At 37.7% G+C, this 144,179-nt stretch overlaps 1 protein-coding gene across 1 annotated transcript; it reads right to left on the minus strand.

The window, feature by feature from the left end:
• Window positions 1-6,808: 6,808 nt before the first annotated feature.
• Window positions 6,809-96,296, minus strand: LOC134626703 (uncharacterized). Its single transcript, XM_063472649.1, has 9 exons — window positions 96,254-96,296; window positions 94,887-95,193; window positions 94,158-94,240; window positions 93,509-93,561; window positions 93,243-93,285; window positions 89,739-89,809; window positions 89,448-89,537; window positions 89,022-89,332; window positions 6,809-6,855 (listed from the first exon to the last, which is right to left on the minus strand). Exons 2-9 carry the CDS (start codon window positions 95,176-95,178, stop codon window positions 6,809-6,811), a joined length of 990 nt encoding a protein of 329 aa, XP_063328719.1. The 5' UTR covers window positions 95,179-95,193; window positions 96,254-96,296.
• Window positions 96,297-144,179: the final 47,883 nt, after the last annotated feature.

The following is a 144,179-nucleotide window of genomic DNA, read 5'->3' on the forward strand; positions in this document are numbered from 1 at the left end:
CACTTCACTTATCAGTGGTTACAATGTTATGCCTGATCTTTTTATTACCGACTTATTGTAAATTATTATATTTTACAAGTCCTGAAAGTCAGACTGCGAGTTTGAATCTGTGAATAAAAGGCCTAGAGAATCCAACAGATTCACAGTCAGTAAATCCTCTTGTCTAAGTCAAACAGACACCTGAAAAAGGACTGTAGAGGGTGACAATATGTGACAATATCACATATGACAGTGACTACATGTAAAACATTTTGCTGGCTAATATTACTGTCAAAGTATCACTGAGAGAAATATGCATATTTTAGGACAGAGACATTTAAGTTGCTGCTCCCATCAGACCACTAGAGGGCAGGTGCTGTCAAGTATCTTCTTTTCAAAAATGGCAAGATCAGCAGAGTTGTGGTTCATCGTGTAAATTTCAGTTAAAAAACTTAGAAGGATAAAGTGATTAACTTTACTTTCCTATGCTTCTGAGACTTTGCAATGAACTCAATATTCATTTTATAGGATATTTATGAGCTATTCGTGTTAAATCTTTCTTTTCATTTTCTCACAAATACAAACATCTTAAAAATAAGAAAGACTGAACAACAGTTTAAGTCTCAATCCTTTATTTGGATACATCAATATAGACAGTCCTACCCATTCTACCAACTAGTACCTTTAGCATTGCTGCTATTCTTCAAGTCCAAAAGTGCAAATTGTTTGTATGTTTTTTGTCATTTCAAGAAACTACATTTGGTTTTCAGAGGAGGAAGCAAAACAGAACTTTGGGTGCTGCTGTTAAGACAGTTTCTCATAATTCAGTTATTTGTCTATATTAAAAAAAAAACATTCAGTGGCAGTAAAAATATTATTTAAAATGCTCTGTATCATACTGTATTCAGTTTATATGGAAATAAATACAAATTTGATTTGACATGTTTGTAAAATTAATTTAAAACAAAACAGGACTTCAGGTTTATTAAGCTGATAACTGCTGTCAGTCAGAGGCTGACCACTGACAGACCTGCACAAATACTCAGCAACAGTCAAAAATGTTTAGTTTGAACCTGTAAATAATTCATTATTAAGTCTTTAAAAAAACAATAAAACAAAACAAAACAAAACACACTTTACTATGCAGTCTGGTCAAAAATATAAATAAAAATTTATTTAAATTTAATTTATTTAAAAATATGCAAATGAAAAAGTTACTTAAAAGGGAGTGGTGCTTCTGTGTTTCAGTGAGAGGACCAATGAGCTTTCATCATTTCAGCTTCAACATCAATCATGTTCACTCTGATACTGCTGCTGGCTGCTGGATCCTGTGAGGAGCATTTAGTGGATTCACTCTAATAAACACTGAAGAGTCAGATAAATGATGGAAATAATATTGATTTCTGTTTCCACAGGTGTGTACAGTATTGATCTCATCCAACCAGACTCAAGGATCGTGCAGCCTGGACAGTCTTTGACCATCACCTGTCAGGTCTCTGGTTATTCTGTAACTAGCTATGGAACAGGTTGGGTCAGACAGCGTGAAGGAAAGCCACTGGAATGGATTAACACTATTTGGAGTGGTGGGAGCACTGCCAACAATAATGCTTTAAAAAACAAGTTCAGCATCAGCAGAGACACTTCTGCTCAAACAGTGACAATAACAGGACAGAATCTGCAGCCTGAGGACACAGCTGTTTATTACTGTGCACGTCACCGCACAGTGATATAAACCAGTGGAGACCTGCACAAATACTCAGCAAGCAGAGACACACAACTACACACAATAAATTTGAATATGAATGTGATAGGTTCGTAGCTTGAACCCATTCGCTGGAACGTTGAAGGCAATGTAATTACACAGCAAAGCAAGACACAAGTAGGCAACATTCTTTATGTTTCACGTGCACGGGAGAGAACTGGACAGGCGCCATTCCTTCGCTTGACCCCAGTTGCTCTCGTCCGCTCCCCCGTAACACTGCTCTTTTATTGTGGTTACATGAATATGCATACGGTCATTAACATATGACATCTTACATAGGTATACATGTGAACAAAGAATACCCTGTGTGTGTGTGTGTGTGTGTGTGTGTGCGTGTGTGCGCGTGTGTGTGTGTGTGTGTGAGTGTGTGTGTGTGTGTGTGTGTGTGTGTGTGAACCCATAAAATGACTTCCTAAACCTGCTGGCCTGGAAGTCCAGCAGTTCATCTAAACAAAATGCACTTAGCCTAAAACAGACATGGATACGTTTATCCTACCATGAAACAATAAGACAAGGTACGACCTCTCCCATGCTCCCAGAGTGTGGGTGTGAAAGCCAGAGCACTCTGGAATGCACACAAAGCCTACTAAAGATCACACATCCTATCACTACACAATGATTATACACCTCTAAGCATATATGGTTAGATTTTCCTAAGCATAAATGACAATCAACATTACAAAAACCTAACAGAATGACTACAGTATGAATTAGAGGAGTCTGTTGGAGACATAATAAAATATAAATACAATAGTAACTGTGTATTATTAAAGATTTTTCACACGTTCCAAATATCTGCTAGCAATCATTTATTAGCCACTCAAGTCGCCCCCCTCACTGAGGGGCCAAGGGATGGAGGCCATGTACTGTAAGGTCTTGGATGAGAACTGCCTCAGCCAGAACACTTAAGATTGGTTGTGGAAGAGTCTTTCAGCATGACATTGACTCATAGTGCTGAGGTAACAAAGGAATAGCTTAAGAAGCATTTAAAGGTCATGCAGTGGCCAAGTCAGTTTCCAGACCTATAGGAAATCTATAGAGGGGGGTTTAAAATTCAAGTTCCCCAGCAGCAACCAAGAAACCTAAAAGATTTCGAGAGGTTCTACTAAGAGGAGTGGACCAAAATTCCTCCTGGGATGAGTGCAAACCTGCTTATCAACAGGGTTTCGTGACTCAACCGCTAACTTAAGATTTGCTTGAGGGTCAAATACTTGTTTCACTCAGTGACATGTAAATAAGTCTAGAACTTTTACGTAATGTGTTTTTTTTTTTTATAATTTTCATTGATATTCTGTCTTCCATTAAAATGAAACTATCAGAAAAAAATTTCATTTCTTTGTAAGTGAGCAAACTTACAAATTCAGTAGGGAATCTAATATCTAGTTCCACCATTTTATTTAAGGACTGTACACTGTACATTTTCCTCTACAGCCAAAGAATCTTCTTATGGATCTCATTTTAAAAAACACAAAAATAAGAAGAAGAGCTATGGAAAGTTTTCCTTCATAGACCTAGAAAATCTAGTATTTTTAAATGAATTTAAAAATCAAATAAAAAATAAAAAAAACAATACATGTCTGGAGTTTTTATAGTCAGTGTTCATGCTAAGAAGGTTTCTGCTTGGGTTCACTTGTAAATGTTCATTCTGATTTAAATAGTCTTTCTCCAGAGACAGTGAATGGCATGTGTCAAATGTGGTTTTACTTAGAAGGCCACAGAAAACTCTGGACTGTGACGAAAAAAGTTGATTTTCAAGGCCACCTCTTCCAGATTTACTATTTTGTCAAGCAGCATTTGACTAAACACTGAAACACTTTGGTAAATCGTTCCTGATTACTGACTGTAGTAAAAGCAGATGGTACTCTCACTAATTGCGAAAATGTTTCAATACAGGTTTATAGACATCTCATTTTAAGACATGACACCAGATAGCAACAGTTTTTAAGACAGTAAGTCTGTCTTTGGATGTTGTTTTCAAAACTCACAGTGAATTTGTTAGGAAATTTTACAAAATACAGTAATCACTGTAAATAACACAATTATCCTGCTCTCCTTGTGTGTGTACGCTACACAATTCAGCAGTAGCCTAACTCCACTTGAAATAACGCGCGAAGTCAGGATGTAGCGTCCAACTCCTTTTAATTAGTAAGTATTTCCTCATGGAGTAAAACTGAAATACAAATAACATAGCTAAAATTAACCTAGCATCATTAGCACAACAAAATAGATTCCAATACACATTCATTAGCGTTAGCACACAACTACTAAAGTATTTATCTACAGCACTATTTCCACAAAATATACATAAAATACAATCCTACAATTCAATACAAATGAAAACTTACAGACGGTGGCGTCGATGGCACAAACAAAAGGCAGATGTCGCTGGATCAAAATTCCCCACATGTGATCCGCTAGGAACTAAACAAACATGGCTGACTTCCTGTCACTTCCCGAAACTGGTTTTCAAAATAAAACGAATTTCAAAATAAAATTAGCTCACTACAAAGAGCGCCTATATTGCAGTAAAATTAAGAGCGGAACAACAATCCTAAATTAATAATTGCATGGTAATGTTTTATTGCTTTATGAAGCTCCCTAACCCCTTATGCAGTTTCCTTAAAGTTTCTTTAAATTTAAAAACTTCAAAATTATAAAGGTAAAATGAACATATTTTGTCCTTAAAGATTTTAAAATATCATGTATTTCTGTCCCCATTAAAAGTAAAAGTTAATGTGGAGAATTTTAATTGTATTCATACCATTAGAGCTTTTGAACTAAAAGCTGTAATTTAAAGATTACTTAGTGGCAATTTGATTGGTTTAGATTTTGTTAGATTTCAGTAAAACAACCAGAACACTAGAGGAGCTGGCATCTGTTAGTCTTCCTTGATTTTGTTTTGTTTACTTTTTGTTACACCAATTTATCAAAAAGTCATTGGTCTATGCTGATAATAAAATAATATATTTAGTGGCAAAACTTAAAATATTCTGTTTTCAGTTTCCATGAAAATAAATTACATTCTATTTCACATAGCTTTATAATTGAAAAGAAAAAAAAAGGTTTATTAAGCTAATCATTTACATGGTCACATTAAATAAATACACAAGCATGCCATTAAAATAAAAGCACTTTCTCTGGTCAAAAATAACATATAATATTATATGTAAATATAAGTTATTTAAAAATATGCAAATGAAAAAGTGGTGAAAAAGGGATTGGTGATTCCGTGTTTCACTGAGAGGACGAATGAGCTCACACCATTTCAGCTTCAGCATCAATCATGTTTGCTCTGATACAATCATGTGAGGAGCTTTTGCTGGATATAATCTAATAAACACATTAGAAACACTGAATATTCATATAAATGATGGTGATAATGTTGATTTCTGTCTCCACAGGTGTGTACAGTATTGATCTCATCCAATCAGATTCAAGGGTTTTGCAGCCTGGACAGCCTTTGACCATCGTCTGTCAGGTCTCTGGTTATTCTTTGACTGATGGCAGCTATGGAACATGTTGGGTCAGACAGAGGCAAAGGCAGCAAATGGACTGGATTAACTGCATGTGGTATGATGGGAGCACTGCCAAAAATGATGCTTTAAAGAACAAGTTCAGTGTCAGCAGAGACACTTCTGCTCAAACAGTGACAATAACAGGACAAAATCTGCAGCCTGAGGACACAGCTGTTTATTACTGTGCACATTACCTCACAGTGATACAAACCACTGACAGACCTGTGCAAATACTCAGCAACATACAACACACATCCATACATGTGCTGTAAAGGGGGTATGAATAGAGAGTTTGTTAAGAAAGGCCAATTTACCATTTCCAAAAACAACAGTAAATTTATATTTAAATAGGCATACAAACACTGCTTTTTACCAACAGAAAAAAACAAATAAAAAAAAAACCTGATTCACATACTGTACATGTCTGTCTGTCTGCAGCGGTGCCACCTGAAGTTGTGAATCAGGTGGAGCAGTGGAAAAAGGCACTGCTGGTAGTAATTCTGGTCCACTAGTATCTCATACTAATTTTTAGAATCTAATATCAACCCTGGAATTTAGCTGTTCTTAGCAGCTGGTGTGACTCTAAAAATATCCTATACTAACAGTACTAGAAGCTCTTCTTTCTTCTTCTTTGTTAATGTAAATTTTACAAAAATATGTCACTAAATTATTTTTTAAACTCTTTTTAAACTTTTCGTAGCAGCTACTTAAAGGTTTTTTTTTTTTTTGTTGTTGTTTTTTAATAGACTACACTATCAACACTCTGACATTAATAGGGCAGAATCGGCAACTTGCAGACATTGCTGTGTATAACTGTGCCAGACAGCCACAGTAACACAAAGTGCCTGTGTATTTGTAGCATGAAGTCACCAGAGGTGGTGCTCTCAGACCACTATAGAGTTTAGTGAACAGTACTGAGAAACCAAGCTTAACACAGTTTCAGATGTAAAGTTTTGAAAAGCCTTCATCAGATAGAAATTAGTTTATTTGCCTTTCTCAATGGCAGTGTTAATTTAAACATGCATATAGAGGACAAAAGCACCATTTAATATTGTGATGTGCTTTCTCCACATAAATATACTGGCATTATTTTATATTTCTACTAAAATAAATTGTTAACTTAATGCACCTCTTGCTTCAGCATCATAAACACAGGAATGCTGTCAAATAAATGTGGAATCAATTGGCTCAGTGGGATTAGCAGTGCATCCAAAAGTGTGACACTGTGAGTTTTCATCAGTCGAGTGGTGTATTTTTTTTTCTTCTCATTACTTTCTCAAGGCACTTTTCTTATTTAGTTTGTTTTATTTTGTTTTAAGTAAGAAACCAGTTGTTAAACCGAAGCTTTGTCTTGATAGAAAGTCTAAGCACCTCGAGCTGACATTTAAGAAACATCTGGAAATAGATTTAACTTTCATTTTGAAACTATTTTTCAACCATAACTAGCAGCCAATGGTTATCTGACGTCAAAATTTTGCTGTGAGCAAAATAAAACACCCATTATTTCAGAGGTGTCTGCACAATCCATTTACTTGTTTGTGTGTACCCATTTTTATGGAAACCAGTACTTGGATGTATAGTTTGGTGTGTCTCTGGCAGCTCTTGTGACTTCTTCATATTTGTCTGAGCTGAAGGTGATCACATGAGCAAACTTAATAAACCACTGTGTTTAGATAGGCTGATGGTAATTAGTTTTTTTTTTTACTTATGTGGGAATCATTTGGGCTCACGCCTGTGACTATAAAGCAATGAAAAAATCAGTTTGAATCAATTTCTCCACATCTATCTAGAACTTTTTTCATCCTGGTAAATTCTTGAAGAAAGAGAAATGCAAATAGCTGTAAAAAGATGATTACATTTTTCTACAGTGAGAAGCTCAAATTGCAGGTTCAGTTTACCCTATTGATGCAAAGTAGCAAACAAAAAGGGGCCTGAGATCTATAGTAATGTTTTAATTTCTCTAGATCTATGTAGTGTAGATCTGTACAGATCTATATAGTCTGCTCTAGTTTTCAGAATTGATGAGACTGAAAATGAGAGATCAAGTTTAAAAAGAAAAATCACACTTTTTACACTAGAGAAAATGTAGCATATAAAATAGTAACTGAAAAAATAGGGAAAGTAGACAATTTTCCAATTCCACTGAATCTTCACATTGAATTTTTCAAATGCAAATGCAACGCGCCTTTATTTAAATGACCACCATGAACTTTCTCATAATTGTCAAGCCTGTGACTGCTTCAATATTTGGACAGAAGAGCTTCATCTTCAACCATGTTCTCAGTAGGTCTGATCCTGCTGCTGCATCCTGTGAGAAGATTTCCTGAATTCACAACACTAAATACAATAGAAATAGTAAATACTTCAATGAATAATGCTTTAAATGGTGATTTCTGTCTCCACAGGTGTGTATGGTGTTGATCTTATCCAGCCAGATTCAATGATTGTGCAGCCTGGACAGTCTATGACCATCACCTGCCGAGTCTCTGGTTATTCTTTGACTGATAGCAGCTATGCAACAAACTGGATCAGACAGCCTGAAGGAAAACAAATGGACTGGATTTTTACCATGTGGTCTGGTGGGAGCACTACCAACAATGATGCTTTAAAGAACAAGTTGAGCATGAGCAGAGACACTTCTGCAAGAACAGTGACAATAACAGGACAGAATCTGCAGCCTGAGGACACAGCTGTTTATTACTGTGCACGTTACCTCACAGTGATACAAACCACTGACAGACCTGCACAAATACTCAGCAACCAGCAACACACCACATTAGGTGTTTTGTAAATATGATTATTAGTGATACCAAAACATAGAATGTTTGTTTAGTATATAAACATATTTAACTAACTTTGGTTCAAACTATGAACTGACCTGAACAAATAAACCTCTTTCTAGTGAACCACACACTGTAAATCTCAGCCAATGTGTTGGCTTTTACAGAAAGACAAACAGAGACAACAAGGTCCCACCTCGTAACGTCACATTTAAAAAACAAAACAAAAAATAAATAAATACATAAACAATATAAAATAAAATGAAATAAAAATAATTAACAATAAGAACTCTGCCACATTAAAATATGCTGCTCTGCCTCTTTCTGCACTGTCCTCTGCACATTCCTCCGACCCTTCATTGGCATTTTTTTTACTATTCATTTAGCAAAAGGAGCAATAAAGTACTACGAAAACACTTCACTACACATAAAACTTTATTATTGTCAATGTATCACAAATTATTTTTTTTATTCTGCAGAGAAATATCCTCCGTCAGTTTTATATGGATCACTATTACTGCTGCAGATGTTTAAGGTTGAGCTTGTTTCAAGCACTTTATATTGTCTGTAATCTGGAGTTATGCACCAAGTTCTGTAAAATCATAGCTTTGTAGTATCTAACCTGTGATTACCACAGCAGCTTGATCTAAAACTATATATTTTCAGTATATTCATAAAATATCACAACAAAAAGTTTCTAAATGAGTTATTAAATATTTTGTGTGTTTTGTTTTGCCATGTAATTTGGCTGAGGTGGTTACTGAGAGAAAACTCACATGTTATGATAAATGATAGAGCCTGTAGGGTGCACATATTGAACATGCTTTATTCAAACATTCATTTCTAAGCCAAAATGTGTCTCATTAGTAGATGGCCTGCTCTACCTTTTGAAATTCTTCTGGGCAAGGAGATTAAAAACTCACCTATTATTAAAACATAACTGACATGTTGTAAAAATTTTCCCAGTGACGTGGAGTAATCAGAGGAGCTTAATTGTGATAAGATGCTGGCTGCTAGAATTACAGTAATTAGAAAAGACCAAGACCCAGAATTCATTCATTAGTTATCTACACAGAGGTTTCATTGCTGCTCACTGTGGGGGTTTTTTTTATTCTTTTTTTTTTTTTTTGCTTTAGTACAGTGTAAAAATCACTGTGTAGACTTCAACAAGGAAGATATTTTTCCCCTTATTTTAAAATATTTTTTATGCTAACTTCTGTTAATACACTTGTTAGTCCAATATCTCAATTTTTAGGAAAACTCTGACACTCATTACAACACCTAACAATTGCATATTAAGTGCCTTTTTGATTTTTCTGTTTGCTGTTTTTTTTTTCATGTACCTGACAGAAATGAGTACATTATGAAAACAGTTATTCGGCATATGCATTGCAAACACAATGTACACACTCATTACAGCTCAGTCCGTGCAGTGAGGAGGAGCCAATGCAAAACTGAGGTGTCTTTCACTTCTACTTATCTGCCTGTAGAGACAATGACAGATCATTGGACTCACAGTTTGAATGATGGATTGCAGGACAGGGTTGCTGCTTTTAACTCTCTGCTGGGCAGGTCGAGACTTCTTTTGTGTTAATACAGTCAGAGCTTTCGAACTAATAGCCTGTTTTAAAAGATTATTTTCTTTTGGATTTTACAGGTGTTGATGGTCAGACTCTGACTGAGTCTGAATCAGTGATTAAAAGGCCTGGAGAATCCCACAGACTGACCTGTACAGGCTCTGGATTCACATTCAGTAGCTACTGGATGACCTGGGTCAGACAGGCTCCTGGAAAAGGACTGGAGTGGATTGCAAGCAATTATGACAGTAGCAACATCCACTATTCTCAGTCATTTCGAGGCCGGTTCACCATCTCCAGAGACAACAGCAAACAGCAGCTGTATCTGCAGATGAACAGTCTGAAGACTGAAGACTCTGCTGTTTATTATTGTGCTCGACGCTCACAGTGACTGGAACTAGTTGAATAGCTGTACAAAATCCTCCCAAGTGCATGTTAAATTAAAAAGAAAAGAAGAGTGTCCTAATAAGGAGTATATAAAAATAGACTGACTGTCACAATATTCTTAATAAAATGTACTTTGAAAAAAAGATATATTTTTTTAAATCGGCACACTTGAGGGCAGTCAGTCTCTCCCTTCAAAAAAAAAAACCAGCGGGTGCTGTGTAGTGTGTGGATTTAACTGTCCACCATAATATATTTCAAGAAAACATCTAGAAGACTGAGGAGCGGGCATTTATGAAATCTTCCGTACATACTTAACTTCACAATCACTTCAGATTTTAGCTGGAGAACAAATTCATAAAGATTGTGACATTTTTAAAAATGCAAAGCCCTGTATGTGATTTTATATACTCCAATATAGAATCAAAGTATCATAAATTGGTGTTTTGGGGTTTTTTGTTTTTTGTATTTTGTTGTTTGATTTTTGTTTTTTGTTTTTTCTTTTCTACAATGGGATATTTTTTTTACACTACATTTTAAAAATATCTTAACATACATGTGGTGTACAACACCCAGCATTTATTTATAGAAGTTTGAAAAGAGTTAAAAGTGCATCTGACACAACAGACTAAATACAGAAGCTAGGAGAAACTCTTGATTATTAGTCTTAATCATTTCTTAATCTTAATCCTAAGATTATTATTATTGACTATTATTGGCTCAGTAAAGCTCACTGATTCTCTGTGCTGTTTTGTAATCCTGTGTTGTTTTTTTCAGTAACCGATGTTTTGCCAAAAAGTGATCGTCTGCCAAAAATTGATTCTCAGAATTTACGAAAAAGTGATTGCTGTATTTAAACTGCTGTAAATTACTTGTTGGCCTATAATATGTGAAATATATGTCAAATGTATCTGTCATATATGATATCGAGTCTTCTTAAGCTACAAAAAATATTCCTGACACAAGGTAGTAGCTGCAATTTTTTACCATGGCAAAGTGACTTTCAAATCTCCTGTGTTTATCCAGTTAAAAAGACTCATTGACATTAAAACTTTCTAATCTGTCCAGGGGACAGCAGAAATTGCAATAAATATAACAACAAATCTATAAAGATATTTTAAGTGGCCAAAAAGGACTGGGTTGGTTAGAATGTAGGTACAATAAGACAGAGTCATTAAGATAATTGAAAAACAGGTAATTTTTATATTTTATATGTAACCCCTTTGTAAATCCTGTTCACTAAAGTGCATTTACGAATATAAATAAAGACATTACACATAAAAAACCCCACATGGAAACACTGAAAATCAGCTTTTGGCAGACAATCTCTTTTTGGAAACACCGGCATCCTGGCTTGTTCCCCATCTCCCTTCCATTGCTGCTTCCTACTTCCTGCACTGCTCCTTACCTGCAGGGGGATGTTTACTTCTCCTCACCTGTTAACTGAGAAAGCTGAAATCACCTGCCTGCCCTCGAAATCTCCACTTTGTTCGCCTCAGCTCCAAAAGTTTCACCTCCTTCTCCCATGATCCACTGACTCAAACGGAAGTGCAAAGACAAGTCCCAATTACATTGTGCCATACTGATCAAAAACAAGCTTCAACAGGTTTCGGAAGATTAAGTTTCCAGTTAATAATTACAAACCAGTACCGAAACATGCCAATTAAAATATTGTGTAAGTGTAAACATTTTTTACCATGGCGTATAGTGCCAAATTAACTGTTGAATTTGTTTCTACACTGGCAAAGAAATACATTTACAGTACTATGCAAAAGTCTTGAGTCACCTCTTTCCAAGGAGTCAGACTTTCTTGTATTTTTTAAAGTGCTCTTGAGCAATAGTTCTTCAGCCTTTCTTAACCTATTTAATCCCAAATTTTCCCCTGCAAAATAAGTCCTTTCACTTTACTCCTTAGACTTCCTCTACACACAATATGTTTAATTTTTTATGTAACAGGGGGTTAAAACGGCAACAATTGTTGCCGGTGGGATTAAACAGGTTAAGGTGGGTCTTTGTACCTAACTATTTCCAGATGATTTTCTTTCTTTTTTTTGGTTCAGCCAATTATCATTTACCACTTATCAAAGCATCCTTCCACAAGGGAGCCAGTTTTGTGTCTATAGATAAACAGACTATCAACAATTAGTAACAAACCAATTTTAAATGGTTTATATACAGTTTGTACTGTATGTAGTATATGCTGTTAAGTGCCAGGAGGATTGCCATTATTTACAGATTGTGGACACCAAACAACCTCTAGCAAGAAGATGACACAACACAGAAGGGCTAACTCAGCAGGCCAGCCTATTTACGCCCTCAGGCCAGTGGTCACTCTTGCAGTGATGAGGATGCACACATCCTGGACAAGAAGGAACACTGGTTTGAGCGGGGAGTCAGGGAGGCCATTATGTAAAAACATGGAAGACCATCTATGCAATCACAGCATCTTACAATGCTGTGATTCAAGCCACTCCCCAACTCTTTGTGATCAGTGTTAATCACAATTTGTTAATAAACATGGAATTAACCTCTCAGCCCATTGTTGATAAGTGGTGCTAGTTTCGGTCATTGTGCAAATGCACTGTTTACAAGGTTGGGAAAACCTGCACTCAGCTGAGACTAAAGAAGTCACTTGGACGAGTTTCCCCCATTGAAAACACAACATCCAGATTAACAGAATTAACTTTTTAGGGTTTTAGGCACTTTGTTACTACCAGTCTGTTGCATAAACACATTATTTGTGCAATTTCATTAGTTAAATCTTTGAAAAATGCAAAAAATAACAGCTTGACAGGTATGAACTAGTATTTTTGCACCATTTTTCCTAAACAGCTATTAGCTGTTCACACTTAAAATTCTATAAATTTTGTAAATGTGGGAATAAAATTTGTTATTTTATGGAATTTGAATTCACGTGAAGTTGAGTAAAAGCTTTTTAATGATTAATCACTTCTCCTACTTCTGTTCTCCTACTTTGTAGGTGGAGTCAATGCAAATGTTTGGATGTCTTCACCTCTACTTATCTGCCTGCTGAAAAAGAACAGACAGAGTTAAACAACATGGACTGTAGGACAGTATTGCTACTTTTGACTCTCTGCTGTGCAGGTAGAACTCAAAAACTAATTACATGTTCTCATGATATTTTAGCTTAAAAATAAATTATTTTTTATCATCCTGTTTATTTCTGTTGACAGGTGTTGATGGTCAGACTCTGACAGAATCTGAACCTGCAGTTAAAAGACCAGGAGATTCCCACACACTGACCTGTACAACATCTGGATTCACATTCAGCAGCTATGATATGAACTGGATCCGACAGGCTCCTGGAAAAGGACTGGAGTGGATTGCTCGCATCTGGGGCAGTGGTAGCACTACTTACTACTCTCAGTCAGTTCAAGGCCGCTTTACAATCTCCAGAGACAACAACAGACAGCAGCTGTATCTGCAGATTAACAGACTGAAGATTCTGCTGTTTATTATTGTGCTCGACAACCACAGTGACTGAAGTTCTTTGAGCAGCTGTACAAAATCCAATACTATCTCCTGATTACTACAGGTTTCTTGAATGATCATTGTCCTTATTTTGAGTCGTTCATATGGTTCGGTTTAACTTTTTATTTGTACTACTTGTTATGTGTAGGCTGTGTGCTGGCTAGAAAGGACCCAAAGTGCAGACTCATGGAAGTGGAAGGTAAACTCAGACTTACATTTATTGTAAAACACAACAAAAAACAAAACAGAAAACTACAAAAACTAAACAGGCTGACAGGCAGAACACAGCATGATAAGATGGTAGATTGCAACACAGACAAAGGAAAACACAGGGCTTAAATAGACAGAGGGAGCAACCAGGGAATGAGAGACAGAAGGGAAACACAGCAGGGGCGAATCAGGGCTAACGACACAAGGGAAGCAAAACCTGATACAATAACCTGAGACACAGACTTCCAAGTAAAACAGGAAACATAACACAGAGATGAAGACTTGACAAGGCGATAAGCAGACAGCTGAGACAGAGCAACTAAGGAGCACAGACAGAAACCAGAAAACAGAACTCTAACAATGAAACCAAAAGACTAGAAAAGATAAATAACATCAAAATCAAAGTTCAATAATAATGTAACTCAAAACTCTGGGTCGACGACCCATGTCTCCTAACACTACTACCACTACTACTACTACTATTATTCTTATTATTATTATTCTTATTCTTATTATTATTATTATTATTATTACACGTTTTTCATAATGTTTAATGACGCATGCTTTACATACCTTTGCAAAAAAACATCACATCATACTCTGGAGTCACACATCAGGTTTACCAAAAACCATGTTTTCTGTATCTTTGTTACTGCTCTTAGCAGCTGAACGTGAGTCTGTTTACATGTTTCATAGTCAACAGTTTTTCTTTAGCTAAATGACTATAATCATCTTTCTGTGTCTAGTTTTTGGACAGGGGTGAAAAGAATTGGGGTGGATTAATATGAATACAGACATTAAAGAGTCTCTAAAGAACAACAGGTCCAGTGTTGAATTAGACTATTCCAGCAGCACAGTGATTTTAAAGGGTCAGAATTTGCCTGAATATATAGGTGTGTATTACAGTGCCAGAGAGCCAGGCACAGTAACACAAACAATCACCTGAACCCTGCAGTGTTTCACTCCATTTTTTGTGTGCACACAATGATTATTATTAAAACTCATAACATATTACTTGGCAGCTTAACGTGCATCTCTTTTTGCAATGTTTTCCATACAGCATAAGTTTTGCCACTTTGGATAAAATAATTGCATAAACAAGCATTGCTTGTTTGCCAAGCTTTTCTTGGCCTTCGTGCATTCTTTATACTGTAGTTTGTGGTGTTTTTCAACATGAGCAAATTAATTGTGTCAATTTAAAGTGCAGATTCACAATCCATGACCACAATTTCACAGCCTGACCTGCACACCCTCTGGATCATCAATCAGCAGCTCCCCAGTAGTCTGGATTGTGAGCTTAACAGTGCTCAGAATTATTACCGCTATTATTCTCAGTCAAACAATAGAGAAATAGAGAACATACACATATGTCATCAGTCTATTATTAGTCCCTAAATTTTCAAATTCAATTTTGTGCAAATGCACAGTTGTTTTATTCAAATGACGATCAGACACTTCCTCATAACTGTGAAGTTTGTGGCAGCTTCAGTGAGAGGACAGAAGAGCTCACATCGGTTAAACTTTAGGAACAACCATGTTCTCTGTGGTCCTGATACTGCTGCTGGCTAATGTGTCCTGTGAGAAGTTTTGATGAATTTAAACTAAATAAAATAGAAATGCTAAATAATTAAATGAATAATTTAGGTCATATTGATTTCTGTTTCCACAGGTTTGTTCTGTATAGATCACATCCAGCCAGACTCACTGGTTGTGCAACCTGGACAGTCTTTGACCATCACCTGTCAGATCTCTGGCTATTCTAGTGGCTATGCAACAGGTTGGATCAGACAGTGTGAAGGGAAGGCACTGGAATGGATTTTCCACATATGGTATGATGGGAGCACTGTCAAAAATGATGCTTTTAAGAACAAGTTCAGCATCAGCAGAGACAATTCTGCCGAAACAGTGACAATAACAGGACAGAATCTGCAGCCTGAGGACACAGCTGTTTATTACTGTGCACGTTACCTCACAGTGATACAAACCACTGACAGGCCTGCACAAATACCCAGCATCACACAACCATGCAAGTCCAGCAACAGTGAATACAAACACGAGTATGAGGCACAAGTTTTGTAGAGTTTCATATGTATTTGGTTAACTTTGTAAAACAGAGCACACCGCCTTGCTGTTTACAAGTGAGTTACAGGGCATGAATGCCAAAGTAGCACATTACTGGACTCACATTAATTTTTTTCAGTAAGGCAATAATGTAACATAGTACGAGAGTAAATTCAATAATCAAGTTAAAATTGTGGTATTACTTGCATTACAAAGATCTTTCAGAGACAAAACAATCAACTGAGCCATGTTCCTACCTGTGAACTTCCCTGTAACCCTTGTTGAGATCCTCACTTGATCTTTCCGGTCCTTTTATTACTCAGCTGGAAAAATAAACACTGTTGACTCCAAAACACTTGTGATGCTTCTTTATTTAAACAGAACCTCTGCACAGAGGGAGATCATGCAACCTATAGGCAGATCTGATAGGCCCTCAGTCCTACACATATATCCTTCCTGTCGTGTTCCGGTCAAATCTGACCGATTTACAAATGAAAAAAAACTCATAAATATTGTCTTTTACATTCGATTGCCTCAAGGCCTTATGACATCCTCTACTACACTATGGACTTGAACATATAAAAGTGATGAGCACCCTTTTCGTTGAATTTTGAGTGTTTTAATCAATTTTGTTACATCTGTGGTGTTCCTGATCAAAGGTGACTGCCATAGGAAGTGAAGGGGAATCCACCCTTTGAAAAGTCAGAGCTTGTCTTAAAAGACAAATTTATTTTTAGTTTTACAGGTTGGCACACAATTACTGAATTCTCTGAAAATATGTGGGAACTTTATTTGATTACAATTTATTCTTAATCTGCATCTGATTCTTCCAGCAACACAGTGACTTGCAGCATAAATACACTGGTGTTTATTACAGTACCAGACAATCACAGTCAGAAAAACCCAGAGATGTGTACAAAAACCTTTCAGAGTCTAAACAGTCTGGTCAATGAGAACACCACCACAGTAGGAGCTTTCTGACTGCTGATGCTTTCAAGACAGGTTTACTCTTAATGAGACGAGCTATATAGTTTGCACTGATATGATAAATACTAATATTATTTATACTAATACTAATAATATTTAATGATAGTGAAAAGAAATTAGAAAAGTCTCTGCTTGATTCTGTCCTTATGTGAAGTTGACAAAATCATTTAGCTGTTTTCCTCTTGTTCATATAAAAATAACATTTTACATCAACATATAAGTACATGTGTTATTTATTTATTTATTTATTTAACCTTCCTCTTGTGTTAGCTTTCTGTTATCATCTCTTATGTTAACGGGTTGGTTTTGACCCGTGTATTAAATCAGCTATAAAATACACTAAAAACAATAAGTTATCATCCAATTTGTTTCTCATCCCTTGGTTACCTTGTTATGCTTCCTTATCCATAAAAATGTTGGTTTTAATACTTTTGGTTTGGGCCTCTGGGTCTTTTTTTGTCACTATACCCCTCGATTTCAATTAAAAAAAATAGTAAAATTAACCTCAAGAGAATCATATTAATAAATAAAAAGTTTTTGTGTTACCTGACTATTATTGAGGGGTATAGGACACATCTCTTAAATAAATCTGTTTTATTGATTTTTTCATTTTAATATTACAGTTTTTCTCGATTGCTTAAACACTTTTCTTGAAACTATGACTCGTATTCTCAAAACAGTAAACACAAATCCATAACGTCTCACCCAATTTCCCAAACACTGTATTTTCAGGTCAAAATTAAGCTCTACACTCAAAACCATTCACTCTTGCTGAAAAAACAAACTTTGCCCACAGACATCACACACAAGGCCTCAAAAACACACACACTACAACATAGTCTTACACATTGGTGCAATAAATTTAAAACAATATTTCAAAAACTGGCAAGTTATGTTGCTTGTGGTTCTTCCCCTCAAAAACCTTTTCACATCATGAACACATAAGATCCAATGTACATACAGTGGCACATTTTTATTCATGTACCATACAGTACAACACACATCAAAAACATTATTCCACCTCAGCATCCTGTCTGTGGTCTGGGTCAGGCCCGGGAATCTCATCCACATCACAGGCTATATTGGCCCTGGCCAGGCAGTGGGGGTAAAATCCTCTTGCATGCCTGATCCACCACTGGCATGCATCTACTGATATGTATAGGCAGGCTTCTTCCACGACCCGGAGGAGGTGAACACGGACATAAGGTTCTCTGTCATACACTTTCTACCGCCACGCTGAAAATAACTCCTCTATTGGGTTTAGAAAGGGAGAGTATGCAGGCAGAAAGATGTTAGAAAACCTTGGGTTATTGGTAAACCAGTCATGAACCAGAGCAGTGTGATGGAAGCTGACATTACACCAAACAACAGCATAGTGAGGCTGCTCTGGCTGTGCTGGTTCACTGTAGTCCCGCTGGAACATATGTTGTCTTAGACCATCAAGAAAAGCAAGGAGAAGCATAGTGTTATAGGGTCATAGAATGGCATGGCGGTGGAGTACCCCTCGTTGGCTGATGGCTGCGCACAGAGTGACATTCCCTCCACGCTGACCAGGGACATTTACAATAGCCCAATGGCCAATTATGTTCCTCCACCTCCTCCTTGGTGTCCTAGACCTCCTTTTCCTCCTCAACCTCTTCCTTTGCATCTCTTTGAATCCATTGTTTCAAACCTGAATGAGTTTCTGATTGATGTGTGATAAATTTTGACTCGTAGTGTTTCCACTTGGTTAATTGTGTGCTAATTGAGCTCAAGCTGTGCTGACTTAAGTTAACATTATTGAATGCAAGTGCTTTCTAAATGGCCACATGGTGTAAGCACTGAAAAATGTAGGGATTTGTGTGTAGAGTTTTGCAGTAACAGTTCACCACATCTGACTCATGTGTTAAAGCAGGGGAATAGTGTTTATAGTTCAGGGAAACGGGTGTGGTTTTTGAAAAATAGCATTATGGTTTTGAAATTTTAGTTCAAAAGATTGGTTATAGTGTTTAAGCAATCGAGAAAAACTGTAATAACTAAAATGACATCTATGGTGTTACGGGTCAATTTCGACCCATAGATATTTACATCAAGAAAAGCCAAAAAAGGTTTTTTTTTTCAGCAGTAGACCTTTAATATAAACTAAAAAAGAAAGAAAAGTCCACTCCTCCTTTGTTTTGGTTATAGTCGTGGGTACTTGTGGGCTTTTTATCAGTGATACAGCTGTGTCTTTGTGAAGTTTCCTTTGTGAAGTTCTTGTCCGAGGTCATATCTGGGAAAAAAAAATAAAATAAAATATCACAACTGATATTGTGACCCTGCAGTCCAGTGGTCATATTGAGCACCAAACATTTTCACTGATTCTTCTCAGGGATGCCACTCACAGCTTTGACTGTGAAAATCTGTACATTCCAGGCATAGTTGGTTTTGGCATCACAGGCTTCCCAGATTTTTCTGCCGTATATCCCTGGCTTACTGGGTGTGTATTGCTGGAAGGGGCATTTTCCTCAAAAAGTGGACAAGACGTTCATCCACTGTCACCTCTGGCCCTGGGATGAACATCAGTGGAAGAAGCTGCACCCATCTCTCCCAGACATCCCTGATGGGAGCAAGCTTGTCAGACCTCGGTCTGGTCTCTCTGTTGTCAAATCTGAGGACTCTTGAATCAAAATGATATCAAATGTGTGAAGTGACATCGTTGCCCAGAAAATATTTCTGCCTGTCGATGCGTCCCATAGACTATCAGTGGCCTCATTGCAGCATCCGTACACTCCAGCAAGAAGAAGAACACCAATGAAAGCATCCAGGTATTCCTCATCAATATCTTTCCACATGTCGCCATGGACTTTTTTTTCCTTCAAGGTTCATCATAGTAATAATGATCCTTTTTAGTGACAATGGCATAAATAGCTCAAAACATCTCTTGATGTCACTGACTTTGGTCAGAGCAAACCTTGTGATTCCAGGGGTCATTTTGATGACATTTGCAGCAGCTGCCCTGCCATGTACATCATGAGGTACTGAGCTCCAAAAGATCTTACCATTTTTGGACTTGAATCTTTCAGCCGGAGTAGCTTCAGCACCAGCGACCTCCACCTCTGATCAGATGTGTCTGTGTCTTCTGGATGATACTCCACATTGTCTTCCTCCTTAGAAACCTGCCCATCTGAATCGCTATGCTGCTCTGTGTCCTCTCCTTCATTTTCACCAAAAATATGATCCAGAACTTGGCTCACTGTGAATCTTCTTCTCATTCTTGTATGCTGCAAATGGTAAATGTGGACTCTGGAAGTCAAATGGCCACTAAAATGAGTGAATTCACCTCACATGTCTCGACATGACCGTCTTTGTTTTGTTTTGTTTTTGTGCAGGTATACTGGAAAAACACGCAAAATAAGAATCCCCTAAAGCTCATATGATTAGGAGAGGAGCTGGCTGTCAGTGTGTCAGCTAACAGTGCACTTACGATTTTAGTTTTGGCTCTAATTATTGCTTTATACTCATAATATTATAACTCGGTCGAAACCGACCCTAACAACACAAAGGTAATAATTTCAACTAGGGCATTTTATAATTTAGTGAAAATATTTTTTTTTTGTTTTATTTTGTAGAAATAGAGAAGTCAAAAAGCCTTGATACAATAAACAAATGTATGTGATTTTTTTATGCATTTGAAATTTAAAATGGGTCGGTGCCGGCCCTAACATAAGAGGAAGGTTAACTTCAGGCTTACACATATATTCAACTTATATTGAATAAATGACCATATCAACCATGTTCTCATCCAGGGCATCAAACCATTCTGTCAAAACAATTGAAATGACTTTCACTCTTCTGCCTGGAACAACTTTTAATAGATATGAATTCTTGTAGAAAGAACACAAGAAACAACAACTGCAAACAGTAACACTGTGCACAGTTTCACCATCATTACATCTTGGGTGGTGTCTGATTAGTGTAAGTGTAGCTGCAGTTTAGTCTGCTGATCAATTGTATTTAAACTGCAGCCATGGATGAAAAGCCTCAGATATGTACAAGCATCAAAGAGATGTCAACGTATCTATGTTAGCAAAGACCAAAACTACAGCTTATGTAATGAAATGCAAATGCAGAGTCCCTTTATTCAAACAGACATATAGGAACTTCCTCATATTTGAAGTCAAGTGTGTGACCGCATCAGTGAGAGGAAAGAAGAGCTCAGAGCAGTTCAGCATCAAGATCAACCATGTTCTCTGCATCTCTGATGTTGCTGCTTACAGCTGGATCCTGTGAGAAACTTTGTTTGATTGAATTGGATTGACTCAAAAAATAATACAGTCAAATTGCTGAATAATCAGATGAGTGAAGACTGTAATGTTGATTTCTGTTTCCACAGGTGTGTACAGTATTGATCTCATCCAGCCAGAATCAAGGGCTGTACAGCCTGGACAGTCTTTGACCATCACCTGTCAGGTCTCTGGTTATTCTATAACTAGCTATTCAACAGCTTGGATCAGACAGCGTGAAGGAAAACAACTGGAGTGGATTCTCATCATATGGAGTGGTGGGAGCATTAACAAAAATGATGCTTTAAAAAACAAGTTCAGTGTCAGCAGAGACACTTCTGCTCAAACAGTGACAATAACAGGACAGAATCTGCAGCCTGAGGACACAGCTGTTTATTACTGTGCACGTTACCCCACAGTGATACAAACCACTGACAGACCTACACAAATACTCAGCAATAAACAACAGACAACCACACACGTTGTAAAGGGAATATGAATAATGTCTAGAGTTTGTTCATGGTGAAAATACAGAAAACCTTCCAAAACATTGGAAACAAACATAGAAAAACAGAAAGTTTTTAAGACCAGTTTACCATTTCCAAAAACAACAGTAAGTGGATCTAAATTAAAAAAGTAATACAAATACTGCTTTTTATCAACAGAAATAACCAAATAACAAACTGAATCACATACCAGGCTTTACAGGGAGTACCTGTGGAAGAATTGCTCTTTTACGGATAGGAAAATGTTTTACCAAATTCCTTTACAGGCACTCATTCTTAAGGCTAAAATGTGAGTCAGTTTCTTTTCTGAACAATAAACCTGAGTATTTGTAGCTTGAAGTCACCAGAGGAGGAGCTCTCAGACCACTATAGACTGTGAAGAACAGTTTATCTTTCCAGTAATGAGGAACGAAGTCTAACACAGTTTCAGAAGTAAAGTTTTTAAAAGTTTCTATCAGACAGAAATTTTCTTTCTCTGCCTTCTTCAGTGCCAGTGTTAATTTCAACATGCATATAGAGGACAAAAGCACTGTTTAATATGCTTTCCCCACCAACACATACTGGCATTACTTTTTTTTATTCTTAACTTATTTACAGTTCTGCACACCAAAATTACATTTGCTATATGTTGAACTTAATGCACCTCTTATTTCAGCATCATAAACTCAGGTATGCTGTCAATTGGCTTTTTCAGATTAGCAGTGCATCCAAAAGTTTGTGTTTTCATCATTCAAGTGGTCTATATTACTTTCTCAAGGCACTTTTCTTTATTTAGTTTTGTTTATTTTCCTTTAAGTAAAAAAGAAAACAAGTTAAACACAAGCTTTGCTCAGTGCTTTGAAATCTTTTTTGCTTGAGACATCATGCAATGTGTGATGCTACTTGATGTTGAATGTTTTAGCCATTTACATGATGGAAGAATTTTCTATTTATGCAATTATGAATAAAGAACAACGCATTAAAAAAGGATTAGACTTTTAGTTTTCTAATCTTTTTTAAAAAGTCTAACGATGTCCAGGCAATGTTTAAGAAGCACCTGAAACTGCCATGTTTGCTTTGATATAAGAAACAAGAGCCTCTACACAGTCTGTTTACTTTTGTACCTATTTTTATGGAAACCAATATTCAATGTTCGCAGTCTAGTGTGTCTCTGGCAATTCTTGTGACTTGTTCATATTCCCTGAGCTATATCCTGCTTTCTTGTTTGATCTAATGTCATCATGAAGGTGATCATGTAAGCATCGCACTTAATAAACCACTGTGGTTGGATAATTAATTTGTTTGTCTTATGCGGGAATCATTTGGGGCTCACTCCTCAGATGGTGAAGGAGAGAAAGAATGATGCAGAAATGCTGACAGTTTGAATTAATTTCTCCACATCTTTCTAGAAATCCATGCTGTTAAATTCTTGAAGAAAAAGCATCGTAAATAGCTGTAAATAGAATCACTTTACATCTGGTGCAGGATTTAAAGACTATGATATCTTTGATAGGGAGAAGCTCAAATTGTAGCTTCAGTATATCCTATTGATGCAAAGTAGCAAAAAAAAGGATCTGAGATCTGCAAGAACATCAGTGCTCTTTTTTTGAATTAATGAGAGTGAAAATGAGAAGCCAAGTTAAAAAACAGGAGAGAAAATGTATCACATAAAAAAATAACAAAAAAAATACAGAACATACACATATTTCCAATTTTTCACCAGTCACTGAATCTTCACATTGAATTTTTCAAATGTAAATGCAAAGCCCCTTTATTTAAATGGCCACCATGAACTTCCTCATAATTAAGCCTGTGACTGCTCCAGTGAGACTGAAGAGATGAGTCCAGCTTCATCATCAACCATGTTCTCAGTGGCTCTGATCCTGCTGCTGGCTGCTGCATCCTGTGAGAAGATTTCTTGAATTCACAACACTAAATACAATAGAAATGCTAAACAGTTAAATGAATAATGGTTTAAATGCTGATTTCTGTCTCCACAGGTGTGTACAGTGTTGATCTCGTTCAGCCAGATTCAGTGATTGTGCAGCCTGGACAGTCTATGACCATCACCTGTCGAGTCTCTGGTTATTTGATCAGAGACTTGATCCAGTTTGTTGCAGCTATGCAACAAACTGGATCAGACAGCGGGATGGAAAACAAATGGATTGGATTTTTACCATGTGGTATGATGGGAGCACTGCCAAAAATGATGCTTTAAAGAACAAGTTCAGCATGAGCAGAGACACTTCTGCTCAAACGGTGACAATAACAGGACAGAATCTGCAGCCTGAGGACACAGCTGTTTATTACTGTGCACGTATGCACACAGTGATATAAACCACTGACAGACCTGCACAAATACTCAACAGGCAGAACACAGAACAATACAATGTTCTGTAAATATGGATATTACAGTTTTTTCTGAATGCTTAAACCCTAACTGTGATGCTTATAGCACAATTTCTAAAACTATTAATACTTATAGCAAAACCACTCACTGAGTTTGTAAAACTAAAAGCACAAACACTGCTTTGCACTCAGTTTGCCATTTTGTAACACACACTTTGCAAAACTGTAGGCACAATTCACTGCACAGCACTCTTTTTGCAGAACTTTAAACACAACTCACTGCTTACACTCAATTACCAAATTTCCAACACACTCCTAGCAAAATTATACACATGTATGGCTATCATTAACACTATTTTGCCAACTGTCTGGCACACTTTCACATGTGAAAACTGTTTTAGATAATTAGTCCACTTTGCAATCAGCCTAAGCACTATAAACAGGCCACAGGTAAGCTGTCTATGTGGAGTACAATGGAAGGAGCAGCAAGAGTGAGAAGAGTGAGAATCAGAGGAGGCCGAGGGAGAGGACGTGGAGGTGAAGAAGTTGGAGGAAGAGGACGTGGAGGTGAAGAAGTTGGAGGAAGAGGACGTGGAGGAGCAAGAAGAGGACGAGGAGGGGAAAGAGGAAGGGTAAGAAGAGTAAGAAACAGAATAACTGATGACATCATACAATAGTGGACCATGTCATCAACCATGGGATGACCCTGAGGGAAGCTGGCCAACGTGTTCAGCCTAAACTGAGCTGCTACACTGTGGCAGGCATCATTAGGACATTTCGAAATGAGAATCGGTAAGTACTTTGTAGCACTGCCATACTCTAATGAGAACCACAACAGTACCATACATGCAAAAATACTGAAATTGTTACTTTACAGAATTGCTAGACGTCCAGGTGTTGGGGGCAGAGGCAGAATGTTCACTCCAGAGCAAGAGACACATATAGTGAACATGGTGATTGCCAATAATGCAATAAGACTGCGCGAAATACAGCAGCGCATAATTGATAATGACACCATCTTTCAAAATATACACAGTGCAAGCATTTCTGCACTGAGTCGTGTACTTGCGCGCCACAGAATAAGAATGAAGCAAATTTATAGAGTTCCTTTCGAGAGAAACACAGAACTTGTAAAGCAACTGCGATATGACTATGTGCAGGTAAGCTAGTGTCATTGGTTCTGAATTTGGAAGTGCATACTGTAGTGCTGTGCATGGGCCTGATGTGTTGCATTTGTTTTGTCTTGTCCAGAGAGTGATGGAACTAGAAGCAGATGCAGTGGGACATGAGCTACTTTTTGTGGATGAAGCCAGTTTTAACCTCAGTAAAACCAGGAGACGTGGCAGGAACATTATTGAACACCGTGCCATCATCAATGTCCCAGGACAACGTGGTGGTAACATAACCATGTGTGCAGCTATAAGCCAAAATGGTGTTGTTCACCATCATGCAACCATAGGCCCATACAACACTGCACACATTATTGCATTCCTGGACACCTTGCATGACATGCTCACTGTTCAGAGACCAGAGCAGACCCGATATGTCATCATATGGGACAATGTTAGTTTCCATAGGGCTGCTTTGGTCCGCAACTGGTTTACAGACCACCCATCCTTCATGGCACTCAACCTCCCTCCATACTCTCCATTCTTAAATCCCATCGAGGAGTTCTTCTCTGCCTGGCGCTGGAAAGTGTACGACCATCATCCTCATCAACAGGTAGCCCTTTTACAGGCAATGGAGGAGGCATGTGGAGATATTGACCAGGCATCATGTCAGGCCTGGATACGGCATTCAAGGAGATATTTTCCCCGGTGCCTTGGACTGGAGGATATCGCATGCGATGTGGACGAAATTTTGTGGCCGGACCCAGAAAGACGACATGATGTAGGCTGATTGTCTTTTTTTTCCTTTTTTTGTGAAATTCCTATTTTGTGTTCTGGCTTTGTCTTGGTTTTGATGAGTGTGAATAAACACCAATACTTGAAGTTTGGATCCTTGTATGTTTACATGACACTATGACAAAAGTGTGACCTCAAATTGACATCTGTACACAGAGAAAGCAAAAGTCAGATGTGTTTTTCATTCATACCATCAGTGTGCAGTTGGCACATTGTGTGCTTAGTAGATGATGGCTTGTGTGTACTGTTTGATACGACAACACCATTTTTACGAAGGTGTGAAGAGTTAATCTAGCTGTGTTCGCTTTTGCAAGAGAACTACAATGTTTTGATAATTGGGTGACAGGTTTTCTTATTTGTGTGTAGAGTTTTGCAAAAATAGCCAATAGTTACAAAAAATGTGCTTAAGCAATCAGAAAAAACTGTAATAGTGAACCTCTTCCTCCTGAACCACACATAAATCTATAAATATAACCAGTAGTGTGTGGTAGCATTTACAAAAAAGGCAAGGAGAGTCAACAAGCTCCCACCTCACAATACCATTCCAAAAACGAAACACAAAATAAATAAATACATAAATAAAATAAAAACAAAAATGACTAACAAGATGAACTGGGTCACATTCTGCACATTCCTCCTGGTTGTAGACTCATTGTAACAACTGCAAGGGGTGGATGATTTTTTTTATCATTCATTTAGTAAAACGAACAATAAAATGCTATGAAAACATGTCACTACGAGTTTTTATTCCTGAGAAAAACATCCTTCCTCAGTCTTATATGGACCACTGTTACTGCTGCAGACGTTTATGAGGCAGAGAGAGGACCCAGGCACAGACAACACAGGAAAATCGAAACTGGTCTAACAAAAGGCGAGCTGCTTATTAGGCAGAACTTTGAAGTACAAATTAAGAAAAACCAAAATGCAATAACTAACCTAAACTGGGAAAACACTAAAGAACATGGCACCTGAGAGACACAAGGAGTGAAAAACAGGCAACCTAACAAGGGATAAGGGGGAAACTCACACAATATATATACACAAGGGTGATTAGGAAGAGTAGTGACACATGGGAGCACAGGAGGGATAAATCAGGCATAACAATACAGGGGAAGCAAAACTGAACATGGACACACAAGAGCTATGTCCCAATTCAGGGGCTGCATTTGAAGGCCGATTACGTCACGGCCAGGCGATGAAGGCTGTCCCAATTCTTAGACTGTTCCAAATGCGGCTGACAAATGCATCCTTCATTTCGCCGGATTTAAAGGATGGGTCAGGTGTATCCTTTGTGGCCCAACCTATCCCAGAATTCATAGCGCAGCCCAGCCAATTCCAGTTTCCAACAATGGTGGCAGCTACTTAGTTTTAATATTACTCTTACTATTCTTTCTGGGTCACAAAATAAACTTTTAACATATTTTCAGGGAAGAATGTAGCTGTAAACTTAAAATATCTGCTCAGTTTATCAAGACTTCACGTTTGCAAAGGTGCTCCGACGTTTTCGGAGACGTCTGTTACACACCAGCTCGATAGCTGACTGAGTGGTCAAGACTCACTAGAGCCGGCGAGAACACCGGACAGCTGGTGACGCAAATCTGAAGGCTAGACTGTCCCATTTCACAACCTCGCACTTCCTGCCTTCTTGGTCTTCGAAGGACCCGGCCCACGTAGACTCCGAAGGCCGGGTCCTCCAAAGGATACAGCCTCTGAATTGGGACATAGCTCAGGAGGACAATAGAGTGTCAGAATAAAACAGGAAATACGAGAAATACACACTAAGACACACACTGACCAAACACAGGGAACAGACGAGGAACACTGAGGGAAGATTACACGAACACAAAGAGTAAAAGAACAAGACTAAATCTGACCAAAGGAATGAATCAACCAATATAACATTAACCAACCTTAGAAATACATTTTTAAAAAAAGTTAAAAATCCACTAACTCAAAGCACTGGATCAGCAACCAAAGGTTGAGCTTGTTTTAAACACTTATCTGTAATCTACCATATTCTATAAAATCATAGGTTTGTAGTATCTGTACTGTGAGCACTACAAAAGCTCTGAAACACAGGTCTACATCTTGATTTAAAAGCAAAGTAATATATTCCTAAAATTTCACAACTGAATAAAAAGGCTTGAGCATCTGGCATGGTTAACACGCCAATATCTACAGCAGGACTAAAAATTAATGAAACATTTAAATTTGTTTACTGGCCAAACAGCCAGTTAAACTACATAGATTTGTTTGACCAAGCTATTTGAGAAGCCTGCGCTCTATCTCCTGAACTTCAGTGGAGAGGAGCCATTGCAAAACTGAGGTGTCTTTCACTTCCACTTATCTGCCTGTAGAGAGACTCACAGATCAGTGGACTCAAGGTGTGAATGATGGACTGCAGGACTGGGTTGCTGCTTTTAACTCTTTTCTGGACAGGTTAAGAAAGTCAGAGCTTTCGAAATAAAAAACTTAAAAGATAGAAGATTCTTTTCTTTTGATTTTACAGGTGTTGATGGTCAGACTCTGATGGAGTCTGAATCAGTGATTAAAAGGCCTGGAGAATCATACAGTTTCACAGACCTTATTTACCTTATTGATGAAAACAGCTGCAGTTTTTTAAATCAACTATATACTTTGTAAATGTGTTTTTGAGAAGAAACCTGTAAAAAGTTTTGGTAACATGAGATCAGTTGAACAAGTAAAGGTCATTGTTGTGATTTGCCAGTCCTCTCCTACTTTTAGGAAATGCAAATATGTCATTGTCTTCACCTCTACTTATCTGGCAGCTTACAGAGTCTGACACAACAGTGAGCCGACACAGTTAAACAAGATGGACTATTGGACAGCACTGCTGCTTTTAACTGTCTGTTGGGCAGGTGGCACTCTTTCTCTGTTTTTATGTTTTTATTTATTTATTTATTTATATTAATGAACATACTTTATGTTTATTTTTTAATATGTTCCTGTTTGTGCCAGGTGCTGATTGTCAGACTCTGACAGAATCTGAACCAGCAGTTAAAAGACCAGGAGAATCTCACAGACTGACCTGTACAACATCTGGATTTAACTTTGGAAGCTACAGCATGCACTGGGTCAGACAGGCTCCTGGAAAAGGACTGGAGTGGATGGCCTATATCAGATATGACAGTGCTTACATCTACTATTCTCAGTCAGTCCAAGGCCGGTTTACCATCTCCAGAGACAACAGCAAACAGCAGGTGTATCTGCAGATGAACAGTCTGAAGACTGAAGACTCTGCTGTTTATTATTGTGCTCGATACCCACAGTGAATTAAGTTGTTGGAGCCCCTGTACAATATCCTACACTCCTCATTATGCTTAATTTCTCATGCATCTTTCAGGCATGCTCTCCATTCTTGTCTCCTCTAGTCCCATCATGTAAGTGATATCTTTATCAAAGGTATCCAGAATTAATAAAACATGGTGGTCAGTTAAAATAACCACAAGCAGTTCTTCATATTTGTGAGGATAACTTGAGGCCTAACCAGACATCCCAGCTGTTCAAATGGAAGCTCTAATAGCATTTAAACTATGATGAAAAGTGACCAAATCATAACAACAGTTGTTACTAAACAGACGTTTTCAGTATCTTTGTTCAGCTAAAACTGAAGCTTCATTTTATTCTATTGATTATGTTGAAATAGCAACCGTGAATGGGAAAACGCTCTTTGCCTTACATCTGTTTAAGTATTAAAACTAAAACAAGAAAGCACACAAAGAGGACTGAAGAAGCTACATTTTGTTCCTGTGCAGCACTTTGAAGTAATGATAAACACAAGTCAAGTTTTAGACATGTTATGGATTATTTATGAGACACTGTCAGTTCTTTTCTGGCAGAAACTGAATCAGTGATCAAAAGCCCATGAGAGTCCCACAGATTGACCTCTACAGCCTCAGGCCTAGGTCAGACAGGCACCTGAAAAAGGACTGAATTGGGATGCAAGCATAATAATCCATAGCTGCTGCTGTATCTGCAGATGAACAGACTGAAAACTGAGGTGGTGAAAGGCACAAAAAAAAAAAAAAAAACATTTCGTATATTAAGGAAAAAATGCAGCAAATCAAAAAGAAATAAAAATGTGACATAATATGCTCAATCTATCATCAGTCACTGAACCTTTCTGCAAATGCACAGTCCATTTATTCAAATTGACATAAAGCACTTCCTCAAAACTGTGTGTGGCTGCAACAGAAGAGCTCACCTCAGTTCAGGTTCAAGATCAAACATGTTCTCCATAGCTCTGATATTACTGCTGGCTGCTACATCCTGTGAGAAGCTTTGCTGAATTCATACCACTAAATAGAATAGAAATGCTAAATACTTCAATGAATAATGTCTTAAATATTGATTCTGTCTCCACAGGTGTGTACAGTATTGAGCTTATTCAGCCAGACTCAAGAGTTATGCAGCCTGGACAGTCTTCGACCATCACCTGTCAGGTATCTGGTTATTCTCAAACTGATAGCGGCTATGGAACATGTTGGATCAGACAGTGTGAAGGAAAACTACTGGACTGCATTTTCTGCATGTGGTCTGATGGGAGCACTGACAAAAATGATGCTTTAAAGAACAAGTTCAGCATTACCAGAGACACTTCCGCTCAAACAGTGACAATAACAGGACAAAATCTGCAGCCTGAGGACACAGCTGTTTATTACTGTGCACGAGGTTACCACACAGTGATACAAACCACTGACAGACCTGTGCAAATACTCAGTAATTAACAACACACCATCACACACTTGCACACGCTTGTAGCATATTTAAATCTACAACCACAAGTGCTCTAAGTGTGAATAGTATCAAAGGAATTAAGAGGCAAGGAGCCTGCACAAACCACTGTGTCTGATTCGATAAAGTTAAAACAAAAAGAATTTGCACCTGAGCAAACAATGCTATTCCTGCTGAACCACATACATTAAATGGAAACAAATAATATTGTCTTTGTTTATGGAATTAAATAAATGTTATAGAAAGTGTTCTATCTGTGTCGTAAATTTAACCGCGCAGATATATTTTTTTTTTGGGGGGGGGGTTGTTTGTTTGTGTTTTTTGTTTGCTTTCATATAATTACCAGCTTACAGGAAATGACAATTGTAAGCTGGTAATTATATGCATAAAGGGTCTGGAGAATCCACAAGGAGCAGGCACATCTAGTATACATAGACCGGCTGCAAAGTGCTTCGCTCTTAGCTAGCAGTGAGCGCAGCGCATGCCACATCTGTTGTGAAAAGGCCTTTATGCTGTGCACTGTGCCTCACAGCGGTGGTCCCCGGTCAGCCCTGACTCTGTGTTAAAATAATACTAAAGTAATGCCACCACTTTATCCTTTCAACAGCTACCGAAAGTTAAGGGACCTAGCTTGTATGAACAGAAATGGACATTTATATAGAGCTCCTCCATCTCCTCCAAATAAACATCAAGCACTTCCTCATAGTTGAATTGAAATAGGTGACTGCATAGTGAGAGGACAGTAGAGCTCATATCAGTTCAGCCTCATCATAAACTACTATTATGTTCTCTATATCTCTGATGTTGCTGCTAACAGTTGGATCCTGTGAGAAGCTTTGTTTGATTTATACTACTTAATGCATCAGAAATGCTGGAAAAGTAAATGAATAATTTGTTGATGATTAAATTAAATTGTTTTTTTTCCCATAAGTGTGTACAAATACTCAACAGCCAGCAGCCACACAAGTTGTAAAAGTGACACTATGTAATTTTTGGATTCAAACAATCAAAAGTGACAAAATAAAACTCTTGTGTTTTATTGAGTGCCACGCACACCTAATTGCAGCACAAGTAAAAGGCTAAAAATGCTCAATTTCATCTTATATCAAAGTACATTTTTCATTGTTTTATTACAAGACCTGGTGAATCCTACAGATTGACCAGTCTCCTGGGGACTGGGAGAGGGTTGGAGTATCAAAATATTACAGCAACTATCACTTTCAGTTACTTCAGGGCTAGTTTACCATCTATTTGCAAATAAACAGACGACTGAAGATTTTATTTATTAGTGCACTCAGAACTTACAGTGGTAGAAGCCAGTTTAACAAGTGCATAAAATCTTCAAATTGCAAATGCGAGCTCTCATCATGAAACAAAATGAATGAACAGAAAAATGAAAGAAAAATGGATTTGAACAGAACAATCTGCAACCTGATGATACCTGACGTACTGTTGATAATACACAGTGATTTTAGTGCTGAAAAATAAATTTCAGCATGGGAAAAATGACTGCAGTGGTTTAATGCTGTCACATGCGACAGGACGTAATAAACTTCCATTACTTCCCCAACACTGACACTTATAAAAATGATACAAGTCTGTGCTTGAAAGCAGTTTGGTTGCTAAAATCCATGTTGATCTATCACTATCAGAAATAAGCACACATTTTGGGAGCTGGACTGAAAACTGTTGTTGCCATTTATTGGAACACTAGAGGGCAGTCAGTGTCAAGTCTCACCTTTAAATAACTGCTAAATCAACAAAGACTGACATTTAGCTGTGGTTCAAAAGACTGAATTTTAAAGAAAATGTGGAAGAATTGCATGGTTTCTTACTGGCTGTCATTTTGAGACAATGACTTTAATTTCTAGCAGATGAAGAGTATTTTAGATTTGTCTGTTTAAGGTGAGATTTAGTAATAGCACCTTTTGTCTGCATCACATTTATCTTATGCTGAAAATCTGATAGCTTTGCTGCCCTAATCAGTACAAAAGGTTACCTTTAAAAAAAAAAAGATTGGTACCCAAGATACAGTTAAATCTCCATTTGTCCTATTAAAAAAAAAACAACATACGATGGGGTAGTTGATATTAATCTGCTGACTGATAAGTTTTATTAGTTCAGTATTATAGAATTTTTATTTTTTAGGTTTTTGTTAATAGAGTCTAAGAAAACTCTTTAAGTAATGTTTCAATTTTTTTAATATAATTTTTGACATTCTGATTTCTCAGTGTGCTGTGTTTTCTTGTAGATGACAGAGCTAAGGATATTCAACACATGTGGTGTGAAAGTAATAGCGCATTCATTTCTGCTCAGTCTATCGAGTGAGGAGGAGTTAATGCAAACTCAGATGTCTTTTTACTTCTACGTATCTGACTGTAGCGACAATCACAGATCAGTAGAGTCACATTTTGATATGATGGACTACAAGACAGGATTGCTGTTTTTAACTCTCTGCTGGGCAGGTGAAGGTTTTCACTTATTTTTTAACTGATTTGTCTTCATAAAATTGCTACTTATAATAATACACTGTTTGTTTGTTTTTGGTTTATTTTGACAGGTGTTGATGGTCAGACTCTGACTGAGTCTGAACCAGTGGTTAAAAGGCCTGGAGAATCCCACAGACTGACCTGTACAGCCTCTGGATTCACATTCACTGGCTACTACTTAGTCTGGGTCAGACAGGCTACTGGAAAAGGACTGGAGTGGCTTGCAAGCCATTATAACAGTTATAACATCTATTATTCTCAGTCAGTCAGAGGCCGGTTCACCATCTCCAGAGACAACAGCAAACAGCAGGTGTATCTGCAGATGAACAGTCTGAGCACTGAAGATTCTGCTGTTTATTATTGTACTCGAAATCCACAGTGACTGAAATTCTTTGAGCAGCCGTACAAAATCCAACAGTGGTCACCATACTTAATTTATCATATGGCAATTGTAGTATAATAAGGATATTTCTAATACTAATACTGTTTATACTGATAAAACTAAGACATTTCTGTTGCACTTTTCCGAGAACCGTCTTTATCTTTCTTTAAGCTAAGCTCTCCTCTCTTGTCTCCTCCAATGCCATCGTGGAGCGTAGCCACTGTTCAGTTGTTCATATGACTGGGGATTATTTTAGAGCTCATCAAACATTCCAGCTGTATAAATGGATTTCACCTGTAAAGGTGTAACAATTTCTTTACCCTGATAAAAAATAACAAAACAAAACAAAACAAAAAAAAACAGACACACATTGTCATTTATACTTTTTAAGAACCAGGATTTCAGCAGCATTACATCTTCAGTAAACATTGTTTAACTGAAAGAGAAACTTCATTTTATTATCATTATTTATCAACACTTTGAAATGTCAAGAATCCCCAACATTCTGCAGTAAACAATCAGTCTAAATCAAATAAAGCTAATTTTTAGATGATGTACATCATATGGATTAATTAATTATTTATGACTATCAGTTATTTTCTGGTTATGGCAAATTCCTTACTTACTTATGCAGGACAATGTTACATCACATGCAATGAAGCGCCATTAAAGGCCGTGACTGGATTGACCAAAAGCATTGCAGTTATTCGAGAATAAAATTAATCCTTAAAAATAAATGCTTGTGGAATTTCTTTACTAAAATGGCAACGAAAGGGTGAAGTGCTGTGAAAAATTTTTGAATCATTTCTCATGTCCTTGTTTAGATAAAATTCAACGTTTATTTTATTCCACTGACTTTGTTCAAATAGCAACCATGAGTGGAAGACAGTGTTTACCTGACATTTGCTCAAGCATTAAAACTATTTCACCAGGAAAGAAAGAAAAAAACAGAGAGAAAATTTTAAATCTACTCAATCGTCAATTAAGTTTATCTACAAAGACTACACAAACTAACTGTACATTTAAATTGAATTAATCAAATGTAAATCTATTCAAATTAGCACCAAGCTAAATTATATATTATATGATAATATTATATATAATTCATCACTTACCACTGGTCAGAAAAAACTGTACCTAAATGAACTAATCTATGAGAAAGGACACGGGTATTATAAATATAGAGAAATATAATCACAAATGAATCACCTATATTTATTTTCAATGACAACAGTGTTATCATTGGACATACATGTATAAATTTAGATAGTATAGATGGTTTGATAAAATGTATCAGTAAATCTTTAAGGGACAGTGGGTAGAAAATCCAATCAAATTACGAGACATTTTCTTTTAAAATGAGCTATATGTTAAAATTGAACAAAAAAAATGTACCTGTAAACACTGTAGGGCACTACAAGATACAACTAGTAGTCAGTAAATTATGTAAATATGCCTTTGTGGTTTAAAATTAAAAGAAGTGAAATTTTTATTTGTGTGACTAAAAGCTCTTTGATAATATGTCAGCTTTCTCCTACTTTTGAGGTGGAGTCAATGCAAATATTAAGATTTCTTCCTCGTCCTCCATCTACTTATCTGTCTGCTGTAAGTATGCAGAGAATAGTGGACAGACAGGCAAAGTGAAACAAAATGGACTGTAGGACAGCACTGCTACTTTTAACTGTCTACTTTGCAGGTAAACTTTCCACTAAAACTAATTTCATGTTTTTTATGTTATTTTACTTTCTAAATAATTCATTTTTTTTCTTCATTCATTTTATTCTTATTGACAGGTGTTGATGGTCAGACTCTGACACAATCTGAACCTGTGGTTAAAAGGCCAGGAGAATCCCACAGACTGACCTGTACAGGCTCTGGATTCACATTCAGCAGCTACGGTATGAACTGGTTCAGACAGGCTCCTGGAAAAGGACTGGAGTGGATTGCTCACATTTACACTGATGGCAGTAGAACTTTCTACTCTCAGTCAGTCCAAGGTCGTTTTACCATCTCCAGAGACAACAGCAGACAGCAGCTGTATCTGCAGATGAACAGTCTGAAGACTGAAGATTCTGCTGTTTATTATTGTGCTCGACACTCACAGTGACTCAAAGTATTTTAGCAGCCGTACAAAATCCTACACTGTGCTCCTGATTGTTGCATGTGTTTTGCATAATTGGTGTCTTTGGATGTGACATTTTAAAGAATATTTTTAATAATTTTCTGTAAAGTCGTGCTTGACTGGAAGTAGTCACTGGCACTGAGAAGGTCACCTCATTATACTCACAGTTAATAAAGCAGTTGTTTATTTATTTTGATGATCATTTCAGGCCTCATGACTCAGGAGATGAGAACAGTTAGGCCAACAGTTTGAATTGTCACTGTCCTTTCATTAACTTTCAGTAATTCAAATTATTTAGCTGAATTAAAATGTTATTTTTTATTCCATCCATCCTTCCATTTTCTTACTCTTGTCAAGTTCGGTGTAGCAGGGCCCTGGAGTCTATCGCACAGGGTGAGAGGTGGAGTATAGGGGAGACCGGGGATAGTTGTAACGTGGGTCAGTTGTAACACTTCCAATTTCTCCAATCAGGGCTAAGTTTCAAATGATGTGATTCATCCTGTGCATGCCCAATTCAGTTCTGCTATCACATGTGAAAAATCAGCACATTTTGTCAAACACCGACAATTTAAGAAGAAAAAAAGTAATTTGTATGCCAAAAAGTAAGTTTTTCTACTTTATTTCAATTTCTAATAGCATTATCTGCTTTGCAGTTAAACTCATCAAACTTAAATTATGTTATTTGTATGTCTATGGGGATATATTCTGTGCAGGTCTTTAGTGCTAATGTTTTAGCCGTTGGCTGTAATGTTAGCTAGTTCATGGCTATAGGAGTCTGGGTCAGTTGTAACAACAACAGTCTGGGTTAGTTGTAACAATAATGCAGATGTTACAACTTACCACACTATTACTTTAACTTATATTAAACAAGTTGGGGCAATGACATCAGCAGAGAGAGGTTCACTGGTTGCCTTTGTATATGCGGTTAATGCCATTGGCAACACAATTCCTCCGCTGTTTGTGTTCCCACACAAACATTATGCAGACCACTGTGTCAGAGATGGAGCAGTAGGAAGTATTGGTAGTGGAAATAAATCAGGATGGGTGCAAGAAACAGATTTCCTCATCTTTCTGAAGCACTTTGCAAACCACACCAAGGTAAGCCATGATAAAAAATAATGGAATTGCGATGCTGGTGCACAACTACATTTTTTCAGCTTAATTGTTATGTTCAAAAGTTGGTGCAAGAGTTGTAGGTTATAATGCCCACTGAGCCAATGAGGCCAAACTCAAGGAAGACCAACCAAAATTAATGAAATATTTAGTTGCAGAAAATTCCATCATTTGTCTTTTTTGGACAAATGATGGAGCTAGATTTCTGCATTCTGTCACACACACACATAGCTACATAAATGGTTCTAAGTGCATTCATGTGTTGAATAAAAAAGATTACATGTTAATGTTTTGTCAGTACCCTTATTTCATTGTGTTACATTTCACCCCAGGATATGTTACAACTAACCCAGGCTATGGGGTTAATTGTAACATTTCACTCTTTGTGTTTGAGAGCATACCATGCAATGGGTAATTGTGCTGCAGAGAAAACAGCTGCACTATTTAATAGCAGAGACATGTAAATGCTTTGCATTACATTTTGAATCCACTAACTTAAAAGAGCTCCAATTTACAGACAGAAATGTCAAAAATGTTACAACTATCCCCGGTCTCCCCTACCCTGGACAGGTCAGCAGGCTGTTGCAAGGCTATTCGTTATATGTAATTTAACTGATTATGTATTTCTTACACTTCTTTATTGTTAGAGTTTAAAATGACAAAAAATCTAAAACTGCAAATACTAAAGGAGCCAAAACCATCAGCACAGAATTAATAAAATTATCTGTGCTTAGCCTTTTTAGTCAATGTCCACAATAATTAATAATATTTAATAATTTAAATCTTTGGAAAATTTTCAAAATGCTTTTGCTTACAGGAAATTAAAATGAGATCTGACTGGCCCAGTCTGATTAAAAATAAATTTAAAAAAAAAACGTCCTGCAGAGACGGTGCCATGAAACACATGGGTTTATGAAATGAGCCAGGGGACACTCTGGATTGGGAGGATGAAAGTTTTCTTCTCAAAGCCATTTCCTCCACACTTACTTTACACATCCAGCAGCACAAAGTATGTTAAAGTCAAAAGCTTGGATGAAGAAAATTCTGACTTTTAAATGTGCTTGAGACACAAATACAGCCAGTAAAGAAAGTGTCAGAACTCCATAAACACTCCAGTCACCTGTTGTCAGCCTCTACACTGACATTTAATATTTAACCTCTGAGTACTGATTGGACTGATTTGCAGCAAAAACTACTATCAAGTAAAATTGAAAAAAAAAAAATCAAACAAAAAAACCCCTTTCAAATCAGAGAAAAAGCATCACATCAAAAAGAAGTAAGTGCAAATGCACAGTCCCTTTATTGAAATGGACATAATGCACTTCCTCATAACTGTGAAGTTTGTGGCTGCAACAGTGAGAGGACATAAGAGTTCAGTTCAGCTTCATCATCAACCATGTTCTCTGTACCTCTGACACTGCTGCTGGCTGCTGCATCATGTGAGAACCTTTGGGTTATTAACACTACTGAAGACAACAGACATGGGAAATTTTAAATTGATCATTTAAGTAATATTGATTTCTGCTTCCACAGGTGTGTACAGTATTGATCTCATTCAGCCAAACTCACTGGCTGTGCAGCCTGGACAGCCTTTAACCATCACCTGTCACGTCTCTGGTTATTCTCTGACTGATAAGGGCTATGCAGCAGTTTGGATCAGACAACGTGAAGGAAAAATTAATGGAATGGACACTGACAGACCAGCACAAATACTCACTATTCAGCAGTCGGCAATCAAACACTCTCACATGCTTGTAGCATATTTAAATATATTTAATTAACAACTATGTATTACTGTGTAAAGGTTAGCCTAAAAGAAGTTCGATTAATGAACTTGAGGAAATAAAAGTTAAGCTGTACTGCTTCTGTATTTCCTCAGTCAACTGTGGATTTTCTGAGTCTGACAGGCTCCCGAAAAAAGACTGAAATATGATGATTTTATCCTAATCAAAGATAACAGCCAATGGATTCACATTAAGTAAATCCTGGACGGTTGGGGTCAGGTGCCTGAAAAAGAGCTGGATTCGCTTTCTGCTGTCACATGATTACATTCATTACACTCTCTCAGCTCTAACCCTTGCTCACAAACATGACACAAGTCAGAGCTTGTCAATCTATTTGGTTCCTAAAATCACTGTTTTGATATCACTAACTGATGTAGCCATATGGTTTAGATGTGGACTGAAAACTAATGTTGTCATTCTTTTTGGAACACTGGAGGGCGTCCAGTGTCAAGCTCACCCTTTAGGACGGCTAGATTATCAAGTGTCTTCCTGTTGGTTGACATTTGGGAGCAATGAATTTGGTTTCCAGCAGCAAAGAGAAACTGTTCTTTGGGTGTTTTCTTACTCACTCTCAACTACTGTCCTGTACAAAGATTAGCAGTCCTGTACATCCCTGGAGCTCGAGGTCAAAGGTCAAGACAGCAAGAGAATATTATGTCCTTTATCTATAGATAGATATGCATGTATTTATTTATTAATTGTTGCATTTATGTCCTTAACAATTGTGCAATTTAAATTATACTGTAAAACAAACAAAACAGGCTTTAGGTTGTGTGAACAGTGGTGATACAGTCAGATCCCTGTGCTTCTTAAAAAAGCTCCTCCAGTGGAGACCTGTAACATAATAGAAGTTAGAGATTGTCATTAAAACTGTTAGTCTGAACAACAGTTGATACTATTACTATTGGTTATATGTGAAAAAGATTACTGAGTTTATTTTATTTTTTTTCAGTAACTGAAAAAAAAAACAGTTTTTAAAAGTTACCGACTTGACAGATGTTGATGACCAGTCTCTGGTGGAACCACTGGTAAAAAGGCCTGAAGACTAAAACAGACTGAAGTGCACAGCTCTGAGATTCTCATTCATCAGCTGGATCAGACAGGCTGTCAGAAAATGAATAGAGGTGATTGTCTGGTTTGGCAGTTACAGCTGTAGCAGCTGTGACTCTCAGTCAGTCCAAAGCAGATTTAAATCACCAGTGTGAAATTATTTTTATTTATTACAATTACTTTTGTGCTTGGGAGCCACTTGAGGATATTTTTAGTTAATACACTTGTTAGTAGAACCAATGTTTGATCTGTTTAAGGGAACTCTGACTTACAAGCATTCAAATGTTATCTCATGTACCTTTTTAATTTTTTTATTTTTATGCTGTTTTCTTGTAGGTGACAGAACTGAGGATGTTATTGAGCTCAGTGTGATTTTAACACTTAAAAGTGTTGACTATGTCAATTTCTGCTCAGTCTATTCAGTGAGGAGGAGTTAATGCAAACTCAGATGTCTTTTACTTCTACTTATCTCACAGTAGCGAGAATGACAGATCAGTAGAGTCACAGTTTGATATGATGGACTACAAGACAGGACTGCTGTTTTTAACTCTCTGCTGGGCAGGTGAAGATTTTCACTAGTAATTAGTTGTTTTGCCTTGAAAAATAACAACTTGTGTTGTAACTATGTTATTTTTCTTTTTCATTCATCTGACAGGTGTTGATGGTCAGACTCTGACTGAGTCTGAACCAGTGATTAAAAGGCCTGGAGAATCCCACACACTGACTTGTACAGCCTCTGGATTCACATTCAGTGACTACTGGATGGCCTGGGTCAGACAGGCACCTGGAAAAGCACTGGAGTGGGTTGCAAGCCATTATAACAGTGCTAACATCCGCTACTCTCAGTCAGTCCAAGGACGATTCACCATCTCCAGAGACAACAGCAAACAGCAGGTATATCTGCAGATGAACAGTCTGAAGACTGAAGATTCTGCTGTTTATTATTGTGCTCGAGAGTCACAGTGACTGAAGTTGTTTGAGCAGCTGTACAAAATCCTGCAATCATTATTCTACTTAATTTATTTTGCATGGCAATTATAGTATAACGAGGATTTTACTAATGCTACCAAGACGTTCATATTGCAGATGTGTGGGAACCTTCTTTACAGTACTTTCAGCCATGGTCTCCTCCAGTGGCATCATGTAAACGATCTCATTATCAGAGGTACGCACAGTTCAGACGGTGTGGTGATTGGATGGTGGTGAGTTAATAAGCAGTTGTTCATATGTGTGGAGATCATTTCAGGCCTCATCAGACATTCCAGCTGTTCAAAGGGATTTTCTCAGGATTTCAGTATTATTACATTTTCAGTAATCTATGTACAGTAGAGTATACAGTATAGTATAGTGCTCTGCAAAAGTCTTGAGATACTTCTCATTTCTTCATGTTTTCCTTCCAATGAGCCACATGCTCTTCCATTTCCTTCTTAACTTTATAGAATTTTCAAAATGCATTTGCTTAAAGGAGTTAAGGAGTTTATGAAAAAAAGGGAAAAAATTAAACTAGGGAATATTATGAATACTAAAAAGACAAAATTCACAATCTGTATTCAGTTTGTAGATTTCATTATTACATTTTAAAATTTCAGATGTACAGTCCCTTTATTCAAATGGACATAATGCATTTCCTCATAACTGTGATGTATAAGAGGACAGAAGAGGTCACATTGGTTCAATTCAACTTCATAATCAACCATGTTCTCTGTAGCTCTGACACTGCTGCTGGCTTTGTCATCATGTGAGACGCTTTGGTCAATTCACGCTACTGAATACAACAGAAATCCTAAATAATTAAACAAATCATTTAGATAACACTGATTTCTGTTTCCACAGGCGTGTACAGCATTGATCACATCCAGCCAAGCTCTCTGGTTGAACAGCCTGGACAATCTTTAACTATCACTTGTCAGGTCTCTGGTTATTCTTTAACTGATAGTGGCCATGGAACAGTTTGGATCAGACAAGGTGAAGAAAAAACACTGGAATGGATTTTCTACATATGGTATAGTGGGGGCACTTACCAAAATGATGCTTTAAAAAACAAGTTCAGCATCAGCAGAGACACTTCTGCTCAAACAGTGACAATAACAGGACAGAATTTGCAGCCTGAGGACACAGCTGTTTATTACTGTATATGTTACCACACAGTAATGCAAACCACTGACAGACCTGTGCAAATACTCAGCAGCAACCATGCTTGTGCTGTAATTGTAAACAGAAATAATACCAGTGTGAGACAGAGAGCTTACTGTATGGCAAAGGGTAGCTTTAGCTCAGGAGAGAGAGCAGATAGTTTGCTAATTCCAGTCCTTTCATTGGAGTATAAATGTTTGTGAATGTTCAATAGAAAGCACTTATATGTAGAAAACATACTGAGAAATGATAATGAGAAATGTCGTATAAAGTAAAAAAGTGCCAAATAAGAAACAGCTTGTTTATAAGTGGTTAGCTTTGTAAAACAAACTACTGTGTATTACTGTGCAGAAGTTGGCTAAAGGAAATTCTATCAATATGCCTGATGAAATAAAAATCTTCATAGTGAACCATAAGTATATATTTTTCTATATGAGCCAAAGAATGCCACTGACTGAACTGTATAGCCTCAGGATTCACAGTCAGTAAATCAGTAATAACACGTGTCACAAACTGGGCCACATGACCATAATAAAACAAAAAAATGCACACAAATTCCAGTTAAAAGAAGCTGTTTATTATAAGTAACAAATAAATAAATAAATAAATAAGAGAAATTCAAACTAACCATGGTGTGTACTCAGTACAATCAGGACAATCAATGTATGTAACATTGTTTGACGCAAAAATCCATTTGCAAATAACATATTTCTGAATACAGCTGACAATTTACTTTTTTTCCCTCTAAACTTTCTAAATGTGTTTCTGTGAAGGAATCAGTGAAAAGATGATGGACTTCAGGTTAGTTAATGTAAAACAAAAAACATTATTAAAGAATCAACACTTCTTCCTAGTTTTAAGGAGGAGCCAATGCAAATATTTTAATGTCTTTCATTTATACTTATCTGACTGCTTAGAGCATGACAAAACAGTGGGCAGTTGTAGTTAAACAAGATGGACTATTGGACAGCACTGCTACTTTTAACTGTCTGCTGAACAGGTGAAACTCTTCACTGATCTTCTTCTGTTTCTTTAATTTACGATGATACTTTATTTTGTTATGATGTCCTTTTTTATTTCTGTTGACAGGTGTTGTTGGTCAGACTCTGACACAATCTGAACCAGCAGTTAAAAGACCAGGAGAATCCCACAGACTGACCTGTACAGCATCTGGATATAACTTTGGAGACCGCAGCCTGGTCTGGGTCAGACAGGCGCCTGGAAAAGGACTGGAGTGGATTGCTTACATATACTGGGGTGATGGCAGCACTTCTCAGTCAGTTCAAGGCCGTTTTACCATTTCCAAGGACAACAGCAAACAGCAGGTGTATCTGCAGATGAACAGTCTGAAGACTGAAGACTCTTCTGTTTATTACTGTGCTCGGATCCACAGTGACTGAAGTTGTTTAAGCAGCTGTAAAAATTCCTACACTCCTCACTATGATACATTTATCTTCAATGATAATTGTAGTATAATGAAAATTTTACGAACAATAGTTCTATTAATAGTATTACTGTAAGAAAAGTGTTTGTAGTTCATTTTATTTCACTCTGCTAAACTTTCCATTTGTGTCTTCTTCAGTGACATCTATAAGGTGATTCCATTATCAAAGTTACTAAAACATGGAGGTCAGCTAAAATGGTCACAACCAGTTTTTCTGGAGACCTTTTTTAGGTCTTATCAGGCGATTCCAGCTGATTTAATGAATGTCCAAACTGTAACAGTGTGTTGCCCTGATGAAAAGAAACACAACAACAAAATATTTTTTTAACAGGATACAAAGTGAAAAAAAAAGTGTGTGAGCGCACACAAACACACACACACACACACACACACACACACACACACACACACACACACACACAAACACTTAATAAAAAAAAAGACTTCCCTGCATTTTTTCATCACTGGGCTCCAATCAATCTAAAAAAATAAGTAAATAAATAATATCAGGTTTCAGACATGATATTTGATGCTTATGAGACACACTCTTCTTTTCTGCTTATGGGAAATTCTCTGTTCTCTTTTTTTTCTCAAACACACGGAAATGTTAAAAAGAAAAAGCTTGAATGACATCACCAAGTGACAATAATGAACCATTCTGACAGAGCAGCAAGTCTCTCCATTGTCATTTCAAGTGAGGGAATTTGATTTCCTGATGAGAATGAAAAAAATGATCTTTGGATTTCTGTTTTTATTACTGTCAACTTATTATGTGTCTGATACAACAGACCAATAAAAAAAAAAAATTTCACGATTAAAAACCTTTTTATTTATCATGGTGTACAGTGTGCACTATAGTTCCAATTTCACATTTACAATACTGTCTTAAAGTCTTGAGTCAACTTTTAATTCTTTATATTTGGTTTTCAGGAAGTTTTTCTTTGGACACTGGTTGTGTTTTCATTCATTTTGAGTCCAGTCCTTGTTCCTGACAACAAGGGAACCCTTGTTGTGTCTATACAAAAACAGGAAGTTAGAAACAAACAACTTTAAATGGTAACATTGGGCAGTTTATTGTCAAAACATCATTTCTGCAAATTTCATTTGTTGACTCTATGATGAATGCCACTGATGACAGTTTGACACACATAAAATAACTTTTGAACCAACAACATGATTACCAACGAGCTTTTAGCTGAAAACTTGGGATATGTTAGCATGGTGTGAGTTGTGTCCTTAAAAAAATGAGGAAAATGGATTTTAGGACAAAAAAGAAGTCCTTGGATTCACATCCAGCAGCAACGTACACTCAGATCAGAGGAGGAAAGAGCTTCTGACTCCAGCTCTGGTGAATCAACTGCCATCTGATTCAAATGAACTCTCCTCTAGACATTTTATTTATAAAGTGCTTTACGAACCCAAACATTACAGCTAAGCAGTGGATTTTCCAGTTTCAGTGCAGCTAGCCAAATAATGAAAAACCACTTACTGCATAAGAGACAGCTAGTGAAAGTGGACAGTATATCCTCAGTTCCTTAACATAATGCTCATTCTTGCTGCCGGGAGCATTTTTAGTGTTCTTATTTTCCACTAGGTTATTGGTTCTGGTACTGGTTAGCTAACACACACTATGCACTGGTTTCCATTTGCACAACAGCAGACGACAGTCATATCTGCAGATGAACAGTCTGAAAACTAATTTTAAAAAATACTGTTTAGAGATCAAGTCAAAATGAAATGCATTATGAAAGACATAATAAGACAAATATCTTATATCTGTCATCAGTCACTGAAGCTTTGTGTAAATGGACAGTCTGTTTATTCAAATGAATTTAAAGCACTTGCTTATAACTTTGAGGTGTGTTGCTGCATCAGTGAGAGGACAGAAGAGCTCACATCAGTTCAGTTCAGCTTCATCATCAACCATGTTCTCTGTTGCTCTGATACTGCTGCTGGCTGCTGGTTCATGTAAGAAGCTTTGGTCAATTCACATCACTAAATACAACAGAAATACTAGATGATTAAATTAATAATTTAATTATTTTATCTGTTTCCACAGGTGTGTACAGCATTGATCACATCCAGCCAAGCTCACTGGTTGTACAGCTTGGACAATCTTTAACTATCACCTGTCAGGTCTCTGGTTATTCTCTGACTGATAGTGGCTATGGAACAGGTTGGATCAGACAACGTGAAGGAAAACTACTGGACTGGATTTTTTACATATGGTATGATGGGAACACTTACCAAAATGATGCTTTAAAGAACAAGTTCAGCATTAGCAGAGACACTTCTGCTCAAACAGTGACAATAACAGGACAGCATCTGCAGCCTGAGGACACAGCTGTTTATTACTGTGCACGTTACCTCACAGTGATACAAACCACTGACAGACCTGCACAAATACTCAGCAACAAGCAACACACAACCACACACATGCTGTAATTGTGAATCTGTATAATGAGTACTCTTTTGCAGCCAATATCAGGACTGTGTTTATTTTTTAATTTAATTCTAACCATATGTGCTACAACACAGGAATGTTGCTTTTAACTTATTTTCGTCTTCATATAGTTACCAACTTAAAGCAAATTAGTTTACTTTTTTTTATATTTGAAAAGTGCTTACAGTCAGACTCTGATTCAGAAAGGCCTTGAGAACTGGCTCCTGAAAAAAGACTAAACTATAATGCTGCTATTCTACTGACAATCACGGCCAATGGATTCACATTCAGTAAATCTTGGATGGAAGAACTGAAGTGTTTTGCTGCTGTTACATGTGACAGTGATTACACCCATTACTCTGTCAGCTCAAACAGGTTAAGCCAAAGGTTGGACCCAGGGTATGGATTCACAAACACGAGTTTGAAGTGAATACAGTCTTTATATACAGTTGCAGTGTATTTAAACAGATAGACATGACACAGACTTCTCTGGGAAAATCGGAAACGGGGAGACTGGGAGGGGGGCTGGCGACTGAGTGGGAGATAGACCGGCTGAGCAGGTCTGCAGAGGAGAACAGCCTGGCAGGCAGGATGACAGTGGAAGAAGCTGGCTGATCTGAGGGCTCGAGCGCAGCACATCACCCAAACAGCTGAGGCAGTGAAAGGATGGAGAACAGGCGCTGGAGATCACACACAGATAGCTTAACAGGAGGCTTGGAATAAAGATGGTGAATAACGGATTGAGGAGACAAGTGTTGCCACAGAGGTAGTAGTACAATGTGGCAGAATTTGCCTCTTAAGAAACGCTGACCTGATGAAGGCAATCCAGAACAGTTGGGAAAGGTCCTGATCTGAGGCAGCTCCACCCTGGTAACGCCTGCTTACGGAACAAAACACAAAAGGACAAAACAACAACACATAACCCATCCTGCTCATACCCTAACAGAACTGACTCTTGCTCAAATGACTCAAGTCAGAGTTGTAAAACTGTTTGAATTCTAAAATCACTGTTGACATATCACTACCATAAACAAAAATATGTTTTAGGATTTAGACTGAAAACTAATGTTTTCATTCTTTTTGGAACTCTGGAGGGCAGTCAGCGTGAAGTCTCACCCTTTAGATAACAGCTAGATGAGCAGACAGAGAGGTTTGCTGTGATTGTCAAACAGTTAGGTACAGTTAAGTACATCTTCAATTTTAAGAGAGCTCCAAAACTAATAAAGTAACTTTCTAATTTTTTATCATGTACCTTTTTAATGATTTAATTTCTGTGCTGTGTTTTCTTGTAGGTGACAGAACTGAGGATGTTATTAATCACAGTGTGATTTTCAACTAGTAAAACTAGGAGGTAATGCAAAACTCTTTCACATCTATGTATTTGACTGTAGAAAGAATGACAGATCAGTTTTCACATTTTGATATGATGGACTGTGTAACTGCTATTTTTCACTCCCTGCTGGGCAGATGAAGGTTTTCACTAGTATTTAGTGGTTTTTGTTGTGCCCTTAAACAGGGGAAATATTGAGGAAAGATGAATGAAGACACTGAAATGCAGCTCTCACCTTCACTTGTCTGTACAGATTGACTGAGGGAAGAAGGGTGCGAATCCCCATATTTGAGCCCAAAGGCATTACCAATAGATCAACTCACAATCATCCAAGGCCAAACTCTTGCCACAGATTCCCACTGCATTTTCCCTACAGCAACACAGTCAAAACAACAATGAAGTTATTTTGTTATATATGAAGAACAAACGTTTTTACTCAGAAAGGAATTACATTTCTAACCCACCACATTTTGTCTTGAAAAAATTAAAACTTACTTTGTAACTGTGTTATTTCCCTTTTCTTTGTTTTTTTTCTTTTTCTTAATTTGTTTGATATGTGTTGATGGTTGGACTCTCACTAATTCTGAACCAGTGCTTAAAAGGCCTGAAGAATCCCACAGACTGATTTGTACAGCCTCTGGATTCACATTTAGTGACTGCCAGATCATTACTGTGCTTGAGCCACAGTGACTGAGGCTGCTTGAGCAGCTTTGATTATTCTAATTACAGTTTATTTATTTTACATCTTAATTTTAATGCAACGAGGATATTACTAAAAATAATGTTATTGTTACTAATACTAGTAAGGTGTCTCTTTTGGACTTGTCTGAGAAGTTCTGGAAGTTTTTTTTTTGTTGTTTGTTTGTTTTTTTTAGTTCTTTCAGCTGTGCTCTTCAGTCTTGTCTCCTTCAATGCCATCAAGAAGATGATTTCATTATGAGCAGTATCCATCCTTCATATATCATGGTGATCAGTTAAAAATAAACTTTTCATATCTGTGCTGATTTCAGGCCTCATTAGACATTCCACCTATTTAAATGGATTTTCCAGGTCCAGCTGTAACAACCTTTACACCCAAATGAAAAGAAACAAAACTACAACACACTCATCAGACTTATCATTGCATTTGTAGTAATCTTGAAAGAGAGGGTTTTATGGAATTCTTCTCACTGACACTGTCACACACACACACACACACACACACACACACTCTCACACATCCCAGAGTGAAGCACCTCTAAGAAGCACAATGGCACAGAACTCAGACGGTCATTAAACTGTTAGTCTGAACAACAACTGCTATCTGACATAATTTCCTTAGGGATTAGTATTAAATTCAATTCAATTCAATTCAATTTTCTGATTACAATTCTGTTTATTTGTGATCTTGACACAATATTATTCATTATTATTATTATTAGCAGTACTAGTACTTGTACTTGTACTTTGGATTTTATTTGAGAGCCACAGTGACTGGAGCTAATTTAACAGCTACACAAATCCCATCAAAATCAATGCTGATTATGTGGGTTTTATTGAAACTGGTAATATTTAATCTTAGAAAGATGAGGCAAAAAGAAAGAGGAAACAAAAACACAAATCTTTTGTACAGTAAATTGTGCTGCTTAATGCATTGTCCAAGTATGAGAAAAAAACAACAACAACAAAACAAACAAACAACCAAAAAAAAACACTAGAGGGCAGTCAATGTCAAGTTTCTCCCTTTAGAGAACAGTGAGTGTAGCTCAGAAAGCCGGTGTTTATTAAACCACAATGACTGTGACATTTATAAAGATGCAATAGCCTATATGAGATTGGAGTGTAGAATGAAATGTATAATAGGCTGTTTTTTTTTTCTTTTTTAATAGAAAAAAAATCTTTATCACATCAAAATAACAATGATTTAAAAAACAAATATGAACCATAATAAATGTGCAACAGAAGTTTGGAGAGTTAAATAAAATGTTGAAAAGACCCCAAAATGGGTTTGCAGAAGAACAGAAAACAGAAAATAATTCAGTGTATGGCCAAGGCCAGGAAAGTGTTTTTGAATGGATACAAGTGGAACAGCATTCCCCTCACTGTCAAATCTACTCCCTCCACTGAATCTTTTAAAAGTAGACTTACAAAACTTTTTTTTCGTTGGCATTTGAGACTGTCTGAATTGCTCACCGTCTCTTTTGCGGCTTTATTGCCACTATGGACTGAACGGTAAATGGACTGATTCTTATATATACTATCTGTACAACTATACACCACATTCACCCACTCATACAAGCACTACTAAACTCAAGTGCAACTGATAAACACTGACACACACATTCACACTCCGATGAACGCATCGGAGGGCAATTTGGGGTTAGTATCTTGCCCAAGGATATTTGGCATGCAGATTACTCTCAGTAGCAGTCATTCACTTCAACAGCTCCACCTCCAGAGTTGACAGGAGATAGCAACTGTTTTTGCAGGTGCAGTGGACAAAAGTGAGATTAACAAATTTAACAGTTTCAGTTCTGCAAAATCCAAAGAGCAAATTAGAGTATTAAGCAATCTTGCAATAATAAGTCAGTTAGCATTTTTTAACATAAAATCATAAGCTTGAAAGAAAAAGGCAGAGCAGTTTCATATCAATTTATTTTTTTAAATGAGCCAGAACCATAAGCAGTATTTTTATTTTTATTTTTATGTTTTTGCACTCAGTCATACCTGTTTCATTTCCTGAGTTATTATTTTCTGTGGTGCAGTATTTCCTGGTATTTCTGTGACTGAAAACACAATTTGAATACTGAAGCATTCTTGACTTTTGGTGTCATGAAGTTTTAGCTTTCAGTAGCACAAAGGTATGAAAAAAAACCTTACTGGCTTATTAACTAGTCAGCTCCTAGTTGGTCAGAATTAGTTAGAATTAGTGAAAGTTTCAACAAATTAGTCAAATTTCATTAGAAGACGTTTCTAAAGACTTTAACAATATATATTTATATATTTACATACTTTTAAATACATGTAAATGTATGTATTTACATACATTTCTGTCACAGGTGTTCTCTCTGCTGTACTTTTGAGTTTCAGTTTAATAAATGTATGTAGGAGGAGCAAACTGCAAACACATTCTCACAGGAATCCAGTTTAAATCCAGTTTATATCTTATTTAAAGGGGAATTCATGGATTTGAAAACATACCAGGCACTCTCTTATCATGTGTTACACAGAGCAAACACTCCTGTTGTTTATTCTCTTTGTTTTCCATGTTGCTCAAGATGGGACCATAACAGAGTCTGACCCAGTTGTTAAAAGACCCTGAGAGTCCCACAGACTAATCTGCAAAACATCTGGATTTAGCTTTAGAAGTGGTGTATGGAGCTGGATCAGACAGCCTCCTGAGTGGATCGCACACACACACACACACACACACACATCTAGTACTCCTATCTACAGGGTGGGCCATTTATATGGATACACCGTAATAACATGGGAATGGTTGGTGATATTAAAGTCCTGTGTGTGGCACATTAGTAGGGGGCAAACTCCTCAAGATGGGTGGTGACCATGGTGGCCATTTAGAAGTCGGCCATCTTGTAAATAACTCATGAAAAGAATAAAGTTACGTTGAAACCAAGCACACCATTGTTTTTCTTGTGACATTACCAATAAGTTTGATGTGTCACATGGCCCTCTTCCTATTGAAAAAACAAAAGTTGTATCCAACTCAAGATGGGTGGTCACCACCCATCTTGAGGAGTTTGCCCCCTCACATATACTAATGTGCCACACACAGGACTTTAATATCACCAACCATTCCCATGTTATTATGGTGTGTGTGGAGCAGGTGTGAGAAGTTATGACATTGCTAAAGTCTGTTATTCTCAGCCAGTTCAAATTTACCTTCTCCAGAGACAAAAACAGAGAGCAGCTGTATCTACAGATGAACAGTCTGAAGATTGGAGATTCTGCTGTTTATTATTATTATTATTACTGATAGTGACAAAAGCCAATTTTAACAGCCACACAAAATCCTTCAAATCCTTCTTGATGTATAAAAAAATAAATGAAGGGAAAAGAGAAAACAAATAGTCTCCACCTTTAGAAAACAGTGAGATCAGTGATGACTCCAGCTTAGTGTGGAAACTAAGCTGTTCCCCAGATTTAAACAGCCAAACATAATCTAGAGGAGCTTGTGTTCCCTATATTTACATGCTCCACATCTATTTTTAAATTAAACTCTATAAGGACTGTAACAAAGTATGAATCTTTATAAGAAGGAAGAACACACACACACACACACACACACACACACACACATATATATATATATATATAGATAGATAGATAGATAGATAGATAGATAGATAGATAGATAGATAGATAGATAGATAGATAGATAGATAGATAGATAGATAGATAGATATTCTTGAGTGAAGTACAGTGTCTTTGAGTAAAAACTCTTTATTTATTCAACTTTTCTGTCTTCTTGACGCTTGACGCTGATGCAAATATCTTTTCTTCTGCCTCTACTTATCAGACTGCTCAAAGCATGCAGGGAATAGTGGACAGACAGTTAATCAAGATGGATTGAAAGACAGCGCTGATACTTTTGACTGTTTGCTGTGCAGGTAAAGCTTTTAACAAAAAAATTATTGTATTTTTTTTTTTTATTCTCTCTCTTTATTTCTATTGACAGGTGTTGATGGTCAGACTCTAACAGAGACTGAACCAGCAGTTAAAAGTCCTGGAGATTCACACAGGCTGACCTGTACAGCCTCTGGATTCACATTCAGCAGCTACCAAATGGGCTGGATCAGACAGGCTCCTGGAAAAGGACTGGAGTGGATTGCTTTCATTTATACTGACAGTAGTGGCAGCTTCTACTCTCAGTCAGTCAGAGGCCGGTTTACCATCTCCAGAGACAACAGCAGAGAGCAGCTGTATCTGCAGATGAACAGTCTGAAGATTGAAGATTCAGCAGTTTATTATTGTGCTCAAGAGTCACAGTGACTGGAGCTGTTTCAGCTGCTGTACAAAATCCTCCATGTGTTCTTTAAGTTCTTGGTCGACGGTGAAAATATAATAAGACAAATAAGCACAAATACTCAGCAACCTGCAAGACACAATCGAAAAACCTTGGCAAATGTGAATAATGATTTTATGAATTAACATTTGTCTGGTCAGTTCATCTCTGATAGACAGAATATAAATGTATTTGACCAACTTTTGGAAAACACACCACTGTGTCTAACTATTTACGAGTTAGCGTCAAAGTTTTTCAAACAAATAGACCTAAAAAATGCGCTTCATACTGAACCACACAAACACTAAATTTCTAATTCATCACAGTGTTCTGACAAATCCAGCGATCTTTAAACGCTGTATAAAACAAACACAGAGATACACAGATGGTAATGCAGGGAGAGGAATAAAGACACCATAACAGCAGCTCTGCATATTTGATTTGGCTGATTCTGACAGAACCTCCAGGTAGTTTACATCTCTTCTTGGGCACAAGCCAGGGAACGTGTAAACCACTACACCACACTTCCTAACAATTTAAGTAAAGTATGTGACGGTGGATCAGTGAGGAAACAAAGCGGCTCACATCAGTTTAGCTTCAAGACCAAAAATGTTGTCTGCAGTTCTGATACTGCAGCTGCATCCTATTTTACTGGGTTCAGTCAAATAACACATTAGAAACACAAAGTAATTTAATGAGTGATACATTGCTGATTTCTGTTTCCACAGATTCTTTTTAGTGACCCTTACACACAGACAGAGAAACTAGTATCAATAAAAAATTAAACATAAATAAAAGAAATGTTTTAGAATTTCAACTCAAAACTAATGTTGCAGATTGTATCAGGACACTAGAGAGCAGTTGGTGTTCAGTCTGTCCCTTTAGGAAACAATTACTGTAGATCGGCAGTGTTTGCAGCTTCATGTGTGATTCAGCTGTTGATGAGTGACAATAACAGCACAGAATCTACAGCCTGAGGACACAGATGTTTATTACTGTGTGAGTCTCTGGGCCACACAAACCTGCACAAATACTCAGGAAGAGTTTGGAGAAAGACAATGTTACATGTGATTTGTCACAAACCTTGATATGATTAGTTCTTATGTTTATTTAACTACAAGAAAGGACAAAGGTGTGTATTGTTGTAAGAATAAATATGTACATTTGATAAATATCTCCCTGTGCCAGAGCTACTCACTTATCATTAAAAATAAATAAGGTCATGTAGACATCTATCATAACATTTTTAGTAAAGATCTCTTAAATTCTTCTCTTCTGGGTATTGTAGTCTTTAATGAAAAACCCTTTCAGGTACATGGGGCATAAACCTGTTGTTGTAACCTGTTGCCTTTAACTCACATTGTGAAGCAAAAAAATATTGCTACCAAGAACCACTTATTTAAAGAAACACACCACTGGCCAGCCTCATGCCACTGGCTGTAGCTCAGCAGGTAGACCAGGTCGTGTAATGACATGTAATAGGAAAGTTGCTGGTGTGAGCCCTTGCTGCTCGATTCTGTATCTTTAGGCAAGACGTTGAATCCCAAGTCCTCTCTGATACATCTTTCTGGTCCATTGGAGCGTGAACGTTAGATAGTAAGCACTTAAGTGCAGGAAAAAGTGGTTGTGTGACTGGGTGAAAGAGGAATGTTGTGTCTTTTAAATGTGAATGACGCATCACTTAGAAGAATTTTAAGAGAGATAAACTAGGCAAGTCCTTCTCTGAGCTGAAAACATGAGGCGAGACATTGCAGATGTGTATGATAGATAGATTTGCCATAAAAGACGAACATTTACCAGAAGACAGTAGACAGAGGACTGATAGAGATCTCAGATCTTTTCCAGAGTGTTTGTTAAAACAGCAGATGTGTGTAGCAGCAGCCAATGCTCAACCTTGCAGTAAATATTGAGTTTCCTTTTTTTTCAATGCCTGTACATTTTGTTAATATGCTTTTTGAAAAGAAACTAGTGTAAATGTGGCTTCACATTATTATTGAATATTTTAAGTCTCCTACTTTTAAGGAGGAGTCAATGCAAATACTTAGATGTATTTGACGTCTATTTAACTGCCTGCTGTCAAGTGTGAAGAGAATAGTGGACAGGCAAAGACATAGTCAAAAATAATGGACTTTATGACACTGTTGTTACTTTTGATTGTCTGCTGTGCAGGTAAAACTCTCCACTAAAACTCTTTTTTTATATTCTTTTAATTTAATATGGAATTAAATTATTTTTCATTGTCGTTTATTTCTGTTGACAGGTGTTGATGGTCAGACTCTGACACAGTCTGACCCAGCAGTTAAAAGACCTGGAGATTCCCACAGACTGACTTGTACAGGATCTGGATATAGCTTTGGTGGCTACGGTATGCACTGGATCAGACAGGCTCCTGGAAAAGGGCTGGAGTGGATTGCTTACATTTACAGCGATGGTAGTGGAACTTTCTACTCTGATTCAGTCAGAGGCCGCTTTACCATCTCCAGAGACAACAGCAAACAGCAGCTGTATCTGCAGATGAACAGTCTGAAGCCTGAAGATTCTGCTGTTTATTACTGTGCTCGAAATCCACAGTGACTAAAGTTCTTTCAGCAGCTGTACAAAATCCTACAGTCCTTGTGTATTTAGCAGCGGGTGTTGTGACACCTGCTTTTTAGGACAGGAGCTATTGCAACATCTCCTTCACTCCTACCCACAGCCTTGTCAGCAATTCTTCAAATTTTACTTTTAGTTCAATGTTTAAAAAGCATTTTAAATTCACTTTGACATGAACCAGCAAGCAAATGCCTGTAGAGAAGCAATTTGGTTTCTAAGTGGTAAATTTTTCGAATATTAAATTAGTCCTTGTGATTTTGTTAAAAGGAATGAAATAAAGCAGAAATGAGGGGAAAAGATAAGTTACAATATATTTTCCTTATATTCCAATAAGAAATATATAGCCTAACAAGGCAAAACAAAATTGCCGTAAGCTAAATTTGTAATAAAATTAATAAATTTAGTCCACATTATGTGTGTACATTAATGTACACGCATGTGTTAGTGTCATGAACAGACCCGGACAAATACTCAACTTTACTAAGCCAAATATTTGCTTTAAATACCAATAGCAATAACTACAGATACTTAACCACAGTTTTCACTGTAGTCCTTAATGCTAGCAAAATGATGCCTTTATACAAGTGTTTTTGATTGTTTATTTTTGTCTAGAGGGAGGGGGACTCATCAAAGTCCCCAAAAATCTCCTATACTGCATCACTGAAAACAATACTCAGAAATAAAGTCATTACCCAACAAAAGCAACAAAGCTGATTTTATATATTGACAAAAAGTAAATTCAAGCGAAACACAGATCAAGCTAGAGGCCAAGAAGGCATTTCAAAACCCAGTGATGAATATAGAATAATAATCCTTTAATTGTCCCACAAGGGGAAATTTGGTTAATATTAATATTAATAAGAACATTAATATTAATTATTATTAATATTAATAAGAATATTAATAAGAACAAAAAGAAGAAGAAGGTGAAAAGCATTGGAAAGCTATAACTGCAAGCAGATGGGGCATAAAGAGAATTAAGAACCTAAAAGTGGGTCAATTAAAAGCAAATATAAAAAAATTAGAATTGTTAAAAATCATCAGTAGGAAGAGATGATAAAACATTATAAAAGACATACTTAAAGTAACTCAAACTAGAGGCACAGAGCAAAGAGCGAAAGCAATTTAAAGGGATGATAATCTCATTAATCTCTGGCCCAAATAAACGCAAATCCAGTTCAAATCCAGTGCTGCACTTAAAACTATTGGCATCTGCAGCTACCAACAATAATTCATCATTATTCTGTGAAGCACCATCTCTGTGCTGTGGTCTGTTTTATACAGGTAGGTTGACGGGAGCATTTCTGTTAGTTCAGCAACAACCATTTTCTAAATCCTTAAGGAGACAGGGAGTTTGGAAATTTGTTATTTGTGTCCAGAGAGGATTTTTAAAATTTGATTTTAATCAGAAGAGTTTGAACAACTGATTTTTGTAAATAAACAGGGACACAACCTGTCAGTAATGATGTATTAATTAGATTAGACTAGACTTTGTGGGCTGACAGATCCAAAAATTTCCTTTACGGATCTCATCAGCAGGATATCAAGTGCACAGGAAGAGGGCTTCATTTTGTCAATTAGCTAGTAGGAGTCTCTCCAGTGTCCTTAGCAGGGAAGAGGATGTTTGCTCATAAGTTTTTTTTAACAAAACAGGATAAAAGAGCAAAAAAGAGTAAAAGAAAAAAGTAAGATAAAACAGCAGTGTAATTAAGTAAAGAAAAGAAATATTAATCAGTGTCTCTCTACCAGAAACACATATATTTCAACATGACCAAACTCACTGATTGTAGGTACTGGGCATCCATATACAGCATCACAATGCTGAAACTAACTGTAATCAAATGTTAAAAGAAGAAACATTAAATACTTCAATGTATTACAATGTATTAATATATATTACATCTGGCGTGGTGCTCATTTCAATGAATAAATCTCATCATATTTTAATATTTAATACCAAAAACATTTTCTCTGCAATTATTTATATTTATTTTCATAGTGAGACTCAACATAAAATAACCACCTTAAAGCTCTGAAAGCAGGTTAAAATGCACAACATTACAGCCAGGAATGGAATATAAAATTTATCAGGTGTTCAAAATACATTTACAGAAAAAACACAAAAAAACAAAAACCTTTTGTCAAATTTATCTGCAGCAAGTTTCAAAATTTTCATTTAATGTGGCTTTTTGATCTCTCATGTTTGTGCTACCTTTCCCTTGTTTGTTGCGCAAGTTAATAAGAAAAAACTAACCACATGTGAAAAGGAGTATTACAGTTAATATTATCAGAACTGTGAACCCTCAGTGATCAATAATGACTCATGTGTGACCTGTGGTTCAACTTCAAATTTTGTAAATGTGTTTTTTGAGAAAAAGCCAAATGTCTTAGATTAAAATAAGTTTTTAAATGAAAACATTTGAAATCTCAAGTCACATTTTGAATGAAAAGACTCTCCTGTTGTTCAGGAGGAGTCAATGCAAATATTTAGATGTCCCCACCACTATTTAACTGAACTCTAACTCAAACTTGAGACAATTGTGGACAGACACAGTTAAACAGGATGGACTGTAGGACTACTATAGTGTTACTACTTTTGACAGTCTACTGTGCAGGTAAACCTCTTCCTTAAATATATATTATATAATATGTTATAAAAATCATTTACCTTCCTTTTTTTTTTACTGAGTTTTTTTTTATTTCAAAAAGGCTTAAAAGGTCAGACTCTGACACAATCTGACTCAGCAGTTAAAAGACCAGGAGAATCCCACAGATTAACCTGTACAGGCTCTGGATATAACTTCGCTGGCTTTGGTATGCACTGGACCAGACAGGCTCCTGGAAAAGGACTAGAGTGGATTGCTTACATCTGGAGTGATGGTAGCAACACTTACTACTCTCAGTCGGTTCAAGGCCGTTTTACCATCTCCAGAGACAACAACAGACAGCAGGTGTATCTGCAGATGAACAGCCTGAAGACTGAAGATTCTGCTGTTTATTACTGTGCTCGACACACACAATGACTGAAGTACTTTGGGCAGCTGTACAAAAACATATGCTTTCCTCATCCTAACTGCATGTTTCCTGGAAACCCTTCACATTTAACTCTGTTTCAGTTGTTATGTACTTTTTTATAGATTCGAGTTAAATCTCCCCTTTCTAGGCTACATATAGCAAAGGTTGTGTCCCTATTGAGAGAACACAAAGCCCTTAATGAGAGGGAAAATAGGAGTTGAATTTTTTTTTTGTTCCTGCACAATTAAATTTACCTTTTACTTCTGTATATATAAAAAAGATGGTAAAATATCATATGAGGTAAGCTAGTAAAAGCTTCAACCAACACAACAAAATTGGATTATTTGCTCATTCATTACTGATGAAGTTGAGATGTGACTTTTTTTTTTCTTAGTTTTTTTAAAAGCTATGAAATAAACCAAATGTACAGGAGATGCTAGAAAAAATAAGAAAGAAAAACCATTAATTAACCCTTACATAATTTTCAATCAAATGTCTGTGTTTTCACCAAATATGCCCAGATTTGCCTAGAGAGAGGTACTTGCTGATCCTAAAAGGTCATGGGGTAATCTTAAAACAATGAAGGCGTAACAAAGAGCATAAGCGGGATCATATATGGTGCTCATAAAAACCACAGGTCATACAGAGGTCTGAGGGCTCTGCGAGCTTCCCAGATCAAATTTATGTTCTGTACTTGTATGGGTTTATGTCAGCTTTCTCTCACAGACCAAAGACATGTTTGTTAGAATGACTGGTCATTCTAAATGTATCGTTAGAGTGTGACTTGTAGTTAAAAGTGGTTAGTAAAACTACAAAAATGCTATTTAAATGTGAACAGTGTACATTTGCAAGCACACATACCTGTAGTGAGTTATCTCAGTTTATTTTGAGATAACTGACAGTTAATTGAGATAAAAACAAAGATGACAAAGATGGGTTGGTAGATTTTAAAGACAGTTGAGCTGAGTCATTTGGGAAACACATATGAAACTCACACGCGCAAGGTTTCCTCTATGTTTTGATTAAAGCTAATATAATTATGAGTTTATTATTGTTTAATGATTTTAACTCTTATACATGTTTATATAATAAAATACTTCCAGTGTATTCTTACCATTTCCATTTTCAATAAAAGGGATATAGGAATAGTGGCCATCAGTGCTGCCAGGTACTGTTATGTTTGGGCTCAAATTGGACTCTGAAATCAGAATCAACAGATCAACTGCGGTTTTACAGTTTTTGAAGAGAGTAGTTATTATGAGTGGGCGAGGCGAGTATGAAAGGATCTTGCAATATGTGTAATAAAGATCCTTAGACCTTGCTGTAGATTTTTGTTTCTTGGATAGACAATCTGTGGGGATTATTTGCAGGTAGGAAGAATTCTGAAGTGGCTTTGAAAGTGAAATAGTGGAGAGTGTGCACTGCATTTTCTAAATCTTCTTAGCAGTTCTTATTTATTGATGAATGTGTAACTTTTACTCTTTACATTTATTTGTAAGTTGTAATTGAAATAAAAACAAAACAAAACAAAACAAGCAGATGTAGCCGCACCAGAGGGAAATCAGTGAAAGTACACAGATCAGGGGTCAAGAGGAGCAAAAAAGAACTCGAACTGAGCTCCTAACTGGGAGACCAGTTTGAGGACAGTCCAAAAAAAGCACATGAATATTCACATTTACACCACGTAAAGCACGTGACATGCATCGGAGGCGTGTTGTGGAAAATCTTAAACAAAACTGCAACTACTAGGTGAGCGTGTCTTTTGAAGTTAGGTTCATTAAAAGAAAAAGAAAAGCACTGCAGTCGAGAAGATGTTCAGATCAAACACCAAACAGTTCTCTGAGGATGGACACCGCCCTGAACTCTTTTATAGCTTCCCAAATAAAAAACATTCCACAGCTCTTATATGTTGCCCCATCTCACGGGGGGCTATAGCTCCTCCCTCACAGAGAGAATTATGACCTTGTTTTCTGCTTAGCCGTCACCTAAGGATTTACATCCCTGATAAGGAGAAGTAGTCTCACTACCTGTTTAACGTCTCCCATTACAATGGCCTCACTGTGTGTGTGTAGAGCACAAGGCCCATCTGTAGTGCACATGCATACAACTAAGTGACAGGAGTGCTCTTGCTATACTAATGTGATATGATTAAAATATGTGATTAATACATAAGAAAAGAAATCTGCTTCCACAGGCATTTGGGATGGAGGAGGGTGGGTGAGTGCGTATCTGTGTCAGTGTACATGCGAGTGTATGTGTGTCCTGTGTTCAGCTTCAGAGAGTGTCCTTTCACCCAGTTAAGGGAAAGTCAACAGTCCGCAGCCCACGCAGGTGCCCTTGGAAGGATATGGACAAATAGTCAAATAGTCCCAATATCAAGTAGAATTTTTTGTTGTTCCTGTCAGCCTCGGCCTACGGGCGTCAAGCTTTTTGAACTTTTATGTGTATTTTGAACTTCATTTTTTTTAAATATGTACTTTTTTCTTTTTTTTTAAACATGGCAGGGTATAGAGTGACACAACAGTGTCCAAAGTGGTGGTTTATCTGCAAGTATACCATCAACACTGACACAAATACAAGAAAACAGCCTTTGAATAGCTGCCCACTGCAGTGACCACTATGCATGAAAGGGTTAATGTCCATCACTGGTCACCAGGTCTATCAATTTCCCGTTGAAGAGCCGTGAGCTTCTCCAAGATTTTATCCGTATTGCGTTCATGGATTTCTACCTTTGATGTTTCCTATGCAAATATTGAGATGACTTCCACCTACTTATCTTACTGCTGAGAGTCTGCAGAGAACAGTGGACTGACAGAGTTAAACAAGATGGACTCTAAGACAGTGCTGCTAATTCTGACTCTCTACTGTGCAGGTTAAACTCTACTAAAACTATTTTAATGTTCTTTTTACATCTGCTGAAAGTTATTTAATTTTCTTTTCTTATCTGTCTGAATGTTTCTATTGACAGGTGTAAATTCTCAGACTCTGACAGAATCTGAACCAGTGGATAAAAGGCCTGGAGAATCCCATAAATTGACCTGCACAACCTCTGGATTCACATTCAGCAGCTACAGTATGGATTGGATCAGACAGGCACCGGGCAAAGGGCTGGAGTGGATTGCTCACATCTGGGGCAGTGGTAGCAACACTTACTATTCTCAGTCATTCAGAGGCCGGTTTACCATCTCCAGAGACAACAACAGACAGCAGCTGTATCTGCAGATGAACAATCTGAAGACTGAGGATTCTGCGGTTTATTATTGTGCTCGATACTCACAGTGATTGAAAGTGTTTGAGCAGCTGAACAAAATCCTATTTGAACTCACCCTCAAAACAACATCCTTGTTTAGAGTTTTGCTATGTTTTTTTTAAGATTCAGTAACAATAATAAATTCTGCTAATGAAACATTTTTTCCTGCTTTGTATCTATCCCAACAATACACTTAATACAAAATGTTTTGAGTTTAATTCAATTCAATTTTATTTATATAGTGCAAAATCACTACAAAAGATGCCTCAAGGAACTTTAAATTGTAAGGTAAAGACCCTACAATAATACAAAAAACTGAGAAATAAAGAGAGATTAAAAACATAAAAACTCATGTAGATTTGCAATGCCTTAAGGTAGTAAAAAAAAGCATAAATATAATAAAACAAAACAAAACAAAATTTATATCTGTGGGTTTCAACTGTTCAACTGTGGTTTCAACTATGGCATTTCAAACGCACAGTCCTTTTAATCTAATAAACACCAAGCACTTCCACAACACTGTGCAGTATGTGGCTGCATCAGTGAGCAGAAGAGGTCATATCACTTCAGCTTCAGTAACAACCATGTTCTCTGCAGCCCAGATACTGCTGCTGGCTACTGCATCCTGTGAGAAGCTTTGATCAATTCACACTACTAAATACAATGGAATTACTAATACTTGGATCACACAGAACGAAGGAAAACCACTAGAATGGATTTTACACATTTGGTATGATGGGAGCAGTGACCATAACAATGTTTTTAAGAACAAGTTCAGCATCAGCAGAGACAATTCTGTTGGCAAAGTGACAATAACAGAAGAGAATCTACAGCCTGAGGACACAGTTGTCTATTACTGTGCACATTACGGCACAGTGATACAGAACACTGATTGGCCCGTACAAATACCCAGCAACACAAAGCCACCAAAAGCATCTTGTGTAACTGTGAATACAAATAAGAGTATGAGGCAGAGAGTTTGTAGAGTATTATATTCATATGGCAAACTTTGTAAAACATACCCCTGTCTCATTGTGTAAAAGTTAGCCTAAAATAAATTTTATGGACAAACTTGAGTAAATAAAACTCAAATAAAACTGACTGTCACTTGGTCCAAAGTAATGCATTACAGTAATCACAGTATCTTTTTCAGTAATTCAGTAATGTAAAATATTATTGTACTAAATTCAATGATAACACTACAATTAAACATTGCTTTAATTTAAAAAAAAAGAAGAAAAAAAATATCGACCAGGTCTGTTTCTTCCACTTAATGCGCTACAATCAAGTAAAGTCAGTTCTTATGCAGAGAGCATCTATAACTGAAAGGACAATAACATGATGCATGATGATAAAATCCAAAGGCATCCAGGACAGAAAGAACTGCACTAGACTGTTAATACAACTTAGTTACCTGTTGATGATCAGGATCTGGCTGCTTGGCTAAGGTCCATTATCATACAATCAGCTTTAACAAAGGCAATGATGAGTAATCATTGAAGCTTTGTAACCTCCATTTGTAGCTGTTTGCAATTGCTTCATAAAAGGACACATAACCATGATTAATTAAAGAAGTTACTATTTGTTAGTTAAGTTCTTTGTGTGACCTCATCAAAAATGGGGATTATCTATATCTTACAAAGCATTTATAAATGGAAGCAGTTTTAGCTTTAAATCCTGAAGTGAATAACAGCAAATCATCATATATCAATTCACTTGGCACTTCAAGGGTTAATAATACAAATAGATATATGGAGTAGCAGAAAAGGTTTAAAACAACCATTAACACCATGTTAAGTCAGGTTCACCCAGCAATATGAATATATGAGCACTGAGCTGCATCACTGAAGCTTTGACTTTGACTTGTTTTGGAAGAGAACTTTAATTCAAAATATTATTGTTATTCATAAAACAATGAATAATGGATAATCAAAAAAATGACAGCGAATAGTACGTTTGGCTCTAATTTAGTTTGCTGTGGATAACACACAGTAAAAAAAGTTGATAGACAAGCTTATCCCATTGTTATCCTGGAGTGAGGAGGATTCAATGCAAATATTGGATGTTTTCTATCTTTACGTACAGAGAGAACACAAATGGACTCCCAGTGGGTTTCCTGGGTTGACAATTTTAATGGTAGCTAGTTTTAATGGTAAAGGCTGGTTTACCTTTTTTCAGAGACAGCAGAGAACAATTTCTGCAGAAATCTGCAGATGAACAGTCAGACAAGTGAAGATTCTGCTGTTTATTATAGTGCTCAGCCACCACTGTGACAGAAGTCCGTTTAAAAACTACAAAAAATCATTCAGTACCTAATATTTATGTAACAATATTGTATTTAATAGTGAAAAGATAACTAAAATATCAACAAATTTCTATTCATACTGAGTAATTTTCCCTGTGACAGGGATCAGAAAAAGGGACTAGATCTTTTTGTTAGCTACTGATTTCACACTAATGACACATAAGCAACATAGATTTTCCATTACTGCTGATTGATTTCTTCCTTAGTTCAGCTTAAAACTCACTTTGTAGACTTCAAACATGAACAGAATAATTTTAGAATTATTATATTATTTTATTATCATGTTCCATTTTGATCTCTCTGAATGCTGTGACTCAATTCATAGTTTGAGCTTTAACATATGAGATTAAAAAAAAAACAATGTCCATGCTAAATTTAGCTAAAGTCATCCAGTGAGGAGGAGTTAATGCAAACTCAGATGTCTTTAATTTCTACTTATCTGACTGTAGAGTAAACGACAGAGCAGTGGACTCACAGATCGATATGATGGACTGTAGGACAGGACTGCTGCTTTTAACAGTTTGCTGGGCAGGTGAAGATTTTTGCTGATATTGTATTTTTTTTTTTTTTTGGTCTCCCTCTAGTTACAATAAGACAAATGCAAAGTTACTTCCATTTCTTTTGATTTTACAGGTGGTGATAGTCAGACTCTGACTGAGTCTGAACCAGTGCTTAAAAGACCTGGAGAATCCCACAAACTGACCTGTACAGGATCTGGCTTTACATTCAGTGACTACTGGATGGCCTGGGTCAGACAGGCTCCTGGAAAAGGACTGGAGTGGGTTGCGAACATCAAATATGACAGTGCTTACATCTATTATTCTCAGTCAGTCCAAGGCCGGTTCACCATCTCCAGAGACAACAGCAAACAGCAGCTGTATCTGCAGATGAACAGTCTGAGGACTGAAGACTCTGCTGTTTATTATTGTACTCGAGACTCACAGTGACTGAAATTCTTTAAGCAGTTGTACAAAATCCTACAGTCCTTTATGCTACATTTATCTTTCATCAAAACTGTAGTATAATGCCAGTGTTACTATTACTAAATCTATTAAGGCTATTAGTGTAAGAAAGTCTTGCACTTGTCTGAGAAGTTCTTTACATTTCACACAGTTAAATTCTCCACTGGTGTCTCCTCCACTGTCATGATGAAGGTCATCTCATTATCAAAGGTATTCAAAGTCAGTAAAACAGAATGGTAAGTTAAAATGGTCACAGGAAGTTGTTCATATATGAGACGATTATTTCAGGCCTCACCAGACATCCTAGCTGTTTAAATAGATTAAATACAATAATTGCAGTGTTTCAGTATCATGATATCTTCAGAGGTCTTTGTCTAGCTAAAACTGAGCTTCATTTTATTCCACTTATCATGTTTTAATAGCAGCTGTGGGGAAGACACTGTTTACCTGCACAAGCATTTAAACTGCTTTAAAAAGGAGAAAAACAGACAGCAAAAATGAACAGTCTACTCAGTCATTGCTTTAAAAAAATGCAAATGTATTTAAGTTAACAATAAGCCTTTCCTCATAATGAGCACTAGGGATGAACAGGCAATGAACAGCTTACAGCTCTTTAGCTTAAATATCAAACATGTTCTCTGTAGCTTTGATACCAAGGCTGGCTGCTGCATCTTTTGGGCTGTTAAGAATCTATCAGTATCAATTAATCTATTAATCAGATGAATGGTGGAAATAGTGTTGACTGTCTGTTGAGTTACTACTAAAAAAATTAAAAAAAAATGTTACAGAGAAGAAAGTCTTAATAACACTGGAAGCCTCATTTTATTCTATAGTCTGAATGGCCTATACAAGTAAATTTGCACAATAATACTTGTGTAAAGATAAAGTTTATTGCGGTTCATTACAGTACCTAAAGTGCACTATGATGACAAATTAACTGCATTTGAAATTGATTCTGCATTGGCAAAGAAATACATTTAGCTGCAATTAAATAATCATTTAAAATACTCTTCATTATACAAAATTTAATGTACCGATAAATGAACTAACTACACATGTTTTAAGAGATAATTAAATGGCATGGCAGTCCAAAATGTTTGCTCCACAAGCTCTCTCCCTAAAATAAAAAAAAATGTGACTATACGTTTATGTTCATGAAAAATTATAAAGTTCAATTTAAATATATTGAAAAATTGGCAAAATGAAGTTAGTGAGTGGATCATGTGTGCCATGTGGAGAGGACAAATGAACTCACATCATTTCAGCTTAACATCAGTCCTGTTAGCTATGTTACTGCTGCTGGCTGCTGGGCCCTGTGTCAGGTCTCTAGTTATTCTTTGACTGACAACAGTGAAAAGGAAACGTTTATAAAAATGGTGCTTTAAAGAATAGGTTTCCCTTTCCTAAACGTGAAATGGACACACGCAGAAGTAGCATTACCAGCAGGGGGAGATAATATATTTAAAGCCAAGAAGTCGTTAGCAAGCAAAAACCATGTGAAGTACATTCCAGAGTCCTTAATTGCCAGAAACTATTAAGCTATGTGGCTAATATGTATTTACATGTAAATGTGTTAACACTGTCTCACAATTTAGATGGACAAAGCGTGAAATAGAAACAGTGGACTGATGTATGTATTACTCATGTTACACTGATACCGGGTTCACACATTAAATACTTCAGTATTTAAACTGCGGTTTCAGACACAAACATACTGAAAACCATCTAGTCACAGCAGAAAATAACAACTCAGGAAATGAAACAGGTCTAATAAAAAAACTGCACATGGTTCTGGCCTATTTTTAAAAATAAACTGATATGAAACTTTGTCTTTTCAAATTGAAGAATCAGTGTACAACATCACAAAGTAGAACAACTAGTCGAATCAAATGTTCAAAGAAGAAACTTTTCAAAATTTACTCCAATTTTAACAAAATCTTTCAATAACATAGTTCTGGAAGATAATTTATTTTTCTAAGTCTTTTGTTTTTTGTAAATATGTAAATCTGAAACCAGTAGTAGTGGTAATGCTGAGTTGGCAGTTTTAAATTTGATTTTAAAAGCAGAATTTGATTGTGATGGGAGGAACATAATGAAAGGACATTGAAAATATTTAAAGTAGTTCTGCAGAGATACCAGGCATACTGTCAGGATGGTTTACAGAAAGATAACACTCCTCTTGGTTGCTCTCTTTGTTTCAAGTTGTGTTAAAGGTGGAACTACAACTGTCATAGTCGGATGGGCCTCGCCAGTCGACCTGCCTGTCTTTGTTTTTGTTTGTGTTTCTCCTCTCCATTTTGTTCTTCACCATCCTGTGGCGCATTGTTTATGGAAGTCACACTTCCAGAAGTTGGGCACGAATGGCATCCGACCCGGAAGCGCTTCGGAGCTGGAGCCACCACACCTGCAACTGATTCCGTGTCCAGATGCTTCCAATCATCCAACATTTTGAGCAGAGCTACTTAATGGTGTGGTTAGATGACAGTCAGAGCTGGTCTAAGCCTGGTAGTAGCCCAAGTATCGTGTTGTGAGGAAAGTGTGCGCCTGCAAGAAGAGAGACGTACTGTTTGCTGTGTTTGTTTCCACTAGGAACAGGGACGGAATGGATTTCGTGGAGGCGCACTGGAGTATTTCTGGAAAGGGGACAGAAATGCACTGACACGCACTCGGAACTCGGACGAGATCCCGTGGATTGTTTGCACCTTGAACTGTTTACTGAACTAACTTTAACTGTAAATAAACGCACTTTCTTTCATCAAAGACAGTGAGTCACACAGACTGCGATAGATAGAACGATTTTGCTTTAGAAGCTCAGTTTGTTGCTGGATCAGACAGGCTGCTGGTAAAGGGCTGGAGTGTATCAGATTTATACACACAGATAGTACTCTTATCCATTAATCCCAGTTAGTCCAGGGTAGATTAACCATCTCCAGCAATAAGGTCTATCTACAGGTGAACAATTTGAAGACTGAGGACACAGCAGTGCATTACTGTGCCAAAGGATACACAGTGAGTTGAGCACAAGACGAGTCATATAAAGATTTGCTCCTTTTATCACAATGGTAGAGAACATTTGGCTTTATCTGCATTGTATCAGGTAGAGTGCTTTTAATTGATTATAATATATTGATATTTTAGTATCTACAATTGATACTTGGATAAATTGGATTTTTCTCTCTTACATTTAATGACTTCTTGTTGTACACTGTTACCTCAAAGACAAAATACAGTTTCAGAAAAGGTGATAGTTATTAAAGGATTCACATTAATTCATAGCTGTAATCCAGCATTAAAATTCATCTTAATTTTCAAGGTTCAATACAATAGAAATGACTGCCAATTCCATTCTAGTTCTGCTTGTTTGACAACAGAGAAGAATGTGCACAAATTAATAATTCACAGTTTTCAACACAGTTTTTTTCCTCTTTTTTGTGGGATGGGGTAATTTTTTCTGTGTAAACACTCTTTCATTATTCAAGTTTTCTGTCATGTGTTTGAGAAGATACAAATGCAAATATTCTTTCTTCCACCGCTACTTTTCCGAATGCTGAAACCATCCAGAGATAGTGGACCAACACACACACACAGTTAAACAAGATGGACTGTAGGACAGTGCTGCTGCTTTTGACTGTTTGCCATGCAGGTAAAACTTTTTACAAAATAAATAAATACAAAAAACTCCCAAAAACTATTTTTATGTTCTTTTAATTCATGGTTAGGATAATTTTCTATAAAATCTATTAAAATTAAATCTAGAGGATTTCATTTCCAAAGGAAAGGGTGGCTACTTTCAGGAATCTGAAATATTAAATATATTTTTACTTATTTATCAAGTTTTCTTTGCTACATAATTCCATATATTTTTGCTTCATATATTTGATGTCTACAGTATGTGTATACAATGTAGAAAGTAGTAAAAATAAAGAAAAACATAATGATGAGAAGATGTGTTCAAACTTTTCCATGCTTTTCCATACATTTGTGTACATCTTTGTTTTTCAGAGGGGTTTGAGCAGAATCCAACTGTTAATACAACAGTTATTCCCTCTTCTGACGGCACCAATACCACCAAATGCGTTGTGAAAGAATTTGTACCAAAGGAACATGACCTCAAATGGCTGAAAAACGGGAAAGACATCACCAACGAAATAGATCTGCCGTTTACAGTTGTGACTACAGTTTCTGAATCAAGAAAGGATGGAAAGAAGGTGTACAATGCAGAAAGTCGTCTCACAGTAAATTCCAGTGATGTGAATGCAGACACTGAATTCACTTGTGTGTTAACGGGAGGGCAAAATGCATCTTTGAATAAAACTGACAGAGACAACCCAGTAGGTGAGTAACTGATACTTTCCTTAAAAAAATCTAAACCCTTTCATTCTGTACCGTATTTACCACACTATAAGGCTCACCAGATTATAAGGCGCACTGTTGAAGACTGGCTCTGTTTTCATACATAAGGCGCATCATATTATAAGGCGCATTAAGACAAACAAAACAGTCAGATAAGTCAAACTTTATTAAGCTCATTCACAGTAACTCTTAACACTGTTAAGCTGTAACACATTAAATATTGAAAAATACACTTACTTTTTCCAGTACATTCAACTTCCACAGTTCCATCAAATTCTTTACCTTCCCTGTCTGAGTTACGGTAAACAGCTGGGCAGCTTCAGCATCAAACATGCCCAGATCCCTCTGACACCGGATTAAAAGGCGTTTAAAGTGCATTCAGCAAAATAAAACAATCGGATGAGTTAAACTTTAACCAACTCATTCACAGTAACTATTAACATTGTTAAGCTGTAAAACATCAAATATTGAACAATACACTTACGTTTTCAGTTCATTCAACTTCCACAAATCCATCAAACTCTTCACCTTCAGTGTCTGAGTTAAACAGCTGGGCAATTTCGGCATCAAGCATGCCCGGATCCCTCTCATCATTATCTGAATCAGTCTCGTTGCTGTAACTTAGCTGTTCAGTGATTATTCCAGCCTTCGTGAAAGCTCGGACAACAGTTGGGACTCATACCTTAGCCCAAGCATCCACGATCCACTGGCAGATAGTGGCGTAACTCGCTCGGCGTTGCCTCCCTGTCTTGGTGAATGTGTGTTCGCCTTCTGTCATCCAATGCTCCCACGCAGCTCGTAATTTAACTTTGAACGACCTGTTGACACCAATATCTAGTGGTTGGAGTTCTTTGGTTAATCCACCCGGAATGACGGCAAGCTCCGAATTAGTTTGCTTCACTTGGGTTTTGACAGTCTCGGTGAGATGGGCGCGCATGGAGTCGTAGATCAAAAGAGACGGAGATTTGTGGAAAAAGCCATCCGGTCTCTTGACATAAACTTCCCTCAGCCACTCGCTCATTTTCTCTTCATCCATCCAGCCCTTTGAGTTAGCCTTGACGATGACGCCGGCCGGAAACTTTTCTTTTGGCAAAGTCTTCCTCTTGAAAATGACCATGGGTGGGAGTTTCTGGCCATTAGCTTGGCAGCCCAGAACTACAGTGAAGGATGACTTCTCGTTCCCTGTGGTGCGTATAGATACCGTACTGGTCCCCGTTTTCTCGACAGTACGGTTCACGGGGATGTCAAAGGTGAGGGGGACCTCGTCCATGTTAGTGATGTGTTCTGGCCGGATCTTCTTTTCAGTGATCTTATTCTGGCAGTAGGTGCGGAAAATGGCCAACTTTTCTTTGTAATCATTTGGCAGTTGCTGTGAGACAGTAGTTCTTGTGCGGATTGAGAGATTATGCCTTTTCATAAAACGGAAGCACCAAGAAGGTCCCCCTCGAAAGTCATTGATCTGCATGTCACGTGCTACCGCTGTTGCCTTGAGTCGAATAGAGACTGTAGAGACACTTCTACCTGCTGTTCTCTGTTCAATAACCCACTGTTCAATTTTGTCCTCTAACTGCGGCCATCGCACCTTGTTCCCTCGGAAACTCCTTTTGGTCTTCTTTACTTGTTTTAGGTCATCTTTTTGCTTCCTCCACTTGCGCACCATGGACTCATTAATGCCGAATTGTCTCGCAGCTGCTCTATTTCCATTCTCTTCTGCATAACTAATTGCTCGAAGTTTAAAATCCGCGTCATAAGCGTGTCTCTTCGCGGGTGCCATTTTTGAATCGCTATACACACACAACACGGTAATGTTGTGTTGAAGCACAATACGTATTACTCCGCGAGGCGCCTGGCAACGGTAACCGTAATGCTCCAAAAAAGTGGCACTAAAAATATTTTTTGACAGATTTTTGAGCATAGTGTGCCACATAAAACCGGTTCGAGGTCAGTAAGCACAAACCAAAATTCATACATAAGGCGCACCAGATTATAAGGCGCACTGTTGGTTTTTGTGAAGATTTAAGGATTTTACGTGCGCCTTATAGTGCGGTAAATACGGTAATAAAATCAGGTGAGCCTTATGTTAAGTCATATATAATTTATTTTAGTAGTTTATTTCAGCTGTTATGTATTGACATGAAAGTGTTAGTAATATATTTAAAAAGTAACCCTAATATTTGAAACAATTAAAAAAGATAAAAAAATAAAGGAGTTTGATGAACACTAATAGCAAATAATTTGAGGTCTAATATTTTTTAAATACAGCAGCTTTTTAAAATAAAATTGTTTTGTTTTGCATTTTTTCTCCTCAACAGATGTTTCCATAACTGCAGATTTGAAAAACAGAATGTTACAATTACAGACACACATCTTTCTGTCTGTTAACATATATGCATAATGTCAATACATAATGTCAAAACTCAATGTCTTCTCTTTAAACTTATATAGTAATATCTCTGTTTAATTGAATATCTCTTTCTGATGGGACAGGGCCAACAGTGACCATCCACATCCTCCCACAGTTGCACACTGACCCATATAAGCCTGAAGATGAAATCACTCTGGTGTGTCTGGTCACCAGTACTGTGAATACAAGGTTTACAATCGAATGGTCAGAAAGGAATGGGAGTACACAAGGAGGTTATGTTACAGGCACTGACTTCCCTGCACAGCAGAGCAAAAATGACCAGAAATGGCGAAGTATGAGTCTTTACACCACCAGTAAGGCAAACTGGTACAAGAAAGATCCAACCAAAAGATTCACCTGCCGTGTCCGACCTGGCCATATTTCAATAGTAGTGTCCAGCAGCCCTGGTAATTCCAAAGAATGTGACTGTAACTACTAAGCTTTAAATGTGATATGTCATCATTTTGTTTTTCAACCTGTCTAAGTCACAGTGTCATTTAGTTGATATGTGTGTTGTCTGTTTGAAATTGATGTTGCATGGAGACTCTTTGGTTTATGTGTAGATGAATAACTTGAAGTGTCACTTAAAAAAGACAATGTCACTGCTGAAGAGGATTTTAGCAGCCTGTGGTTAAGATTGTTCTTTAATACAATGGTAGATATATCTAACCTAAATATGGGTCCTGTGATTTGAACATGCAGGTTAAATGCTTAACACAGTGACTCCACTATATAAACACTTCACTGTGAGTATGCATAGTATATATGAGTATATGTGATTCCACACAATTTATAAGAGTAACTATGATTACATGTCTAGTGTATACAGGTATATATGTCATAATAAAATCCACAACACCAGCTGTGGCTAACTATCTTTGGGGCTGTTTACTTAATGGTGTGATCGGGCTTCAGTCAGTGCTGGATCATTGTGTGAAACCACTGTTTTCATCAAAGGAGCTCTGCATAGGAGTCCATTTATTCCACACCAGCCCTGACAAACAGTGAGGGTTGAACTGGCAGAGTTCACTGGAAACAAGTCAGAGTGGGAATGCGAGGTGCTGTAATATCCAACCTCTGTGGATAAAATGAAATCTCAGGATCAGTGTTACAGGTGTCCAACCCTGAAGCCAGACCGGGGGAGCGAATTCGTCAAACCATCACATTTTGGTCCATATCAAACTTCTCACATCCTCAAATCCATTTTTCCTGCTTCACATCAAACAAGGAACATCAAAGTAGACAGCAAAATGTTTACTTGCTTCCTAATATGTCTCACACAGGTGCCATTATATTTATTCACTTCACTTGTCAGTGGTTACATTGTTATGCCTCACCTTTTTATTACCAATTTATTGTAAATGACAGTTTTATTATATTTAACAAGTCCTGACAGTCAGACTGTGAGTTTGAACCTGTGAATAAAAGGCCTAGAGAATCCAACAGATTCACAGTCAGTAAATCCTCTTGTCTAAATCAAACCGACACCTGAAAAAGGACTGTAGAGGGTTACTAATATGACAATATCACATATGACAGTGACTACATGTAAAACATTTTGCTGGCTAATATTACTGTCATAGTTTCACTTAGACGTGCTGCTCCCATCAGACCACTAGAGGGCAGGTGCTGTCAAGTATCTTCTTTTCAAAAATGGCAAAGATCAGCAGAGTTGTGGTTCATTATGCAAATTTCAGCTTAAAAAGTTAGGAGGACACAGTGATCAACTTTACTTTCCTATGCTTCTGAGACTTTGCAATGAACTCAATGTTCATTTTATGGAATATGTATTAGCTATTCATGTTAAATCTTTATTTCCATTTTCTCACAAATACAAAAATCTTAAAAATAAGAAAACTGAATAAGACAGTCCTACCCATTCTGCCAACGAGTACCTTTAGCACTGCTGCTATTCTTCAAGTCCAAAAGTAGAAATTGTTTTTCTGTTTTTTTCATTTCAAGAAAATAACTTTGGTTTTCAGAGGAGGAAGCAGAACTGAACTTTGGGTGCTGCTTATACACCATCAACTAAACTCTGTGCCTGTTTTTAGTTGTTCTGGAAAAGATCCTTACTTCACTGGAGCCATTCAACACATAGCAGAAGAATCAGTAGATGTGTTAGTACTGAAATAAATATTTATTTTATTTTTTTGTTAAGACAGTTTCTGATAATTCAGTTCTTTTTTTATATTGAAAAAATTAAATTCAGGGGCAGTGAAAATATTATTTAAAATGCTCTGTATCATACTGTATTCAGTTTATATGGAAATAAATACAAATTTGATTTGACACATTTGTAAAATTAATTTAAAACAAAACAATACTTCAGGTTTATTAAGCTGATAACTGCTGTCAGTCAGAGGCTGAACACTGACAGACCTGCACAAATACTCAGCAACAGTCAGGCAGAGATGTTTAGTTTGAAACTGTAAATAATTAATTATTAAGTCATTAAAGAAAAAAAAACAAAGCAAAACAAAAACAAATAACACTTTACTATGCAGTCTGGTCAAAAAGATCAAATAACATTATATTTAAATGTAATTTATTTAAAAATATACAAATGAAAAAGTTACTCAAAAGGGAGTGGTGCTTCTGTGTTTCAGTGAGAGGACCAATGAGCTCACATCATTTCAGCTTCAGCATCAATCATGTTCACTCTGATACTGCTGCTGGCTGCTGGATCCTGTGAGGAGCATTTAGTGGATTCACTCTAATAAACACTGAATAGTCAGATAAATGATGGAAATAATGTTGATTTCTGTTTCCACAGGTGTGAACAGTATTGATCTCATCCAACCAGACTCAAGAATCGTGCAGCCTGGACAGTCTTTGACCATCACCTGTCGCGTCTCTGGTTATTCTGTAACTAGCTATGGAACAGCTTGGGTCAGACAGTGTGAAGGAAAGCCACTGGAATGGATTAACACTATTTGGAGTGGTGGGAGCACTGACAAAAATGATGGTTTAAATAATAAGTTCAGCATCAGCAGAGACACTTCTGCTCAAACAGTGACGATAACAGGACAGAATCTGCAGCCTGAGGACACAGCTGTTTATTACTGTGCACGTGACCGCACAGTGATTCAAACCACTGCAGACCTCCACAAATACTCAGCAAGCAGAGACACACAACTACACTCAATAAATGTGAATATGAATAACAGTATGAATTAGAGAAGTCTAATGGAAACATAATAAAATAGAAATACAATAGTAACTGTGTATTATTAAAGATTTTCCCACACGAGGATCAAATACTTATTTCACTCAGTGACATGTAAATCAGTTTAGAACTTTTAATGTATGTGTTTGTAAAGGATTTCTTGTAATGTGTTTTTTTTCTAAATTTTTCGTTGATATTCTGTTTTACTCCATTAAAACGAAACTACCAGAAGAAATCTGATTCATTTCTTTGCAACTGAGTAAACTTACAAATTCAGTAGGGAATCTAATATCTAGTTCCTCCATTTTATTTTAGGACACTGTACATTTTCCTCTACGGACATTTGCCAATCTAATACAGTTTATAGAATATCACTGAAAGAGACATTTTAGCAATGCCTTCACAGACCTAGGAAATCTATTATTTTTAAATGAATTTAAAAATCTAACAAAAAATAAAAAACATACTTGTCTGGAGTTTTTATAGTCAGTGTTCATGCTAAGAAGGTTTCTGCTTGGGTTCACTTGTAAATGTTCTTTCTGATTTAAACAGTCGTTCTCCAGAGACAATGAATGGCATGTGTCAAATGTGTTTTTACTTGAGAAGCCACAGAAACTCTGGACTGGGACGAAAAAAGTTTGTTTCACCTCTTCCAGATTTACTAAACACTAAAATGCTTTAGTAAATCGTTCCTGATTACTTACTGTAGTAAAAGCAGATGGTACTCTCGAGTCGTTTCGAGGCAGGTTTATAGACATGTCGTCTCAAAACATGACACCAGATAGCAACTGTTTTTTACAGACAATAAGATTGTTATTATTGCTTTATGAAGCTCCACTAGCCCCCTTATGCAGTTTCTTTAAAGTTTCTTTAAATTTCCACATGAAATATTAAAAACTTCAATGAACATATTTTGTCCTTAAAGATTTTAAAATATCATGTATTTCTGTCCCCATTAAAAGTAAAAGTTATTATTACAGTACTCTGTTTATAGTAACCATTGTCCTTAATGTAAATATGTAAGAAAAATTGTGTATGTTTCTGTTCTGTGTCCTGTGTACTGTTTGTTGTATATGTGTCTTTCAGGCTGCTGTTACACCAAATTTCCCCTTGTGGGACAATTAAAGGATTATTCTATTCTATTCTTAATATGGAGAATTTTAAAAATTGTATTCATAACATTAAAGCTTTCGAACTAAAAGCTGTAATTTAAAGATTACTTAGTGGCGATTCGATTGGTTTAGATTTTGTTAGATTTCAACAAAACAACCAGAACACTAGAGGAGCTGGCAATTGTTAGTCTTCCTTGATTTTGTTTTGTTTACATTTTGTTACACCAATTTATCAAAAGTCATTGGTCTATGCTGATAATAAAATAATATATTTAGTGGCAAAACTTAAAATATTCTGTTTTCAGTTTCCATGAAAATAAACTACATTCTATTTCACATAGCTTTATAATTGAAAAGAAAAAAAAAAGGTTTATTAAGGTAATCATTTACATGGTCACATTAAATAAAAACACAAGCATGCCATTAAAATAAAAGCACTTTGTCTGGTCAAAAAGAACATATAATATTATATGTAAATATAAGTTATTTAAAAATATGCAAATGAAAACTGCATTTTTTCATCACTGGGCTTGAATCAATCTAAAACATAATAAGTAAATAAATAATATCAGGTTTCAGACATCATATGTGTTGGTAATGAGACACACTCTTCTTTTCTGGTTATGGTAAATTCTCTACTCTTTTTTTCTCAGACACACACAACTATTAAAAAGGAAAAGCCTGAGTGACATCACCAAGTCACAGTAATGAACCATTCAGGATGGTATGAGTTGTGTCCTTAAAAAAATGAGGGAAATGGAAAATTAGAGGACAAAAAAGAAGCCTTTGGATTCACATCCAGCAGCTCCAGTTTGGTCTAGGTCATACAGGCTCCTTGTAAAGTTAAATTAGACTGATGAAATCTAGAGCCCTTAGAGCCCAAGGCTATTTTATCATCTCCCAAGATGAAGAAACTTATGTTTGTGTTCTAATGTGCATCCACTAAACTGTTTGGATGCTGCAACGTACAATCAAATCAGAGGAGGAAAGAGTTTCTGACTCCAGCTCTGGTGAATCACCTGTCATCTGACTCAAATGAACACTTATCTAGACAGTCCTTATTTATAAAGTGCTTTACAAACCCAAAAATTACAGCAAAAAATCTTTATCACATCAAAATAACAATGATTTAAAAAACAAATATGAACCATAAAAAATGCATGTGCTCTAACAGAAGTTTGTAGAATTAAATAAAATGTTGAAAAGACCCCAAAATATTTTATCTGTGTTTGCTACAACAGAAAAAATCCAGTGTATGGCTGAGGCCAGGAAAGTTTTTTGAATGGATACAGGTGGAACAGCATTCCCCTCACTGTCAAATCTACTCCCTCCACTGAATCTTTTAAAACTAGACTTACGAAACATTTTTTCATTGGTATTTGAGAATTCTGAATTGCTCACCGTCTCTTTTGTGGCTTTATTGCCACTCTATGTTTAGCACCTATTAACATGTATTTTAATTTTAATTATGCATTCCCTTATGTTTTTATCTATTTTATATTTCACAGAGCACGTTGGTTAACATGAGTTGTTTCATGTGCTTTATAAATACACTTGAGTTGAGAACTTGAAAGAATCACTTTCAGCTGTTGGATCTTCTCAAAGCAGTTTTGTCAGAACTAAAGATGTCCTCAGCAGCACTTCATACCTGAAAGTCAAACACATTACAGCAGATAGAAATGTTTTTTTTTTTAAATTTGGAACCACTAAAAACTACTGGTTTCACACTGAAGTTTTTGTAACTTCACAATACAATAGTTCATTTTAGGTTAAAACGAATTGTTAGTGACTTACTAGTTCTTTCCTGCTTTTAAGGAGGAGTCAATGCAAATGTTTCATTGCCTTCTACATTTATTTGTCTGACTGCTTAGAATATGACAGCATAGTGGGCAGAAACAGTTATACATGATGGACTACTGGACAGCACTGCTACTTTTAACTGTCTGCTGGGCAGGTGAAATGCTTTGCTGATGCTCTTATATTTCTTTAATTTATGATAGTACTTTCTTTGTCATGATGTCCCTTTTTATTTTGGTTGACAGGTGTTGATGGTCAGACTCTGACACAATCTGAACCAGCAGTTAAAAGACCAGGAGAATCCCACAGACTGACCTGTACAGCATCTGGATATACCTTTGGAGACTACAGTCTGGTCTGGGTCAGACAGGCTCCTGGAAAACAACTGGAGTGGATTGCTTACATATACTGGCGTGATGGCAGCACTTCCTATTCTCAGTCAGTTCAAGGCCGGTTTACCATCTCCAAGGACAACAGCAAACAGCAGCTGTATCTGCAGATGAACAGTCTGAAGACTGAAGATTCTGCTGTTTATTATTGTGCTCGAAATCCACAGTGACTGAAGTTGTTTAAGCAGCTGTACAAAATCCTACAGTCCTCATCATGATATGTTTACCTTGCATCATAATTGCAGTATAATGAAAACATTATCCATACTAATACTAATAGAATTAAAACTAATCCTGCTGTAAAGTCTCTATTGCACTTTTCTGAGAAGTTCATTACATTTCTCTCACCTAAATCAGAATCAGAATACTTTATTAATCCCGAAGGAAATTAGGGTTACAGCAGGCAGCACGCTAATGGCGCATGCGCACTTACAAAGGAACCTTCTGACCAAACTTACACAAACAACACATTGGGAAGCCATGTCAGAGAGGTAGGCTGATGGGTAAAAAACAACGAAAATACATAACATGAGGTGAGAGGAGGAGAAAAAAAACTCCATTCAGACTGAGCTCCTAATGGGAGAACAGTTTGATAACAGAAAAAAACACCTCAGCACAAAAAGCACATGACTGTCAATGCATCATAGAAACACAAGACAAGCAACAGGGGCGGGTAAAGGGTAAGAGAAAACCGGTGTAGACAGCGCATCCGGTCCTGCAGCATGTCTGCGCTGGTCCAGTCGACCGCCATCTTCCCCTGGAGGGGACAAGCATCGATGGCGTTTGGAAAGGGAGGGGGTTGAGTGTATATCAGTGTATGTGTATGTGTGTGTGTGTCCAGAGTTCAGCTGAGACAGTGTCCTTCGCCCTGCCAGGTTAAGTAAACAGTCTTCCAGCCAACCCAGGTGGCCTTGCATAGGGGAGGAACAGTCTAAGCACAGTCTGTTATCAGGGTGTTTTTGTTCAGCTCCAGCCTTGACACCACAGCTGGCGCCGAAGTGGTAGCCACATGAAGTGATGGTGGTTTTTACTTTAGTGCGAACAACTCATGTGAACTTCAAAGCTGTTCTAACAGTCCGACACTGGTCTCTCAATCTCCCGTTGGAGAGCCGTGAGCTTCTCCACCATTCAGGTCTTCTGTAGTTCCATGAGGACCTGAATTAGCTGAGAGAAAATGTACTTTTGATAATGGAAGGTGATTCCATTATTAAAGGTGTGAATCACACAAACACTAAATTTATAATCCATTACAGTGTTCTGACAAATCCAGTGATCTTTAAATGCTGTATAAAATAAACACACATAGTTTTATGATAAATATGAGGATCAATTTACAGCAGTGTTTTTAATGCAGGGAGAGGGATAAAGGTACCTTCGGCTGTTCACCATGAGAGATAGCTCTGAATATTTGATTTGGCTGATTCTAACAGAACTTCCAGGTAATTTTTCTCTTCTTGGGCACAAGACAGGGACCATGTAGACCACTACACTACACCTTCTAACAATTTAAGTAAAGTGTGTGACGGTGGATCAGTGAGGAAACAAAGCGGCTCACATCAGTTCAGCTTCATGACCAAAAATGTTGTCTGCAGTTCTGATACTGCAGCTACATCCTATTTTACTGGGTTCACTCAAATAACACATTAGAAACACAAAGTACTTTAATGAATGATGGATACATTGCTGATTTCTGTTTCTATAGATTCTTTTCAGTGACCCTTACACACAGACAGAGAAACTATCAATAAATAATTAAACATAAATAAAAACACGTTTCAGAATCTCGACTCAAAAATAATGTTGCAGATTTTATCAGGACACTAGAGGGCAGTTGGTGTTCAGTCTGTCCCCTTAGGAAACAATTACTGTAAATCAGCAATGTCTCTGGGCCACAGTGACAAAAACCTGCACAAATATTTAGGAAGGTATGATCAGAGTTTGGAGAAAGACAATGCTACATGTGATTTGTCACAAATCTTGATATGTAAATATGTGAATTTGATAAATATCTCCCTGTGCCAATGCTACTCTCTTATCATTGAAAATAAATAAGTTTGATTATTTTACAACTTGTGAATGACACTGTCATTAAAAATCTTAAAAATGAATGAAAGAGAGAATGAATGAGAAGATTACTCTAAGAGAGATAAACTGGGCAAATCCTCCTCTGAGCTGAAAACATGAGGTCAGACATTGCAGATATGTATTATAGATAGACTACTCATAAAAGACGACATTTACCAAGTATGAAAGAAGGCAGTAGACAGAGGACTGATACAGATCTTAGATCTTTGTTTGTTAAAACAGCAGATGTGTGCAGCAGCAGCCAGTACTCAAGAACCTTACAGTAAATAGTGAGATTCCTTTTTTTTCAATGCCTGTACATTTTGTTAATGTGCAAACTAGTGTAAATATGGCTTCACATTAATTATTTAATATTTTAAATGTCCTAGTTTTAAGGAGGAGTCAATGCAAATACTTAGATGTCTTTGACGTCTATTTAACTGCCTGCTGTCAAGTGTGGAGAGAATAGTGGACAGGCAAAGACACAGTCAAAAATAATGGACTTTATGACACTGTTGTTACTTTTGATTGTCTGCTGTGCAGGTAAAACTCCCCACTGAAACTCTTTTCATATTTTCTAACTGATTATGAATTTAAATTATGCTTCAGTCATTGTTTGTTTATTTCTGTTGACAGGTGTTGATGGTCAGACTCTGACAGAATCTGAACCAGCAGTTAAAAGACCAGGAGAATCCCACAGACTGACTTGTACAGGATCTGGATGTAACTTTGGTGGCTACAGTATGCACTGGATCAGACAGGCTCCTGGAAAAGGACTGGAGTGGATTGCTTATATTAGCAGCAGTGGGGGAACCACTTACAGTCAGTCCAAGGCCGTTTTACCATCTCCAGAGACAACAACAGACAGCAGGTGTATCTGCAGATGAACAGTCTGAAGACTGAAGATTCAGCTGTTTATTATTGTGCTCGACACTCACAATGACTAAAGTATATTGGGCAGCTGTACAAAAACATATGCTTTCCTCATCCTAACTGCATGTTTCCTGGAAACCCTTCACATTTAACTCTGTTTCAGTTGTTATGTACTTTTTTGTAGATTTGAGTTAAATCTCCCCTTTATAGGCTACATATAGCAAAGGTTGTGTCCCTATTGAGAGAACACAAAGCCCTTAATGAGAGGGAAAATAGGAGTTGAAATTGTTTTTAGCTCCTGCACAATTACTTTTTGAAATTAACCTTTTACATCTGTATACATATACAGACACACACACACATACCTACACGACACACAGACAAGGTACTCTTTGTTCAAATGTATGCCTATGTAAGACGTCATATGTTAATGGACTTATGCATATTCATGTAACCTCAATAAAGAACAGTGCTACAGGGGAAGCTGGCTGAGAGAGACTGGGGTTCAAGCGGAAGGAAAGGCGTTCGTCACAGTTCTCTCCCTCGTGCACGAGATCACACAAAGAGCTCTGCTTGGTGTCCAACGCTTTTTGTTATTGTAGTAGAATTGTCTCTAATTGTTCCAGTGAGGGGTTTGTGCTAGACAGACCCATCAAAAACCACAGGTCATAGAGAGGTCAGAAGGCACTGCGAGGTTCCCAGATCAAATTTATGTTCTGTACTTGTATGGGTTTATGTCAACTTTCTCCCACAGACCAAAGACATGTTTGTTAGAATGACTGGTCATTCTAAATGTATTTTTAGGATGTGGCCTGTAGTTAAAAGTCGTTAGTAAGACTACAAACCAGGGCTCGCAAAATTTCAAAATCCCTGGTAGCCCTTCGGGCAGGCACTCTTCAGTTTTTGGTAGCCCAAAATAAATTTAAGTAGCCCGAATAAAAAAAAAAGAGGACAATTTTTTGATTGATGTTTTGTTTCCTTTACAATATTATATTTTAATGTATAATATTGTAAAGGAAACAAAACATCAGTCTAAAAATATTTAAAACACAAATTACAACAACAATTTCAACCATCAACTCAAATATTTGGTTCTAATTGAACAGAAATTTCTATGAACTTGCAAGAACTGTGTACAACATGAATCAGTCTGTGTCAGATCCTGAATTTGAAATTTCCACTGAAATCACGGGTAAGAGGCAAGTGAAACCAAGCAGTGGTAGTTCACTCTTTGCAACATAGTACCCTATTCTAAACAGATTTTTCAGGACGTCTTGTTATGCTTGGTTTACTTTTAGTATGCTTTTTGCAATTGGTGTTTGTTCTGGGAAAGATACTGCAGACTGAGCAATAATGTATTTCTTGCATTTCTCATGGGTTCTGATGGAGTCTTTCTGAAAATGACTGGTCCCAGTAACAAAGGCGCTTGTCGACTCAGAAATCGAGGGAAACTCACAACACACCCGGCAGAACATTATGTTATTTAGCTCGTCATATTCCAGCCACATAAATTCTTTTGTCCATGAAACCAAAAAAGCTGCACTTTCTTTTTCCCTCATTGTCTGATTTGTTATAACTTTTCCGTTTTGTGGTCGGCTTTTCTTTGGCTGCCCCTTCTTCACCCTGACCTCTCTTGTTTGGCTCTGCAGAACTAAAATACCTGCCTAAAGCCATCTGCTCTTACACACATACTTACCTAACGATCAGCAATTCTCTGCGCAATCAACCTGTATCACATGTTTAAGCTTGCTGCAGGAGATTTCACTTGTCATGTTTGATAGTAAGCTAACAATTGATAAGACGATGTCAGAGGAATTGGTGCGCAGTTAATCTGTGACTTACCAATTAGTGGTGCCGCTCTCTACACACAGTTCGCGCGATCGCAAAGTGAAAGTGAAAGCAAAAAACAAGCGCAAATTCAAACGCGATTTCAATGTGTCACATATTGACAGTGGCTCATCGATGCCGATGACATAATTACTCATCTACATTTGTGAAAGAATGCAAAAGCATTGACATCTTTTTCATTCCTATGGTAGCCCGACGGGCAGGGTTGAGATGGATTTTGGTAGCCCGACTGGAAAAATCGCTAGCCCCGGGACGTCGGGCTAGCGATTTTGCGAGCCCTGCAAACGTGCTATATAAATGTGAACAGTGTACATTTGCAGGCACACATTCCTGTAGCGAGTTAAGTCAATTTATTTTGAGATAACTGAAAGTTAATTGAGATTAAAACAAAGACAACAAAGATGGATTGGTAGATTTTGAAGACAGCTGAGCTGAGTCATTTGGGAAACACATACGAAACTCACACGTGCAAAGTTTCCTCCCACTGCACAAAGTAGTGTGAAATAAGATTTTTCTTTTTAGTATTCTGTATTCTATGTTTTGATTAAAGCTGGTATAATTATGAGTTTATTATTATTTAATGATTTTAATGTTTATACATGTTTATATAATAAAATACTTCCAGCGTGTTTTACCATTTCCCTTTTCAATAAAAGGGATATAGGAATAGTGGCCATCAGTGCTGCCAGGTTCTGTTATGTTTGGGCTCAAATTGGACTCTAAAATCGAAATCAACAGACCAACTGCAGTTTTACAGTTTTTGTAAAGAAACAATGAGGTAACTAAAAAAAAAGGCAAATGGCTCAGAAGAGGGGTCCTACAAGTGGAACACAACTACACATCTACCAGAGAAGAGGGGAGTTATTATGAGTGGCCAAGGTGAGTATGAAAGGATCTTGCAATATATGTGATAAAGACCTTACTGTACATTTTTGTTTCTTGGATAGATGATCTGTAGGGGTTATTGGTAGGTAAATAGAATTCAGAAGTGGCTGTGAAACTGCAATAGCGGAGAGTGGGCACTGCATTTTCTAAATCGTCTTAGTAGTTCTTGTCTATCGATAAATGTGTAACTTTTACACTTTACATTTATTTGTAAGTTGTAATTGAAATTAAAAAAACCCCAAAACAAAACAGTTTCGTATGGATTGACTGTCGTTCTGTGCTAGCCCTGTGTCAGGCTGGTGGCCTGTCCAGGGTGTACCCTGCCTCTTGCCCTATGATACCTGGGTTGGCTCCAGCCCCCGCACCACTTTGTTAAGGATAAGCAGGATGGATAGATGGACTTTCTGTAACATTTACAAAAGCTTTTGCCACCTGTCCAGCTTGTGCCCCACATGCACCAGCTTATCGCTGGGTTGGATTGGAAGAAGAAAATCTGTGGATGGATGGCCAAAAGCCTCCATGACACATCTTTTTGTAGAATGGAACAATTATGTTTACTATTGTGGAAAAAAATAGATTTTCAAATATCTAAATTCAAAAACACATATGATATAAGACAGTCAGAATTCGTCATGTACAGGAGTTTGAAGAAAGCTAAAAGTGAGGTAAAACTGGATAAAGATATTCTTTTCTGAAAATATCACCATTTATTGTAGACACAGTAATTATATTAGGAAAAATACCTAAATTCGAAACAAAAGACTGCATTTACTAGATATGATAGAGGCCAGTAGACAGAGGATTGATAGAGGCAGTGTCCTTGCCAGCTATTGGATTTTTTTTGTGAGCTGTATTAACCACACAGACATATTCCACTTACAAAATTCATTTGACTATAGTGTTTTCTTATAGCTTGCAAGAGTTGTTTGATATATCCACATTTGCTTTCATCATTTAAAAGGCCTGAATACACAGTTACTCTTCATTTGATGCAACATTGCATGACTTTTTCAAATGTTAAGGAATAATTTGAAACTACATTTTCTGTAAATTTTGTAAATGTGGTTTTGAAAAGGAATTTTGGAAAATTAATTTCAGTTTTTAATTTCAGGCTCATTTTAAATGTAAAGTATTCATTGAATTGAATTGAATTTATTTGTCGCATACACAGTCATACAACGTACAACACGCAGTGAAATGCTTGTGTCTAAAGATCGCGGATGGGGGGGGCAGGCTGCAGATGTAGTCATGCCAGAGAAAAATCAGTGAAAGTACACACAAAAGGGGACAAGAGGAGAAAAAAAGAACTCTACTTGAACTGAGCTCCTAACTGGGAGACCAGTTTGAGGACAGTCCAAAAAATATCTTAGCACAAAAAAAGCACATGAATATTTACATTAACACCATGTAAAGCACATGACACACATCAGAGGCGTTTGGGATGGGGGAGGGTGGGTGAGTGCGTTTCTGTGTTAGTGTACGTGCGTGTGTATGTGTGTTGTTCTTAATAGTGATGGGATGTCCGGCTCTTTTTAGAGAACCGGCTCTTTCTACGGTGGCCCTGAAGTGCAAATCACACCAAAAAATTGCTAAACACAACAACAAAACTGTGAGGCCCTGAAGTGCAAATCACACCAACAAATTGCTAAACACAACAACAAAATTGAGAAACACAAAAACAAATGGAGAATCACAAAACAAAATTGAGAAGCACAAAAACAAAACTGAGAATCACAAAATCAAATTAAGAAGCACAAAAACAAAATTGAGAAGCACAAAAACAAAACTGAGTCACAAAATCAAATTAAGAAGCACAAAAACAAAATTGAGAAGCACAAAAACAAAACTGAAAATCACAAAATCAAATTAAGAAGCACAAAAACAATACTGAGAAGCACAAAAACAAAACTGAGAATCACAAAATCAAATTAAGAAGCACAAAAACAAAAGAAGAATCACAAAAACAAATTGAGAAGCACAATTACATTAAGAAAACCGGAAAGGGTAGGTACCAGTCGGCAACAGGAGACATCACTGATTGGACGTCCGCGCTGTTCATCTTTGGAACCGGAAGTTACTCTGCCTGTAGCGCATTTTTTTCAAACATGAACATTAGCGGTGACCCAAACATAGCTGTCGCTATTCGAGAATATTTTGATTCAGGACATACATACGAGGTGATACTGGATATGCTCAAGTGTAATCGTGACATTTCAATTAGTATGCGTACACTGAAAACGCATTTAAAAGAATCTGGACTGTACAGACGAGGCAACTATTCTCCACTTCCTGAGGTGAGGCGTGCCATTTTGTCCGAGCTTCGAGGACCAGGACAATTGTTTGGATATCGGACCATGTGGCAAGTTCTCAAACAAAAACACAAGCTGCGTGTCAAGCGTGATGTAGTTATGAGGCTGTTGAGACAACTAAATCCTCAAGGAATCGCTTTGAGAACTCGAAGGAGGTTCACAAGACGCACGTATCACTCCATGGGGCCCAATTACATATGGCATGTAGATGGCTATGATAAACTGAAACCCTTTGGCTTGGCCCTGTCAGGATGTATAGATGGCTTTTCAAGAAGACTGATGTGGCTTGTGTGTGGAGCAACAAACAACAACCCAGCTGTTATAGCTCACAATTATATAAACTGTGTAAAGAGTCTTGGTGTGATACCAATGAGATTACGAACAGACTTCGGGACTGAGAATGGGACTATGGCAGCAATACAGTGTACCCTCCGTCACGCGCACACGGACTATTATGCTGGATCGTCAAGCCACAGTTACGGATCATCTACTGGGAATCAGCGCATCGAGTCATGGTGGTCTTATTTCAGAAGAGGAAGGTGGGTACATTTGTGTCTGGTAGGTGTAAGCTACAGTGAAAGCTGATCAGATTGTTGTTTTTTTTTACATGCATTTAAGAAAATAGAGTAGCGTCCTGCTGGACGTGTTGAAAAGTTGGATGAGATAGACGTTAACAGCCGTCACTTTATTGCAGGAACTCAAAATGGTCACTGTCAGCTGTTGTGCCGAAATGAGCATGCTTGCCTAGATTTAACGACGCCAATACAAAATGAAAAACTCAGACCAAACTCTCCACTCCTCACAATCAACACACAGAACAGAGTGAAAAGAATACAGCATTTTTAACAAGAACATTACTGCAGGGTCGCTACAATATTTATGGAAAACTAATATGCATTACTTTGTTTGACATCCATTTGTGGCATGTTTTAAATGGGACCAAAATGTAACAAACCCTATAAAATGACCAAGAACAAAGCTAAATTTATTCTTAAATATTAATTATATACCCAGGTCTCAGTTTTGGATGGACTTTTTTGGAGACCTAAGAGACTCTGGAAACTTAAATGGAAGCCACGAAGACCAATGCTTGCTGAGATTCTGCTTCAGAGGGGTTCTACAGAAAGACCTGGATGAATGCAAAGACCTCTGGAACAAACACAGGATCCGGCCAAGCAGACTTGCATCGTGTCCAGGGGGGATTCCAAACGAACTCTATCTCTTGCCTCACAGGTATTTGAGTTCTTAACAAAATTAATTAACCTTTTGCATCAAACTAAATGCAAGGTGTTGTTATTGCTTAAGTTGGTTAATATATATTCATAATTTTACACATAAGTATGATAGAGCAGTTTATAACATGTCACTGCATGCGTTGATTTATATAGTTCCATATTGTCAGCAAAAAATCCTTCACTGTTCTATTTTCATTTTGCAGATATGGTTCAAGAGACTGTGGATTTGCTGTTGAGGAGAGGGAACTGGATGTGTTTCCCGAGGAGGGGCTACCGGTTGGATTGTGTGGTGATCCAAACATTGAGGAATATTTACAACAGGCTGTACAACAAAACACACTGCAGCAGCCACAAGACTGGGAATCGGCCACAGAACTGTATTTGGCCCTGAAGGACATAGCTGGGTTTTAGATACCAACTGAACTTCAGTTTGTAATGACATTTGTCAGAGTTACTCTGACAAAGACACACACGGTGTCGAAACGTTAGTTTCTTTCCTTTTTTTGCACCTAATAAAACCTTTGGACTTACTTGAGTGCTCCAGCCCTTCTGTTTTTCCTTCATTTTTTAATGTTAGTAGTGTTTCCTTTCCCTCTTGCTAAATTGAATATAATATTGTTTATAATATACAGCAACTGGCATGGATTTAAATATTAACATTTAACCACAAGGAAACATTTAAAATTTTCTTTAATAAAACCATTTACAAATAGTGTCCAGCATTTCTGTCACTTTTCCAACATACACAATATTCAGAAAAAACAACTAAAACAACTAAATGTTTAACAATATGGAAGTTGCTTGTCACATGAATGTGTTAAGTAGTAACTGTAACTTGATGACCTTGCTGATTTAAGAACATCCAAATCCTGGAGCATTTTGAATTCCAAAGTCCATGTTGGCCTTAAAGATGCTGTATGAGTCACAGATGGGTAGCTTCAGAGTATTTGCACAGGTGTTTGCAACTGGAAAAGGCGAATCACTTAAAAACTGGATGCATGGTGGTGGTGTCATTCCTGCCGGTGGAACTGCCGTCAGCCCTGTGGCAAACATCATCAAATCTTCCAGACACACTGCTGTTGCCTTCTCTGAAAGAAGAAAGTAAACACTGTAGTACATTACAGAAAATGTATTTCCTTACCTCTCCTTTCATAAAACTATAAACAAATAAAAATGGCCATTCAAACCTTCACAATCAAGGAGATAATCTGCCCAAAAGCCAAGTGTTAGGACCTCCTTATGCTGCTTGTTGCTTCCTGCTGGGCTGAGATCTGGTCTGAACATGCTCTCCAGTTCTGAAGCAGTCAGGGCCTTGGCAGAGAAGCACAGGAGTGGGGCCAGCACACTGGAATGTTATTGCAGTGCACTTAAAAAATTCAGACTTTCCAGTCCATCTTTAAATCTGCAAAGGATAGACAAATAACTAATAATTGGTTTATAGCTATAACTATTGCAGTCTTCTAAATTGTGTTTAAATGTCTTTACCTACTAGATCTTTCATTATAAATTTGGACAGATTTCAAATGCATAGAATCACTCATACACAAAAACAATTCATAGTGCTCAGAAATTAACTGTGACAGCAAAAAAAGAAGAGCTCATTGGGATTTCAGCATTTAAAAAAAAATAGTGCTTTCACACTGGAATAAACAAGTGTGTCAAACAAGGGATCACCTCTTTTTATAAATAACTGAAAAATTAATCATGTTGCATGACTATGATTATTATGGGTCATTGTGAACAATAAATGTATACTAAATTAGAGTTCTAGTGTCAAAAGGTTAATAGCGTGCGACAGTGGCTCAGGAATTAACTTGTTGTTCATCAGATCACACGGATGCTACTGAATCAGTTTTTTCATATACATCTGAAGGTCTGAAAATGTCAGTGGCTGCTGTGATGAGCAACTGGCCATCCTGAATTTAAAAGGAGTAATGAGTTTACCGTTGAATGACACTTTGGTTTCTTTCAATGATGTACCATCTGAGGTACTCCTCCACAAATGCTTGTTTCTCACAAGGCTTGACGTTTCTGAGGCATCCAGCAGTTTGGAAGATTGTGCTGTTTTGCAAAATAAGATCATGCAAAGACTCCTCTGATTCAGCTTTCAGGACCTATAAAAAAAAAAGGTTTACTGTAAGAAAAACAAAAATATAATTTTCACTACTTTTACGATTCATTCAAACATTTGATTAAAAAAATAATCAATTTGTTATTTCACTTGTGTTGTTGGGAGGTGGAAATCTGTCCTTTCAGATTACAGAATCTACCTTGAACCTACTTTCAAGATATGATCCAACCCGGATAACTTTTATCCTGATTAAATCTTTTAAACTGGCCCCAAGTGTCTTCTAAGTAAACCCATTCCCTGAGCCTAGGTAATTTTCTACCTGATGTAGAACTTTTGTGATCTCCTCATCTTGCACATCTTCTACAGTGGCGCTGAAACTCTGATTCCCTGTGATGTGGTTGACCAGGTTCTTGGAGAGGAAATGTGGTGCTGGTCCCCCATGCACAATGGATACAGCGATCATCTTTCCTGCTAAAAAGTACTCATTTTGCCTGGCAGCTGTTATACAGGGCACATAATTATCATGGTTAATTGCTATTAAATATGCTAATGAAAAAATAAGCCAATTTTTATTAAAATTTCCATTGTAATAATTACGGAGAAAACATCCACCTCTTGAATTATATACAAGATAACGGCTCTCTGGAGGTCCATCAAAGATGGGGCGATTTCTCAGACTGCCCATAAGAAGTGTGAGGAATTCACGCCTCGGGCCACCTGTATCCAAACCTTCTTCAAAGCTGCCAGCATCATCATTAAACTTGATGAACATGTCGTAGTTGTCAGAGTATGTGCTGCGTCGAAATCCTCTAACAGCTCCATCCCATACAGCTGACCTTGATATATTGAACCTGCTGACCTTCTTGTGGTCAAGTTCCAGTGCCAAATTTGCAATAATTTCATGTGCCTGCAAATTGGTGTCTCTAAAAAAAAGGGAAACTTTTTTTTTAAAGGTGTATATACTTCTCTCATGATTGCATGATGTCTTGTACAGAACAAGATGGCGGTTAATTGGATTCAAATGTTTAAATTACTAACACAGGTTCTTCTGGGGGCTCAGCTTTGGCTTCGTTAGGAGTAGGATCTTCATCATCAATCACAATCGGATCAAACAGCTGTGTGTAGTTTCTGCAGAGTGAAAACATGTACACAAAGAGTAGATGCAAAAAGACAAATGCATAAACATGCAGTTCCAGTTTTATAGAACGATTCTACTATTTTTTTTTCTGAAGAATCTAATGTAAAAGAGTCAAACTACATACATTTACAATAATTGTGTGTATATATTTTGTGCAACCCTCTGGAATAATTACTCAAGATACAACGCACCTGTAACAGGAGCTCTCGACAGTGAGGCATTCAGTAGTGCCTGTATCGTTTTCTTCTTCCAAATCTATGACCTGGAAATACAGAAATGAGGATGAATGAAAATTCATATTTGACCAATTGATAATTATTTTAATATAGGGAGCCTAAGTCTCCTCCCCTTCTGGTCTGCTCATGGGTCCCTGAACAAAAGAAAAATGAATGGAAGTGAATGGAGCTATAAAAGTTATTTTCTGGTCTGCTTTGCCTTACTCTCTGAATCACACATATGTTGTACTTCAATTTAAATAATAAATAATTGTGTTTCGACTATGTCTGTAATGTAATTTGAGATTTGTTAGCTTGTAAAAATTCGTCATTAAAATGACTACAAGTCAGATGTCGCAAATATGACGTCGCCTCAGAAGCTTTTCTCCCCCAGCGTAGCTGCTAATTATCACATGGCCAGATTTATAGTGGTTTTCTCCACATCATCCTGGAAGAAGGATTCGAAGCTCGCTAAACAAAACTAAGCTTTTCCTCTTCTCTGTGTCTGGTTCGATGATGTCAATTTTGTGAGACGAACATTTACATTTCGCCACGTCTTTTCAAACAAAACCTAAAATAACCTTTGCCACCTGTCGCTTAAGCACTTTTTGGCATCAAAATGTGTTTATATACTTCACGGACATCATATTTTAAATCCATGGCACACATCAAACGGGATCAGAAAATAATTTTTATTGGCTCATAGACTCCTATTTTTTTAGCAGTAGGGGACCCATGGTCCGGAAGTAGATGGATGTACCTTAGGTTCCCTATCCCAATAGATTATCTAAAGGTACAATAAGTAAGAATGAAATAAGAAGAACATCCTGTGGTCAAATTTGTGTACTACAGTCTATCTTTATAAACAAACGAGTGACTCTCCCTCCTCCCGTTCCATGAGTTTCATGGCTACGGATCAGCGCCAGAAGATTCTAGATGACAAAGACGAGTCATACACAGTTAGTTTCAATGTAACCTTCCTTATAACATGATTGAGACATTAGACTGCTTTGTGATTATTTCATGTACCGGTATGACTTATTGTACCTTTAAGGGGTGGATGTTATAATCTATTGATAGTATGAAAATTGAGGATGTGAAATGCATTGTATAATAACAATGAATGTAATAAGCAAACAGTGAATCGTTATCTAATTGCAAAGTAAAGGCGGTGGAGATTGTCTGCTGCACTGTTTTACTACTAAAATAGTTTACTGACCTGGTAGCCTGGCTGCCCCTGGGTGGGTCCGGGACGGGCGTGAGGTTCTGGGGGCGCTCCGTCTCTGGGCTGGGGCCCTGGCCGGGCCTCGGGGGCTCGGGTCCTGGTTGGTGTGTTGCTGGGGTTGTGGGCGGGTGGGTATATGGGGGCCCAGTCCTGGCGCAGGGCGCCGCCAGTGTATCGAGCCACCTGGGGGACTCTTCAACTGGTGGGGGAGGTTGTCACATCTTGCAGGAGCTTTCCTCTCCTCAGAAATTCTCTCTGCAGGAGGGGGAGATATAGGAGAGGTGGAGGAAGATCTCAGCCTGGGCGTCTATTGTCTTGTGTAGTCTGGAAGATGAGTGGATGATGGGGTGGGTGCAGTTTTCTCTGTAGTGGGGTCGGGTGGGCTGTCCCGGGCTCTGTGGGGCCGGGCGGCGCCGCTGCACTGGGCCCTGGTCCGGATGGGCCTGGGCCCCCGTTCCCTGGCGGGTTGCAGAGCATGGGGGTGCCTACTGGGGTCAGCGGGGGAGCTGGACCCAGGGAGGGGTCACTTGCCCCTCCCTTTTTTCCCTCCCCATCTCCAGCTGCCTCCCTCTTCCCGCTCCACCACAATCACCCACACATGCAGGGCCTTGGGGTAGGGGTGTGTCACCAGGGTGCAGAGGAGGCATCCCCCCCTCTGTCCCCTTCTGGCTGCCTCTGCCTCAATTTTATCTCACAACTTAGACATTCACATTACTCACACTCTCATAACACATACATATAGGATCTTGGGGGTGGGCTCACAACACGGACTCCAAATTACCATCAGGGTGTACACCTCACCCCTGGCGTCGTTGCCCACCTCTCAATTTTAAATACACGTAGACATTGAGGGCTATCAGGAGGGGCTATGCGCTTACCTGCTGCTCTCTGGCAGGTAGCTCCATGCCCTCCTGGGTTTTAATTGCACCTTAGAACACATATACATCAACACTACATATGAGCGGGTAGAGGGAGGTTTGGAGTCTTCTCACACCCCCGGTCTCTGCGGCCTGCTGGAGCGGGGGGGCTAGGAGGAGGAGTTGGCCGTCCGACTGGGGTCTGGTGTGTGGGGCCTCCCTGCTGCTGCGGAGTCGGGGCAGTCTGCTTCTCCCCACTGCAAGGAAAAGGGTAACACCACCTGGGTCTGGGTGCAGTTTCCCCCTCCAGGGGCAAGGGTACCTAGACCCGGTTCTTAGAGTACGCTTGGGGAATGTGATTGTGTGTACAGCGTCTCTTTATGTCTGTCTCCACGTTGGTTGAGTGTGGAGTAATTGCCTATGAGAGCATGAGGGTGGGAATGGATGTTTGTATTTGAGTGTGCCTGTATGTCTGTGTCTATATGTCAGGTTGGGTATCAGACGCCACCTCTCTGGGGACATCTCAGGTCCTCCAAGGTTTGGAGGCCTATCTCCCCCCACCACTTCCCCTGCCGGTGGCAGACGCCCTCAGACATCGATGCGTTGGTGGTTCTTTGTGTCCGGGGGTGGGCGTCCAGGTACACACCGGCTCACTCCTTGGTGGCTGCTTATCGGGGCCTGGAACCTGGGGCTCGCTCGGGCCACTTCGGGGGTGGGGTGCCCTCGGCCTCTCGGCCTGGGGCTCGGTCACTCAGGCACAGCTGGCTGCCGGCGGAGCTCACGGGCACGTCACTGCAACCCCCCCTGGCTTCTGCTCCGTGGCTGCTGAGTGATCCCTCATCTGGGACTCTCCTCAGCTCTTTCTGGGACAGTGGCGCGGCTGCCCCTCTGTTGGTCTTCCTTGGTCTCTTGTGTTCTGGGGGCCTCTGGATGTCTGGAGTTTTGATCTCCTCCATACCTGCTTCATGCCCTGGAGGATGGGACTGTGGCCCCCCACACCCTCTAGCAGATCATTACATTAAGGAACCTTTTAAATACAAGCGCGCTCATGCTCACAGGTGTACACACAGGTGATCACACACACTAACTACACCCTTTTTGGCTCCTACCTCAAAGCACACTGTGCGCTGTCGATCTTACGTGCTGCACAATAATGTTTAATATTAAGTATTTAGTGTTATATTCCCGATCGATATATGTATTTTTTGTCTGCTTATTTTGTTGGTCCATCAAATGGACCATTACGGCAAGGCTGGGATGGTCCATTTGGTAAAGTAAATCTGTTGGGCATCTTTCTTCGCCTTTAGACAATAATTCTGATGGCAAAAGAACCAAACGGGACAGATTTAAAAAAACAAACAAACAAACAAAAAAAAACCTAATAAAATAGTTTTTTACCTGTTGTACTTCATTAGCAAGCACAAGATCCCCAGCACCCTTCCTTAGAGAACAAAGAAAAGCATTTTTGTTGTGTACTGTGAAAATATTAATTGACACTTTGAAAATATTTAAGCATCTTGATTAACAAACAAGCAATACAAGTATTATGTAGTCCATGTTCCAAAAACCATATACAGAATGAATGACAAAAGTGTATATCTCATTAATACAAAGTGTAGGCAAAAAAACAGTAAAAGATTACATGTTCTTAAAATATCACTTACTCATATTCTGCCGCTTTCTGTAAAGGACTGCTTTCATGTTGAAGTTCCCATGGCTGAAACAAACAAACAAACACACGCACGCGAACACACACACACACACACAAAATGTATTTCACATATAACTATTAACTGTTTTACTGAACTGAGGCAAATGGTGGTGGCTAAATGTTACGACCCGTCTAGGGCCAGGCCATAACATGAGCGAGGCACTCGCTTCCCCCCCAAGACCCAAGCAGCCACAGGAAACAAATCCGTTCGTTATAGTGATTTATTTACAAAGTGATAAATAAAAGAGGAACAACAAAACGGGAGTGTCAACACTTCAGGGTGAGCCAAGGCCAAAATAATAAACAGAACAAATCTACACAAATCCCGCACCCCTGACCTTACCAAAACAAAGTCAAAAATAAAGACAGAGTCTAACCTCCTTAACTAATTCAAAACAGGAGAAAAAACGGGTGATCAAAAGAAACGGCAGCTCACCCCTACCCACTCCACTTCCAACACTTTCAAGCCACACTGCAGCCAACGGCTGCCACAGTTACGCTGCTGGGTAATGAGGAGAGACGCGAGGCCCTCTCAAGCCGTAGCGCTTGAGAGGGACAAGCGCAACAAGAAAACTCTATAAAAAATTTTAAATTGTACTTACCAGTGTATCAGCAAGATCAAACTCAGAGGGCCTTTTAATAACAATCTCTGGGTCAGAGTCAGACAAGTCTGAGTTTTCTCCAACTACAAAACATGAAAACAAATCAAGCTAAGCTAACTAAATTCATACTAATGTATGAAACTTTATTTGATCATCAATAATAGATTAATACGAAAGGCATAAAGTTAGCATTGAAAACTCATGACTCAGTAGATCCAAAAATGGCTGAATTTCATGTTTCCAGGAAGAAACATAACATATACAAGCTAATTTAGGGAGCAATGGTGGCAGAGGAGTTAAAAGCCCGCCCTGTAATCAAAAGGTTGAAGGTTTGAGCCCTGCTCAGTCTGTCACAGTCGTTGTGTCCTTGGGCAAGACACTTCACCCTCCATGCCAGGTGGTGGTAGTGGGAGGGATAGGTGGCATCTGTGTACAGCAGCCTTGCTTCAGTCAGTGAGTCCCAGGACAGTTGTGTCCACATTGTAGCTAATCACCAGCAGTGTGTCAATGTGTGTGGGTGAATGACTGGTTTTGTTGTGAAGTGTCTTGGGGGGGTTGTAGAACCCTAGAAGGTGCTATATCAAATACAGGCCATTCACCATTTTAATGTAGGTATGCTATTGACTTGGGTGCTTTATGCGTAATGTTATCATTTCACAATTTCAAAATTAGCAGTTGTTGAAACTAAGGGAATGTGTGTCAAAATCCAAACAAACATTAGCAGCTTACCATCTTCAAAGTCACTCTTCAAGCAGATGAAAACAGTGATTCTTTGATAAGGCTTGCCAACTTCAGCCTTATAAGCCTCAAGTGTAAATGGTCTTTGTGTTCCAGGGACAGTAATGACCTCAGTGCCATCCGGATACAGAAGAAGGAAAGGTCCATCTTTTAGATCTTTGTTAAAGTCCTTCATTTTTTTAACAGCTTGATTGAGCAGACTTGTGGCAGTAGCGTCAGGGTCTGTTGTTAGGAAAATAGTTTTTCCACGGTATGGCTTCAAACCACCCTTTTTAATGGTCATCAAGCCGACATTTATCTGTAAGGAAAAAGACATGAACAATGGGCCAAGTAGATACTAATATGACTCTAAGCAGATCTATTCAAACTTGAATATTTATTAACTGCAAAAGAGGGATCTTCCTGACAACCTAAATGTACAATTACTCGTAAACAATTGTTCTTATTCTGGATAGCTTTACTACACTGAACATTTTTTACACAACTCCCCTAAGGAATAACAAAAGAATGTCATTAGAAAATTAACCTCAACTTGTTTTCAGACAGAGCTAGCCAAACTACCTGAACCTTTCGTTTTTCCTTTTTCTTTAAGCCCTTCCTCCCTTCAGAAAACTTTTGCCTCTCTTCATTTTTCTTTTTTCTGTATTCTAAGAAGGTGCTGAAGGTTGGAGTCGGGCAGTTTGAGGTAGTCTGTGATGCTAAAGGGAAACAAAGGAAAAATGTACTACAATGTCACACATTAAAGACATTCATTCATGTGACATTCCATTGTCCAGACAACACGCAAATAAGGACAACACTGAATAATCTCACTAGAAAATTTCTACCAAGGAATGACAATGTAATTGATACTATTGACCAATACAATTCTACACCAGTAAGTTTTAATGTATAGACACATAATAGTGTTAGTTCCTAAAGTTAACCAAACATAATAAATGAACTAATTTATTATCGTTTCAGTTGTGGAAATGCTCAGAGGACTGTTCCACGAAGCAAGCTAATCCCAAAAGCCAGGCTCACTCTGAAAATCCAGGCTCGATTGCCCCAAATTCGGTTCCAGGAACGAGGCTAACCTGCAGTCTTTCTGCTCATTCATTATGCAATATGCTTGTGGACAAGTCTGGTCCGTGGCACCCTAGCTGCGAGGTTTGTTAACACTAGAACTGCCCTCAAACCTTCACTACTAGAAAGGTCTTGAGCAGTCATTTTGACAGCTGCGTGCATTTTCAAATGAGCCTCGATTTTCTGAGCTCGCTTAGTGGAACAGCCCTCTGGTCTGCTATGGTCTGGAAACAGCTAACGCTAGGCTAATGAATCAATAAATAACAAACATTTTATTATGCTTATTAACTTACTCAATGGGAGTGAAGTGTCTCCGATGCAAGATGCGTGATAAAGCCTCTCGCCACAGCCGCTGCAAAAGTTCGGTGACTCCTCAACCAGCTTTTTCCCACAGCTAGGACAAAACATTCCGCCGTTCTTCTTCAAACGAAATGCGCTACAGGCAGAGTAACTTCTGGTTCCAAAGATGAACAGCGCCGACGTCCAATCAGTGATGTCTCCTGTTGCCGACTGGTACCCTTTCCGGTTTTCTTAATGTAATTGTGCTTCTCAATTTGTTTTTGTGATTCTTCTTTTGTTTTTGTGCTTCTTAATTTGATTTTGTGATTCTCAGTTTTGTTTTTGTGCTTCTCAATTTTGTTTTTGTGCTTCTTAATTTGATATTGTGATTCTCAGTTTTGTTTTTGTGCTTCTCAATTTTGTTTTTGTGCTTCTTAATTTGATTTTGTGATTCTCAGTTTTGTTTTTGTGCTTCTCAATTTTGTTTTGTGATTCTCCATTTGTTTTTGTGTTTCTCAATTTTGTTGTTGTGTTTAGCAATTTGTTGGTGTGATTTGCACTTCAGGGCCACCGTATCTTTCAGCTCGGCTCACTAAAAAGAGCCGGCTCTTTCGGCTCCGAACCGGCTCTTCAGGTTGTTTTGTTGCTTTAATTTATTTATTATTAACAATAAAGAAAATTACTAATGTAAAAAAAGTGGTTTTATTTATATATGTTTATATGTGGTGGCCCCTAGAGACAAAACACGTACAAACTCCAAAGCATGTACAAACTCCAAAACACATTCCTAGCGTTAACTGAACTTCCAAAACAGAGCTACCTAGATCACTTAAATTACATAATTGAAAGCATATGTGTATTGTTTGTGTATTTATACACAAGCACTCATATATATTCAAATAATTTAAAAAAAATGTTCATTTACCTGTTACTACCACACACCAAATCCGGTCGTTGGTACTTGCTGGCTTGTGTAGCCACTAGGTAACAAAAGCTCAACACTGCGCCTAGCATCCTGGAGCACCTCTGTTGTGTTTTGGACGTGTTTTGGAGTTTTTATGTGTTTCTGAGTTTTTACGTGCTTCTGAGTTTTTACGTGTTTTGGAGTTTTTACGTGTTTTTCAGTTTGTACGTGCTTCAGGGGTTGTACGTGCTTCTGATTTCTTACGTGTTTTGAAGTTTGTATGTGCTTTGTCTCTAGGGGCCACTGTAAATATACCTTTATTTATTCACTCCACATAAAATGTAATAAGTCATATAATAAAAAAACAACTATTTACATTTCAACTTTTAAGTATTTAAATTTTCAGCTTTTTCCTTTTAAACAAATTTAAAATGAAATAACACAAAACACTGCAAACCACAACACAATTAAATATAAATTAAAATATGAAAACAAAAAGTAGATGCACATTCTCTGTCATATAGGCCTGCATGAATAAACTTTCTGAATCCTTTCTCATCTGCAACTGAAAATAGTTGTGGATGATTACTATACCTTTGTAATGTGACGTTATTGTCCCTGGCTCTCTTTCTCTGTCTCTCCCTCCGCTCTGTTCCTGTGCTACTGCGAGTGTAACTACCGCCCCTCCCCCCTCTGCCAAGCACAAGGCTCACGTGTGGAGTGAAGCGGAAAAAAAGAGCGAGAAAGGGTGAGAGAAGGAAAAAAAAACCCACGGCTCTAGATAAGGAGCCGGCTCGGGTCGTTCACGTAGAAGATCCGGCTCTAAGAGCCGTTTCGTTCGCGGCCGACACATCACTAGTTCTTAACCCTTTAATGCAGGAATTATGACATATAAGTATTTTTATTCATCTTTAGTCATAAAAAAATTGAACTTTTATGTGCATTTTGAACTTCATTTTTTTAAACATGTACTTTTTTCATTTTTTAAAACATGGCAGGGTATGGAGTGACACATCAGTGTCCAATGTATTGGTTTATGTGCAAGTCAACACTGACACAAATACAAGAAAACAGCCTTTGAATAGCTGTCCACTGTAGTGACCACTATACGTGAAAAGGTTAATGTCCATCACTGGTCACCAGGTCTATCAATTTCCCTTTGAAGAGCCGTGAGCTTCTCCAAGATTTTATCCGTATTGCGTTCATGTATTTCTACCTTTGATGTTTCCTATGCAAATACTGAGATGACTTCCACCTACTTATCTTACTGCTGAGAGCCTGCAGAGAACAGTGGACTGACAAAGTTTAACAAGATGGACTCTAAGACAGTGCTGCTGATTCTGACTCTCTACTGTGCAGGTTAAACTCTACTAAAATTATTTTAATGTTCTTTTTACATCTGCTGAAAGTTATTTAATTTTCTTTTCTTATCTGCCTGAATATTTCTATTGACAGGTGTAAATTGTCAGACTCTGACACAATCTGAACCAGTGGATAAAAGGCCTGGAGAATCCCATAAATTGACCTGCACAACCTCTGGATTCACATTCAGCAGCTACAGTATGGATTGGATCAGACAGGCACCGGGCAAAGGGCTGGAGTGGATTGCTGACATCACAAGTGGGGGAACCACTTACTACTCTCAGTCGGCTCAAGGCCATTTTATCATCTCCAGAGACAACAGCAGACAGCAGCTGTATCTGCAGATGAACAATCTGAAGACTGAAGATTCTGCTGTTTATTATTGTGCTCGATACTCACAGTGACTGAAAGTGTTTGAGCAGCTGTACAAAATCCTATTTGAAACAACATCCTTATTTTGAGTTTTGCTATTTTTTAAAAAAAGATTTAATAATAATAATAAAAACTTCTGCTAATGAAACATTTTTCCTGCTTTGCAACTATCCCAGCAATACACCTAATACAAAATATATTGAGTTTAATTCAATTCAATTTTATTTATACAGTACTAACTCACAACAAAAGTTGCCTCAAGGCACTATATATTGTAAAGTACAGACCCTACAATTATGAAAAAACCTGAGAAATAAAGAGATACAATCATAAAAACTCATGTGGCTTTGCAATGCCTTAAGGTAGTAAAAAAAAGCATAAATATAATAAAACAAATCAAAACAAAACAAGTGCAGGTTTCAACTGTTTAACTGTGGTTTCAACTATTGCATTTAAACCTGTCATCAGTCACTGAAGTTTCACATTAAAATGTATTATTAATTATTAACTAATTATTAAAAATTAATTGCATTTTGTGCAAGTGCACAGTCCTTTTATTGTAATGAACACCACGCAATTCCACAAAATTATGCAGTGTGTGGCTGCATCAGTGAGAGGGCAGAAGAGCTCATATCAGTTCAGCTTCAGTAACAACCTGCTGGCTACAGTATCCTGTGAGAATCTTTGGTCAATTCACACTACTAAACACAATAGAAATACTAAGTATTTAAATGAATAATTTAAGTCATACTGATTTCTGCTTAAACAGGTGTGCACTGTATTGATCACATCCAGACAGACGCACTGGCTATATCAGGTTGGAACAGACAGCATGAAGAAAAATGACTCGAATGGATTTTCCAGATTTGGTATGATGGGAGTGGTAACAAAAATGATGCTTTAAAGAACAAGTCAGCAGAGAAACTTCTCCTGGCACAGTGACAATAACAGGAGAGAATCTGCAGCCTGAGGACACAGTTGTCTATTACTGTGCATGTTACAACACAGTGATCCAAACCACTAACAGGCGCGTACAAATACCCAGCAACACACAGCCACCAAAAGCATTTTGTGTAACTGTGAATACAAATAAGAGTATGAGGCAGAGAGTTTGTAGAGTATTATATTGTTTAACTACCACATACCTTTGTCTGATTGTGTAAAAGTTAGCCAAGAAGAAATTCTATGGAAAAACCTGAGTAAATAAAACTCAAATAAAACTGATTGTCGCTTGTTCCAAAGTAATGCATTACAGTAATCACAGTATATTTTAAAGCAATGCAGTAATGTAACATATTATTGTACTAAATTCAATGATAACGCTATAATTATAGCATTACTTTAATTTAAAAAATAAAACAATCAACCAGGTCTGTTTCTTCCTGTACACTTCCTTAGGTACTGTCAGGTAAAATCAGTTCTTATGCAGAGAGCATCTCAGAATCAGAATCAGAATCAGAATCGTGTTTATTGGCCAAGTATATGTGCAGACAAATACAAGGAATTTGGTTCCGGTAGATGGTGGCTCTCAAGCACAGCAATGTAAAAACACACACACACACACACACACACACACACACACACACACCTATATGTACATTACGCATGCATACACATACATACACAAAGCTGTGTAAACCAACTATAAATAACTAAACTTATGTACATAAAATACAGAAATGAAATGAGGTGGAATGAATACTACAGAATGTACATAAGGTGCAGTTGCAGTCTGGCAGTGGGAAGCAGTGTGACAGGTCAACTGTTTAGGAGGGAGATGGCGAGGGGAAAGAAAGTGTTCCTGTGTCGGGTGGTCTTGGTTTGCAGGCTTCTGTACCGTCTGCCAGAGGGCAGCAGGTCAAAAAGTCTGTGTCCAGGGTGTGAGGGGTCTGTGACGATTTTCCCTGCCCGTTTCCTGGTTCTTGAGAGGTACAGATCCTGGATGGAGGGCAGGGGGGCACCGATGATCCTTTCTGCTGCCCGTACAGTCCGCTGCAGTCTGCTCCTGTCCTGTTTAGTGGCTGCACCATACCAGACTGTGATGGAGGAGCACAGGACAGACTCAATGACTGCAGTGTAGAACTGGATCAGCAGCTCCTGTGGAAGACTGTACTTCCCCAGTTGTCTCAGGAAGTACATCCTCTGCTGGGTCTTTTTGAGGATGGAGTTGATGTTGGTCTCCCACTTCAGGTCCTGGGAGATGGTGGTACCCAGGAACTTGAAGATCTCCACAGTCGACACAGGGCTGTCTGATATGATGAGGGGGGGCAGAGTTGGGGGGTGTCTCCTGAAGTCCACTGTCATCTCTACAGTTTTAAGAGTGTTCAGCTCCAGATTGTGCTGACTGCACCAGAGTACCAGCCGCTCAACTTCCTGCCGGTATGCAGACTCATCACCATCCTGAATGAGGCCAATGACGGTGGTGTCATCTGCAAACTTTAGGAGTTTAACAGCCGAGTTCTTGGAGGTGCAGTCATTAGTGTAGAGGGAGAACAGTAGTGGTGAGAGGACACATCCTTGAGGGGCACCAGTACTGAGGGACCGAGTTTCAGAGGTGATCTCCCCCAGCCTCACTTGTTGCTTTCTGTCTGTCAGGAAGCTGGTGATCCACTGACAGGTAGCTGGAGACACGCTGAGCTGGGAGAGTTTGGAAGAGAGAAGTTCAGGCACGATGGTGTTAAAAGCCGAACTAAAGTCCACAAACAGGATCCTGGCATAAGTTCCCGGGCGGTCGAGGTGTTGCAGGATGTAATGCAGCCCCATATTCACTGCATCATCCACCGACCTGTTTGCCCGGTAGGCAAACTGCAGAGGGTCCAGCTGGTGGCCTGTAAAGTCCTTCAGATGGGCTAACACCAGTCGTTCGAAGGATTTCATGACCACAGACGTCAAGGCGATAGGTCTGTAGTTGTTCAGTCCTGTGATGGTAGGTTTCTTGGGAACAGGGATGATGGTGGAGCGTTTGAAGCAGGATGGAACTTCACACAGCTCCAGGGATCTGTTGAAGATGTGAGTGAAGATGGGAGCCAGCTGTTCAGCACAGGTCTTGAGGCAGGAGGGTGAAACACCGTCTGGTCCGGGGGCTTTCCTGGGCTTCTGTTTCTGAAATAGTCGGCTCACATCCTCAGTGTGTATTCTGAGTTCCAGGGAGGAGGAAAGGGGGGTGGGAGGTGTGATGGAGGTCGTTGAGTCTGGATTGGAGAGGGTGGTGGCGGTCGTTGAGTCTGAAATGGGAAGGGTGGTGGTGGTCGTTGGGTCTGGATTGGGGAGGGTGGGGGTTGTCGTTGAGACTGGATTGGGGAGGGGGAGGGTGAAGGGGGGAGAAGTGGAAGGTGTGTTGGGGGTCATTGTCTGAAGCAGTGTCTCTGGGGAGGGGAGGATGAGGCGTGGGAGTCTGTCCGTCTCAAACCTGCAGTAGAATGTATTTAGCTCGTTGGCCAGGTCTTTGTTTGCTTCAACAGTGGGTGGGGGGCGTCTGTAGCTGGTGATTTCCTGCAGGCCCCTCCACACTGACGCAGGGTCGTTGGCTGAGAGCCGTTCTTCCAGCTTCTGGGAGTAGATCCTTTTAGCTGCTTTGATCTCCTTGGTCAGTGTGTTCCTGGCTTGCTTGTACAGGGCCCTGTCACCACTTCTGTAGGCGTCCTCCTTAGCTTTACGAAGATGTTGGAGTTTAGGAGTGAACCATGGTTTATTGTTGTTGTATGTGCAAAAGGTCTTTGTTGGCACACACACGTCTTCACAAAAACTGATGTATGATGTCACAGTGTCCGTGAGCTCATCCAGGTTATCAGATGCAGCTTCAAAAACAGTCCAATCAGTGCAGTCAAAACAGTCCTGTAGTTCCTGCTTTGCTGCGTTAGTCCACTTCTTCACAGTTTTGACTACAGGTTTGGCACGTTTGAGTTTTTGCCTATAAACTGGAATAAGATGGGCCATGCAGTGATCAGAATGTCCCAAAGCTGCCCGGGGCACAGAGCGATAGGCATCTTTTAGAGTGGTGTAGCAGTGATCCAGTATGATGTTGTCCCTGGTGGGGCAGTCTATATGCTGTCTGTATTTAGGGAGTTCGTGGTTGAGGTTTGCTCTGTTAAAATCCCCAAGGATAATTGTAAAGGAGTCCGGGAATTTCCTCTCCAGGGTGGTGATCTGGTCAGCCAGCTCGCACAGTGCGTTGTTCGCGTTGGCCTGAGGAGGGATGTAAACTCCGACCAGCATGAAGGAAGAAAACTCCCGCGGTGAATAAAACGGTTTACAATTGATGAAAAGACTTTCCAAGTGTGGGCTGCAGTGTTTCTGTAACACTGTGACATCAGTACACCAACCTTCATTAATGTAGAAGCAGACTCCACCACCCTTTGTTTTCCCTGAGAGCTCCGTTTCGCGGTCCGCCCGGTGAAGTTGGAAGCCCGGCAGATTTAAGACAGCGTCTGGGACACGCTCACTGAGCCAGGTTTCAGTGAAGCAGAGGGCAGCAGAGCGTGCAAAGTCCTTGTTAGTCCGGTTTAAGAGCAGTAATTCGTCGACTTTGTTTGGAAGAGAGCGGAGATTCGCGAGGTGAATGGAGGGGAGTGCCGTGCGGAATCCTCGCCGACGTAGTTTCACCAGTGCACCAGCGCGGGTCCCCCGTCTGCGTCTCCTCCAGGAGCCACAGAGAGCTGCTGCGCCTCCAACTAAAATCTCCAAAAAACTTTCCGGGTTTGTGAAAAATGGATAAGAACTATAGTGAGACGACTGCCTGATGTTTAGCAGTTCATCTCTGGAGAAAGTGATGTGGTCTGAGTGACCAAAAGCGCAGAAAATAAACAAAAACAAGAAAAGTGCGAGAGAGCGCAGTACCGAGGCTGCCATCCGCGGCGCCATCTTGACTGAAGAAAATCTATCTATATCTATATATTATATAATCTATAACTGAAAGGACAATAACATGATGCATGATGATAAAATCCAAACGGCGTCCAGGACAGAAAGAACTGCACTAGACCATTAATACAACTTTGTTACCTGTTGATGATCAGGATCTGGCTGCTTGGCTAAGGTCTATTATCATACAATCAGCTTTAACAAAGGCAATGATGAGTAATCATTGAAGCTTTGTAGCCTCCATTTGTAGCTGTTTGCAATTGCTTCATAAAAGGACACATAACCATGATTAATTAAAGAAGTTACTATTTGTTAGTTAAGTTCTTTGTGTGACTTCATCAAAAATGGGGATTATCTATATCTTACAAAGCATTTATAAATGGAAGCAGTTTTTGCTTTAAATCCTGAAGTAAATAACAGCAAATCATCATATATCAATTCACTTGGCACTTCAAGGGTTAATATTACAAATAGATATATGGAGTAGCAGAAAAGGTTTAAAACAACCATTAACACCATGTTAAGTCAGGTTCACCTAGCAATATGAATATATGAGCACTGAGCTGCATCACTGAAGCTTTGACTTTGACTTGTTTTGGAAGAGAACTTTAATTCAAAATATTATTGTTATTCATAAAACAATGAATAATGGATAATAATGGATAATCAAAAAATACAGTGAATAATAAATTTGGCTCTAATTCAGTTTGCTGTGGATAACACACAGTAAAAAAGTTGATAGACAAGCTTATCCCATTGTTATCCTCAACTGAGGAGGATTCGATGCAAACCTTAGATGTTTTCCACCTCTAGTTAGAGAGAGAACACAAATGGACTCCGAGTGGGTTTCCTGGGTTGACAATTATAGTGGTAGCAACAAATACTCAGTCAGTCCAAGGCCAGTTTACCTTTTTTCCAGAGACAGCAGAGAACAGTTTGCTGTTTATTAGTGCTCAACCACCACAGTAACAGGAGTCAGTTTAAAAAACTGCAAAACATCATTCAGTACCTAATATTAATGTAGTAATATTTTTTTACTATAATAATAAAAAGATAATTGAACTATCACAAAAATTCTATTCATACTGAGTAATTTTCCCTGTGACACACTTACAAAAACTTATATCAGTTTAAAAGGGATCAGATCTTTTTGTTGACTACTGGTTTTACTTTAATGACACATAAGCAACATAGATTTGCCGTTACTGCTGACTGATTCTTTTATTTAGTTCAGCTTCAAATTCACTTTGTAGAACAGAATAATTTTACACAGCTTTGTGCCAGTTTTTAATAATACAGCTTTGTAGTACAGTGTTTTTTCTTTGTTTAAAAAAAACGACACTAATGATTTAACCTTCTAATTTTAGTATAAACATATTATTTTATTATCATGTTCCTTTTTGATCTCTATGTTTGCTGTTTTCTTGTAGCTGACAGAACTGAGTGTGTGACTCAATTCACAGTCTGAGTTTTAACATATGAGATGAAAAAAAAAACAATGTCCATACTAAATTTAGCTAAAGTCATCCAGTGAGGAGGAGTTAATGCAAACTCAGATGTCTTTCACTTCTACTTATCTGACTGTAGAGTGAATGACAGACCAGTGGACTCACAGATCGATATGATGGACTGTAGGACAGGACTGCTGCTTTTAACTGTTTGCTGGGCAGGTGAAGATTTTTGCTGATATTGTGCCGATATTTGTCTCCATAAAGTTACAATAATACAAATACAAAGTTACTTGCATTTCTTTCGATTTTACAGGTGTCGATAGTCAGACTCTGACTGAGTCTGAACCAGTGGTTAAAAGACCTGGAGAATCCCACACACTGACCTGTACAGCCTCTGGATTCACATTCAGTGACTACTGGATGCACTGGGTCAGACAGGCTCCTGGAAAAGCATTAGAGTGGGTTGTAAACATCAGATATGACAGTGCTTACATCTATTATTCTCAGTCAGTCCAAGGCCGGTTCACCATCTCCAGAGACAACAGCAAACAGCAGCTGTATCTGCAGATGAACAGTCTGAAGACTGAAGATTCTGCTGTTTATTATTGTGCTCGAGACTCACAGTGACTGAAATTCTTTAAGAAAATTCCTGCAGCCCTTTATGCTGCATTTATCTTTCATCATAATTGTAGTATAATGACAGTGTTACTAATACTAAATCTATTAAGGATATTAGTGAAAGAAAGTCTTGCACTTGTCTGCGAGGTTACATTTCACACAGTTAAATTCTCCACTGGAGTCTCCTCCAGTGTCATGATGAAGGTCATCTCATTATTAAAGATACTCAAAGGAAGTTGTTCATATGTGAGAGGATCATTACAGGACTCACCAGACTTCTCAACTGTTTAAATATATTAAATACAATAAATGTAGTGTTTCAGTATCATGACATCTTCAGAGGTCTTTGTCTAGTTAAAAACTGAGCTCCATTTCATTCCACTTATCATGTTTGAACAGCATCTGAGGAAGGGGAAGGCGCTGTTTACCTGACAACTGCACAAGCATTTAAACTGCTTTAAAAAGGGGAGAAAAACAGAGAGAGAAAATGAACAGTCTACTCAGTCATTGCTTTAAATTGAATTAATCTAATGAAAATATATTTAAGTCAGCAACAAGCCTTCCCTCACCTGCCTGTGTTTGTTTTTGTGTGTGTTTCTCCTCTCCGTTTTATTCCTCTCCGTCGTCTCCGTTGTTTGTTTGCACATTGAACTGTTTACTGAACTAACTTTAACCTCTAATTCCACTCTCTGTGGCAAAAACAGAGTCTCAACCAACTGTAAAAAGACAACGTTACAACTTCCCCCACTCATTTAAGAATGATGAGTGTGCAAATCTGAGTTCACACCATGATTTTCACAATTTGATTTTAGAAACATAATTTGAATGTGATAGGAGGACCTTAATGTAAACACAATGTCAGTGATCTAGTGAGAATCTCATTATGTGATCATATTTAAAGGAGTTGTGAACATATCTGACACACTGTCAACATGGCTTACAGAAAGCTAGCACTCCTGTTGGTTTCTGTCTTTGATTCAAGTTGTGTTCAAGGTCAGACCATAACAGAGTCTGAACCAGCTGTCAAAAGACACGGAGAGTCACACAGACTCACGTGTACAATATCTGGATTTAACTTTGGAAGCTGAGAGTGGAGCTGGATCAGACAGGCTCCAGGAAAAGGGCTTGAGTGGATTGCTTATATAGATATACCTAGTACTCCTATCTTTTATTCCCAGTCTGTCCAGGGTAGATTCACCATCTCCAGAGATGACTCCAGCAGTAAAGTCTATCTACAGATGAACAATCTGAAGGCCGAGGACACAGCAGTTTATTACTGTGCCAGATAGTACACAGTGAGTAAAATACTAGAGGAGTCATACCAAAAATACTTCCTCTATTTATCACAATGACACAGAGCATTTAACTTTGTCTGTATAATCCTCATTTCAATGAACATGCCATATGTTGATGTTTAATCCAAAAGAAATTTTCTCCACAATGATTTATGTATTTCTTGTGAAATAACATTAATATATAAATTAATATATAAACATATAAAACTTAATTATGTTACATTACGTTTAATGGTAATTTCCCATACAATCTTTTAAAGCATAAACCTAAAAGACAAAGCTTTTAAAAATTGTAATATATTTTTACTTGTCAAATGATTCTATTGCTGCAATCCAACATTTAAATGCAGCAATACAATAATTTGTCCAGGTTAAAGACAATAAAGATGACTTCCAAGTTCATCCCAATTCATCTGACAGCATAATGGAAAGCAGAGAAGAATACTTTTCTCTACAATTCATTCATAGTTTTAGTACCAACTACAAGATGGGGCCAGTGCTTTGAAGTCTCTACTTGGAAGGGGAAGATTTTCACTTATATATTTTATATTTTGTATTTTTACCAGCTTACCTAAAGGACAGGAGCAGGTTGTGAGAAGTTACGACATTGCTAACATCTATTATTCTAACTAAAACAAAACTGAATTAAACATAGAAAGTCAAAATGGAATAAAATTTAAAACCTAATTAGAAAATGCAAACCTAGTTGCAAGCATCAGATGTAACAGTGTTTGTGTTTATTTTTCTCATGCAGCCGTCGCCAGAGACAACAAGAGAAAGCAGCTGTATCAGCAGACGAAGATTCTGCAGACTGTTTTTGATCTCGACACCCACAGTTTAGCAGCTGTAATTACCTCAGACAATATTTTAGTTTTATTGGTTGTGATGAAAACCACTAAGGTAAGGACAATAAACAGAAATTTTAAAACAAGTTGACACAATGATTTTATGAGAACCAGTTTTGTAATTTTTACTCATCAGAACATTAGAGGGCAGTGGCTGCAGTCTAGAAAACAGGCCGATCAATGTTGACTCAACCTTTGTGTGTGATTGAAGATGGATATGACAAAGAACATTTGGCTTTATCTGCACTGTATCAGGTAGAGGGCTTGCAATTTATATATCTTATAATATTATTTTTATTTATTTTTTTAATCCTTAGAGTTATTTAATTATTTGTTGAGAAGTGAAACTCAGATAAGGCAGTTTCACTTGTCTGAAACAGGCACTTTACAACTATGAAAAATAAGCTAAATTAATTACAGAAACGTAATATTTAATATATTATATTATATTAGGTGTTGACACAAGTAGAAACTCTTTTAATTGTCAACTTCATTTAGTCAGAGTTGATTTGATGATACATTTTTCTTGCCTGTTTTTCACTAATAATGGCTAAGTTATTAAGCACAATGTCTGTTTTTACTTTTGATTTTTCTTGCATTTAAAGGTAATTTCCTGTATACTGCTGCCTCAGAGACAAAACATAGTTTCAGAAAAGTTCATAGTAAATTACATTAATTCATAGCTGTAATCCAACATTAAAATGCAGCTTAATTGTCCAGGTTCAACACAATAGAGATGACTGCCAATTCCATTCTAGTTCCACTTGTGTGACAACAGAGAAGAATGTGCACAAATTAATAGTTCAGTTTTTAGCACAGTTTTTTTCTTTTTTTGTGGGGCGGGGTAATTTATTCTAAGTAAAAACTCTTTACTTATTATTAAACATTTCTGTTATGGGTTTGAGGAGGTGCAAATGCAAATATTCTTTCCTCCACCTCTACTTATGAGACTGCTGAAACCATCCAGAGATAGTGGACCATCACACACAGTTAAACAAGATGGACTGTAGGATATTGATGCTGCTTTTGACTGTCTGCTATGCAGGTAAAACTTTTTACTAAATAAATAAATACAAACAAATGATTTTCATGTTCTTTGTATTCGTGGTTAGGATAATTTTCTTTTCTACAACTTTTCCACAACTACATAGCAATGCTGGCAACAAAGTAAAGCATGGCTCCTTTCAGGAATCTGAAATATAAAACGTATTTAAAGTCATTTATCTTTTTTTTTTTCTAAATAATTCCATATATATCGTGTTTCAAATATTTGATATCCTCAGTATGTATCAACAATGCAGAAAGTAGTAAAAATAAAGGAAAACAATTAAATGAGAAGGTGTGTCCAAACTTTTCAATGCTTTTGCATAAATACATTTGTGTACGTCTTTATTTTTCAGAGGTGTTTGAGCAGAATCCAACTCTTAAAGTTCGTTCCTCATTTATTGAGGATGGTACCTATACTGCCTCCTGCTTTGCCAAAGAGTTTGCACCAAAGAAACATGACATCAAATGGCTGAAAAATGGAGCAGACATCACCAGCAAAATAGATCTGATCACTACAGTTTCTGAATCAAGAAAGGCAGATGGAAAGAAAGTGTACAACGCAGCAAGTTTTCTCACAGTAAATTCCAGTGAAGTGAATGAAGATACTGAATTCACTTGTGTGTTTACGGGAGGGCAAAATGCATCTTTGAATAAAAGTGACAGACACAACACACTAGGTGAGTAACTGACACTTCTCTTTATAAAAAAAAACCCAAAGCAAATCACTTTGATTCTGTAATAAAACAAGGTATGACCATAAAACCAGGTGAGCCTTATGATAAGTCATGAATCATATTATTTTTAGTAGTTTATTTCAGTTCTACTCTACTGACACTTAAGTGTTAGTAATATATTTTAAAGTTACCCCAAAATCTGATAGGAATTTTAAAAAATGCAAGAAACGCCAATAATTTGAGGTCTAACACATTATCAAATACAGTAGCTTTTTAAAATAATTTTTTTCTCCTCATCAGATGTTTCCACAACTGCGAATCCGACAAACAGTATGTTACAATTACACACACAGACACACACACACACACACAGACACACACACACACACACACACACACACACACACACACACACACACCTTTCTGTCTGTTCACATATATATGTAATGTCAAAACTCAATGTCTTCTCTTATATACTAATCTCCCTGTTTATTGAATATCTCTTTCTGATGGGACAGGGCCAACGGTTACAGTCCACATCCTCCTCCAGCTGCACACTGACCAGTTAAATCCTCAAGATGAAATCACTCTGGTGTGTCTCGTCACCAGTACTGTGAATAAGATGTATAAAATCAAATGGTCAGAAAGGAATGGGAGTACACAAGGAGGTTATGTTACAGGCACTGACTTCCCTGCACAGCAGAGCAAAAATGACCAGAAATGGCGAAGTATGAGTCTTTACACCACCAGTAAGGAAAACTGGTACAAAAAAGATCCAGCCAAAATGTTCACCTGCCATGTCCGATCTGAACATATTTCAATAACAGTGTCCAGCAGCCCTGGTAATTCCGATGAATGTGAACATAAATAATAAGCTTTAAATGTGATATTTTCTGCTTGCGACATTCTTTGTCTGTGATAGTTTTCTAAATGAAAACCTGTGCACTTGTGATGTCAGTCACCGTGAGAGAAAATCAATGCTTTTTGTTGTCATCATGTTGTTCTTCAGTCTGTGTGAATCACAGTGTCTAATTGCTTGATATGTGTGCTGTATGTTTGAAATAAATGTTGCATGGAGACTCTTTGGTCTATATGTAAATGAATAACTTGAAATGAGACTAAAAGCAGACATACACATAAACCACTCCATTTTTCAACTTTTTATTAAGACAAATGGGGAAAATGTATTACTGGCATGACTAGAAAAGTTTGGTTTACAAAACCTTAGCTGGCAAATGGTATGGGGACTGTTATTAATTTTAGATCACTTTGATAGTTAATTGCATACTGAGGACTCGAAATAAAATGAGTAGAAAAGTTATTGATTTACATGATTTGAGAGTTGTTTGTGAGACTGAGTGAAAGGGTGTGTGCAAGAATGTGGGAGTAAACCAGGGGAAGGTTAAATAAAAGCTCACAGATAATAGGTATAAAAATAAGCTCTCACAGACAGATGCTGCCTCGCCCGTATGAAACTAGATAACAGGTTAGGAAGAGACAGGCCAGTGTGTGTGTGTGCGTAAGAGTGAGAAGAGATAGCTGGAGAGTGGCAGGAGCAGCAGGTTTCCACCACTAGGTGAAGCTGCACACGATGGAGGAAAAGAAGACGGCAAGGAGGTTGGGAATGTCATCGCTGAAGAGGATTTTAGCAGCCTGTGGTCCACAACTTCCTCCTTCATATTCCTCTTCATATTCTCTCTCTTCTATGGCATAATTATCAGCCTTCTTAAGGTAAACATAGAGACTGTGTTTTCTGCATTTCAGTTTTATTGAAGACTAAAGACTGTGGGTCGCAATGTAGTATAAACTCAATTACAAGAAAATGCAGTACATGGAAACTCACATCTCACAAAAGCAAACTTTCATGATGGAAATTATATAATTTTGCTTCTTAAAGAAGAATAAAAATATTTGTGTATGAATGGGTGCATCATTATTTTTCATCTATTATTAAAATCAGTTTTCATTCTCTTTTTCTGTGCATAATCATTTATTTCTTTTATTTAATGGCTGCAATATACAAATACCCAATTAACAAATTTGTGAACTGTGGAAAATAAATCAATAAAATGAAACTGCATTACTTAAAATTAACATGTCTACATTTTCCTACATTTTACTTTAAGTAATAGTAAATAACCAAATGAATTTACTGTTTGTTCTCTTTAAATGATTCATTAAATTCAGTAAATAATATTTAGCACCTTAAAACTTAAAGCGAGTATGAATGTGAGCATGTAATAAGCATTGAAAGCATTTCAGGATGTTGCTTTATCATTTTTCCAAGGGTTCTAAGAATATAACAACAATCGAGGTCAATATACAGTAAACTTGTGTTGTCAGTTAGTGTCTGGAGTTTTTGAGTGTGTTTGTGGATCCCACGAGCCACACCTGCACAAGTAAAACTGTGCAGAAACCATTACAAGTGTGGATTTATTTCCCTGAAACAAGATACTCATCTGACAGCATACTTAATATTTACATATCACATTTGATTTACACTTACAGACAAACTAATGTTATCAGTAATGTTCTAAACATGTCATTTTAGAGAGCTGCTTATCTGCATCTTTGGGGCCACATCTGCACCAGTGGATTTCTTCATACCAGTAAAAATCAAAATAAAACTTTACTAAAACCTTTGAAACACATGTTTTTAGAAGACATAAATGTTTTTAGACAAAAGCCAGAACATGCGCTCAAAAATGTGAATGGAACCTGAAAAACTGCATCCAAGAGACAATTATAAAATTATAAAAAGTAATGTATAAAAATGAAATTTAACCTCTTAGATGTATAAGAGAATCAAAAATGACACACATTAATTTTCTATGGAATTTCATGGAATCTTTTGATTTCTATCAGCTGTGACTGTCAGGAATGTATATTTTGTGGACCACAATGAGTACCACCCCTTAAGAGGATTTTTCTTTTACATAGCAAGTACTAGTAAACAGCATACATTCAGCATTCAGATAGTGATTTACTCCCAGTGATTGTGTCACTATAGACGAACAACTTGTGCCATTTGGGGGAGCTACAAATTGCTACAGTACATGCCAAACAAGGCCGTCCTGGGAGGTTTATAACACAGAGTTTGGATTCACTGGCAGTCTTAGCATGGTCAGCAAGAGAGAAATGGCTGTTGTACTCCTGAACACGATGTAGCACAACAAAATGGTGGATAAAAATACCAGAAAGGGGGAAAAAAGCACAACTGATTGCCTTGTAAAACAAGACCAAAGGAGATGTAGATACTATGGACCAGGTGTCTGCCCTTTATTGTACACCTATAAAACACAGAGGTGGCCTATGGTGCTGTGGTACAGCTTCACAATGCCACTTTGAATGCCTACAGCATCAGTGCACAGTGTTGGGAAGGTTACTTTTAAAATGTATTCAACTACAGATTACAGAATACATGCCCCAAAATGTATTTGTAACATATTCCGTTACGTTACTCAATGAGAGTAACGTATTCTAAATATTTTGGATTACTTAATATATTATCATGAACTACATGAATGTACTGTGTGATTTATTACTATTACTGAAGGTTACTCGCCATACCAATACCAACTAGATTTTTAAATCTTAATATAAAATGAGTAACAGTAGGGTGGACTTTAGGTAAGGCTGCACTTTTTGCAGCGATCTTGTATAGAAAACTATTCCGCACGTATATAAAACAGGTCAGCGGCTCCGAACCGTAGTAAAGGGACCTCTGGCTAATACGCCGGGTTCCATGTTGGGCTTGTAGTCAAAAACTAGCTTTACTTTGTTGTCTGGGTCAACTTTACTAGCGAGAGACAGAGAGAGGCGTTGAAAGGCTGCTCCAACTGAACTTATGATTTCGGAGGAAAACACGAACACAGTGTACAGTTAAGTCTTAATAGCTTACTTACAACTGGACTCGTCAGGCACTCTTTTTGGCTGCAGTGGTTATTAGGGTTAAGGACAGTCAATGCTTCAGTTGTATTCTAATTAACATTCATTAACATATATTTTAACATCCATTCAGATTTGCAGTTTTATCCATTGCATTGTTTGGAAACTATGAAAATCTAAAAAAAAACAGCGCCTCTATAAAAAGTCATATATAAGATACCAAATATGTATGTTAATCCTCAAGAGCATACAGCAACAAAGAGAGAAAATACATTAATGTATTTGCATTCTCATGCAAAGAATAATGATTTTGACTTAAGGATAAAAGAATGCACTCAACACTAAAGCTAGAAGTTGTGGAAACAGCTGTCGAATATTTGTTTACTACCATGCCACGGATAATCAGAAGATCACACAGAAATATTCTCTTTAACCTTTTTAAAATAATATAAGGGTTTGTTGCATCTTAACTACAACATCCTGTTGTCTTCACAGTCTAAAACTATTAAGGTCTAGCAAGAGTGGGAAGGTTTTGGCAAGAGCTTGTTTCACTGTATAGCACCAGCACAACACAGTGTTACATACCTCATAACAAATACCACATAAAGAAACCCCTCTACAACTTCCTCTATCCTATTAATTGTGAAGCATAGTACTCAGTCGGTAAAACTAATCAGAAAAATTATTTTTTTTTCTAAATGACATACATACCAATAATTTGATCATTAATTGTTTATTTATTAATTAATAATTAACATTAGGCATTTTTTTAAATACATGGTAAAAATTAGGAGATAGGTACAACAATAGTGAAAATCTACAAATTATTAGAATACAGCAGACATAAAACTTTTTTAAAATGTGTTTGCTATAACTGCAAAGACAATGCACAATATAGTAATAACAGGGAAGTAACTATTCTCATTAAGTTATTGCTAGATTATTTTTTTTTGTTTTCATTTTTGTTGTTAAACAGTGTGAATTTATGTTCATGAAAATATAATGGTCACTAAAATAGCACTATATTTTTTCATCTTTTCAAACTTTTATTTGACAAATTATTTGTCTTCTATAATGGGTGACAGCTACACAGTGGCAGAGGTTTTTGAACGAATATGTGTCACAGTGTGGAGTGGCCACACTGATTTACACAGTTACAAAAACGTCCTTGAGAGGCACTTGTGCTTGCAGCAATAGAACAATTTGACCAGGTTAAAAACAATAAAGATGACTTCCAAGTTCATCCCAATTCATCTGACAGCATAATGGAAAGCAGAGAAGAATACTTTTCTCTACAATTCATTCATAGTTTTAGTACCAACTACAAGATGGGGCCAGTGCTTTGAAGTCTCTACTTGGAAGGGGAAGATTTTCACTTATATATTTTATATTTTGTATTTTTACCAACTTACCTAAAGGACAGGAGCAGGTTGTGAGAAGTTATGACATTGCTAACATCTATTATTCTAACTAAAACAAAACTGAATTAAACATAGAAAGTCAAAATGGAATAAAATTTAAAACCTAATTAGAAAATGCAAACCTAGTTGCAAGCATCAGGTGTAACAGTGTTTGTGTTTATTTTTCTCATGCAGCCGTCGCCAGAGACAACAAGAGAAAGCAGCTGTATCAGCAGACGAAGATTCTGCAGACTGTTTTTGATCTCGACACCCACAGTTTAGCAGCTGTAATTACCTCAGACAATATTTTAGTTTTATTGGTTGTGATTAAAACCGCTAAGGTAAGGACAATAAACAGAAATTTTAAAACAAGTTGACACAATGATTTTATGAGAACCAGTTTTGTAATTTATACTCATCAGAACATTAGAGGGCAGTGGCTGCAGTCTAGAAAACAGGCCGATCAATGTTGACTCAACCTTTGTGTGTGAGTTGTTGATAAAGTTGATAAAGGAGAGAGCATCAAAGAAGGCAAAACAAAATTAAACTACAGCAAAATAGAAGTAGAAAACAAAACAAAAATTTAATCAGTGTCTCCACCACTGAAAACAAAATGTCTGTGAAGGTTCTCAGTCATCCAAGTCATCGTAGTCTAAGGAGCTTGGAAAGAAAAGCATCTGGACTTCTTTAAGTTGCTTGAAGACGTTTCACCTCTCATCCGAGAAAAACAAAACAAAACATGGCTGTGCCATGGGCTCCCCGTTGTCACCTATTGTAGCCAGCCTTTACATGGAGGAAGTGGAAAGAAAGACTCTTGGCTCTTTTAAAGGAAGAGTACCCAGCCACTGGTACAGATATGTAGACGACACTTGGGTCAAAATCAAGACACAAGAAGTGGAATCCTTCACTGCGCACATTAACGCTGTGGATAAAAACATCAAGTTCCCCAGGGAAGACACAAAGGACAACTGTTTGCCATTCCTGGACTGCGCCATGCGCATTGAAGAGAATGGGAACCTCAACATTGAAGTTTACCTGAAGCCCACACACACGGGCTTTGACTCCCATCACCCTCTGGAACACAAACTTGGAGTAATCAGGACACCGGGCAGAGAATGTTCCCTCTAAGCCTGAAGGGAAAAATAAGGAACACACACATGTAAAGGAAGCGCTTAAAACATGCGGCTATCCTAATTGGGCTTTCATCAAGTCAGCAAAGATGCACAGAAAAGAAGATCAGACACCAACTAGGGAGGATAAGAAAGACAAACGCAACAACACTGTCATCCCCTATGTAGCCGGTGTATCAGAAAAACTCAGGAGAGTTTTCTCCAAGCACGACATCCCAGTGTACTTCAGAACCAGCAACACACTCAGACAGAAACTGGTTCATCCCAAAGACAAAACCCCAAAACACAAACTTAGCAATGTGGTGTATGCTGTACAGTGCAGCGAGGAATGCCCAGACCTCTACATTGGAGAGTCCAAACAGCCACTTCATAAACGCATGGCACAACATAGAAGAGCCACCTCCACGGGACAAGACTCTGCGGTCCATCTGCATCTAAAGGACAAAGGTCACTCTTTAGAGGATGCCAATGTTCATATTTTGGACAGATGGTTTGAAAGAGGAGCAAAAGAAGCCATTTATGTCCACTGTGAGCGACCATCTTTGAACAGAGGCGGTGGTTTACGACACCAACAGTCTGCCATCTACAGGGTGGGCCATTTATATGGATACACGGTAATAACATGGGAATGGTTGGTGATATTAAAGTCCTGTTTGTGGCACATTAGTATATGTGAGGGGGCAAACTCCTCAAGATGGGTGGTGACCATGGTGGCCATTTAGAAGTCGGCCATCTTGGATACAACTTTTGTTTTTTTCAATAGGAAGATGGTCATGTGACACATCAAACTTATTGGTAATGTCACAAGAAAAACAATGGTGTGCTTGGTTTCAACGTAACTTTATTCTTTCATGAGTTATTTACAAGTTTCTGACCACTTATAAAATGTGTTCAATGTGCTGCCCATTGTGTTGGATTGTCAATGCAACCCTCTTCTCCCACTCTTCACACACTGATAGCAACACCGCAGGAGAAATGCCAGCACAGGCATCCAGTATCCGTAGTTTCAGGTGCTGCACAGCTCGTATCTTCACACCATAGACAATTGCCTTCAGATGACCCCAAAGATAAAAGTCTAAGGGGGTCAGATCGGGAGACCTTGGGGGCCATTCAACTGGCCCACGACGACCAATCCACTTTTCAGGAAACTGTTCATCTAGGAATGCTCGGACCTGGCACCCATAATGTGGTGGTGCACCATCTTGCTGGAAAAACTCAGGGAACGTGCCAGCTTCAGTGCATAAAGAGGGAAACACACCATCATGTAGCAATTTCAAATATCCAGTGGCCTTGAGGTTTCCATTGATGAAGAATGGACCCACTATCATTGTACCCCATATACCACACCAAACCATCACTTTTGTTGTTCCAACAGTCTTGGAGGAATCCATCCAATGTGGGTTAGTGTCAGACCAATAGCGGTGGTTTTGTTTGTTAATTTCACCATTCACATAAAAGTTTGCCTCATCACTGAACAAAATCTTCTGCGTGAACTGAGGGTCCTGTTCCAATTTTTGTTTTGCCCATTCTGCAAATTCTGTGCGCCGATCTGGGTCATCCTCGTTGAGATGCTGCAGTAGCTGGAGTTTGTAAGGGTGCCATGTGTGAGTAGCTAATATCCGCCGAAGGGATGTTCGACTAATGCCACTCTCCAGTGACATGCGGCGAGTGCTACGCTGTGGGCTCTTGCTGAATGAAGCTAGGACAGCCACTGATGTTTCTTCATTAGTGACAGTTTTCTTGCGTCCACATTTTGGCAAATCCAACACTGAACCAGTTTCATGAAACTTAGCAAGCAGTTTGCTAACTGTAGCATGGGAGATGGGTGGTCTCGTAGGGTGTCTTGCATTGAAATCTGCTGCAATGACCCGGTTACTGCGTTCACCAGATATCAACACGATTTCGATCCGCTCCTCACGTGTTAACCTCTTCGACATGTCAATGGCTGTGAACAAAGAGAAACTTGTAAATAACTCATGAAAGAATAAAGTTACGTTGAAACCAAGCACACCATTGTTTTTCTTGTGACATTACCAATAAGTTTGATGTGTCACATGGCCCTCTTCCTATTGAAAAAACAAAAGTTGTATCCAAGATGGCCGACTTCTAAATGGCCACCATGGTCACCACCCATCTTGAGGAGTTTGCCCCCTCACATATACTAATGTGCCACAAACAGGACTTTAATATCACCAACCATTCCCATTTTATTACCGTGTATCCATATAAATGGCCCACCCTGTATAATCCAGTTTTGAGATCCCTTCCCAGACACCTTAACACCCACTCACACCCTGGGCCATCTGACCTCAGGAAATCACATGATAAGGTGGGGCCAGGTTTCACAATGAGCTCACCCGAAACCCTGGCTGATTGTGACCTACACCCATTTTCACACCTTGGCTCATGTGATTAGGTAGAGGATCATTAGGGGGTCCATTGTCCCTCTCGGTGGGTTACTCCCACAGAGCTTAAATCTGGGACTCTCCACCATTTGACCCTAGAACTGAAGAAGCTTCTCGGATGAGAGGTGAAACGTCTTCAAGCAACTTAAAGAAGTCCAGACGCTTTTTTTCCAAGCTCCTTAGACCACTGAAAACAAACACATTTCAATGTTTGACCAAACTCACTATCTTTAGATACTGGACATCAGTGTACAGCAACACAAAAAAGAACAACTAGTCATATCAAAAAGTTAAAAAAAGAAACTTTTTTTTTAAATCCAATTTAAACAAAATCTTTCAATAACATCATTTTGGAAGATAATTAATTTTTCTACATCTTTTGTTGATTCTCACAAAGATTTGTTTACCTATTTATCACCATGACAAAAAACATTTGGCTTCATCTGCACTGTATCAGGTAGAGGGCTTGCAATTTATATATCTTATAATATTATTTTTATTTATTTTTTTAATCCTTAGAGTTATTTAATTATTTGTTGACAAGTGAAGCTCAGATAAGTAAAAAACAGGCACTTTACAACTATGAAAAATAAGCAAAATTAATTACAGAAACGTAATATTTAAGATATTATATTAGGTGTTGACACAAGCAGAAACTCTTTTAACCGTCAGCTTCATTTAGTCAGAGTTGATTTGATGATACATTTTTCTAGCCTGTTTTTCACTAATAATGGCTAAGTTATTAAGCACAATGTCTGTTTTTACTTTTGATTTTTCTTGCATTTAAAGGTAATTTCCTGTATACTGCTGCCTCAGAGACAAAACACAGTTCATAGTTATTCAGTGAATCACATTAATTCATAGCTGTAATCCAACATTAAAATGCAGCTTAATAGAAATGACTGCCAATTCCATTCTAGTTCTACTTGTGTGACAACAGAGAAGAATGTACACAAATTAATAATTCGCCGTTTTTATTTTCTTTTTTGTAGGGTGAGGTAATTTATTCTGAGTAAAAACTCTTTAGTTATTCAACTTATCTCTCATGGGTTTAGGAGGTGCAAATGCAAATATTCTTTTCTCCACCTCTACTTATGAGACTACTGAAACCATCCAGAGACAGTGGACCAACACGCACACAGTTAAACAAGATGGACTGTAGGACAGTGCTGCTGCTTTTGACTATCTGCTGTGCAGGTAAAACTTTTTACTAAATAAATACAAAAAAGAAAAATTATTCTTTTTTTTTTAATTTATGATTACGATAATTTATTTTTTTCTTTTATTATCTGCCTGATGTTTCTTGACAGGTGTTGATGGTCAGACTCTGACAGAATCTGAACCTGTGGTTAAAAGGCCTGGAGAATCCCACAGACTGACCTGTGCAGCCTCTGGATTCACATTCAGCAGCTACTGGATGCATTGGATCAGACAGGCTCCTGGAAAAGGGCTGGAGTGGATTGCTCTCATTTATACTGATAGTAGTGGCATGTTCTACTCTGATTCAGTCAGAGGCCGCTTTACCATCTCCAGAGACAACAGCAAACAGCAGCTGTATCTGCAGATGAACAGTCTGAAGACTGAAGATTCTGCTGTTTATTATTGTGCTCGAGACTCACAGTGACTAGAGCTGGTTAAGCAGCTGTACAAAATCCTACATCTGTCACGAGAAATAATAATACACAAGTTTTAGAGGAAAATACCAATAGAAACTCCACTAACTGCATGTCTTTGAATTGTGGAAATAAGCCTGAATACCCAAAGAGAACATGATGAGAGAGAAAATTGATGCCAAGGTATCAATATTGAACTCAAGGGTTGTGCAGCCTGGACAGTCTTTGACCATCACCTTTCAGGTCTCTTGTTATTCTTTGATTGATAGCAGCTTTGCAACAGGTCGGCTCAGATGGGAAAATCAGTGGACTAGGAAATTCTTTTCATTTACCCTAACACACATAGAAAAATAAAAAATAAATAATTGAATAAATACATAAAAAAATAAACACACAAATGAAAAACAGTCTCACACAGCCTTTACAATGTGATTGTTAAAATCACTGTCTAAATAAAATAAAAATAACCATGTTTTAGAATTTAGACTCAAAACTCTTGTGGCAGATCTTATCAGGACACTAGAGGGCAGTCAGTGTTAAGTCTCTGTCTTTAGGAAACAGCTAGATCAGCAATCACTCCACCATCATATGTGACTGTGCTGTGGTCACAGGGTGCTTTCTTTTTTTCTTCTTTTTTTAAGTAGACTGAAGAAGCTGATATTTTTACAGCTCAACACACTGAAGGAATTGGACTGTTTATCAGTCAGGAAAAAAAAATTCAGGCTACCCATATTAACAGATGTTACTGTTGCAACTGTTGAAAAACAGAATGCAACTTTATAATAATGCATCCATTCTACCAGCTAGTGCATACACCTTTGCAAACTTGATCCCGGAGTCAAATGTGCAACATGTCTTCCTGTAGCCTGTTCTTTCGCGCAAGTGAGTTTGGATTTCAGCAGATTAAGAAAAACAGATCTTTGTTGTCTCTTTTTCACTCTCAGCTTAAACTCTGACTGTTATAGCTAGTGGTCACTATAGCAGGAGAAACAGTCATGATGTTGAATATTTAAGGGCCAGAAGCGTTTGACGTACAAAGACTAGCTCTAATCAAACTGTACCAAACTAATCAGAAACTAACTTCAACAGTGCAGAGAAAATGAAGTTTCCAATCGTAGTGGATTAATGTAAAAACATACTTCAAAACACTATTCATCATAAAACATTTAGTTTACCACAAAGTATACTAACTATATATGATTTAAGACAGATTTATAAAGTACATTTAATATCTGGATGTATCAGAAGAGAAATAAAAATGTTGCTGTGTGGTATGTTTAAAAATGCAACAAAAAAAATGCTAATAAAAGTTTAAAAAAATGACCCCTAGGTTTGGAATTTTTCTGGGATTTTGATGTATTCTTTTGGATTCATGTGCTTTATGTTCAAGCCTTGTATTTAGTCCACTGATTATGCTTTTGTTGCAAAATGATACTGAGTTTGTTTTCTTTGCTTCTAGTCCTTGTTTCCTGAGTCTGAGTTCTGCATGTGGGCCTGACTCCTGCCTGCTACACACCAAGCCTTTACAGTCAATAGTGATGTTTTAATTACAGACTGTGTGGTCTGACAAACCCAAAAACTCCTTTTATGAATCTCATCAGCAGGATACTGAGGCACAGAAAGAGGGCTTCATTTTGTTATTACCTATTTATTACCTCCACAGATACTGTTGGAGAGCTTGAAGTTAACATTAAAAACACAACATTTAACATAAAGTTAAAGCTAGACAAAACATCAGTGGAATCAATGAAAGAAAATAAATATTCATCAGTCCCCGCTCTACTGAGAAAAAATATATTTCAGTGCTGTGACAAAACTCACTGCCTTTAGGTACTGGGTAACAGCACAGCATCGCAAGACAGAAAATAGCTGTAATCAAAAGTTGAAAGAAACTGTAAAACAGTCTGTGAACTTACTGTTTTTTTCTTTGTAGGTCCGTGTGTGACATCAGTGTGTTCAGCTTGCGAGCACACACAGCTGAACCTTGCCCATTAGGTTCAGCTGTGTGTGCTCCTGTTTTTCATTTCCTGATTACCTTATGTGTATATATAGTGGTGTATCTGCCTGTACTTTTTGTCGGTTTGTCTGCGTAAGTTGGTGTGTAATTTGTCTCTCTGCTCCACAGTCCATGTTTCTCCCCAAACGTTATGGTTCCAGGTTTGGTTTCTAGTTTTCTCAGTCTAGTGTATTTCTTAGTTATGTTCTTGCCTTCCCCACTTCTGTTTGTCATCATTCCCTGTAAAAAAAACTCACTCGCATCACTGCCTTGGTCTGCATCTTGGGTACTCCTTTAAAACTGAGAGCAGGTTTCAGTACATTACAACCAGTAATGTAATATAAAGTCCAGTAGGTGTTGATCCTACATTTATTGAAGACACAGTTTCAACAATGAAATCCATTGAGTCAAAATTACTTGCAAGAAGTCTCAAAATCTTCAGTTAATATGGCTTTTGGTTTCAGCCCATGTGTGTTAATTTAAACCTGTACACACAAAAACACAGTACAGTTTGGAATTTCTTGAAAAACACTAAGGATGTGTCAAAAAACAGTATTGTACTTCATATTATCAGAACTGTGAAGGGTGGTCACTGTGAAGTTTCTACCTTTAGAAACCAAGGTTCATAATGACTCTTCCTTTATGTGTGAATTAAGCTGTGTTTTAGCTTTAAATTTTAAAAGAGCCAGAATGGTAAATGGTAAATGGCCTGTATTTATATAGCGCTTTACTAGTCCCTAAGGACCCCAAAGTGCTTTACATATCCAGTCATCCACCCATTCACGCACACATTCACACACTGGTGATGGCAAGCTACATTGTAGCCACAGCCACCCTGGGGCGCACTGACAGAAGACTAGAGGGGCTAGCTTTTGTTAAATCTTGTTTTCTTAAATTCACACATTTGTCATTTATTAGTAAACTTTAGTTTAAAAACTACATAATAGTCACCAATATTTCACTTAGAGGAGTTTGAAGAGAGATAAAATTGGAGTCTTCTTCTATAATGGAAATACAATGAATCAGTGAACATCTTGCGTTTTATACATGGATTCATAAAAGTCAATATTTTAAAAAAAATACCTGTTCTTTTCTACTGTTCAGGAGAAGTTAATGAAACTATTTTAGATGCCTTCCACCTGTGTTTAATTGACAGCTGAAGTGTGGAGAAAATAGTGGGCAGATACACAACGTTAAACAAGATGGACTGCAGGGTGGTGTTGCTACTTTTGACTGTCTGCTCCACAGCTAAAAATCCTCAGTGAAAATCTTTTTTTTTTCTTTTTGACCTGGATATAACTTTGATGACCACAGTATGTAAATAACAAATAACAATCCTCCTGACTGACTGAGAAAGGATGTTCCACAGTTTGGCACAACAGCTTCAAAAGCATGATCTCCTCTGGTTTTAAAGTCAGAGCACGGGAGAGTTAGGAGATGCTGGTTAGCAGACTAGAGAGACCAGTGAACTTCACTGAAAGCCACTGAAGGGATGGAAGAATAGTTGAAATATGTGACTATTAGTGAGCAATCACCAACAGTCAGTGAACAGATGAGCTATTGAGGACTGAGACACAGATGGACAGAAGGTTCTGGTAAAAGATATTTAAAGCAAAAAAGAAGTTACAAAACCAGACATGAATCAAGCCTTACATACTGTTTGGGTCAAATGCCTCCTGTTTTAGCAATTTTTGTTCTAAACGTCATTCTTTCAGCTCAAGATTTGATCATTTTACCAAAAGTAATCCAAAACACACAAAAATGAAAAAACGTCAATTGTACACTTGCTACAAATGTTTGTACATTGAGGAAGTTCTAGGTAAAAATTAATTTGTATCTACTGAAATATATTTTAGATACCAGGAGATTACGGGATCATGAGTCCACAATTCAGGCAGCGGTTGATCCCTCTGGCATCTCTGCTGGAATTTCCAAGTGTGAACTTGTTAATCTTCGGTACTGCTTATCTCATAGGAGACGAAGGGATGAACAACTTCTTTCTTCTGCACCTTTTATACATTCTTTTTCGATTAGGGGCTTTTTCGAGTCTCATTACTTCCCTCTAATATCCTTGTTGCACAAATACACACAGCCTTCAAGGCCATCTTTGCCTGATCAGGCCACTCCATGCGGAATCTCAGTGTATCTCAATCTTATGTTGGTTAAACTTATAATTAAGTATTAGTATTAAAAGCAATTGAGCATGATTAACTATGAGCAAAATCACATATGAATCATTACACTGTTTGATAATTACAACATACTTAAAAAGATTTCTCTTATTAAAAATCATGCATAATGATGGGCTGGAGAGACACATTTCTTATTTTTCACATTCCTGCTGCCGGTCTCAAACACAGAGAGACACCAATCTGCCAAAATAAAACCTGAATCATGTCTACACAAACACATTAAAACACACATTAAAACAGACATTTTCATAACTGCAACTACATTTCTGATTCAACATATTATTGAGACTTATAATTTGATTATATGTTTGAGAATAAAGACAATTTACTATTAGCAAAAGCACATAAAGATAAACTCGGTTTTAACACACTGTATCATTTTACACATAAAAGTCTAGATGTCAAGTTCGTTTACCCTCTCTCAGACATGAGATGTAAGTCCACCCCTCTTAAAAGTATACAGTATAATTTATAACCCCTGCATAAACAGTTACTCTCCATTTGATGCTACATCACAACACCTTGTTCAGACGTTAAGGCATAATTTAATACAAAATTTTCTATAAATTTTGTAACTGTGTTTTTCTAAAGAAATTGGTGAAGATGTTTTCATTTTATTGTTTAATTTCAGATTAATTTGAAATGTAAAGTATTTGAGTACTCCTTTGTTTGAGACCCCCAACATATGCAAATATTTACATGTCTTCCGCCTACTTATCTGGCTGCTTCGAGTCTGGAGAGAATAGTGGACTGACTAAGTTAAACAAGATGGTCTGTAGCACAGTGCTACTAATTTTGACTGTCTGCTGTGCAGGTAAAACTCTTGACAAAAACTCTTTTCATGTTCTTATGTTTGTTTATGTTGAAAATAATTTATTTTCTTAACTGCCTGTTTATTTCTATCGATAGGTCTTCATGGGCAGACTCTGAGAGAATCTGGACCAGTGGTTAAAAGGCCTGGAGAATCCCACAGATTGACCTGTACAGGATCTGGATATAACTTTGGTGGCTACAGTATGCACTGGATCAGACAGACTCCTGGAAAAGGACCGGAGTGGATTGCTTATATTAGCAGCAGTGGGGGAACCACTTACTACTCTGATTCAGTTAGAGGCCGTTTTACCATCTCCAGAGACAACAACAGACAGCAGCTGTATCTGCAGATGAACAGTCTGAAGACTGAAGATTCTGCTGTTTATTACTGTGCTCGAGAAGCACAGTGACTAATTTGTTTAAGCAGCTGTACAAAATCCTACAGCCCTTTATGCTGTATTTATCTTGCATCATAACTGTGGTATTATGACAATATTACTAATACTTAATCTATTAAGACTATTACTGTAATAGTGGCTGTAATAATGTCTTCATTGCACTTGCTTGAGAAGTTCTTTACTTTTCACACACTTAAGCTCTCCACTGGTGTCTCCTGTGGTGCCATCATGAATGTGATCTCACTATCAACCAAAGTTACCAAAAATTAATAAAACATAATGATAAGTTGAAATGGTCACAGGCAGTTGTTCATATATGAGAGGATAATTTAAGGCCTCACCAGACATCCCAGCTGTTTAAATAGATTAAAAGCAATAGATGCAGTGTTTCAGTATAATGACTGTTAAGAGATTTTCAAATGTTTCAAGTATTATTCCCACTTCCATTCCTATGTTATTGAAAGTTTATCTTTAATCTCAGTGTTAATAGTTGTTTACCCATTTATTCTTTCCATTTAATCGTATTTTATAATTTTACTGCTTCACTGAAGTGAAGCTGAAGTAAAGACAAAAGCATAGTGTCGTCAGATATGATTTACCCAGTACATCTCCTCTGTACCTGGCTCTCTACGAGCCGTTTCACTCCCAGGAAGGGGAGAGCAGGACGTTCTTATCTACACTCCCAAATACCAAGAGGGGCCCATTCTTGAGAATCACACACACATACACTGAGATCATAAACTTCACACACACACACACACTCTGAAACGCTATAAATAAAGAACTGCCACATACGCTGGTTGTGAGCCTGAGACAGCAGCGCTCACCCAGCGTGCGCACGTTGTTACCATCTAAACTGTCTTGAGTGTCTTTATTTCGCCTGAAGGATGTCTTGTTTAAATATTTACTCCTTACATTTATTTGGTCCTTCGAGCCGGATTGGACATTGAATTTTAACTAATTTTGTGCTCCAACAGAGTGACCTCGTCGTTTCCTGGATTCGTGAACCCACGCTGCAAAGTCTGTCGCGACAGCCTGTTTCTAGTGAAACAGTAAAGACCAACTACGTGAATTCGCCGTTGGCCAGCGTTTTTAGCAAGAGGTCCACGATCCCAGGGAGCGAGGAGGATTCTCTCTGACTGGCATTTTCATCCGAACCAGGTGAATATGAACACTCAAGAACACATTGCGGCTAAAATCGGTTTTTAGATTGACACGGTTCTTAAAAGACTCGTCCTTTAAGGACTGGAAGTCAGGGATCTCACTCTCACGAGTGAAAGGACTCGCCTGTAAGACGGAGTTTGACGGTCCTGTGTGGGGTCACTCCGCAGTTTAAAAGGTTGGAAGTCAGGGATCTCACTCACGAGTGAATGAAAATAAAGAACGTGTCAATTAAAATAGGATTATAGTAACGCGTGTGAAGTTTATGTGTTGTTGAAGAGTGAGTGACCTTTTGAATAGAAACAACAGGTTTCTGCACCACTCTTACTGTTTCCTGTGTTGACCGATGTACTGGTGAGAAGGGGTCAAAGGTTGCGCATCAACGCATAAAATTAAGGCCGCCCTGGGTCTAGACCAGGGTAGAAGGCTGCCTTAATAACCTCCCCCGACTCTAATATCAGCGAAGGTCACACAGAGTGTATGTTGGCAGTATTAATAAATAAAAGCAAAACAAGGTGTTTCCAAATACAATAAATCCAGATAATTCACACGAAAATATATCAAATAAAAAAGAGAGATGCATAAGGTATATTACGGCTGTGTTATTTTTCAGCCAAGGAAAGTGTGAAAAGGTAAATGTCTCCAGCTTGGGAAGGTGTGAAGCTGCAGATCACACCAGCCCTTGATGGATACATAATAAAATATATATGAAATATAAAATAATATACTATTGTATATTAGTAGTATAGTAGTATATTGTGATATACTAATAAATATTGTAATATACTATTGCTGTTATAAAAACAGGTAAAAAACAATAATAATACCATTAATAATGACATAATATTAATGATAAGAGGCACCTGAGTCAGTTATGATGTGAGGTGGATAATTGTTAAAAGTAGTCTAAATCAAGCTTAAGGTTTGCTCAAACTCAGTACAACGATATATGGGATGAAGAAAATAAAGAAAATGTCAAATCTAATCAAGTGCGTAGAGACACTTGACTTGCTTGTAAACCTGTCATCCTAGATAAGTAGATAAGACTAGTAAGTCAAATCCTGTATACAACAGCTGAAGCTACAAGTTTTGAGAAGCTGAATTAAATATGTGGACACATAATGATTGAGCAAATGATTTACAAATACAGATGAAGTTTATTCTAAAGCCCAAAGAGAACGAAGAAGGACAGCATTTTCAGTTGTGTCCTGGCTGTTGTTCTTTGTGTAGTGAGCTGAGGTTTTTGTTTTTTGTTTGTTTCTTGATGTTGCTTGAGTGAGGAATACTGTGACCTCTGAAACAGCTCTCTTCATGCAACTTCATGCTTGATGATGATAATTTCAGAGCCAGCTGAGAGCTGGGTTGAGAGCGATGCTTTGTTTTAAGTGACAAAGCAGAAAAGTTAAACTTAGTTTGTTTTTGTTTGTTTGTTTTTAATACGAGAGAATGGTAATGGATAAGAAGTGATATTTTGTTTAAGTGTTGAAGAAAGCTAATACTGCAACATACGTCTAGTGCATGATCTGCGAGCAATGAATGGATCATCTTATTTATCTTTAAATAAACTCCGATTATGGAGACCTGAGTCACATACTTAGGGCACACCCTTAGGTGAAGGCAGAAAGCTACTAAACAAAGAAAAGAAGCTATATACAATGCGCGATAGTCACAAGACTAAGCATTCACATTCTTTCTGACTCTTAATGAGCCTGAGTTATGACCTTGGCGCCCTATTTTTCTGCCTCCACCAGAGATGGGAGTGAAGCTCCCGTGGAATGTGCTCTGTTCTCCTTACTGCATCTATAAAAAATAGCATTCAGTAACTTGGATATAACCTTTCTACTTACATTTAGGTGGAAGTGCAGATTAGATGAAAACAGTTAAATTCAACAAAGAGTTCGATTACTCTGGAGAAACAGGAAAACGTGTAACAGGAACTACATGCCCGTAAAAAGGAGCTGACTGTGTCAAGGACGCAGACAGACTGAGAGACACAGAGACAGTCAATATGTTTACTCTAACTGTTTTAATAGTTTTGCAATTTTCATTAGTTTTATTTTTTAGTTTTGACTTAAGATTTTAAAACTAAACACATTTTTGCTACAAAATCAGTTAATTTTGATTAGTTTTGTGACCACTCATTGCAGTTTTAGATAGTTTTACTTTTGTTTTTATTTTTATTTCTGTTAACGAAAAAATATTTTATTTTATTTTTTTTTGACTTCTAGTTTTTTCGTTGGTTTGACTTATCAATAATGAATTTGATCTGCAGTACGCCATTTTGAAAATATGGCATAACAGAGGGCAACAATTTTGCAGACCAAGCAGCAAAATCAGTAGCAGTACAAACAGTAGACGCACTTATGGTGACAACACCTCTATGCAAATTCCACTGGATATCTTGAGAAATGAACCACACATTTGTGCCATTACTAGAGCGAAAGAAATGGTTGAGGTGCGGAGCAATTCTACAGGATGATCTGATCATATGTGATGGGAAACCGTTACAACCGAAGTCTTTATACAAAAACAGTAGCTCTTGTGACACATGAAGTTATTCATGCGTCAACAGGAGGGAGTCTAACTAGTTAAAGACACTTGTTAAAGACACTTCTATACATTAAATTTCAAAACTTCAACTAATACTGAGTGAACCAGTAAACAAGTCAATAAGAGAAACAACTCTAGCAGAGTGGATGACAAAGTTGCTGGAAAACAGAGAAATAGTTTTGAACAATCAACTGCCGAGTGATTCTCTTCCAGTTTCTTGCAGGTTGAAAAAGGGTTGAACTAATCCAAGAACCACAATCTCCCAAACAGAAAAGTGAGCAGTAAAATCTAGACTGCAGACCGCTCTAACCTCTGGTGTTCACTCGGTGGGGAGAAGGGCTATCAGTGGCAACACTGAGACACTCGCTCCTCTTGCTGGGTGTCTACTCATTGGAGGCCAAGGGTGTGTCCACGGTCGAAAAGAGGAGAAACGCTCACAGAGGGAGACCGGATGGAGATGGAAATGTTAAATGAAAGACCACATAGACGACGTCGATGCTGGACAAGAGGATGCCAACTGACCACTGTCACAACGATGTGTTCCATGCTCGTGTTCACAGTATTCTTATCACTGGCCCTGGTAGGCATGAACACGGCCTGCACCAGCAACCCATGTGACCCACACTGCCCGAGGATCTACCGGCAGGCTCCAAATGTGACGTGTCTTGAAAGGGGAACCATTTTTAAGCTGCAGCCTATGCCCAGAAGAACGCGCAGCGCAACGAGAAACAAAGAAGTGGAGAACAATGCTGCACCTTCATACCTAACAACACTGCAGCTGACGGCAGTCTGACCAGAGCCCTGGAAAGACTGAAGACCCTGAACGAGAAAATGAAAGAACATTCTGGAGTGGACACTTCCATGTGGGACAGCTGGATGGACATGTTTGGAAAGTACCGCAACCTAGTGTCATCAATCCTAGTGTCAATAGCTGTTTTTGCAGCCATATTGACCCTATGTGGCTGTTGCTGTATTCCCTGCATAAGATCCATGATCAACAGACTGATAGCCACAGCTATTACACCGGACCCTGTCGGCCAAAAAGAAATTATGACACTGCTGGAGCACGCCGACACTGACTCAAACACCGACGACGAAGATGAAGAAACAACCTGTAACTAAAAGAAAAAGACAGTCCTGTTAATAATGAAGCAACAGTTAAAAATGCACTGTCAAGAGACTGTATGCTGATAAAAGTTAAAATGTGTAAACAAAATTAACAACAGGAGGGATATGTTAAGAGATTTTCAAATGTTTCAAGTATTATTCCCACTTCCATTCCTATGTTATTGAAAGTTTATCTTTAATCTCAGTGTTAATAGTTGTTTACCCATTTATTCTTTCCATTTAATCGTATTTTATAATTTTACTGCTTCACTGAAGTGAAGCTGAAGTAAAGACAAAAGCATAGTGTTGTCAGATATGATTTACCCAGTACATCTCCTCTGTACCTGGCTCTCTACGAGCCGTTTCACTCCCAGGAAGGGGAGAGCAGGACGTTCTTATCTACACTCCCAAATACCAAGAGGGGCCCATTCTTGAGAATCACACACACACACACTGAGATCATAAACTTCACACACACACACACACACACACTCTGAAACGCTATAAATAAAGAACTGCCACATACGCTGGTTGTGAGCCTGAGACAGCAGCGCTCACCCAGCGTGCGCACGTTGTTACCATCTAAACTGTCTTGAGTGTCTTTATTTCGCCTGAAGGATGTCTTGTTTAAATATTTACTCCTTACAATGACATAATCAGTGGTCTTTGTTTTGCTAAAAAATAGGGGCTCATTTTATTCCACTGAATATGTTCAAAAAGCAACTATGGAGGAGAAGACACCACCTACCTACTGTACAAGCATTTAAACTGCTTTAAAAAGGAAAGGAAAACAGAGAGAGAAAATGAACAGTCTACTCAATCATCATTTTAAATGGAAATAATTAGATGCAAAAATATTCAAATTAGCATCAAACCTTTTTTCATATTTACCATCAGACATGAACAGGCTCACATCTCTTCGGCTTAAAGGCTACCATGTTCTCTGTAGCTCTCATACTAATACTGACTGCTGCATCTTTTGTGGTGCTGACTTCTGTTTCTACAGGTGTGTCCAGTATACAAACAAAGAAACCAAAAAAATTGGTACACTGACAACTCTTGTCTGGTTATGACATGTTCTTCTACTACTACCTCTTTGCCATAAATAGAACAATGTTAAAGAAGAAAAAGGCTAAATAACATTAAATAACATTAGAGGACTATATATATATATGTATACATATATATATATATATATATATATATATATATATATATATATACATATATATGGCTCATTACAGTGCTTAAAGTGCACTATGATGCCAGATTTACTGCAGGTGAAAACATGTGGCTACGTATTTATCTTCATGAAGGAATTTTAATATTGTATTTACATTTATTTGCTAAATTTGCTAAATTAACCTATTATAAAGGCAGTGGTGCCTGTGTGTCAGTGTGAGGACAAATGAGCTTACATCATTTCAACTTTAACATCAATCATGTTCTCTCTGATACTGCTGGCGGCTGCTGGATCCTGTGAGGAGCTTTGAATTGATCCATTCTAATAAACACATTAGAAATTCTAAATACTCCGATAAATGCTGGATATAATGATGATTTATGTTTCCACAGGTGTGTACAGTATTGATTTTATCCAGCCAGACTCATTGGTTGTGCAGCCTGGACGGTCTTTGACCATCACCTGTCAGGTCACTGGTTATTCTTTGACTGATAACGACTATGCAACAGGGTGGGTGAGACAGCGTGAAGAGAAACCAATGGATTGGATTTTTCATCAATGGGGAGACAATGTTTATAAATATTATGCTTTAAAGAACAAGTTCAGCTTCAGCAGAGACACTTCTGCTGGAACAGTGGCAATAACAGGACAGAATGTGCAGCCTGAGGACACAGCTGTTTATTACTGTGTGAGCGTACGGGCCACAGTAACACAAACCTGCACAAATACTCAGCATGATACAACCACACATGGTAAATAGGAATAAGGAGAAAGACGGTGTTCTGTGTAATTTATCACTTCTTGAGAAAGAAGATGATCAGTTTTTTTCAATTATTAGAAAGAACAGAAATATGTATTATTCTATAAATTAAATATATTTAAATATCTTTCTGTAACTCCTCCGTGTTATAATTACATATGAAGAAATGTTTCATTTGATGACATATATGATTTCAGAATTTAATCAAACAAAGGGATGGACTGTCATTATGTAGAGTATTTTTTGTTTTAGACTTCTTGACTCCTAATAAAACTGAGGATGTTTGAAAATCGCCAGCCTCATTTATCACACTTTGTTTGTCTACATCCTATAACCATAAGCATTGTGTTTTTTTTTCCCATATTTCTAACATGCCAATTTATTTTGTTGTGATTTATTATCAGCCAGACCCGTATTTGCTTTAAATGACGAATTTATTTAAGACGGAGTGATTTATGTAAGTCTTAGTTTAGTTTAGAGTTTAGTCCAGCAGACTCTCCTCATCAGAATGGAGCGGCGGAGGCAGCTGTTTGCGTGTTGAAAAGGGCATTGAGCAAAGTTGGTGAGGAGGGAAACTTGACTGCTCTGGAATTCCAAACCCTCCTCTATTTGGTGGCCAACCTCACCAATGTGAGGCCAATCGGGGCCAAAGCTCAAGTTCAGGAAGAAACTGTAGATGTTTTGACACCAAACTCTTTGTTATTGGGTCGGGCAGGGCCCAGGGGTGACAACATGGGTTTTGAGTTCCCTGCCTACCCATTCAGTCATCTGCGTGCAGTCCAGGTGGAAGTGGACAAGTTTTGGAGCCGCTGGAGCCAGTTGGCCGGGCTGCACCTGTTTGTTTGGCAAAAATGGCATGCCCCAGCGAGAAATGTCTCTGCTGGGGACCTTGTTTGGGTGGCAGATCAGAATGCACTTAGGGGCCGTTTCAAGCTGGGCCGCGTGGAGGAGGCAGATCCAGATGTCCGGGGTATTGTTCGGGACGTCAAAGTACGGATTTGTTGTAGTCGTCCCATCAACTGGTCCAACGCAATGAAGGTCGGCGAACCATGTCATTCCACCATTCTCCACAGGGACGTAAGGAGGCTGGTGGTGTTGCTGCCAGTAGAGGAGCAAGAGGGACGTAGTTCGTTCCCCCGAGTATCCGAGAAATACTTACGGACTGGGAACTCTTTGGTGTGGGGATCAAGTCCAACCTGTTTAAAACACGGTTATAAGAGTTTCTTGCTCTCTATATTAGTGTTTACTGCTACTGGTTATTGTGGCCTACTTAGTCTGACATGTAGCCCAAGTGGGAGGTGTGTGGTTTTTTCCCATATTTCTAACATGCCAATTTATTTTGTTGTGATTTATTATCAGCCAGACCCATATTTGCTTTAAATGAAGAATTCATTTAAGACGGAGTGATTTATGTAAGTCTGGGATGGTACGTGTTAACAGCCGCTCATAGATCCTACCTGCCGGATCTTCTTTTCATTGATATTGCTGTTATGATTGATGAAGCCGAGCTGGTGAGTTTCTGTGTTGGCTAAATCATGTGTTGAAGCTATAAATATGACTATACCAAACTGTACTGTCATTAATAGGGTTGCTTTGTTAATGTTGTATGGTTGTTTTATTTTGTGTCTTTCAGTTGATTACCTGGCTTCTGTAAAGGCACGGTTACTGTACTGGTGTTAGCTTATGCTTGTGCAATAAAGCTTATAAAAGGCAGCAATCAGATGTCCGAGCCTGAGTACGACACAGTTTCATCAGTTAAAACCAGTGATGGGAATAACGGCGTTACAAGTAACGGCGTTACTTTTTTCAGTAACGAGTAATCTAACTAATTACTATTCCTATCGTTACAACGCCGTTACAGTTACTAACAAGGAAACGCGGTCCGTTACTATTTTTCAACAAACAGACGGTTGACGCTGTGTTCAGCTTACCGCATCTTATATCAGTTGCACGGAAGTAGCTGTAAGTAATCTGGACGCTACAGCTTTAAGCAGCTGCGCGCTCTCGCGGATGGCAATCACGGTCACTGTCTAGCACAACACCTGGAGCTCAAGGGGCAAAACAATCGCATGAGTGCTGCTGTTTGACTGAGGAAGAATAAAGTAGTCGTGGTAAGTCAATCACATGACCACTTAAAGACAAAGCAACAAGGTGACATATACCAGTTTTTAAATTGTGTCGATAGGCCACATAAAACCAGAGTCATGATAAACAATATATACGCGGCGTTTTTTCCTCAATAGTTTCGCCACGTTGGCGCTAGCAAGCACTCTGTGCTTATGAGCAAAAAAACAAAACAAAACAGGGGAAGTTTTAGGAGTGACGAAGAGAGAGAGAGAGAGAGAGAGAGAGAGAGAGAGAGAGAGAGAGAGAACAGAAAAAGAGAGAGAGCGAGTTTTGAGATGTGAGATTTGTGACGTTTAGAGTGTTTGGAGTGTGTAGTTAATGTGTTGTCTTGTGTAGTTAGTGTGTAATGTTGTGGATAGTTTTGTGTTGTGTGTTAGAACAATGAGGCGACTGCTGTCTCCAGGTAGAAACAGGAGTGATACACCTGCTGCTGTCAGACCTGCAGGTATCAGGCTGTGATGTTCTCCTTTATAGTGGACAGAAATTATTTTTTTGGAGTGGCACAAATAATTTGTGTGCCATCTTATTGAAGAACAGCTGATTGTTCTGTAAATAGTTTGAAATGGTTATTTAAAAAAAGGGTAAAAGGTAAATGGATGCAAATAACTTTGTTGTTTGCAAAACTTGTGCATAGGATTTTAAAATTGACAATTAATATTTGCATTTGAAGTTATGAAATATGATTCATTAAACATGTTTATGGTTGTTACGGTAAAAATATAACTTTTTCTACTCTGATTTTATGGTTTTTGTCTGATTTTAGATCAAATCTGGTTATACAGTTTTTTTTTAAGTAACGCAAAGTTACTTTTCCAAGTAATTAATTACTTTTAGAATATTGTAACTCAGTTACTAATTCAGTTACTTTTTTGAAGAAGTAACTAGTAACTATAATTGAATTACTTTTTCAAAGTAACTTGCCCAACACTGGTTAAAACACACCCTTGCGGTGGGAGTTTACCAAATTAAAGGTAGTTAGCTTAGTAAAAACTGTACAAGCATGACACTCTAAGTTACAGACATGGAGCAAAACTAATGGACACTGAATTATTCAGTGTCCATTATTCCCACTGAATCCTTTTCATCCAGAGATGACTCCAGAGTAATGTCTATGTACAGATGAACAATCTGAAGACTGAGGACACAGCAGTGTCACTGGGCCAAATGATTTACAATGAGGTAAGTAGTTGAGGTGTCATACAAACAATACTTCCTCTATTTATCAAAAAAACACAGAGTATTTGACTCTGTCTGTATTGTATCTGACATGGTGCTCCTTTATGAATGCCATATCATATTATGATGTTTATTCCTTAAGACATTTTCTCCACATTTATTTAGATATTTCTTGTGAAATAACATTTATATATTTGATTTGAGTGAAACTTATACCAACAAACAATAACCACTTTACAACTTGCAAAGAGAGCCACATTAATTACATTACAGCCATTACATGTAATGGCAGCTTCCTATATATTATTATGTAAACCCAAACCACATAAACAGAACATACCCCGGGCATTGTAATAAATAATCACTGTCAAATTTTTCTCTAACTGCAATCCAACATTAAAATGCCAATCAATTGTCCATGTTCAACACAATAAGGATGACTGCCAAGTTCAGTCCAATTCATCTGATAGCATGTTTTTTTTTATGAAGATGCAAACAGTGATCTGTGAGACAGAATTAGCAACAAAGCTAACAGACAACTAATAAACAAAAACAATATATACTGAACATAGAGGTTTTAAAAATAATATTTGATTTTTTAGGTTTAAAATAAATTTAAAAAAGGAAAAGAGAACTCAAATAGTCTCCCCTTTTAGAAAACATTGAGATCAGTGATGAATCCAGTTCAGTGTCTGAACAAGGCTATAGCTCAATTTTAAATTGAAAACACTCAAACATGGTTGATCATGTGTTTATAAACTCATTGGTTCTTATTTTTGGATGCTCTGCATTTATTTGTAATTTATATTTGAAAGAAAGTGCTGCAGTCTTTATTAAAATGAAAAAATATATTAAGTTTATCACACTGAAATAACAATACTGTGAACAATATTGAAAGAATGACGAATGAAGAATTGTCCAGGTTCAATACAATAGAGATGACTGCCAGCTTTGTTCTAGTTCTGCTTGTGCGACAACAGAGATGAACATTCATTAATTAATAATTCATAGTTTTTAGCACAGTTTTTTTTCTTTTTTTTCTGGGTGGGTAATTTATTCTGAGTAAAAACTCTTTACTTACTCACCTTTTCTCTGCTATTTTTGAGGAGGAGCTGATGCAAATATTCTTTCGTCCACTCTACTTATCAGAGTGCTGACAGCGTGCAGAGAATAGTGAGCAGACACAGTTAATCAAGATGGATTGTAAAACAGCACTGCTACTTTTGACTGTCTACTGTGCAGGTGAAACCTTTTACAAATAAGTAAATAAATACAAAAATATAGTTCTTTTAATTTATGTTTGAAATAATTTATTATCTGACTGTTTTATTGCTGTTGACAGGTGTTGATTGTCAGACCCTAACACAGTCTGAACCAGCAGTTAAAAGGCCTGGAGAATCTCACAGATTGACCTGCACAGGCTCTGGATTCACATTCAGCAGCTACTGGATACAGTGGATCAGACAGGCTCCTGGAAAAGGACTGGAGTGGATTGCTCTCATTTATACTGATAGTAGCAAAGCTTTCTACTCTCCCTCAGTCCAAGGCCGGTTTATAATCTCCAGAGACAACAGCAGACAGCAGGTGTATCTGAAGATGAACAGACTGAAGACTGAAGATTCTGCTGTTTATTATTGTGCTCGAGACTCACAATGACTGGAGTTGGTTCAACAGATGTACAATATCTTCCATGTGTCAGGACAAGTATGAAATAATTTGTTGAGGAAAATATGAATTGAATTTGGAATGAAAAATTTTGCAATGCTCATGAGAACACTGTCATGTGTGGATGATAATTGATGATAATGAAGACTAAATATTCTCTTTTTTTTTGTTTATCACACACAGTGACTGAAGTACTTCATAATTTTAGTCACTGTGAAATTCTAACATGTGTGCAGAATCATAAGCTGGCATCATCCTTGCGTGTTTCTTGAAAATATTTAACATTTTCATCTGTTTTGCTGGTTATCTGCTTTTGTCCAGATATGAGTTACAGCACCTTTTTAGAAGCTTCCTGTGGTTTTGTCCCCATTGAGGGAACACAAAGACTTCACCTAGAGGAAAAGCAGGGTTTGAAATTGTTTTTAGGAGTCTAGCAAATTTGACCCATTTTTGCATTCGATGAGGGCAAAAATACATCCCAAAACGCGATCATTTTAGTCTTGAAGGTCTGAAATTACTTTTTCTTAAAAAAAAAAAAAACTGAACAAAACAAACTGTCTCACACAACTGCCTTTACAATTTGATGGTTAAAATGACTGTCTAGGTATCAAAGAAATAACCATGTTTTAGAATTTCGACTCAAAACTGATGTGACAGATCTTATCAGTACACTAGAAGGCAGTCAGCTTTAAGTCTCTTCATTTAGGATCAGCAAGGATCAGCAATGACTGCAGTTTCCTGTGTGAACCAGAAGCTTCTTTTTCTGTGCATTCAGAGGAAAGTGTGTTTATGAATCAGATTATGATTTATTTTCTGGCTGGTCAAGTTACATGCTTTGCTCCGCTTTTAATTAAAAATAGATTTTAAAAAGGAGGGAGTTTTTTTTTTTTCTGAAGCAATCTTTATATTTAATGCAGCCATTCTGCCAACTAATGCATACACTATTACAAACTTGGTTTTAAAGTCAAATGTGCAATATGTCTCCCTGTAGCGTGTCATGTCAAGCAAGTAAGTTTGTTTGCTTTCCATCTTTGGATACCTGCTTTTTCACTCTCAACTAAATAGCAACTGTGGGTTAAAATAACATGAAGGAGAACCGATAGATTGGATTTTTCATCACTGAGGAGACGTGTACTGCCTGTACTCTTGTTTTCATCTCAAATTGCTTGTCTTGAATATTGTCTAAAATTCAGAATTAGAATGAAAGTGCTGGAGTAGGAACGCACATGTGTGGTAGACACATTGAAACCAGAAAGGAACAGTATTGATCTTATTCAGCCAGATTTAATGGCTGTGCAGCCTGGAAAGACTTTGACCATTAGCTACCAGGTCTCTGGTTATTCTATGACTGATGACAGCTATGCGACACGTTGGGTCAGACAGCATGTTTGGTAGCTGTTCATTACTGTGTGTGTGATAGTGACACAATAATACAAACTGATAAGAAACCCCTGCAAAATCACTCAGCCACCAGTCTCAAAAATATTGTAAATGTGAATGATGGCAGTGTGAATTAGCATATGTGTGGTCAGTTCAATCATATGAATTTATCTTTTAGTAAAAACAGCTGCGTCTTTTTGTCTGCCAGTTATGTAGCACCACAGTGATTCAAAACAACAGATAAATAAAATATTTGCCTCTTGGTGTGTTTCAGTAGCAAAACATTCATCAGTAATCTCTTGTTTTCTGATAGGAATTTTATCTTATGCAGAGAAAAGACAGTGACACATTATACATCATTCTGAACAGTGTCTTGATGCATGCTAAACCATCCAGGTATCCCCAAACAAAAATTGATTCTGTTCATCTGGACATAGCATTTTCAGTGGGTGAGAAGATTTTTCACTCACTAGGTCACTCGGATGACTGAAGAAAACTGAAAACGCTACATTTAGATGAACAGAATCCACTCTTTTTGGGATCATTCTGAGCAGTTTTAATAATAAAAATCACCAACAAATTATAAGTAGCTCTTAAAAGAAAGAAAGTGGCGATGATAATATAAAAAAGTATGTTTATAAATAAAAACACATAATAAAAATAATAATAATAATAATAATAATAATAAAGAAGAAGAAAAAGAAAAAAAATCATGAATAAGAAGTGACATTTCAGAGGTGGTCTTTGAAATTTAACTCTTACATGGTCTTTTGTCTAACAATGTTGGTGGTGGTGCGGGCGGGGGTGGGGGGATCTATGCAAATTCTTCTTCTTTTATAAGCATATCTCCAGTCATTCTCATACAGTTTACAACATTTATGAAAAAATGGGAAACACAATTGTCTGGACTTTGCTGTTTGTTGTTGCTGTACAAGGTAACATTTAGGTTTTTTTTAATTATAATTATAATTTTTTTTTTCTCTTTGCAAACATTGATCATGATCTGTTTGCTTACAGGAGTATGGAGTGATGTTAAACTGGACCAGTCTTCCTCTGACAAGCTGATATTTCAGCTGGATACGACACAGGGCCGGGAAAGCTCTGGAGTGGATCGGTATAATGAATTCAGGTTCAAACTCTGCTAGCTATGGCAGCTCCTTTCAAAGTCGTTTCCTCATGACTGAAGACGTTTCCAGCAGCACTCAGTACCTCGAGATCAAGAGCCTGACAGCCGAAGATTCTCCTGTTTACTTCTGTGCCCGACAAAGCACAGTGAGTGAAACCAGAGGAGCAGGTGCACAAAAACCTCACTGATTTCAAGCACCATGGCAAGTTGAGCATTTAAGACGGATTTTACTTAAAGTCACAATGTGATGTAATATGAGAAGACATGAGGTTTTATTTATTTAATTTTTTTTTATCACACACACAAATGATGAAGTGCAGAAAACTTGAACACATAGTTGATCACTGTAAATAAACTGAAGCAAGTCACACAAAGGACTAGTGATTTGAAGAGGCCCCTATTCCCCAAGTTTGTAATTTCCAGCATTGTGCCATGCCGATCATGATCATCGCTACCAACAAAGAAGGAGCACTTAAATATAAAAAAGTAAATAAACAGATAAAAACTTAATCCAGTGTTAACTTTTACAATAAGTATTCACAACAGACAAGGTTCACAAAAGATAGCTCTTTAGTAAAATTATTGTTCTATAGCAGAAATATTGCGTGTGCAAATTTCAGAGATAAAAACAGCCATTTGGAGGGGGATTTGTTTTGAAAAATACTTTTGAACACTAGAGGGCATCCAATGACAAATCTCTTTCATTGCTTCACAAAAGTGAAGTCTGTAAAAGGAAAGGAGCAGAATTTTTAGATGCCTGCTTCTCTCGCCATTTACATTCTGTATCTCTTTCAGCTGCTCGCTCGTCAGTCTCTGTCAGTCTCTCATCTCGTCAGGGCCAGTGGTGAGCAGACCAGGAGAAGCAATCACTGTGTGCTGTAAAGTTCAAGGACTCCGTCTGGCTTGGTTTTCTCAAAGTCTTCAAGGCCAGTTTTCCATCACCAAAGATGTATCCAAATATATTGCGCCTTTAGTGCCTTTGCTATGTGTCTTCACCCATTCTCTTTGCCTTCTTTCCAGTCTGCTCTCCACTATCACACTATCTAAAAAACACCCAGAAACCATCTTAAAACAAAATAAACATCTGGATGGTAACATTAAGACCTGGAATTATCTTTTCTTTTTTTAGTATTTTTGTTTTTTATGCAAGTCTTCTTTGGAATTTGGGGAGAATAGAAACAAAAAACAAACAAAAAAAATGTAATTAAAACAATATTACAATAATAAAGCCATTAGTTATAAATATGCTGATTTACTGGTGTAAATCACATTCAAGAAACATAATGAAATTATTCTGTACACAGTTGGGACAGTGAGGTATAAGCTCTTCTCTGCAGTGCTGAGATGGATAATATATATAACAATGAGAATAATATTTTAAGATAAAACATACTCAGTGTATGCAAATATAAATTAACATAAGATATTTTCAAACAATTTATCATTTCAATGTAAAAACTAGCACCACCACAAGTTTACTCAATTACTCAGTGGTCAGTGCTCAGTACTCCATGGTCAAACTCTTTCAATGGCAAAGGAAAATAAAACTTCCATCTTGATTAGCAAGAAGTTAGTATATTGTTGTTTTGAATATTCTTCATATTTATTGTTGTTTATTTTTGCCAAAAACATAATCTTCTTATGAATATGATGCTTACCAAAGCTGTATAGAAAGATCTATGCAAAGCCTCTGTTCTTATAAACACTATTCGCCAACTTCACACAGTTATTTACAGTCAGGTCCATAAATATTGGGACATCGACACAATTCTAACATTTTTGGCTCTATACACAACCACAATGGATTCCAAATGAAACGAACAAGATGTGCTTTAACTGCAGACTGCCAGCTTTTATTTGAGGGTATTTACATCCAAATCAGGTGAACAGTATAGGAATTATGACAGTTTGTATATGTGCCTCCCACTTCTTAAGGGACCAAAAGTAATGGGACAATTGGCTTCTCAGCTGTTCCATGGCCAGGTGTGTGTTATTCCCTCATTACCCCAATTACAATGAACAAATAAAAGGTCCAGAGTTCATTTCAAGTGTGCTGTTTGCTTTTTGAACCTGTTGCTGTCAACTGCCAGGATGAGATCCAAAGAGCTGTCACTACCAGTGAAGCAAGCCATCATTAGGCTGAAAAAACAAAACAAACCCATCAGAGAGATTGCAAAAACATCAGGCGTGGCCAAAACAACTGTTTAGAACATTCCCAAAAAGAAGGAACGCACTGTTGAGCTCAGCAACACCAAAAAACTAGGAAGACCACGGGACACAACTGTGGTGGATGACCAAAGAATCCTTTCCCTGGTGAAGAAAACACCCTTCACAACAGTTGGCCAGATCAAGAACACTCTCTAGGAGGCAGGTGTATGTGCGTCAGAGTCAACAATCAAGAGAAGACTCCACCAGTGTGAATACAGAGGGTTCACCACAAGATGTAAACCTTTGGTGAGCCCCAAAAACAGGCAGGCCAGATTAGAGTTTGCCAAACGACATCTGAAAAAGCCGTCGCAGTTCTGGAACAACATCCTATGGACAGATGAGACCAACATCAACTTGTACCAGAGTGATGGGAAGAGAAGAGTATGGAGAAGGAAAGGAACTGCTCATGATCCTAAGCATACCACCTCATCAGTGAAGCATTGTGGTGGAAGTGTCATGGCGTGGGCATGTATGGCTGCCAGTGGAACTTGTTCTCTTGTATTTATTGATGATGTGACTGCTGACAAAAGCAGCACAAAGAATTCTGAAGTGTTTCGTGCAATATTATCTGCTCATATTCAGACAAATGCTTCAAAACTCATTGGATGGCGCTTCACAGTGCAGGTGGACAACAACCCAAAGCATACTGCAAAAGCAACCAAAGAGTTTTTGAAGGGAAAGAAGTGGACTGTTTTGCAATGGCCAAGTCAATCACCTGGCCTGAATCCGATTGAGCATGTATTTCACTTGCTGAAGACAAAACTGAAGGGAAAATACCCCAAGAACAAGCAGGAACTGAAGACTGTTGCAGTAGAGGCCTGGCAGAGCATCACCAGGGATGAAACCCGGCGTCTGGTGATGTCTATGTGTTCCAGACTTCAGGCTGTGATTGACTGTAAAGGATTTGCAACCAAGTATTAAAAAATGAATGTTTGATTTATGGTTCTTATTCTGTCCCATTACTTTTGGTCCCTCAAAAAGTGGGAGGCACATTTGCAAACTGTTGTAATTCCTACACCGTTCACCTGATTTGGATGTAAATACCCTGAAATAAAAGCTGACACTCTGCAGTTAAAGCATGTCTTGTTCGTTTCATTTGGAATCCATTGTGGTGGTGTATGGAGCCAAAAATGTTAGAATTGTGTCGATGTCCCAATATTTATGGACCTGACTGTATATTGTCACATAACTGCTGTCAACAACTGAAAAGTGAAAAAAAAAATCTGATCTCACCTTTATTCTCCTGAATAAAAGTGTCATTTTTAGCTTGTTTAAATGAACTTCAGCTCCAAAAATGGCTGATTGGTTGATGGTAACACTGCTTTTTTTTCTTACAAATCACATGACTAAAATCAACTTAGCACACTTTTTTGACACTTGTGTGGTGAACTTCCTTGAACATCACAAAGGAGTAATTGATTTACTCATCATAAATTTCATTAAAATAATAAATTTATTATTATTATTATTATTATTATTATTATTGTGAATAATAATAATAATAATAGAATAGTGTGATTATTATATTACAAGTTTCAGTTAACATAACTAAAATAAAAATAAAAAAATCAACAGCACAGTCCCAAGTTGTTGTATGTCATTTACTGTTAAATATTTAGGTTCACTCAGCCCTTAGCCTTATGAACGATCACTGATCTCAGACATATGACTGTGCAGAATTGAGATTGTTATTAAAGAATGAAAAACATGACATTACATGTATTTTGCTTTTGTTTTTTAGATATAACCACATAACATATAACTATTTGTTTTGTTTTATGTGCTACAGTGCACTTTCATTAATTGTCTTAAATGTGTCACTTATAATAAAAACCCAGAGAATGGAGTTGCTACATTAATCACTTGTTTCATCGATGTGGTCATTAACCACTTGCTTCATGAGTCAAGGGCGTAGATTTGGTTCTGGCATTGGTGGGGACGGATGATTCAACCACCGAACTCTGCCCTGTTTCTTTTTTTTTTTTCCTTTTTGTTTTTGCTTCTTAATAAAAAAAGAGGAGAAATATACTTGCCTACATATGCTATTCTACATGCTTTTAAACCATTTAAAATCAAAATTCATAGTTTTATATGTGAATTATATAATGTTAAATTCAAGGGCGTAGATTTGGTTCTGGCATTGGTGGGGACGGATGATTCAACCACCGAACCCTGCCCTGTTTCTTTTTTTTTTTTTTTTCCTTTTTGTTTTTGCTTCTTAATAAAAAAAAAAG

Source organism: Pelmatolapia mariae, linkage group LG4 (genome assembly GCF_036321145.2).
Source record: "Pelmatolapia mariae isolate MD_Pm_ZW linkage group LG4, Pm_UMD_F_2, whole genome shotgun sequence".
NCBI classification, from domain to species: domain Eukaryota; kingdom Metazoa; phylum Chordata; class Actinopteri; order Cichliformes; family Cichlidae; genus Pelmatolapia; species Pelmatolapia mariae.

Excerpts from the sequence above, each read along its gene's own strand:
- LOC134626703 (XM_063472649.1), bottom strand. The coding sequence starts at position 95,178 with ATGACCATTAAAAAGGGTGGTTTGAAGCCATACCGTGGAAAAACTATT. Across the intron at positions 93,286-93,508 it reads CAGAAAGCGGCAGAATATGA|GAAGGGTGCTGGGGATCTTG; the intron begins GTAAGTGATATT and ends TTGTTCTCTAAG. Across the intron at positions 89,810-93,242 it reads TTGCTAATGAAGTACAACAG|GTCATAGATTTGGAAGAAGA; the intron begins GTAAAAAACTAT and ends CTGTATTTCCAG.